At 39.8% G+C, this 144,179-nt stretch overlaps 2 protein-coding genes across 4 annotated transcripts in view; both read left to right on the plus strand.

Moving 5' to 3' along the window:
• Positions 1 to 9,266, plus strand: part of LRRC69 (leucine rich repeat containing 69) — a gene marked incomplete at both ends in the record, with an annotated part of 19,571 nt that extends 10,305 nt beyond the window's left edge. The window contains 2 exons of the mRNA XM_081953226.1: positions 1,935 to 2,114; positions 9,156 to 9,266. Of these exons, the coding sequence (XP_081809352.1) occupies positions 1,935 to 2,114; positions 9,156 to 9,266 (291 nt within the window). The remainder of the gene's footprint in view (positions 1 to 1,934; positions 2,115 to 9,155) is intronic.
• A 4,858-nt stretch (positions 9,267 to 14,124) lies between these two features.
• Positions 14,125 to 78,535, plus strand: SLC26A7 (solute carrier family 26 member 7). Of its 3 annotated transcripts, XM_081951624.1 has the most exons (20): positions 14,178 to 14,242; positions 16,365 to 16,447; positions 23,185 to 23,421; positions 38,209 to 38,319; positions 39,496 to 39,668; positions 43,449 to 43,613; positions 46,051 to 46,203; positions 47,828 to 47,910; positions 50,387 to 50,534; positions 51,011 to 51,124; positions 52,782 to 52,859; positions 55,575 to 55,670; positions 57,872 to 57,978; positions 60,763 to 60,829; positions 61,653 to 61,793; positions 65,070 to 65,118; positions 67,727 to 67,863; positions 72,568 to 72,622; positions 72,719 to 72,822; positions 77,976 to 78,535. In XM_081951624.1, the coding sequence occupies exons 3-20, from the start codon at positions 23,229 to 23,231 to the stop codon at positions 78,009 to 78,011; spliced, it is 2,010 nt and encodes a 669-aa protein (XP_081807750.1). In that variant the 5' UTR covers positions 14,178 to 14,242; positions 16,365 to 16,447; positions 23,185 to 23,228; the 3' UTR covers positions 78,012 to 78,535. The 3 variants fall into 3 exon arrangements, with proteins under 3 accessions (XP_081807749.1, XP_081807750.1, XP_081807751.1); XM_081951623.1 differs by lacking the exon at positions 16,365 to 16,447 and having other exon boundaries at positions 14,125 to 14,242; XM_081951625.1 differs by lacking the exons at positions 14,178 to 14,242; positions 16,365 to 16,447 and adding an exon at positions 14,405 to 14,499.
• The last annotated feature ends 65,644 nt before the right edge of the window (positions 78,536 to 144,179 follow it).

Below are 144,179 nucleotides of genomic sequence, written 5' to 3' on the forward strand. Positions count from 1 at the left end.
TAATTGTATGAGTTTGAGATGATTAAAACATCAATTAAAATAGTGGTTGGGTTGAAGTGTAGTCCTAAATAATCCTTTGTTTAAAACATGGGCCAGTGAACAATTGGTTACATGTAACACCAAACTATATAAGTAATGATTTATGAAATAAACTAGATATGTTCACACTAAAAGAAAAGAAAACATCTTATCACTCAGTAAAATGTATGAATCAGCCAATAATTCAGAAGGAAGGAGCATTTTTGATATACACTATGCAACAAATGTAAATGGTATCCTCTCAGGAGGAAGAATTCTTTTAAGGAACAGAGGCGATAGAGCAGACGTGGTATTCAACAGGTTCTGACCAGTTCTGAAGAACTCGTAGCGGAAATTTTGAGTAGTTTGGAGGACCAGTAAATACCACCTCTGACTGGCCCCGTCCCATCTATTCTCTGCCTCCCGAGTCCCAGTTGATCGGCAGGGAATGGGGATTTTGCAGTAACCTTCCCCTGGAGTGGGGAGGGAATGGAGATTTTACAATATCCTTCCCCTGCCACACCCACCAAGCCATGTTCATCAAGTCATGCCATGCCCACCAAGCCACGCCCATAGAACCGGTAGTACAAAATTTTGAATCCCACTACTGAGGTAGCAGACCTTTTATCAGGTTCAGCTGATAAATTGGGTGGTTCTTTTTTTGAGGGGGCGGTGCTATCTTTGAGTCAGTCTTGATCCTGGCAACTGCCTGAACAGGTTTCTTGGCAAGATTTCATAAATAGTTTGCCATTGCCTTCCTCCTAGAGCGAAGAGAGAATGAGAGGGTCAAGGCTACCCAGCTGGCTTTGTGCCTAAGGCAAGACTAGAACTCACAGTCTTCTGTTTTCTACCCTTGTACCTTAGCCACTACACCAAATGAGCTGCTATTAAATCAAGCATGCATGCCTTAAAAAAAAAGCCTGGAAATTGTTCAGAATGCAGCAGCATGAGTGCTGAATGGCGTCTCTCAAAGGTCCCACACAATCCATGTACTGAAACAGCTTCATTGGCTATGGGTTGCCTTCCACCCTCATTTCAGAGTATTCCCACTGGTGCATAAAGCATTGCATGGCTTAAAGTCCAGCCAACTACAGATTTACCTACCTACAGTGGTGGGATTCAAATAATTTTACAACCGGTTCTCTGCCCTAATGATTTCTTCCAACAACCAGCTTACCAAACTGCTCAGAAAGTTAACAACCGGTTCTCCCAAAGTTGTGCGAACTGGCTGAATCCCACCACTGTCTACGTATTCTAAGAGCCATGGTGGCACAGTGGTTAGAATGCAGTATTGCAAGTTAGTTCTGCTGACTGCCAGCAGTTCAGCACTTTGAATCTCACAGATTCAAAGTTGACACAGCCGTCCATCCTTTCGAGGTCAGTAAAATGAGGATCCAGATTGTTGGGGTCAATATGCTGAACTCTGTAAACTGCCTAGAGAGGACTGTAAGGCACTGTGAAGCGGTATATTTCTAATTGCTATTGCTATACCCACATAGTCTCCTCCACGCTTTTAGATATCAGTGGAGCACATTCTGCAATTCTCAGCACAGAGGCATTTAACATCAGTAGTTACTTTTTTCTTTCCCTTGGCAGGGACCATGCTAAAAAACAAATTGCTACTTGAAAAAAGTACAGTCTATCTCCTTATTAAGTTTGGAGGGGGTTACAAATATTCGTACTTATGCAGAGTTTTTAACGTTTTAGCATGAGGTCTCTACTGGTTTTCATTTTTTTTGTCTTCTTTCTTAATTATGTTCTAATAATGGTTTTGTTGTATTTTTTCTCAGCTGCACTGTGCACTTGAAAAGACAGTGCCATATAATTTTTCTAAATTAAAACTTCAAGTGACATATTTAAATTTCTATTACAATTCTTGTCAATAATATTTATTATTTTGTCTTTTAATTCCACAGGAAATAACAGCAAGATTTATTTTTACTCAGCTGGAAAACGAAAACCCTCTTTTATGCAGAGCAGTAAAACAAAACCCACAAGCACAGAATTTACTTTCCCAGAGGCAAGAATGTGCACACTGTGGACATAGCTTTCTGAGTATGTGGCTAGAATGCGTGCGCTTCATAGATATAAAACAGGTAAGTTACTTTGATACCCATAGCAATAGAAATAGCAATAGCACTTAGACTTATATACCACTTCATAGTGCTTTTACAGCCCTCTCTAAGCAGTTTACAGAGTCAACATATTGCCCCCAACAATCTGGGTCCTCATTTTACCCACCTCGGAAGGATGGAAGGCTTGAGCCTGGTGAGATTCGAACTGCCAAATTGCAGGCAGCCGACAGTCAGCAGAAGTAGCCTGAAGAATTGCACTCTAAACAATGCACCACCAAGGCTCTTCACTATATATTTTTAAAGATGGAGTCACTGCAATTTTAAGATTTTATTGCTGTATGCGTTTCTTATGCAGTTCTAAATGCCTGTTTCTCTTCTGCATTTCATCAATAATAACAATTGGCTTCCAAGCAGAATCTTGATAAATTAAGGGAAGACTGCATATGGTTGAGAACTAATTTTCTATCAATGGCCAACCAGATCTTATTTATACTTCTATACATTTTGCTCTTTTTGATTATTCTGTGCTTTTTAAAAATCGATTTATTCAGTGAGGAGTGTAGTTCTAAATAGGCACAGTATCTCAAAGGTAAGCTCCACTGACTTCAGTCGGACAGAGTCTCAGGTATGTGTGAGTGCAGCCATAATTTCTTAATTTGGATCTTATAATTTTTTTTTTCATTATCACACCCCTCCAGAGTAACAATTTATCCATACAATATAGAGGTAGTCCTCAACTTACAACAGTTCATTTAGTGACCCTTCAAAGTTAAAACAGGATTGAAAAAAGTGACTTATGACCGTTTTCCACCTTATGACCATTGCAGCATCCCCATGGTCATGTGACCAAAATTTGGATGCTTGGCAACTGGTTCATGTTTATGACTGTTGCAGTATTCTGGGGTTGTGTGATCACCTTCTGTGTCCTTCTGACAAGAAAAGTCAATGGGGAAGTCAGAGTCACGTAACAATCGTGTTACTAACTTAACAATTTCAGTGATTCACTTAACAACTGTGGCAAGAAAAGCGTAAAATGGGGCAAAACTCACTTAACAAATGTTTCACTTAACAACAGAAATGGTGGGCTCAATTGTGGTTGAGGGCTACCTATACTCTTGTTTTAGGTTACATTGAGATAATGGCTTCCTTGAGATTACTGTACATCTGTCTTTCTCAACCTTGGCAACTTTAAAATGTGTGAACTTATACCGGCTGAGGAATTCTGTGAGTTGAAGTCTACACATCGTAAAGTTGCTGAAGTTTAAAAAACATTAATGTATGCCAAAGATCTCTGGTAATGTTTACAAATGTGAATCAGAAGATTGATATTGAACCCCTGTGTAACTTTGATGCCTTCACAGTTCAGTCAATTCAGAATATGTTTATTGAAATAGAAGATGGATATAATGCTTTTTGAGCAACACAATCAATTTTGAAACAACCCATCAGCATATATACACTCATTCTTTTTTCCATAGAATGAAGAGCAATAGCGTAGAGGTTTGGTCAAAGATGAAGGCAAAGATTAAAGCAGCGGTTGGCTTAACATACACATTGCAAAGATAATACAACTGCAAAATTAAAGATTTTCTCATTTTTAAAAAAATGTACAAATATAGCTAAAGTAGAGGAACATTTAGGTGGCATAACTCCATTAAATATCCTGTCATTAGGAGTGCAGTGGTGTGTCTAAAATTAAGAATAGGGCTCTTAAAATACATTTCTTTTTTTTCTTTTGAAGATGTTCCGCTTCTCATCCAAGAAGCTTCTTCAGCTCCAACAGGATAGGGGGAGTGGAAGGATTAGTATTCCTTGCAGACAGCTGGTAATTTGCATCCTTTTAGAGGATCGCTGAAGCACTTGGAGATTTATCTGTGTCCTCGGGTCACCTGAGCAGTGCTCCTGGTTTCTGTAGTCTGCAATTTTTCTCTGGAAATCCATTCCAGGCAACCATGACATGAATGACTGAGAATCCCTACAGCTATGGAATAAAAGTACAGAAAAACCATTCCTTCATCCACATTCTAATATTGCTATTTCAGCACCCAAGAATGAAGTTGATGACAGTACCAGTAACTGCACTGTTCTACAAATAGAAGGGCAAAATGTAACATGCTACAAAGCTGATCATATGACAGAGAATATTTATTGACATTTCATACAAGTTGGTGTATTATTTCTACGTAAACAATAAAGCACCTTAGTAGCTGCACCAAATATAGGATAAACTTTGGAAAGCAATACAAATTAGGCAAGATGGTATTTTCCCCCTCCCAGGAGAATATAAAGGGAGTGAGTGAAAATGTAAAAAAAAGGGAACCTGGAAGTAGAAAAACTATATTTGGAAAATAAAGGAAAAACTGGGTTTAATATTAACATTAAGTATGCTTCAAAATCTGATTGACCAGAATCTGAAACAAAGACATCGTTTTATTTTATTTGTTAAATTGGTTATCATTTTCTCTAGAAGCTTAAGCCTGCCAGGGACGTGCGGTCAGGGGAGGCAGGGGAGGCAGAGCCTCACCTCTTCATGAAATAATAGTATATAATATTATATACTATATATATATAATTATAATATTATATACATCCGTCTGGCCCCGCCTGGGAGCTGCAGAGGCAGAAATGTTGTCGGCGCTCCCAGATGACGAAGGCACGAAAGCGACTGGGGAACGACGAGAACCTTCCTGCCTCTGCTGGATTTCGCGCGCTCCTCGCAACTGCAATATGTTGTATTTTCTGCAATATGCAGTCGCGAGGAGCGCGCAAAGTCCAGCAGAGGCAGGAAGGTTCTCGTCGTTCCCCAGTCGCTTTCGAGGACTGCAGAACGCGAGCCGGCGGAGCACGCTCAGGAAGGCGGGGAATGGGATCACGTGTGCTGGAGGCTGAGGTAGCCTGAGCCTCCAGAACACGTGGTCCCATTCCCCGCCTTCCTGATGACGTCACCAGCCTCACCAGCCATAAACCTCACCGCACGTCACTGAAGCCTGCTTAGGTGGGTAGTTGCCTTAATTTTATCATTAAGTCCATTTCTTTATTCATGGTTCTTCTGATTAGCTTTGCAGTTGTAAAAACCTCCTTAGTTTCTTTTAAATAGATAACCTACAGGGAATAAATTCTACATATGCTTGCCTGAGGGCTTTCATCTCCATAGAAAATCTGTAATATAATCAAAAATTGCTTTTGAAAGATAATGTTGTTTAAAGTTTTGGACCTAGAGAAGTCTGTTTTGAAAAATTAATGTAATTGTATACAGTAACAGCACAAGGTTCAGTCATATATTCAGTTGAAAGCAGTTTAACAAGCATAAATTAAATTTATATTGTAATTGATTATATGACCAATTTCAGAGTTGGACCATGCCTGGAACACTGGGAACGAGTAGAAAAGAAAATTCTGGGAGAAAATCAGGGAATACCAAAACTTTCTTTGACCGGGACACTGAACTTTGTACATAATTATAACAAGAAATATGTTTTACAGTAAAAAAATGTTTTATAAAAATAAACAAACAGTGCTTATATTTTTGGACTTATCCCCATGTAATTCAAACATGGGTATTACAAAATGGAGGCTTGAATGCAGAATTCAGCGACCCGAAGTGAAAATACATCAGTGCATTTGTGAACTTTTGTACAAGAACAAGCGGAACATTACTGTTTAATTTCAGAGATTACATTCTTGCATAAGAAATAATGAATAGGAGCAGTACCACCCATATAATGTATACATTTTAGTAGGGGTTTAAAATCTTATACAACAAGTCCTATAAACAAGCTCTTGGACTAAGTTGAAAACAGACATCATATAAACAAAATATTTTTTTGTTTTGTAAATTATTTTCTCTCAGTTACAGATATTCATTATCCATCTACCCAATGCATGCTTTTATGAGAAGCAGCTCAATTACTCTGGCTAAGTTCCCAAGAACACATGGGATTCTTTAAAAAACCTTCCATGCCATTTTGCAAGCTATATTTGAGTGTCTTTTCCACATGGGAGAGTTCCTTGTGAAACACAACAAACAATTCCCCTCAGGCAAGCACTTTTGACCCAACCAATATTTTTTTAATATCTCAGTTCTTATCTTGCAGAGTTGGCATTTTGTGTGAATAAAGTGGAAAGCATACAATGGCATTTTGAGGGATTTTTAATTTCCTAAAAATATGTCATTTTCATATTTGACACTGTAAATATAAAATCCTGAATTTTACTGGTTCCAAGTTAAATAGGGGGGAAGCAGTGCTATTATTTTTCATATAAGTTACCTAGAACTAAAAGTTTGGACATAGATGTAAGAAGAACAAATTGAACTTTCATTAGGCTACAAAGCTTATTGACTTTTACCTTTGGATAAGTCAACTGCATTGGCCTTCTATGGTTGTCGAAAGGACAAAATACTTCTTTGGGTTAGTGTGGGAAACCTGAGGGAAAATATAATAAATTAAAAGAGGTACTGGTTTTAGTAACATTACTCAGCATAAGGAGGAAATTTATTTTTATTTGATTGGATTGTATATTTAACTCTTGATATAGAATGTGACAAAATTAGTGGACCAGAGGAATGCCGTTGATATAGTTTACTTGGACTTCAGTAAGGCTTTTGATAAGGTAGACCATAACCTACTACTAGATAAAGTAGAAGAATGTGGGTTAGACAGCATCACCACCAGATGGATTGGTAACTGGCTGACCAACCGCACTCAACGTGTAGTTCTCAATGGAACTGCATCTACATGGAGGGAAGTATGCAGTGGAGTACCCCAAGGCTCTGTTTTAGGCCCAGTACTCTTCAACATCTTCATCAATGATTTGGATGAGGGAATAAATGGGGAACTCATCAAATTTGCAGATGATACCAAGCTGGCAGGAATAGCCAACACTCCAGAAGATAGGCTTAAGATACAGAAGGATCTTGACAAACTTGAACATTGGGCACTATCTAATAAAATGAAATTCAATGGTGAAAAGAGTAAGGTTCTACATTTAGGCAACAAAAACGGAATGCACAGGTACAGTATAGGTGATACCATACTCAGTAGTAGTAACTGTGAAAGGGATCTTGGAGTCCTAGTGGACAACCATTTAAATATGAGCCAGCAGTGTGCAGCAGCTGCCAAAAAAGCCAACACAGTTCTAGGCTGCATCAACAGAGGGATAGAATCAAGATCACGTGAAGTGTTAATACCACTTTATAATGCCTTGGTAAGGCCACACTTGGAATACTGCATTCAGTTCTGGTCGCCACGATGTAAAAAAGATGTGGAGACTCTAGAAAGAGTGCAGAGAAGAGCAACAAAGATGATTAGGGGACTGGAGACTAAAACATACGAAGAACGGTTGCAGGAACTGGGTATGTTTAGCTTAAGAGAAAGAAGGACTAGGGGAGACATGATAGCATTATTCCAATATCTCAGAGGTTGCCACAAAGAAGAGGGAGTCAAACTATTCTCCAAAGCACCTGAGGGTAGAACAAGAAGCAATGGGTGGAAACTAATCAAGGAGAGAAGCAATTTAGAACTGAGGAGGAATTTCCTGACAGTGAGAACAATTAATCAGTGGAACAGCTTGCCTCCAGAAGTTGTGAATGCCCCAACACTGGAAGTCTTTAAGAAGATGTTGGATAGCTATTTGTCTGAAACGGTATAGGGTTTCCTGCCTAGGCAGGGGGTTGGACTAGAAGACCTCCAAGGTCCCTTCCAACTCTACTATTGTATTGTATTATAGAAGAAGTGGACATCCATTTACAGAAATTCAAAATTGAATTAGGTATTGTTCTCATATCATTCCAGCCTACCCTGCCCCAAACTGCTCCTTCTTTTCATCCTATTGATTATCTGAATGAAACCAATTATGGGTTATAATCTGCCTGTCCTACTGTTTAGATTAGAACAACCTCAAAAATGTCCATGCTATCTTCATGGTATGTAGTGATTTGTTGTTAATCCTCATGCATTTAAATGGTGGCTAAAAAGAGAACAGTATTTTATTTTCTCCTTTCTCTAAGCAACAAAACTTATAGAGTTGTGGGACAGAATTTTCAGCAGGTCATGATCTACTTACTCCATGAAGGCAGTATAGTATAGATATGTAGAGGATTAAGGATTGTGTATATCTGTCTGCCAATCTCTTTATCAGATTTTTAATCTGAGGTCACATGAGTTTTAGTAGATGCTAGACAACCCATGATGTCTTGAGTTATCATTTCAGAGATTGTTTTTACCAGATTTGTCAATGCCTTCAACGACAGCAACAATAGCTGGTCTCCAAATAGTATCCCAGACAGTAGCCCTTTTCAAATAATAGTTTTTATTTTTTTATTCTTGTATCTATGTGAGCTTCATAAAAACCATTCAGTACTTCTCCATGCCTAGTTGCATGTGTTGGTCAAAGAACATAGCCGTTGGCAAACATACCAGGACCAAGCAGTCCTGTTGTGTAGTCCAAGAAAACACACTGCATATCTTGTCCAAGAAACACGACACAAAAACAACATATCTATGCTTTGTTATCTTTTTAAAGTGGAGGTTTAATCTCTAATCGAGACAAAAGATAGAGAAGCCTGAAACATGAATGGATGGAACTAAAATGGACAGTTCCCACACACACGTGCTATAGTACTTCACAATAGAAGCTGACATCCCTTTGGAGGAACTTGGTAAAGAGAAGAAGATTCTGGAGGCTTTCCCTGAACAAATCTGAGTTTATTTCTAAATACCACCTCAGAATATGAAATCTTGATTTCTAGGTTTAGGTTCTAGTCTTCTAATTGCTACTTTTTAAATGCCATTCAGTAAATTTGTTTTCTCTTGTTGACCTATTTTCCTTGTCTAATTATATTGAACTAGATGGTTCTTTACATATTCAGAATCCCTGGCAACTGCAGAAAATTCCTTAACTGCAGATATGATTTATATCATTTATCAGAAAATGTGAAGTTTGGAAGTGTTTATATTATGAGAGGGATTAAAAGGTATTTTTGTAGTAAATTATAATGTACAAAAAAGAAATGCAAAATTCTGCAACCTAGATGTCACATTTTCTTCTCTTTATTTTTAGAAGCGAATGAAGACAAGCAGAAACTTGAAGCTTTTACCTGTGAAGTCACTACTATGTTCATACAAATGTTTTTACCACCGTGATCACGAAGTCTTTGGAATCTCTGTATTGTAGAGCACACAGTGAAACAGTGCCTCATTCAACTTGCAGCTATCACAGTTTTCCAAAGACATTTAAAACCTGAAGCCAGCATTTATTGCTACATCTGTATTTAATTAAAAATTAATAGTTTTTTTGGAAGCATAATTTCAGAGAAGTGATAGCTGATAATGTGTTTTGGCAAACTAGACTCCATTTCTGAGAGTAGATTTAGTTGGGCAAGCAGCATTATTTAACTTTCAGGTAAAGTTTTATAATGTAAGCTAACTGATCTGGATTATATTATTTCTCTTGGCTTCTATCCACCCAAACTAATATGAAATTCTGTGTTTCTTTCTCTGAAAATCTATGCTCAGAATTTAATCATGCAAAAGACTCTTTGCATATGTGGGTGATTGACTTTTACTTTAAATCTTGTTTTCTAGATGTTTATAACTTTTGACATGTAGAACTTTCAACACTTGGAGAAAACGTATTGGGGGATTTTAAAGAGAGATGGCATGTATAAGGGATTTCTTCACTCTTAAGTGCATTGATTACAGAAATCTTGTGTGTATGATGACAAATTTTGGGAAAAAAATCTGCAAGGAAGCAGGAAGTTAAATATATGTGCCTATTTGCTTTTCCAATTATTATATGAAGGGTTTTAAAATTCTACAAATGTTTCTATATTGTAAATCTTCTAAATGTTTAACTAGCATGCTCATCACATGTCACCAATTGTAGTCTAACAGAATACCAAGCTTACCTTAATTATAAACATTTACAGTTTACATATAGAGATCATACAAAAAGATAAGTAGAAACACGTGATTGCCTTAAGTGTGGACATTTTCCATTTAGCACAATTACATTATTGACAAATTATGCAGCAATACAGACTTTAAAAAAATTATATTCAGCATTTATATTAGGAAAGAGATTACCATACAAAATTATAGATATCTGTAGAATGCATTGAATGATTTTTCCACTTCCCCAAATTTTTCCCAAAAAATTAGTTATTTAGGCTGTCCCTACCTACTGTAGGAACAGTTTTTTGTACAGGTAGTCTTCAACTTACAACCACAATTACAACATAAAATTTCAGTTGTAAATTGTTAGGGTCATAAGTCAAGTCACCATGGGACCAGACTTGATTGAATGACCATTTTTACAACATTTGTAAAGTGAGTCATTGCGGTTGTTAAGCCAATCCATTCTTCTGAATGGACTTTTTAAAATTGGAATTCATAAAAAAATGCCAGAAACATCTCTCAAGCAAATTTAAAGTTACCGTTCAGATAATTCAACTAACAGATAATTCCAATGAAATAATTTGGAAATAATTCTGAAGCTGCTTCTGAATAGTTTGGATTCTTTCTCTTCTACAGAAAAAGACATCTGCACTTAATTTCAATACAATACAATAGCAGAGTTGGAAGGGACCTTGGAGGTCTTCTAGTCCAACCCCCTGCCTAGGCAGGAAACCCTATGCCATTTCAGACAAATGGCTATCCAACATCTTGTACGCTCTTGCTTAGAACTTTGAAAACCACATTTGCATTGCATTTGTACAAACTGTTTTGTGGCATTAGGAATGAAAACAATCTAATAGCTGCTGTATCTTTAAATACAAAGTCACACTGTCTGGATGTTAGTGACAATTTCTGCAAGTTTTATTTTTCCATGATAATTTCTATTCAATCAATCAATAAAAGTAAAGAATTCCTATTGAAAACTCATAGAACAGTATTGCATTTATTTTTTAAACATTTGGTTAGTAGATTTGTTACATTTTGAACTACACCTTCAGAACAGCAAAGTACGCAAAAGAACCACTGCAAAACTCAAGCAACCATAAATCAATGCAAAAGTTTCTCCCAAGTTCTTCTCAGTCTACTGCAAAGGTATGGATTAAAATCACAGAGCTGTTGTTCTGTTTTGTAACTGAAAGTGGTGTCACAAATCACCATAGTTTCTCAGCAAGGTCAAATAAGTGCACATTCACCGTTATTGTTGCTTTGCTTAGAACCAACTATTTTAAGATGTTCCAAAATATGGGACTCCTATTGGGGGCTTAATGTTTCAAACTTCATTGCAAAACAGGGTTTGGTCTTAGACCAGCAAGTTCCAATTTCAAATTCTCAGTCAACCACAGAGCTTGTTGGATGATTTGGAGCTAGTTACTCTCAGCCTTATCTGTCTTACAGTGTTATGGTGATAGTTAGAAAAAACTTTACATACGCTGGTTTGAATTCTCCTGGGAAAGGTGCGACATACTGTAAATGCAATATAAAATAATTACTTAATGATAAACTTAAATAACTGTTTATTCTGCTGTTAGTCTGAATTTTTTTCATTGCTTTTTCCTTTTTTGCTTTCTACATAAAAACAATAAAACTATGTTGGATAGGAAATGGGTGAATATGGGTGCAAGGTATGAAGTGCTAAAATATATAATATTGAAAATGGTAAATTTGCCTGTGGAATTTTTTTCCACAGAAAATCTCTGCTTCCACAGTTGTTTTCAAAGTGGTATTGATGAAATCAAAGATGCTTGTAATATCAAACTTGTAATCTAATGGAAAAGAGGAAAAAAGTGCAAAGGTGAAAGCTATGTTGGTTTGTGCTCCCTCAGCTGGGCTCATGGAATGATCTACCTTTTCAACCTGTATTGGTCTACTACAGTCTGGTGGAATGACATGTTTCTTGAGGACTATTGACCTGATGGGACAGAGTTAATGAACTGGAGCATATTCTGAGAAGCAACTGAACTGATCAGGAGGACTGAGCATATCTTTTCTAGAAAAAAATAAAGGCCAAACATAATCTGAAAAAGGGACAAACCTGAAGGAGGTTCAGAAGGATAAAAAAGTGTACTTGTTTATAACTTTGCTTTTCAAAGTACCAAACCAAGAAATACATACTCAAACACTATATTCAACTTTATTTTAAAAACACAATTCACTTTCTGTATTTTTCACCTGAATATGAAAGTGTGGTACTGTTCTGTCCCGTGATTCTAATGAATATGCAGACACAGGCTTGGCTGTCTGCCATGACTAATTACAGAGATAAAACCACCCCTTGGCTAGGAGCCTAGAACGCTATCTTCAAGAAACCAAGATTAGACTTATGGAATGCTTTCTCTACGGCTAGTAAAATGGACTGTTGTTTCCTGCAAAGATTCCCCTCCCGTCGCTCCACCTATAAACTCTTTGGGAGGGGCCACAACAGTAGCCAGCTGTCCCCAATTCCTTCTATGACGTCTTTTCCACAGCTGCTCCCTTCTCCTCTCAGCTCTACGCACACGCACATTAGGGACAAACCTCCCTCTGTTCCTCGTCACTGCTCCCTGACTCAGATGCCACCTGGTGGCCAACAGGCCTCTTTAGTCCCTGCTCTGATTCCAAACACCCTCCAGAGTCTTCCTCATCCTCCAGTGCAGTCCTATAATGGTCATTGCTGTCAGAGTCCACCAACAGCTCAGCCGGCCGCTGCTGGGCCACAACAGGTACCATCTGTATAATAAAGTTAAATGAGCAAAATAAAGGGCAAAAGTGAATTTTTGAAAAATAAATCTAACGAATGGTTTCCTGAAATAAGGTACTGTTCTTTTTTAATCAAACGTGTGTGGTCACTATACATATCTCAATGAATAAATATAAAATGGGGAATGTAAAATAAAATAAATAAAATTCTGACCATTTGAAGTTCTGGGTGGCCTTCAAATCAGGAAAAAAAGAAGAGCCTCCCCGCACCCTGTTTTGGCTGGCAAAGTGCTGCGGGAGGTCGTCCTGGCTGAAACGGGGCTCCGAGGGGGGGGGGCTGCATGGGCCCCTTCATGCCCCATTTTGGCTGCCAGAGGCCCAGCAGGCCAATCTTTTGCTATTTCCAGGCCGTCCCTGCAGGCCTTGAGTTTAACACCCCTGATCTGGAGATTTGTGAATAATTCAGATAAGATAATATTAAGCTGTGCTACGAACAGTAATGTTTGGCTACTCCAGCTCATGTAATAACACCTTTGCTTTACAAGTTGCATAAGTTGCCAGTTTGTTTCCAGGTACAATTCAAGATATTGTTATTATTACCCATAAAGGCCTACAAGGCACAAGGTCTGACTACTGAAACAACCACCTGTCTCCCATAGTATCTTCCCAGCTGATTCGATGCTGCAGGATTAATGTGCTTCAGTTCCCTTTGATTAAACCAGGTGTTGTTGTTTTTTAAATATTTGGACCACTTTCCACTTTTAGAAATTATGGATGATCCCAAAAAAGCTTTTGTTTGTAGAGGTTATATTTATCAGTTTTTACTGTTTAAATTAAAATTGACACATTTGCTTCTGCTACTGCTCAAAACTGATGAGATTTTAATAATGCTTTATTTTTCAACATGGACTGGCAAGTTATTTTGATTTCAAGGAGCCCTGAGAAAAATATTGGGGGAATCTTCAGGAGTCCTTTAAGAAACATTGTATTAAACAATATCATTTCCTGAGATCCAGAAGCATGCCTGTCCTAATTAATCAAGCAACAGTCGAACGATAGAAAACAACCACTATTTTATTTTGCACTTGGAAAACAAACATTTCATCAAATGCAGTGCCTCATTAGTAAACAGGATGAGTGAAGGACACCTACAAAATAGCTTAAGCTCTTATGTTAAAATGTATGCAAATACAATTCTCTGTCATTTTTGCATTCTTTTTTTTCTTTTACTTTAATTGGTTTATTGTAATGTCCTCATTTTAAATGTTGTGAGCCACCCAGAATTGTTGAGACTCAGGTGGCATACAAGTTTGATAGATAAATAAATAGGCTAATGTTTTTTTAAAAACTTGGCAGCTTTAAAGATGTATGGACTCCAGCTCCCAGAATTCCCCATGCTCATAAGGCCTAATGAACTTTGGCTTGTTGGGGTCAGCTGATTGCATGTATGAAATCATGGCCAACATTGAGCCAGGACAGAAGGCTAGAAGTTGCCACTGATTATTCATGTTAAGAAAGGTAACAGGCTGTCATCAAGAGTTGATTATGGTGGACTCTTCTCCCCTCATTGTCCTGGATCTCTGGGTTTAATTTTCCAAACTATGATTGTGCAAGACAAAAGGGAGCAAAGAGAGGGAATAATAGAGAGAGGGAGGCCTCAGTTACAAACTTAATTTGGGAGAAAATGTGAGGATACTGATTCTCCATGGCCGATTGCTTGAAGAACTAGTTTTCCATATGTGGGGAATTTTGCTGTTCAAGAAGAGCAGCTAAGAGTTCGTATTATCCACTTACGTTTGGTGAAGCTGGAAGGGGATTGAATTTGCCAAATTCACATTAATATAAATTATTTGAGATAGGTTATATATTTTCTCTGCGGGGGACAATTAAAGGTTCATTTTCTTGGTAGAGGGAAATTTAAATGACATTAAAAGGACAAATGGAAAGAATTATTGTTTTAAACCACTGCCTGCCTGATATATTATATTAAAGAGGGTTTAGAATAGGTTATTATCATTATTAACATCATCATTTGATTTATAAATCCATATAATTTCAGGTGCCTCACACTCTATCAGTAGGGCTCAAAGGTAGTTTTAAAAAATAATGGCCTTGATGATGCAATTAAATTTTTCTTCTTGGTTTTTTACAGTATCACACTCTTGTGGTTATCATCTTTACTTTTTTAACCATACCCCATGGACATTCCCTCATCCTATAATCTCATGCTCTGCTTACAGAAAGGAAATACATCCTCTCCTTGATGGGCAAGATAATAGCAAATGTGCATAAATGAGCAGGCTATGGCCAAATGTTTTAATCCACTCCAGATTAGTTGGTGGTCTTTTACACTTATCAACAGAACAGGAAGATCTGTGAGCTCAGAGGATTCTAGTTGTTCTGCATACTAGATGTTAAATCATCCTCAGTTATTGTTTTCAGCCTTAGTTCATTGTCTCCAAGAAGTTGTGGCATGACTAATCTGACACCCAAAACTCTAGAAAAGGCATTACCTGAATAATTTAATGGAATATTTTGAATTTTGAAGTATCCTATTAATGTTGACCAGCATCATTTATCATTGCAAGACAGGAATGTGGCTATTCACAACCATGGGTAACAGTACTGCAAAATTCCACTAGATAATAAGATTCTACTTAACTCTCATAGCTAATAATTGTTTGGGGATTTGTGTTTCTCTTGCTTAACTGATGTTGTGATTCATTATATGAGGTCATTGCAAAGAAGGGCAGGAAAATCCAAGATCTCAAGGAAAAAAGAATCATGCAGAAATTCTGATGAAATATTTCAAAAGCATTTCAGACCCTGGGGGTGACTCCAAGATATATTTTTGAAACCACACTGATTTAATAAGAGAAATCTGAACATTTGTTTGGCCATGAATACATTCACATATAAAAAGGATGTATGATTAACTTTGATTGGAATCAAAAAGTAACCATTAAATGAGGGGGAGGATTCTGGCACCCAGATGAAACTCCTCTGTAGAAGAAATAAATAGGAAAATAATTCATTAATTCCCCTTTTATTCTGCAATCCTTGCATTTTTGTTCTAAAATTTACCTTAATTTAAAAAGAATATTAATTGTCTTCCTGCAGTCTTCTGCCCATGACAACCAGTATTTGTTAAGTGAAATGTCTTGATCCATCCTATTATTTAGATCATTGTGTTTCATTAACATGTTACTTGTCTGGTATATAAAAAAATACCAGAGGTTCTTTCTTTGTCCTGCTAAGAGTCATTTTCTTAGTGGGGACTAGGATGCCAACTAATTTTACTTGACTCACTTAAAAAAAAAAGCAAATACTTCTTTCTTTTTATAGCTCACACTCCATGATCAACTGATGGTAGTAGATTGGATAGCTGGGGAACGATGTCAAACTTGGAGAATCTTATTCAAGATTCAAGATTCAGAAAGGTAGAAATCACACTGATTTAGAGAAGAATGATCAGTTTATCTATAAACGCCACTGGATGTCACTGTTGCTCATCTCTAATGAAAGCTTACAGTTTAGAAAGACAGATACCTTTAGCATTAGATATTTAATAACTAGGACATATTTATGTCCAAATTTAATATCTAGGATGTATTTTCATATTTTTGCCTTTAATTGACAGGAAAATGTCTAATTTGGTTCCACTTTTATAATCAAAATTGGAAGTCATGCGGTCTTGCATGAGATTCAGCATTCTGAACAAATGTAGTTATCAAGTATTTGTGTAATTGTATGTAAAAATGCTTTCATTATCAGAAAAGGACTTCCTCAATGGCACAATGAACAAATAATTTTGGGAGATGTATTTGCATAGATTATGTTCTCTTGTGATATAATTTAAGCTGCTGAGCTATTTACATTTTGATATTTACATAACTTGTGTAAATAATTAGTGCCTAGGTGTTTTATGTCCAAGTCACCTATGAAAAGAGCACATGACAGCAATATGTGAATGTGCTTTAATGGAAATGTTAAAGAGTAATTTCTGATTGAGACTTGGATATATTTGCCTGCTTTGGTGGCATTTAATTAAGGGTGAATAGATCAACACATATAGCATATAATTTCTGATTAAACGAAATATGTGCCCTTATGCAGCCACATCACTGTGCAGAAGAAATGAAATCTTAAAATGATTGTGGAGCCTCTCAGGATTCAATAATTATAATGCAACAACCGAACGTATTGCACACACAAGCTTAAGAATCCTTATCTAACATCACTTATTTAAACTTCTGTCTGTTTCTGTAATGCTTCATTTTTAAAAGGAGAATTTTTGTCTTCAATAAGAAAGCTTTTCTTTTAACTGAGTAAATTTTTGCCATAATCTAAAATGCCTAAGATCCTTACTGGATCATAGTTTTGAGCTTTCTTCTTCCATTAATACCAGTAGAGCTACATAAATTTAGGAATAAGTAAAATAAATTCCTAATCCTTAGGCAATTCAGAAGAATACTTCCAATCCAGTGTTTCTCAACCATGGGAACTTTAAGATGTGAAGACTTCAGCTGCCAGAATTCTACCACCAGCTTCCAGGAACTGAAGCCCAAACATTTCAAAGTTCCCAAGGTTGAGAAATAGTGCTACAGTCAATTATACTATATGCTCAGTGGTGGCTTTGTACCAGTTTTACTACCTGTTCGCTCTTTCATGTGCATGCTCTCTCTTGCGCGTGACGCTTATGTGTATGCCTCCTGCCACCGCCACTACCAGTTCGGCCGAACCGGTTGCGACCCACCTCTGTATATGCTGCTAAGAAATTTAAAAGAACTAGAAGGCTCAATTCTCTCCTGAGCCTGATTCTTTTGAAAAGCACCTATAAGCACAATTAGTATTATTTCTATCCAGTATCCAGGTCTGAACTTTGATTGAAAGAGATCTAGGATGTCCATCTTCAGCGTTCTCCACATGTGAAATTGCATTTAGCATAAGAAACAGTGAAATAAATCTTTCTGACATCCCTGGGCTGAAGAAACTTCAGATTCTTTTTGCATCTATATTCCATAATCTGTCTCTTGTTGTATTTTGCAATGTTACGTGTGCATTCATCAGTGATGCCTTGTGTTTCCTATATCCTAAGATTAGAAGTTTGTCAAAATTAAAACCTGCAGTTTAGAAAAAGATGAATGGCTTTTATGCAAAGCAGATTAGTTTGAATGTTGTTTGTTACATATTGGGATGGTGGAGAAAATCCTTAATGAGTTCTATATCCTGGATTATTTGACATTCACGAAGTTACCTAATCGTTTCCATTACACGTAAATACAAAAGGATAGTATATACTTTTAACAGAATGCCTTTATTTCCTTCTTTCTTTGGTGCTAGTATACAATGTATAATGCCTAAATGCCTAGGCTTTTATAGTAAAATCATATATTCAATAAAATAACATCTGGAAGAAAGTATTTAAGTTAGGGACAATAAGAAATTGCTAGGCATCAAAGATATTTAGAGAATGGTCTCCACGGAAAGCATATTAGCTGTATAAACTTCCAGTAGGGGAGAGGAGATTAAATAGCTATAAAATAAGACATGCTGGGTGCAAATTGCATATTAGAAATTGTGTAGCTAGGTAGCTGTACTTATCAAGGCTAGATTAGTTACCCTGCAAGGCACAGTGTATCTTCAGTTATTTACATTATTATACTATGTAAATCCCAATTTTTCCATCATAACAAATGCAGTCCATTGCTCTCTCCACTGGATGTCTTTTAAGCTCCTGGTGATTCTTAACAGTTATAAATGTATTTCAAGGTACAGAGACAATATCCATCTCTTTTTTTTTAAACAACGTTTTATTGGTTTTTATACATATATAGGAAAAGGTAAATGGATATACAGAAAATTTTGGCAGCTTCCACACTGGTGGTAGAAATCCATCCAAGAAAACTCACAGGTTTAACAATCTTAAAAGCAAAATATAAAAGAAAGCAGTAGACAAGGTCTCGTTCTATATTGTCAACCATGTGTTCATTCATTTTTCTTTGTCACTTTCTATGATATCACCAATTACTATTATTTTGAATACTTTTATTTTTGTGATCTGAGCCTTTTCGATATTGCTCCTTCTTCCCTGCCCCCAGAGGAAGCCTCGACCCCCTTCCACTATCCTCACTGAGTTCATCCCCTGGGAGAGAGAGAGGCTTCTTGATGAAGGCTTCTGCCTCCTGCACTGTATTAATTCTAATCCTGTTTCCCTCCCAGAAGATCAACATTCCCTCTGGCAGTAGCCATCTAAACCAGATCCCTTTAATGTATAATTTTTTTGATAGGAAGGAGTACTTCCTCCTTCTCTCTCTTAATTTTTTTGGAATCTGCTTACGGATGGTGATCTCTTCCACTTTATATTTCAGTGGTCTCTCCCTTTGGGTCCCAAGTACCTCATCCCTTGTGGTCCTCCTGAGAAATTTAACATGTATCTCCCATGGAACATTGTGACTTCTAGCATATGCTGAGTTTATCCTATAGACTATATCCATGTCCCACCACAATTGTTTTTTATCTCTCTTAATATAATCTGCTAAGATTGTACTCATAATATCCTTAAGGTCTTCATTTTCTGTCTCTGGTAGGTTCTGGAATCTAAGAAAAAAGGACATTCTTTCAAATTCTATTTTTGTCAAAAAAAAATCCAAGTCTGCATTTCCCTTCCGGATTGTTTTGACCTCCTCCCCCAGCTCCACTGCTCCCTCCTCCAACCCCATAATTCTCTGTTTATTTCCTGCGATGTGTTGTTTAACATCTCTGAGTTCCTCTTTAACCTCTGTCATTTCTGTTCTCAATTCATTTTGGCCTCTCAAAAGTTCTTGAAACATTTGAGTAACAGATAGTTCTTCTTTTTCCCCCTCTGCAGCCTCCTCCTTCTGTAACAGTGAGCTAATCTTAGTCTGTTGGGTAATGGGGCTGGGAGAAGCAGATGTGGGGGCTGAATGTGACTTGCCCGTCGGAGGTTTCTTTGGCCCCATTGTTTAAGTTCAGAGATGTAAGTCTTTTCCCAAGAAGATGGCGTTTGAGGGTTCGCAGCTGTGCTGGTCCCAGGAGTCAGACAAAACTGAAAGCTCAAAAGTTGACAATTCCAGGGCAGAGGCAATCCAAGAATAAGAAATCAAATAGTCAAAGTTCAGAAGAGCCACATAACAGGGAGGAGCCTCGGCTTCCCTCAGAGAGAGTAAATAGCAACTCCAAAAGGGATTTTTTTTGTTTTTCCTTTGAGAGTAGTTTCAAAGGGCAGACTTCATTTATAAGTAGACAAAGGAAGGAAGGCGGGCGCCATGTTGGCCCCCCTTTCCGCAGGGAGGAAGGAATCAAAAGTCACGTAAAAAGTTTTTTTTTAGGGAGCGGCTCTGCAATCATTTTACAACTGTGATAAAAATCTTTCTCAGTTAACTGGCTCAAGTGATGAATCCTCCTTTATTCTCTCTCTTCAAGAGAGCTCATACAAATGTCGCTTAGTCCGAGGGGGGTAATGGAAAGAAAACACCCCACTCTAATCTCCATTCAAATAGCCAGAACACAAAAGACTTACAGAAGTCTGCTGCCTTTCTTTCAAAAGATCACTGAGCTCAGGATAGAATCCCCACTGCCAGTCTCCAGCTGCGCTTCTCCAGATATTCTTTCTCCCTCCAGAGCCATCCGGCTCCTAGGCGAAGTTGAAAATCACCCCCGCTGGCTGCCGCCGATTCCGGGGGGCTTCAGCAAACCGCCCTCCGGCAGGGGACCCCTCCAGGGCCCCCTGTGCTCCTTTTGGAGCCCCCCAGGGAGACGAGCAGCAGACAGCATGTCCGTCGCCAGCAGGAACCGGAAGTGATCTCCCCTAATATCCATCTCTTCAAGTAGGCAAACTAATATGTCAGCATTTTCTGATTTTTACTTTTACAAGTTTATCACTTTATACATATTACGATAGGTTCTATAGCTACAGATATTCCCCAAAATTCAAAATCCTAACAAACTCTTGTTAACTAGGTGTACAAGGTGAGAATGACTGGTATCATTTACACATTGCTTATATTCTGTGTGCCTTATCATGCATGTAATTCATAAGCACTTCATTCAGGTAATCTTTGCCTTCATCTTGCTTTGCTTTAGGAAAAAAATATATTTATTTGTTAGATTTGTTAAGATGGCCTGATTCCACAAAGTCTCTGGGAAGCTTACAATGTTTCTATGTTCTTTGTCTGAAGATTGTAACTTTGCCATGTTTAGCTGACATTTAACTTGTGTTATCAACAGCTTGTAAGCTGCTTATAGTCAGTTTGATTGAAGCAATGTAGAAGCTCCAGTAAATACTGTACATGAATAATATAAATAAGAATACAAAAACTACCCCCATGCATGCTTTAAATATGTAGTAACGAAAAAAAGTTTTAAATGTGTTGTAATTGCTTTAAGGCATGCTTTACAATTTATCACATGCTAGAACTCTTATTTTATGCAAATTTCAAATCCGTGAAAACCATTGGGTTTGAGGGAACCAGGTAATGTACACTGGCTATGGCTGCTGGCTTAGAAATTGGCATTCTACACCTACCTAAAGTTTGGGGGATGTGATGGCGCAGAGATTTAATGACTTAGACTTAGAATAACTTTATTGCCCCTTTGAATGTATGCTAATTGGCATACATTAAAATGAAATTTTTGAATACTTCAAAACCTCCTCCCAGAGGGAAGCAACAGAAACAGAAATAGTGGGTGTGTGGGGTCTCTGACAATGCTTTGAGCTCTAAGCCAATAGCGCTTATAAGCAGTATCCTGAATAACAGGGTGAGCGTCCTATAATCTTCTCAGCTGTCCTTACAATTCTCTGTATGGACTTTCTATCTGAGGTACTGCTGCCTCCAAACAGAATAGTGATGCAATTTGTTAAAACACTCTCAATTACGCCTCTGTAAAAAGTGGCCAGGACAGAAGGAGAAAGATATGCTCTCCTCATCCGATGCAGGAAAAGCAGATGCTAGATATGCTGAACAATTGCCAACACTCTAGTGCAGTGAAGTCACTTCTGGTTTGTTCGGAGGGTCATTTTAAGCGTTCCGAAGGCTTCAGGGAAGCCTCCGGACGGTCCCTGAAGCCTTCGGAGTGCTCAAAACGACCTTTCGAGCAAATCGGAAGTCCATTCCCGAACTTCCGGTTTGCCTGTAGGGCTGGTTTTTATGCTCCGGAGGCTTCACGAAACTCATGAAGCCTCCGGAGGGCTTCCGGGTGTGGGGGGGAGGCTGTTTTTGCCTTCGCCAGGCTCCTATAAAGCCTCTGGAGCCTGGGGAGGGCGAAAAATGGCTTTAAAAAAGGGTGAACTCAGCTGGCTAGCGCGCTTGCGCGCTGGCCAGCTGACAGGGCAATGACTAGCGTGCCCTGACAAATGGCTCCGCGTGCCACCTGTGGCACGCATGCCATAGGTTTGCCATCACTGCTCTAGTGGTTCGAGTGATCTTAAGGTTGTTTTTGTTCTGAGTCAGAGCTCAGCTTGACTGGATTTTTTTGTACACCAGTTTTGAAATTTACTGAGCCCTATCAGTTTGTCCTCAGAGCAGAGCGCTTGGGTCCTCACAGCAGCCAAAATGGACTAGGAGTCAGATTCTGGCATAAGGTGACTTCTTGTCCTGGCAGCTTCTGAAGCAGCTTTTCAAGTTGTTTCCTTATTGATACTTTAATCAGTGGCAAATATGATACATGACCATATTAATATTGAACTGGTCAAGATCAGAGCACCTGACAACTTCTTCATAACAAGCCTTTTTTAAAATCTGCAGAAACAGGCCAGGTGAGAGTTCATCTTTTCAGACCAAATGACAACCCCAACATTTTACTTTTTCTTCCAATTTACCAGAGAAACTGCTGTGCCTTTTCAACAGGTATCAACTGTGCCAAGAACAAAGTAATCTCAACTCTTTTTTCCCCCAAAAGAGAATGCTTTAAGTAACCTATCATGTTGCAGGAAAGAAAAAAAAAACCAAGAAAACAGGATCCAGCTAAAATTGCAAAATATGTTTAGTAGCTTTGGAATTTAATGCACTGATGAATCTTTGCCGTGGGCAAAGTCCCCCCCCCCTCACAGTAACAGGTTTTTAAAAAAATAATGGTTGGCAAGGAAACTCATGTCTAACTGGGCACTTCCTGATTACATTAGCATAGCTCATCCCACATCGAACAAACGCCCAGCACAACCTCATTTTAATTCTGGATCCAGGCCAAAAGCATAAGCACTACAGTGAATATAAGGAGGAGAATAATTGCAAAGAGAGCCATAAACTGTAATAGCACTGGGATGTATTTCTGTTCTATGCTGTCTATAAGACTTTGGATACTCACACAGTTGAAAATATACTTAGCAAGCAAGCAAATGCTGTGTTTCTCTTGTGGTCTCAAACTATAATCTGATAGAAGCTTCACACAAATCTGGTGCAATTCCATAGAGGTGTGTTTCCCCCCCCCCTTCTTCACAGAAAAAAGGAATATACAAAGGGAAGGAGGAAAGTGGAAATAAAGCATGACAGGAACGAAGAGGAAACAGGAAAATGCCATATGGAGGAAGATCCATGCCTTTCGCTACAAGAACTTCAAACTCTGGTGTGTAAACAGGCTGCCTCTTTTGGAGTGGGCACCACACTATTGTTGGAAAATGGACCTGCTGCCTGATATAGTTTCTGGGATGATGTTGGCAGTTCAACAGGTGACACAAGGTACTGTGTTAAAAACTGTGTTCAGTGACTTGCATTGTTTAAACTGAATTGCTCTAGCCTTGAAAGTAGATGATCTGTTTGCTTACTTATTGGGTTTTTTTTTAAAATGGAGATGGGCACCTTTGCTTTTCCAAACCTCTGTTTGTCTTAAAGCATCTCCCATTATATTTATTGGGCCTTATTTTGGGCGATTTTAATTTTAAATGGGAATAATTACTTTTGATTCTGTTGATTTAAAACAGTTTTATGGACTGGCTATTGAACAACAGTGTACCTCTATAACTTGCAAACAATGTTCATCATGCATGTATGTGTACATGTATACCCATATGATGATTGTGGTGGTTTGCATAATAGATGTAGCTTGTCTTTCCATTTCTTGTCTTCATATCTGTGCAAAGTGGTTTATCTTTGCTTTTATAAAAGAAAGGCTCACTTCAATAATAGTTTATTAGGCAACCAGTTACACAATCTTATTACTTTTATTTTATTTGTGGTTGAAAAACTGCATTGTGCAACATCAAAAAGAGGATTGTAGATACCTAGCATTATGCCTTTGATCTAAACCTTAGAGAAAAGACTTATGCTTTAGATTGAAATTATACTGAAATAGAGTGTGTGTGTGTGTGTATGTGTGTGTGAATGTTGTAAAACACTGTTTTATGAATATTCAGCATTTCATTCTTAATGTAGTAGTTTTCCTTCTCTTCCTCAAACTATGAAAACAATAAAATAAAAAAGTATTACTTTGAGCATTATCTGGTATTCCTTTGAAAATGGTAACCTTCAAGCCATAAACTTTCTGGGTATAAAAGGTCCAGGCTGTGATGCCTTATTTTTAATATCCTGAACTACCCTATATCATCATCACCATGACATCTTTTCTTGGAGAACTAAACAAAGATAGCAGTCCAATTCAGTGAATCACCATTGATAAGAATAATCCTGGCTTATATATAAGGCCATTTTGTGTTTGTGCGGGTGATAGATAAAAATATATATATATGCTACAATAGCTAAAGATTTCTCACATTGTGGTATTTTGGGGGATTTCTGCATGGGATCAAAAATTAAAATGAAATATAAATCATTCAGAAGCAAAAGCTTTCTGATGGCTGCTTTTTTTCAGATTCCCTAACAGCTTGGTCTAGTTTTCATTCATGTCTTGGAAATTATAAGCACTCCTTTAATTGAATTATTCTGCAGCTGGAATCATCCGGTTTGTGTACGTACTTGTACTTTTGGAATAATTAGTAACATCTGCATTGACATGATTTAAGTTGAAGACCTTAATATTGTAGTATTATTAAAAAAAACTTGTTCTCTGATATATTGATACAAAGAATAGCATATTAAATGGTGCTAGTAATGATATTTTAGAAGCCAACTAAAATAATGAGCTTTAAAAAAAGGCAACATGGGTACTTACTTCTGTCCTTTCTGTGAACTTCCACAGAGCAGGAGTTTTACTAGTTATGGCAGCTTTCCCCAATTTAATTCTTCCCAGATGTGCTGGGACTACAACTCCCAGAATTCTCAGTCAGTGAGAAAGGCACTATAAGAATGGAACAGTTAAACTTAAAAAAAAAACCATATCTGATACTGGAAAAAAGTGATTAACTTAAAAACACAGAAACTGATTTATATACTTAGATTTATCTAGTTCAGTGCTGTTTACTCTGAGTTTGTTTCCTAACCAGGTCATAAACATTCCCCAATAAATGTTTTATATCATATGTCCTATGATATTGCTTTTTGTTATAAATCCAGCCTGTAGATAATGTAACCGAAAGTTAAATTTAGCTGTCCAGTTAGGAAGTAGCATGTTCCCTTTAATCCCCAACATAAGTTTTGTTGTAAACCCAATTTAGAAAAAATATGGTCATGGATTGGCATTTATCTAACTTTTGGCCACTGGGTTGCTATTTTGGATTATTGTAGATATCAAAACATACACAGGTTCCTTATACAGGTAGTTCTTAACTTATGTCTGGTTCAGTGGTGGGTTTCAAAATATTTTAGAACCTCTTCTGTAGGTGTGGCTTGCTTTGTGGGATTGGCTTGCTGACCATGTGACCGGGTGGGATTGGCTTGTGGCCATGTGACCAGGTGGGAGTGGCTTGCCAGCCATGTGACTGGGTGGGTGTGGCCAAATTGTAAAATGTGGTGAAACTCACTTAACAATGCTCTTGCTTAGCAACCAAAATGTTGGCTCAGAAACTCTGGCATTTGAAGCACGCAAGTCTTAAAGCTGTCAAGTTACAAGACCATTGCACCCCTAACCCTTTAGAAAAAAAACCCCAGGGGTGTTCAAACTTGACAGCTTTAAGACTTGTGGACTTCAACTCCCAGAATTCCTCCTCTCGCTCTTCATCTTGATGATGTGTGGACGGGCGGAGGGAGGGAGCTGGAACCGGTTCTAAACGGCACTGTAGATTTGTGGAACCTCTTCTATAGAAGAGGTTAGAACTGGCAGGAACCCACCCCTAGTCTCGTTGATTAATGATTTGTTCAAAGTTATGATGGACCTACCTTGGGGCTATTAAGACCTAGATCCAAAGTTCTGAAAGTTGAACCTCCCATGGTTATATGACTGCATTTTGAGCACACAGCATCCCAGATGTATTTGCAGTTGTTTATAGTATCCTGTAGTCAGATGACCATATTTTATGATGGTTGTAATGAAAATGGGTACTTCCAAATTTTGGCAAAACTAATGCCCATAGCAAACCATGGTGTTTGCTTAATGATCCCTGCAAAAAAGTTGTAAAATTGTGATGGTCACATGACCAACCTATTTTACAACTGTTACAACTTATGACCTTACTGGGCAGACTCTGTTATGGTCATATGTGGAGAACTACTTATATGAATTAGCAGCCTTTGAAAATGAGCACTGAACCTGTTGCTTTTATGAATGAGCTAACCTATGCTATATGACTTGAAGCTGCCATCTATGTGTTACTGATGTCACCAATAAATACATAATTGGGTTTCTACCCCCAAAATAGATTTTATGTTTGTAGCTTGTGCTGTTTTCATTACTTTGGGGAGACGAGCAGAATGGTCTGTCCTTTGCTTCTGTCATGTGCTGTTGCTGACAACAACAGTTGTTCAGAACAGAACTCACTAGTTATCAGTTGTTTGTTTTCATTTCTCTCTATGCTTCTTGCCAGGTTGCAGGCAGAGAGATTGGCATGGGATAAAGCAGGAGGCAGCTCTGTAGGAGAGAGAGAGAATCTCCAGTGTGCCTTGCAATCCCTTCTCTGCCCCTGTGATCTGTGAGATAAGGGTTTCTGAAATGGTCAGATTCTCAAGATCTAACAGGTGACTAACCTATTCAAAACATTCACCTACGCTTGCCTAACTGTGCTTTACCAGCCCTGTTAAAGAGAGTGATAGGTGTTTGTTTTTCCTACCTGCAGTTGATACTTGGTAGAATCCGCTTGTTGCTTTCCTTAACTTGTCCCACATTAAACATTTTAAGGATAGCATCACTTACTGGCCTCATGAATGAGGCTGTCTAGGGCTCATCCATTGGGATTGCATAATTTATTATCATATACACCTGCCAAATCAAAAACCGGGGGATTGAAAAGCGCAGTTCTTTGACTGTGCCCTCTGACTGGCAATGCACTTCACAGCAGAAATTTGGTTTCATAAGTTGCAGTCTACCTTTTCCAGTAAATCTGACAATGTCAGGTGTTAAACCTGGGAAATTTCATGAAAAGCTTCTACTTTATCACCATATTGGCTTTTTAACTGTTGAATCACATAAGTTACTTATATTTAGCTGGTACTCTTGAATCTTCCTCGTACGTACTCCTGCTAAACCAGGTCTCCCAAATGTTGTAATAATGCATATGATTTTCCTTATCTGGACACAAAAATCATTGACTGTCATCCTGTTGAATTTGCCTGCTGTTCAAGCCTGTTGAAGTCATACAATATTAATCTAAGATAAGGTATTAAAATACTAACTAATATAACAATTTTGGTTTCATTAAAATTTAATAAGCATTGCTTTGATTACATCCGCTAAAGCAGTGGTTCTCAACCTTCCCAATGCCGCGACCCTTTAATACAGTTCCTCATATTGTGGTGACCCCCAACCATAAAATTGGTATCTCGGTTCCTAAGACCATCGAAAATATGTGTTTTCCGATGATCTTAGGCGACCCCTGTGAAAGGGTTATTCAACCCCCAAAGGGGTCCCGACCCACAGGTTGAGAACCACTGCTCTAAAGCAAAGGTGTCAAACTTGATTTCATTGAGGGCCGCATCAGGGTTGTGTTTGACCTCGAGTGGGCTGGGGTGGGCGTGGCCAGGGTGGGCATGGCCAGCTTGATGTCACTCATGTTGGGAGACCCCTGTGGTGGCCCGAGCACTCAGCAGCAAAAACAGGCTCCCGAGCTCCATTTTTGGCTGCAACGGCCTCCTGCAATCTCCTGCCAGGAAAATGGAGCTCAGGAGGGCCTCCCACAGCCCACGCATTCTCCGTTTTCGACTGCAATGACCTCCTGCAACCCTCTGCCAGTGAAAATGGAGCTCAGAAGGATCACCTGCAGCCCTCCCAAGCTACATTTTCACTGGCAGAGGCACCACAGGTGGTCCTTCACTGTTTCCAGAGGAGCCCTGCGGACCATATCTAAGCACCCCGTGTACCGGATCTAGTCCCCAGGCCTTGAGTTTAACACCCCTGCTCTAAAGAGTTGGATAACACAAATCTGAGGATGGAAAGCTGGGAGACCACAGTGGGTATTTCCTTCTAAGCTTAATACAGAACCATGATCCAGGATGCAGGTTAATGAGCTCCTTCAGGATACATTTTTTTTTTAACCAATTGTAAATCTATTAACCTGCAGTACCATATGCTGGTCTGTAATAACTACTTTATGCATCTTGCACATCAGGATATCATCAGAATTTTTTCATATGTTTTACTGACATTAAGGAACATTATGTCCATATCATTATCTTGGTTTAGTAAACTAATCAGTCTCTTGTAAAAAGAGAAGACAATCTGACATGACCTATTTTTGATAAACTCATGCTAATTCCTGAGAGTAATAATTTTATTCTTTTCTAAATGTTCATGGATATGATGCTTGACCATCTATCCTAGTAAATTGTCCTGTACAGATGCTTAAGGTGATTGATTTGTAGTTTTCAGGTCTTTCACCTTTTTTGAATATTAGGATTATGTTTGTTCTCCAGTTTTCTGACATCTCACCTGTTATCTAGGGAATTCCAGCTGGTGACTATTAGATTACACCTTCCAGTTTCCCCGATGGCTGAAGTGTAATTGGTCTGCCTTTATAATTTGGATAGGGTAGCAAGGAAGGTACATCTTTATCAGTCTTGGCCCAGAATATGTAATATGTAAAAGCTAATGAAGCACAATGAAAAGTTAATGTGGGAAGATGGAATTAAAATACCTCGGATGTTAATTCTCAAATCTGCAACATAAAACAAGTTGCAAGGACACTCTCTTTAAGAGACTGGTAGAAATGAATCCCCTCTCCAAAGAAAATTGGTAAAGTTTATGGGAGCAAGTAAAAAAAACATGTACAAAAACAACTTATTCATTTTGCCCTTGTAATTAAATCTCAGTGCTTCAACTATTCATATCTTTCCTGTCTCTCAAAGTACCCTCATCTGTTCTTGTTGACCACAGTCACTTATGTCTTAAGTAGTGTTTTCTCTGCTTGCCAGTATTTGCTCTCCCAAGCCCTTTTCTGTATTAAAACAGCTCCCTTTCAAGTATTTCTTACCTGATGAACCATTGATTGATATCATCCAAATTAGCTTCTGAACACAAAGAACCATAGCCACCCACTATGTTTCAAATCCTTTCGTTGTCTGCTGCAAATGTTGATAAGCAATCAAACTCATACAATAGTTACCATTCTCCTAGCCAGGGCATATGTTATGCTAAGGTAATTGGTAAAGAATTGAGATTTAAGGCAGATATTAAAGATGCTGTGAGGTCAATTCTTTTGCTTTCCTGGCAGAACTATGGAATAGAATACAAAAATTAGCAGTACCTGGATGGATTCAATCTTTGGTTAGTTACGATAGTTTTGAAACAAATTAAAGTGTATTGGTGCATTATTCCTTCAGCAAAATCATACATAATAAATGAAGCTATATGCCTCATGAAAATATAACATGCTCTTTTGCATGATTACATTTCATCTCTTGAGTTCATATTTTTTTTAAAAATTCCCAACTCATATTCTTCCTCTGTCTGTCGCCAGCCCCAAAACCTTTGTGTCATTTTGAGAGCTATCAACATGCTTACATCAGTTGATCAAAACTGTTTCATAAATACTATAAGAATAGTTGCTAAAATAATCTTGCTGCTTATCTTTTAACAGATAAATGATTCAATAGTCATTCATATTTTTTCAATCTCTAAAGAACACATTTTGATGCTGCTTGGTGACACTTTCCATAATCAGAGGATTAAATTAATTTGGATTTTGAACAAAATGATTAATTCATGGAATAGACACCCAAGAAAGACTGTTTCCACCCATGAGAGGTATTTTTGAAAAGGATATGAACCGGGATATTTTAATTTGCAATGTGCAAGTAGTTGGACTTAAATATTTTAAATGAATATATTATTTTAACTTTTTTTATTATCATATATCATTTTCCTTTTAACTAAGGAGATTTTTCCAATTATACAGTTCTACAAATCTCTGAATCATTTTCTTATCTAAGAAAAAATATACAAACTGTTCCAATAGAATGGTAAAGGTAAATTGTTTGAGAGATTCATGTCGTGGCATCATTGATTGACTTATGATTAGAAAAGTAATTAATTGTATATGTTAACTTGATTGGAGTTCACTAGATTCCCAAACAGTTGTTTGACCAGATGTTCTGACTTGAGAATAAAATAGAATTGTTTTATATCTCTCTTTGATTTTTCTCTAAATTACCTTCTCTAAGATCATAGTCATGTGATGGTGAACCTATGGCACAGGTGCCACAGGTAGCACACAGAAGCCTCTCTAATGGCACATGAGCCGTCGCCCCATCTGAGCTCCACCTCGCATGTACCTCCTGCTGGCCAGTTGATTTTCGGGTCTCTGCAGCACGTGCTGTTTAATCAAAATACAGTTAAAACACTATTCAAGCCATCGAGAATATAACTATATACGTCCAACAGGAACAAGAAGTGCCTCACAGGAGCAGATAGAGATAAATCCTAGAGAGGCAGGAAATGCATCACTGAACAATGGAGATGAATGCTAGAGAGGAATAAAGCTGCATACAAGGCGGACATAACATCTGTAACAGTGTAGGCATGCAGGCGGGGGCAGAGTGAGGCATCCCATTTTTGGTCCCAGGAGGCTTCAGGGAGGCCTGCTAGGCCCAAAACAGGGTGCGGGGGGTCATGCAAACATGTGTGGGGTGGGGTGGGGAGCACCGAAGGTTGCATGCACACCCGCAGGGGGCGTGGAGCACAGGGGGGTGTCGTATTATGGGTGTGGGCACATGCACACATGCTGTTGTGCGCGCACACGTGCTTTCAGCACCTGAGGACAACAAGGTTAGCCATCATTGTTATAGGTTATAGGTGCCAGAGTCAGAGGTTTATTTTAATCCCTAGATTCCTTTGAAGCTGTTCATTTTAAATAAAATAGAATACTTTTCGGAGTATAAGACAAACCTTTTTTCCTCTAAAAAGAGGCTGAAAATCTGGGTGGGTCTTATACACCGAATACAGTATTTCTTGCCTCCTAAAGCCCCACCCTTTCACCAAAATGGCCGTGCATACCGTTATGGAAGCTTTCAGACAACTCCTGGGGGCTGGGCAGGGCAGAAATGAGCAAAAAATGGCTGTTTTTGCCCGCCCCCCAGTCCCCGCACCACTCTATAAGCCTCCATAAGGCTATGCATGCATTTTCTTTGACAGAAAATGGCCCATTTTTGTGAAAAATGGCCCATTTTTTGCTCGTTTTTGGCCCCCTCCCATCCCCACAGGGGCACTCTGCAAGCCCCCCCCCCCAAGGCTATTTATGCTTTTTTTAAAAAAATGGGCCTGTTTTTGCAAAAAACGAGCCGTTTTGGGGAGGTTTGCAGAGTGCAAAAACTCCCCCCCTTTTCAGAAAGCTGTTTAGTTAGAGTGGTTGATGAGAATTATATTAGTCAAGTGCTGTCCCAGCAGAAACAAAGTTTTAGGTGCTACTGGTTGTCAGCTATTTCCTTCTCCAGCACATGGAGACATCTACCTATCCACCTACCTACTCTCTCTCCCTACCTACCTACTGTATTTCTCTCTCTTTCTCTCCCTCTCTATCCCTCTACCTACCTACCTACTTTTTTAAAAAAAAATGCCTCTTCAAAACTTGGGTGCGTCTTATACTCCAGTGCGTCTTATACTCCGAAAAATATGGTAGCTTATTAATATATTTTTAAAAAGTTTTCACTAGTTCCTATCCCTGCTCTTTAGTAATTTTCACTAAATTAAAAGCACCTAATCTGTGCTTTCACAATAGAATTTTCTAGCAAAGGATTTAGTCATAATCTATAAAACAGAGTCCTTCAGCTACCTAATGAAGCTCTCTTATCTTTTCTTTGGATTATGGGTTTCTTAGAAAGTCAAGGAATTTAAAGGCTTCATAAGTTGGCAAAGGCATTCTTTCTTGGGCCACTAATATGAATGCTTGAAATGTGTACTTTAAAAAAAATCAGAGAAATGGATCATATGTATCCATGAGAGCTTCATTCAATCTATATACCACTAACACTCTTCAGTTTGTCAGCAAGGGGAGAAAGGATGCATTGTTGAAATTTTGAATTAAATTTCCTCAAATAGATTAACTTACAGCATGTGTCTAAAATCTAGAACCCATGACTCTGCTGGAACTGAAATGTAACCAATTTTCTGAAATACTTTTTATAATACAAAATATCATAAAGCAGCATCACCACCAGATGGATTCGTAACTGGTTGACCAACCGCACTCAACGTGTAGTCCTCAATGGAACTGCATCTACATGGAGGGAAGTATGCAGTGGAGTCCCCAAGGATCTGTTTTGAGCCCAGTACTCTTCAACATCTTCATCAATGATTTGGATGAGGGAATAAATGGGGAACTCATCAAATGTTCAGATGACACCAAGCTGGCAGGAATAGCCAACACTCCAGGAGATAGGCTAAAGATACAGAAGGATCTTGACAAACTTTGGGCACTATCTAATAAAATGAAATTCAATGGTGAAAAGAGTACGGTTCTACATTTAGGCAACAAAAACGAAATGCACAGGTACAGTATAGGTGGTACCTTGCTCAACAGTAGTAACTCTGAAAGGGATCTTGGAGTCCTAGTGGACAACCATTTAAATATGAGCCACAGTGTGCAGCAGCTGCCAAAAAAGCCAACACAGTTCTAGGCTGCATCAACAGAGGGATAGAATCAAGATCACGTGAAGTGTTAATACCACTTTATAATGCCTTGGTAAGGTCACACTTGGAATACTGCAGTTTTGGTCGCCACAATGTAGAAAAGATGTGGAGACTCTAGAAAGGGTGCAGAGAAGGGAAACAAAGATGATTAGGGGATGCAGACTAAAATATATGAGGAACGGTTGCAGGAACTGGGTATGTCTAGTTTAATAGAAAGAAGGACTAGGGGAGACATGATAGCAGTGTTCCAATATCTCAGGTGTTGTCACAAAGAAGAGGGAGTCAAACTATTTTCCAAGGCACCTGAGGGTAGAACAAGAAGCAATCGGTGGAAGCTAATCAAGGAGAGAAGCAACTTAAAACTGAGAAGAAACTTCCTGACAGTTAGAACAATTAATCAGTGGAACAGCTTGCCTCCAGAAGTTGTGAATGCCCAACACTGGAAGTCTTTAAGAAGATGTTGGATAGCCATTTGTCTGAAACGGTATAGGGTTTCCTGCCTAGGCAGGGGGTTGGACTAGAAGACCTCCAAGGTTGCTTCCAATTCTGCTATTGTATTGTATTGTATTATAATCAACTCCTGATGTTTGATTGTGATAAACAGTTCATCATGGACTACTTTCAAGATAGATGCATCTCTGTAAATCTCCCTGAATTTTAAAGAATTTTTCCAGTGGAGGCAGTACTTTAGAAATTCTGACATTGTTGAAAACATTGAGGAATATGGTAATTCAAATATTTATTTTTATTTATTTATTTTTCAGGATTTATAGACCGCCCCCTCTCCCCAAAGGGACTTGGGGCGGTGTACAGGCATCTCATTAAAACAGATACAAAAGATAAATATCCTATACCCTTAAAAACGAATTAAACCTAATACAGCTGTACAGAAAAGTAAAAATTAAAAACATACCCCTAAGAACTTGAAAATGCAGGCTTGAGGGACTAAAATTGGGAATTAGGCCAGGCCGGCTAAATTGAACAGGTGGGTTTTTAGCTTCTTACGGAAGGAGCGGAGGTCGGTGGTAGTCCTGATATCCGGGGGGAGGTCATTCCAGAGGGTCGGGCCATCACAGAGAAGCCCTACTCCTGGGCGTCGCCCGCTGGCATTGCCTAGTGGACGGCACCCGGAGGAGTCCCTCTCTGTGAGAGCGAATCGGCCGAAGTGATGTATGGGGCAGGATACGATCCCGCAGATAACTAGGTCCTGTGCCATGGAGCGCTTTAAAGATGATAACTAACACCTTGAAACGCACCCGGAAAGCCACAGGTAGCCAGTGCAGCCCGCGCAGCAAAGGTGTTACATGAGAGTATCTACAATTGTCCGTGCGGCCGCATTCTGAACCAGCTGCAGCCTTCGGGTGCATCTCAAGGGGAGCCCCATGTAGAGAGCATTACAGTAGTCCAGTCGAGACGTCACAAGCGCATGAGTGACTGTGCAGAGGGCGTTCCGGTCCAATAGGGGACGCAATTGGCGCACCAGGCGAACCTGGTGAAATGCCCCCCTTGCCACAGCTGTCACATGGTCATCCATTGACAGCCGGGCATCCAGGAGGACACCCAAATTGCGTGCCCGATCCACGGGGGCCAGCTGTTCGCCCCCAATGGCCAGTGATGGACGTAACTGGTTGAACCGGGGTGCCGGTAGCCACAGCCACTCCGTCTTGGATGGGTTGAGTTTGAGTCTGTTACCTCCCATCCAGATCCGAACGGCTTCCAGACATCGGGACATCACTTCGACGGCATCGTTGGGGTGGTCCGGGGTAGAGATGTACAGCTGCGTGTCATCAGCGTACAGATGGTAATCTACCCCAAACCCACGAATGATCTCGCCCAGTGGCTTCATGTATGTGTTGAACAGGAGAGGCGAGAGGACCGACCCTTGCGGCACTCCACAAGTGAGTGGCCTCAGGCTCGACCTCTGCCCCCCTGTCAACACACATTGCATTTGACCAGAGAGGTAGGAGGAGAACCACCGCAGAATGGTGCCCCTCACCCCCAACCCCTCCAGGCGGCGCAATAGGACACCATGGTCAATGGTATTGAAAGCCGCCGAGAGATCTAACAGGACCAAGATGGAGGAGCAACCCCCATCTCTGGCCCTCCAGAGATCATCCACCAACGCGACCAAGGCCGTCTCCATGCTGTGACCGGGCCGGAAGCCGGACTGGCATGGATCCAGATAATCAATTTCCTCCAGGTGCCGTGGGAATTGTTGCGCCACCACACTCTCTACAACCTTCGCCAAAAAGGAAAGGTTGGAGACCGGACGGTAATTACCTAAATTAGCTGGGTCCAGGGAAGGCTTCTTGAGTAGGGGCCTCACCACCGCCTCTTTCAAGATGGCCTGCAAGGACCCCTCTCTCAGTGAAGCGTTCACTAGTTCCTGGAGCCAGCCTCGTGTGACCTCCCAGGATGCCAGTATAAGCCAGGAGGGACACGGGTCCAGTAAACATGTGGTGGCTCGCAGTCGTCCACGTAACCTGTCCATATCGTCGGAAGTAACAGAGTCAAACTCCTCCCAGGATGGCACCTCAAGACCCACCTCCGACGTCTCTTCTAGACCGCTAACGGAGACCCATTCGCTGTGAATCTGAGCGATTTTGTCCTGCAGATATTCCCCAAATTCCTCTGCTCTACCTTGCAAGGGGGCTTCCTGTGGCCTCTGGGAACGGAGGGAGCGGGTCACCCTAAACAGGGCGGCAGGGCGGTTATCTGCGGATGTAATAAGAGTGGCACAATATTGTCGTTTGGCCACTCTTAATGCCACAAGGTAAGTCCGTAAATAGGCTCTTACCTGTGCTCAATCAGACTCGGAGCGTGACGATCTCCATCTGCTCTCTAGGCGTCTCTTGCAATGCTTCATCACCCCCAGCTCCTCGGTAAACCAAGGGGCCTGGGTGATTCGATGCTGCACGAGAGGCCGCAAAGGTGCAACCCGGTCCAAGGCCCCGGCGGCCGCACTGTTCCATGCGGCCACTAGGTCCTCCGTCCGGGTGCGGGTCAGGGCTACAGGGAATGGCCCAAGCTCCGTCTGGAACCTAACAGGTTCCATCAAGCGCCTGGGGCGGAACCATCTAGAGCATTCTGGTTCCGCCTCCCCGCGATGGGGAGCAGCGGTTGGAAAGTCGAGCCGGAGAAGTGAGTGATCTGACCATGACAGGGGCATGACAACTAAATCCCCTACTCCCAGATCACTCCTCCACTGGCCAGATACAAAAATAAGGTCCAGTGTGTGACCTCCCTCGTCATCATATCTCTGAAATGATGACTGAACAAGACATGGATTGTCTAGAAACTTCTTGAAATTTTAGAAGGTGAGGACTAAAAAGCTGGGGAATCATTTGAGTTAAAACTGGAGAGGAATATTTTTTGTAAATACTAGCCTTTTTGTTAGCTCTGCTGGCTCTCTCATTCTTCAGTGCATCACCTGCAGGAAGTTAGGAATGTTTACATTTTTCTGAAATTGGTTGGATTAAATATTTAACAGTGCATTTCTATGCTTGTCTACTCAAACAAAAATCCCTGTTAAATTTAATTAGATAAACTCCATTGGACTGAGCCCTAGCTTCAACTGAGCTTGGTTTTAACTGGATTTTTAAAAATGATGTCCTAAATGTGAACTAGGTTGTTCAAAGTTGTGGTGCCTCCCAGGTGAGGTTTTTTTTTAAAAAATTAAGAGGGTTAAATTGGCCAGGGCCAAAATCAAAGAGCCTGAGATCAAGTAAGCCCCTTATTTATGTATGCATATCTCACATTTATTATTTTTCATAAATAGCTCTATCATCCTCCTGGGATGCCCCCCAAACCATCCACCGATTCCCATCAAAGTTTACCAAGTTCCAGCGATAACAACTAGGTCTTTAAGGCCTTCTAGGGATCCTATTGAATCAATTGGGGGAAGGCGTTCCACAGGATGAGGCAACCGCAGAAAAAGTATGCGATGTTTCAGGAAGGGACTTGGCGCATGTACCAATTAAGAATAGAATAGAATAACAGAGTTGGAAGGGACCTTGGAGGTCTTCTAGTACAACTCTCTGCTTAGGTAGGAAACCCTACGCCACTTCAGACAAATGATTATCCAACATCTTAAAAGCTTCCAGTGTCAGAGCATTCACAACTTCTGGAGGCAAGTTGTTCCATTCAAGAGGTTGAATGAAGTTTCTTGGACGAGAAACGAAACGTCTTCGAAGAAAAACCAGATAGTCCAGTTGCTTCTTGAAACAACCATGAACTGGATAACTGAGAATCTCTATAGACATTAAGAGATTGAATGTAAATTTAAAACAAATTTAGAAGATTCCCCTTGCTCCTAAATTATACCTGGTTAAGCTTTTGATTTTTTAAAAAATTATAGAATACAAGGCCAAATTCCAGATTATGAATGACTAATGTGCTCCTTAACCCTGGATGTTGTTCTACGTACTGTAGATTTTTTTGCCCTTGTAGTTATAACTTTGAATACGGGCAACTTGGAAGTATTTCTCAGCAAATGGCATTGCAGTTTTGTTTGGCAATTGTCCTGATTACCACAGCCTTTTCTTGTTCCATTGTTGCTTGTGTCCCAACTTCATGAAAGTTCATTACTTGGCATTTTCTGCAACTAGCAATAATACAGCCAGAGGTTATTTGCTTGGCAGGTATACTATGGTTAGTGGTTAGTGTTCTATCATATAGTACAGCAGTAAGTGGTAGCATTGTAAGTATTCCAAGATAACAAAGGGACATATTGTGTACTGACTTCATATTAGCATGCTATTCTGGTGTACACTAATGGAACTTTTTATGTGTGTGTTATTTTCTATCATTGCTTTTCCTTTATATGATTTATATAAACAATTTACATGCTTTTCCATTATGTCATTTAGAATATTCATTCACTCATTTAAATCCTGACAGAATGAGTAACTTTGCATGTGTCTTTCTTTAGAGCGAATAAGGTGTAACTATAATTTCTTTTGCTTTTTCACATAACCTGTCCTTGTATTTTTAATATTGAATTTAGGATATTAGATCTGGGTTGCAAATACATGGTAAAAAATATAGGGCTAGTTTGAGAAATAGTGCAGCCTTATACATAAAAATATTGGAATCTGGAGTAAGTCATGGAATATCTGTGTGCAATATCATACAGTGCCATTAATTATTCCAAATAACAAAAGTTTTCAAGGGCCAAAAAAAGATCTTTTATTAGAAAGGGCCAGATTGCAGGAAATATGAATTCTCAGGGTTATAATATAGCTATTATATTGCATGACCTCCTAAAATAGCCCTTGAAGGGAATTCTTCCCATCAGTTATGTTTATATTTTCCTAATGGCTTATACTATATCTTGTTCTCTCAATGTACCTTTTCTATAGGGTTGGCTTTTGCTATTCTATCATCTGTGCATCCAGTGTTTGGTTTATACGGATCATTCTTTCCTGCTATTATTTATGCCATATTTGGAATGGGTCGTCATGTTGCCCCAGGTAAGTCCTAGTGGTTCAGTTTGAAAAACTTAGCAATCTTACCTCTTTCTTTCCTTTTGATGTCTTAGTATGTAATGAAGACCAACTGATCAGTCAGGTTTGTTGCACTATTCTGTATTTCATTTATTCTGAAACAATGACAGTCTTCAACTTCATAATTAAAGACATTGACTTCTTAGCATGTGAAGCAGGCTTATTTCACGGAAGAGGAAACCATCTGTTCTTAGTTGCAGAAAACAATGGATCTGGGTATGGGGTCATGTCTCCCATAATTCGATATGGGTTGAACATGATGGAGGAAGATAAAGAGTTGTGTCTTTCTGATATTGGGACCGTGTCTCTTCACTTAAAATGCCAAACTGTATGGAACCTCCCACAATGCCAACCCCTCTGAGGCTGAAAAGCTCAACTACATGGACATTCTCCCTGGTTGTTATTATGGTTTCTGAGAAGCAGTTGTGTTCTTTTGAGTAATTGTGTGGCTCTTTGCAAATAGCCTGTGTGCCAAAAGTGCATTCAGCATTACGTTTAACAGCTCTGTGGGAGCTGTGTGGTCTGCTAGGATAGCAACACCCCATCCAAAGTAGATAGAATTTGCATCGGAATGTATCCAGAATGTATTTGTTAAAGCTCTCTTGCCACTCACTGGCAAGCTGGATTGGAATTTTGTAGCGAGTTTCTTGGAAGTGATGATAATGTTGAGTCAGCAGAATATGTTATGTAGTTATTTCATTTTAAGTGTAAAAATTGCCCAACTGGGACACGGTGCACTATTGGTTTCATTAAAAAAGGCATTTATATTATCTTATACTTTGAAAAAATGTTGGATGCACTTTGATTTTTTTAAAGTGATAAATATCTGAGCAGATATTTACAGATTCTGCTGTTACGGCATTTAGTTTATCTTTAAATGAAATAAGAAGGCACCTGAGGGTAGAACAAGAAGCAATGGGTGGAAACTAGTGGAACAGCTTGCCTCCAGAAGTTGTGAATGCCCCAACACTGGAAGTCTTTAAGAAGATGTTGGATAGCCATTTGTCTGAAACGGTATAGGGTTTCCTGCCTAGGCAGGGGGTTGGACTAGAAGACCTCCAAGATCTCTTCCAACTCTGCTATTGTATTGTATTGTATTGTATTGTATTGTATTGTATTGAAAACGCATTTCTTCTTTTGCAGGAACCTTTGCTCTAACCTCCTTGATTTCTGCAAATGCTGTTGAGCGTCTTGTTCCTCCCATAAGCACGAATTTCACTTCAGACAATACACCTGAAGTATTGGGCTTATCTGAGTTTGAGATACAGAGGATTGGAGTTGCTGCAGCAGTTTCACTACTAGGAGGGCTGATTCAAGTAAGTTTTTCAGAATAACTGAATTTTATAAGTAGAAAACTAGTTCTTGTACTAAAATAGCAATAGCACTTAGACTTATATACCACTTTACAGTGCTTTGCAGCCCTCTCTAAGCAGTTTTACAGAGTCAGCATATTGTTCCCAACATACTGGGTCCTCATTTTACCAACCTCGGAAGGATGGAAGGTTGAGTCAACCTTGAGCCAATGAAAATTGAACTGCTGAACTGCTGGCAGCGGGCAGTCAACAGAAGTAACCTGCAGTACTGCATTCTAACCCTTGCACTATCACAGTTTCCATGAGAAGCAGGCCAACATGGAAGGATGTATTTCCACATGATTTGGGATTATATTTCACATATTATATTAAAACATTATTTAATCATGATTTGTAATTTAAGTTGAAATTGATTGGTTTCACTTAACACAATAAATATAAACATGGCACACAAATCAAAGTACTTAGGTTTTCACAACACACTGATCCAAAATTGAACAAAGTCTGCTTGGTGAGAGTAGATAATCTGTGCATTCCAGAGGCTAATAAATGATATACTCTGCCATTGTTAGGGAAGATAGCCAATGATGAAGTATGATGGAAGCTGTAATTCTTAATATCCTAGATGCCTCTGCTCTGTATACTTTTAAGCCAATTCTCTGGTTTAGCATGATTTATAATCCACCAATGGGGCGACTGTGTTTGAGAAGAAGTGCTGTATCAGCAATATTAATTTGGATGACTTTAGTACATGAAATGAATGGAAAAGACATCTTCTCTTTCACCTTGCATAGTAAATATTAGTTTAGTGTACAACTGCATGTTCCACACTTACCATGCACAGTTTCATAAAAAAAGGTCAATCATCTCAATAACTCTAGTGACTTTGCTTATATCATTTATAAATAAGCTCAAATAATCAGTTGCACGTATGCTCTTATATCTGAAATGATAATTATGCTTCTTCCATTTTCCTGGTACAGATTCAGTCTTTAAAAATGTGAATATGTGAAAGATGAAGAATGATTTGTGTTGCTGAATGTTATGTGTGCATGGATCATATCCATAATGAACTATTAGAGTATTCCAGTTTTGCAATGAAAACTATTTTTATACAAATCGTATAACATATTAAGTGAGTCTCAGAAGCTTCTATTTATATGCTTTCTTTCGGGTCAGTTAGAGGCTTTGCAAATTATACAACATCCAGCTCAAATCATCGATTGAATTATGAAATATTTAGAATTGATGGGAAAAAAGTGTATTTGTGTAGGCGCATCTACATTGGTTTCAGAGGGACTCAGTTTTTCCAATATGGGATTCAACTGAATCACCTTTGAATATAATATCTGAATGAAATGTTATTGTAATAGAAGTTGAACATATATTAGCAGTTGAACTGGCTATCTTTTTTGTTTTCTACACTAGCTCCTGGTGTGTTTAAAAGACTTATCATTACTTGCTGATAAATATTATCATAAAGAAAACATATTTTATTCTCACTGAGCATGAACACAAAAACTAATCAGCATTTTTTGTTCTAATCTTTGTTTATCCAATGGAGAAATAAGGCATGCTTTTGAATTGACCTACACTGTGTACGGAATTATGGAAATCTTTATTTCTTTTTTTATTCAATCTTTCTTCTCGGCATTTTTGGTTTTTTCCTTTTTATCTTACTCTCTCTTTTTTTATCAGCTACAGCACATCTTCCCAGAGATCTCCAAAAGGTGACAAGCACACCATAGTTTTAAACACAGCAAAAGATAATTGTTAAACACATGTGATTGGAGAGGGATCATATTCACTAATCCCCGCTGATATTTGTTTTGGACATCATTTTCATGGTTAACCTTGTTATGCGAACCCGATCAACTGCGGCTTATATCACAAATCGTGTTTTAACTGCTCATAGCCTAGATAGCGCAATGCACAAATGGTAAATGATGTTTTTGTTCTAAAGGAAGGCCAAAAGCCAAACTTGTCGAGAGGTTCTGAATAGCTGCATTCATGCTCTGCTGAGAGTTTTTCTTTTTAAAAAGTATCAAATAATTCAAGGTCAGTATGGCAAGAATCTGGAACAAATCCAAACTGCTAAACCTCTTGACTTTTATTTCCCAAAATATGATCTTCATATTTTAACTATGAACAGATAGATATGTGTGTGTGTGTGTAAATATATATTGCATGCAAATAAATAAATAAAATACTATCTCTGGAAGATATTTAATAAAATTCATATAAGCTTTCCATCCGCACTTGAATTCTGTTTAATGGGCCTTGATTTAGTAGACTTTGGGCCTAAGAGGCTATCTCAAAAATGGCTCCTTAATCCAAGCTCAGGAATAGATTGAAAATGTTTTTTTTTTAAAAAACAACAACTTCTGCTTTAATGAACTTACTATCAAATTAGGATTGGAGATTTCTAACACACATTTCAGGATTCTGTATTTTGGCTCTAATTATTGCTTTACTGAAGTCTGTGTGATTCTTCTTTCCTTGATGATGCCCTTGGTGCAGAGCTTGATAAAAGTACTTATGTCACAAGGCTGTTGTCGGGGAAAATGAGTGGAAGTTATCAGGGGTGGGTTCCTACTGGTGTTGCTAACGGTTCGCTTCGCTTTCGCACAGTTCAAATTGTTCTGTGCAAGCACGAAGAATATGAAAAACTGCTAAAAAAAACCATACTGGCAACAGCAGCGGCAACTTCTCTTCTATCCCTCCAGTTGTGATGTCTAGAAATCTAACCTTTTACATTTCAAATGTGTTAGTCTGAATTTTATAAATTGAATATAGTCAGTCCTTAACTTACAACCAATGGTGGGATTCAATTTTTTTTACTACCGGTTCTGTGGTCATGGCTTGGTGGTCATGGTGTAGCTTGGTGGGCGTGGCTTGGTGGAGGTGGCAGGGGAAGGATACTGTAAAATCTCCATTCCCTCCCCACTCCAGGGGAAGGTTACTGCAAAATCCCCATTCCCTCCTGATCAGCTTGGGACTTGGGAGGATGAGAACAGATGGGGGCGGGGCCAGTCAGAGGTGGTATTTACAGGTTCTCTGAACTACTCAAAATTTCCGCTACCAGTTCTCCAGAACTGGTCAGAACCTGCTGAATACCACCTCTGCTTACAACCATTCGTTTCGTGACCTTTCAAAGTTACAAAAAAGTGACTTATGGCAGGTTTTTACAGTTAGGACAATTGCAGCATCCCCACAGTCACATTATCCTGTTATCCTTATCTATTAGATTATTTATGGCAGTTGTACTGTCCCGTATCATATGAGTACCATTTGTAATCTTTCCAGCTGGATTCTGACAAGCACAATTAATGGAAGAATCCAGATTCAATTAACAACCACATGATCCAATGATTCATTTGACAACTGTGGCAAAAAAGGTCATAAAATGGGGCACAGCTCATTTAACAATGGTCTTGCTTAGCAACAGAATGGGGCCATTGTGGTTGTAAATTGAGGCTTACCTATATATTAACTTTTTAAGGGTAACTTGTTGCACACACACACACACACACACACACACACACATACATACATTTGTGTAAACACAAGGGAGATAGCATTTAATAAATGTATGAAAGTTTAAATGGGTTGAAAGATTATTCATGGGTGCAATGAGTAATGAAATAACTTCTACTTGACTGGCTCATGGAACTTTCTCACCTCCTTTAAAAAAAAAAGAATGCAAGTTAGCGTTTCTCATTCCTACATTAGAATCAGTAACTGCGTCTGAAGGCAATCTCTATTATATTTCTGGTTTCTCAGGTAGCAATGTTTATGCTACATTTGGGCAGTGCTACCTTCTTGCTAACAGAGCCAGTGATAAGTGCAATGACAACGGGGGCAGCTACGCACGTTGTGACTTCGCAAGTGAAGTATCTCCTGGGAATGAAAATGCCATATATCTCAGGGCCTCTGGGATTCTTTTATGTGAGTATATATTGATAAATGTTTGTTGTGCTGCTTTGCCTTTATTTGCATGCTTATTAAAGTTGCAGGATAAACTCTAAATACTGTTGTGACCTTTTGGATCAGGCCTGACTCTGTTATCTCTAATTGAAGTCAATTCTGGATGCAATTCTAGTTTTGCTATCTGATGCTATCTGGAACTTGCCATGAGGTCTGAAGCCCAGCTATGGAAAAAAAAAGTGATTTTTTTTTTTGTAATCATAGAGTAGGAGATAATTTTAGATATAATTGCTGTAAAGAAAATTGAAAGCAACTTATTTTTATTTCTTTTCATTCTCTAAAAGACATATAGGTGGTTAAGAAATATAAAATATAAATAAATAAAATTCTTATACTTTTGGCTTTCTGTTTTTTCTTTCTTTACTTTATGTTAGTTCCTATTAGTTTTTATCTTTGTCTCAAAAGACTTACTAAAAATTATATATATAAGAAAATAAAAATATGAGCTCATTAGCCTGGCAAGTATCTTCCAGAAAGATACCACACTTTAATGTAAAAGGATAATGTCACATCCATTTTTCAAAGTAGCTGTTTCCAGCTGTAATTGGCTATGCAGAATGTTGAGATATGCAATATTAAAAATAAAGTATACAACTTCCAAACCAGCTTTTTCAAGACAAGGCATGGCGGGATTCCACTTGACAGCTGAAATGCTGTGTAGCACATTTTCTAAAAATAAGAACAAGCTAAATAATATATAAATAATTCTTTAAAAATGAATGTTCATATTTAGGAACCTGATCTCTTATTTTTCTTACGAACAAGTTTCTGAATTAGATGATTCAAGATTTAGATTTGAATTATGTTTGTAAAGCAATTTCATTCTAAATCGGTGTTGCATTTGGCTGCCAAAAGTTGGAGAAAAGCACTTTTTAGCAATTTAATGGGGGCTTTCTGCCTGAAAAATTGGATTTGTTAGTATAGGTTCCAATCTTCTGAATAAATCTGTTTGCTTTGATAGCTGTACCCATTTAGAACTTCAACCTTAATTGCTTTTCTTTGCAGTTCTACTTTTTGGCATACTAACTCTATGATGTCATTTGTATGTCTTAGTATACACTATTCAATGATGTGGCTGAATTATAACATTGTTGGAGCTCTAATGGGCATCTCTGTTGGGGGTCTACTCTGCCAATTCAGTCTTGCCATGTTCATCAGCCACAGATTTATCCTTCGTCTGTTCAGAAAATCTGTTTGGGCATCACCATTCCAAAAATAAACTTTGCTTTGAGGTCCTGAGATGAATTTCCTTTTCTTTGGAGGAATATCACATGTCTGCATTAGTTTTGAAAATGTTATCTATGCAACAGGTGATTCTTTTTGTATTGCTGTGATGATCTGTTGAATTGATTATGATTTAATTAAATGTCAACAAGGAACAAAAAATAACCTTGGCGTCCTTTGGTCTCACCAAGTGTCGTCCTCAATGTCTTATCGCATTTTTGTTGAAAAGTCCAAAATTCTCCATAAAAATGGGTTGCATGGGTTGACAAAGAGATTTTATCCCTCTATAATTCAGTTCTGGAATTGACAGTCTCAGTTTCTTTGTGTTGTTGGACAAGGGCAATAGATAGTAAGAAGAGTAAGCAGTTAAACTTGATGGTAGAGTTCACAGCAACCTAAAACCCACCAAATTACCTTTTTATTTCTAGAGGTCATCTTCAGTGGAATTATCATTAGGACTCTATCTAGGTTCATTTTACAGCCATTTGTCTGGAATGATATAGTGTCTTCTGCTTGAACAGTAGGTTGGACTAGAAGACTTCCAAGGTCCCTTCCAGCTCTGTTATTCTGTTTTGTTCTGAATTCCCATGGATCTTTTGTCTTTGCTTAGACCCTATTTGTGTGTGTGTTGAAGGTGAGCCTTAAAGCTTGATATTACTGCATTTCTTAAACTAGGCATTCTTATTTCTCTGCCATTAATAGCAGATTCTTCTGTTGCTCGTTGGCTATTAGCCCTGATATTCCATGTCATAGTTATTGATGTTTTTAAAATTAATATTAATTTTGGAAACTGTTACAAGCATAGTTGATTCAACTTGCCATGTCAGTTGTCTACCATATATCTTTCACCTATTAAATAGCATTTATTTGTGTTCATCCAGACTTCTATAGGCATATAAAGCAAATATCAAAGATTCATACTATATTCCAGAAGATTAAGGAGCCTCCTGGAAATTACAGGAAAGATAAAACATTTAGCAGAAGTTCAACCCCTCTCTTTTCTCTAATAAAGATTTGAACTGAATATGCAACTCTTCAGAAAACAAAAGAAACCTCTACTATTTGTGGAGGGCATTGTTGGATCCAATTTGTCTCAGTTTCAGTACCTTCTCCATACCTGAATGTATCTTTAAATGTTGCTTATTTAAAAGGTATGATCTTTCTTTCCATTTAGATTTATGCCTACATTTTTGAAAACATCAGATCCATTCAGCTGGAAACTGTGCTATTGTCTATATCTAGTATTGCCATACTAGTTCTTGTTAAAGAGCTAAATGAAAAATTTAAGAAGAAAATTAAAATAGTGCTTCCTGTTGACTTGGTTCTGGTAAGTATGACTTTTTAGGTACTGTATTGATAATTTGCTACAGTTCCTGATGCCTTCTGCTTATTTCATGAAACAAATATGTATAGATTTATCATTGTAATGATGTTGTAATAAATTTGCTGTGAATCAGATCAAGTCTATTCTCAGCCATGGCAACTGCTAGAATGACCGACACGCATACATGAACATGGACATATATGAAGGTACTGAACAGGGCAGGAAGAAAGAAGGAGGGAATGCTATGCTATATATCATTTCTAAAAGGAAAGGCATGATTAAAAAAATATCTAACAAATACACAAACCAGCTACATTTTTATTTTATAATATAATAAATCATGTTGCTGGATAGTTAAAAATTAAAATTCCCAGGAAGCACCATAAGTAAAGAATTCTAGAAAGCTTGACCATTAAAAAAAATCTTTTCCTTCTGCCTGCATTAATCAAATAAAATGATGTTGATAAGCAGCATGTCTCAAAGTCCACTGCCACAAGATTTGTATATTGTTTCTCATAAAACCTCTGAGAAAAATATTACATTCTTATGAAAGAAAAAGGTAATAAAGATTTAATCCATACTGTTTGTGCCCATTAATGTCAGTCAGGCAATGTTTTGATATATAAGCTAAGGTAATTAATTTGAAGAATGCCCCAATTTGTTTCTCTTAAAAATGTCAGATGAGCTAGCTACATTGATACTTTTTATTTAAATCAATATATATTGTGGCTCCAAAGTAAAGATGTATAAATTTATTGCCAAATCACCATCTTCAGGCAGGTTAGTCTAGGGCTGCCCAGGCAGCGATTTTACCATATCCTTCCCCTGGATTTTTACATATTTAGAAAGGATGACTACACTATGACTATATGACTTTTACCTTTTGGAAGGGGAGTCCCACAACCACCTGGACTCCAGAAAGCATCTCTGGAAGGCTAGGGATTCTCTTCAGTAATATGAGTTATAGGTTCCCCTCACACATATGTGCTAGTCATTCCTGACTCTAGGGTGCGGTGCTCATCTCCGTTTCAAAGCCGAAGAGCCAGCACTGCCCGAAGATGTCTCCGTGGTCGTGGCTGGCATGTCTAAAAGCCAAAGGCGCACGGAACGCTATTACCTTCCCACCAAAGGTGGCTCCTACTTTTCGACTTGCATTTTACATGTTTTCGAACTGCTAGGCAGAAGCTGGGACAAGTAATGGGAGCTCACTCCGTTACGTGGCTCAGTGGCTAAGACGCTGAGCTTGTCAATCAGAAAGGTCGGCAGTTTGGCGGTTCGAATGAGTTAGGTAAAATGCTGATGAATATGGAGGGAACACCTTTGGAATTCTAAAACATATTAAGACACGTCACTGAAGGACGTATGACTACAAGCTCCCATTGTTTTTTCCAAGAAACAATATGGCCTTTGGATCAAAGAACATTCCTTTATGTCTCCCCTGAACCCATAACCAGAGTTGATCATTATGGTATCCAACAAGTGATCCCATCTCATAGTTGGCTGTATAGTTGGTCTTAATCCATATTTCAAAGAAAGTAGAAAAACAGATATGCTACTTCTTGTACTTTTAAAATATATATTCAACCTTGTTTCAAATCACTTAATCTTTATTGTTGCTTGACAATAGGTAATTGCTACCTCTTTCATCTGCTATTCTGCTGACATGGAGCGCAGTTTTGGCCTGGAAGTTGTGGGACATATTCCAAAAGGGTAATGAGCCTTCTATAAATAGGTTTTTGTGTTTATATACATGTATCCGCATATGGAAATATAGTTATTTCTTACCCAGATTTTATACAGTAGGTTTAAGTTGTTAATGTGAACTAAGCAACAAAACAGTTGAAGAATTAAAATAAAAGTGAACAGTTTGTATTAATATAAATGATAACATCTCAGGAGAAGAAATGAAATCAGAATCTGGTACTTAATAATTTTGTCTTTAATAACATATCACTATTGGCAAATGTTTTCTGCATCTTTTTGAGTGTACTTTCTGTAATTCATACAGAGAGTTTTCAAAGGGATAAATCAAATGCTTTTAAATTTATACATTCAATAATAAAATAATCTGTCCTTTGTTTTTCACTTATGGACTATTCTCTCTCTGGTCATAGATAGGGCTTAATCTTGGGTGGAGAAATTTGACATTAGATTTACCTCTTGTGCATCTCTGCTACTTTTACAGTAATTTATTTCATTGATGGGAAATTTGAAGGCTATGGAATGTTCCCTGCCCCCGCACATACCCAGCACCTGAAATGCATTGAAATAAGCTCAGGAGTTGCTATAAATATATTTCCTTTCATTGCGTCTTGTGGGGGCAGGAATGTTTTTTGAAAGAAGAAAAACATAATCAGACAAGGGATTGGATTTATCAGAACATTTTGTTTTCCCAGCACTCACATTTAGGTTTTATTAAACGACACTTTAAATTTAAAAATATTTGACAAAGAATAATCATACAATTTTTATTAAAACTTGTGCGCAGCATTTGAAAGAGACGAGTTAAAGCTTTGGCTTCTTAAAGACCTTGTGTCCTTTGTGTGGCTTGCTTGGCCACTTTATTTAAAATTACATACAATCTCTGTGTATATACAGGTAGTCCTTGAGTTACAATCATTCATTTAGTGACTGTTTGAAGTTACAATGGCACTGAAAAAAGTAACTTATGACTGTTTTTCAAACGTAGAACCATGTTATCACCTTTTGCATCCTTCTGACCACCAAAGTCAATGGGGAAGCCAGATTCGCTTAACAGCCGTGTTACTAACTTAACAACTGCCGTGGTTCACTTAACAACTGTGGCAAATAAAGATGGTAAAATGGGGCAGTTGAGCCCAAAATTTATGTTGTGAAGTGAGACATTTGTTAAGTGAGTTTTGGCCCATTTTATGAGCTTTCTTGCCACAATTGTTAAGTGAATCTAATGCAGTTATTAAATTAGTAATACGATTATTAACTAAATCTGGGTTCCCCATTGACTTTGCTTGTCAGAAGATTGCAAAAGGTGATCACATGATCCCGAGACCCTGCAGCCATTGTAAAGATGAGTCAGTTACCAAGTGTCTGAATTTTGATCATGTGACCATGGGGATGCTGCAACGGTCGTAAATGTGAAAAATGTTCATAAGTCACCTTTTTCACTGCCTTTGTAATTTCGATTTTTGAAAGAACTGTTGTAGGTTAAAGATTATCTGTACTAATCGAATACTTCGTTCACACAGAATTCCTATGGAGACACCAATAAAACAGAGCAAAACTAATCAATCGACAAAAAAGCAAGCTGTAAGACAGACCAGTTAAATTATTCTAACATTAGAAAAAAACATGGTGGCATTTGACGTTGAGACTTGCATACAGTTATCAAGAAATTAAACTGTTGACTGAGTTCAAATTTAAACTGCATCATCCAGATCATGATCTTAGCCATGCTAATGGTTTAACAGTTTTAAAGAATACAGAACTGAGCAGATAACTGATAAATAGATTCAGTTTTGAGAATTGGACATACAATACAATACAATACAATAGCAGAGTTGGAAGGGACCTTGGAGGTCTTCTAGTCCAACCCCCTGCCTAGGCAGGAAACCCTATACCATTTCAGACAAATGGCTATCCAACATCTTCTTAAAGACTTCCAGTGTTGGGGCATTCACAACTTCTGGAGGCAAGCTGTTCCACTGATTAATTGTTCTAACTGTCAGGAAGTTTCTTCTCAGTTTTAAGTTTCTTCTCTCCTTGATTAGCTTCCACCCATTGCTTCTTGTTCTACCCTCAGGTGCCTTGGAAAATAGTTTGACTCCCTCTTCTTTGTGGCAACCCCTGAGATATTGGAACACTGCTATCATGTCTCCCCTAGTCCTTCTTTCTATTAAACTAGACATACCCAGTTCCTGCAACCGTTCTTCATATGTTTTAGTCTCCAGTCCCCTAGCATCTTTGTTGCTCTTCTCTGCACTCTTTCTAGAGTCTTTTTCAGGAATTCTTGGCTCATGATTGAACAGAAGAAAAAAAAATGCAGTACCTGTAATGCATGGCACTTTGCAGGTTCTAATGATATTTGTAATAGTAGAATAATGTACAGTACAGCTGATTTGTCTGGGATATCCATATAATATTCACATCAGTTTTGCCACATTCTTCAGTGGGACTTTTCTGCCACCTAAAAGTGTCCTTACTTTTGCAGGATACCAGCACCAAGATCTCCACCTTTGAAGATCCTCCCTGAAGTAGTGACAGAGGCTTTTGGAGTTGCATTAGTTGGTTATGTGGCATCTCTAGCTCTGGCCCATGACTCTGCACAAAGATTTCATTACTCTGTGGATGATAACCAGGTTAAAAAAATAGTATCCTTAAAATTTGCCTTCAGGATGCATTTATTTGAAGACGATGGTATAAGACAGGGGTGTCGAACTCGATTTCATTGAGGGCCACATCAGGATGGGTTTGACCTCGGGACGCTGGGTTGGGAGTGGCCAGGGTGGGCATAGCCAGACTGACGTCACTCGTGTTGGGGATGCCTATGGTGGTCCAAGCGCTATGTCAATTAAAATGGGCTCCCAAGCTGCAGCCCTCTGCCAGTGAAAACGGAGCTCCCCCTGAGCTCCACTTTCATTGGCAGCGGGCTGTAGGAGGCCATTGTGGCCAAAAATGGATACTGGGATCTAAGTAACCCAGAGGCTGGATCCGGCCCATGGGCCTTAACCCTGGTATAAGAGATGGGAAGGCAAGTTGATTTCAGTTGAGGATATTTGATTGCATGGGACTTTGATCTAGCCCCTTCCTTATTTTTTTGAAAAAACTTTTTCAGGAATTCTTGGCTCATGGCCTCAGCAATGTGATCCCTTCATTTTTCTTTTGCATACCAAGTGCAGCAGCCATGGGACGAACCGTACTTCTGTATAACACTGGAGCAAAAACACAGGTATTCCTACTGCCATGATGGATGGGTGGGGACAGTGGCCTATATACAATGATTATTCAACTCAGAGAGAAGTATTAGCTTTTAATACATCATCTTTACAAATCCTGCAAATCATAGTGTAATTAAGAACCAGATCAGCATGACAAAGAAACTTTAAAATTTATAGTACTTATTCATTTGGCATTTAGAGCAGAGTCACATTTATGAAAGGGATGTATAGCTATAAAAAATAGAAATTCCTTTCCTTTCCTTACTTCTTTGCCAAAATGATGCTCTATATGTTATAGAAACATTTGACACAAAAATCATCACATAGTCCTTTTTTAATATCCAAAAGAAGAAAAAAGAGGAAAAAAATGACAAGAGCTACTTGTTTTGGATGATAGTCATATATCTTCCTTAATGTATCATCCAGTGTAAAATTCTTAAAGTCAAAACAAAATTTACTTAAAATGAAGATTGAGTTGGTCACATCAAAGTACTCTACAGTCTGCATGGTCCTTGGTGCTCTCTGATCTTGGTTGTCTTCTTGCAGGCATTTCACTACCAAACTAGGGAATATCATACTCCACCGCTTGGTATACAGCTTGATCATGATTTCTCACTTGTGGCTTGCATGTACACTGAGAGCTTATGATGCACTGGAGACAAATTCCCTGTGTGTCCCATTACACTTGGCCAAATAAAGAATTCTATTCTATTTGTAGACAGAGTAAAAGAAAGCAAAAGGGAAACTTCTTTAAGAAAATGTAAATTAGGCTCATACAAATCAAATCTGAAGCATATTTTTTTTTAAGTAAAGATTTAATTCACTAACATCAGAGGTGAGTTCCTACTGGTTCGGCCAAGTAGGTAGTAATTCAGCCGGGCATGACCCCGAACCGGTTCTATCGGCGGCGCCTGTAGTGCTGCCATCTTGTTTTTTGCTTCTGCGCATGTGCAGAAGCAATTTTTTAACTAATGCGCACGTCCCTGAGTGAACCGGCAGTTATAGAAGCTGGAACCCACTCCTGACTAACTTATAGAAACATTGTATAGCTCTGGCATTAGTTTGCTGGGGTAACTAGAGCCGGGTTCTCCATCTGAAGACTTCCAGATAGATATATTAGAAAAATATTTCCCAGATTTTCCACCATGGTCAAAAGCCATGGTAGCTTCCAAGAGATGGTTTTGTTACGTATGCATCTTACAAATGCAAATCCACCCTATACGATTTAAATGAAATGAGGGTATAGACCAATATCTGTCGATTTCAACATTTATGCAGATACAAGTAGACAGCGAACACATTGTTATTTTTTTTTAATACAACTTTACATCTTTGAGTTTTCCCCCTTAAAGCTCTTATTTGGTAATGTATCCGAAATAACATGTGCCGCTTTTGAGTTTATGTCGTATATCCTGTTATTTGATACAAGCATTTTCTTCTTGCATAATGTAGGGATAACCTATAACAAGAAAAAATATTAATTTATTCTCAAATGTTTCCAACTCTAGATTGTGAGAGAGCCAAAAGTCCCTTTCTCACCTCTGTTAATTTTTATACGTCTGCAGTGGTTTGTTATGCTCAGCAACTTTGAGAAAACCAAGAACTTTTATTTGAAGGAGTTTTGGAATCTGAATAATATGATACCTTTTTCTTTCCAACTCTTTGTAGGTGGCTTGTCTGATATCTTGTATATTGGTTCTTGTGGTTATCTATACAATAGGACCAATGTTATACTGGCTACCCATGGTACAATTCTTTTTTTCCCTTTTAACTATTATTATGTGCTTATTATTTAATTACTATTCTACTTTTATTATTATAGTTCTTTATTATTATTATTTGGATTGCATCACTACTTAGCTGAAACTATTATTTCTGAAAATGATCATTCCACTTTTCTTTAGGATTCCATGAAAGGACACTCTATTGCTGCATACCAAGAACAAAAAATATGTGCAAAAGTACTTTTTATTTTGCTTGGATAAGAAGCTCAGATATTGTGCGCCTACTATATAAGATTAAAATAGGCTGTAAGACTGAGCTGGGGTTTTTGGCCCCAGCCCAAGAATACAATTTATTCTTCCAGTGTATAAACCGTGAAACATTTTTTTTTCTTTTTTTGCTTAAGAAAGAAAATGTTTTTTGTGTAAGAAAAATGCTTGCAAAGAGACTTAGGTGAACAGGAGAAAGGAAAGCAACTGTAGGGTAATTTACTTCAGCTATTTTCTGGTTTAGGTTGGATTTGCTTAGAATTTTGATGAGAGATCACTAAAAATCCCTGAGCTATAGGCTACATTGGGAAGTTTTTAAAAACAATAATGCCAGAAGCAATCAGTGGTTCACCACTTCCATATGGCCATTTGTCATATGTTGTTTTAAGTTTCCGGTGGAAAGATGGGACATCATTGTAGGGAAATAATAAATATTGTTGCACTGAACAATCAGAAATCAAGGTGCACTGAATATAGTCTCCAAGAGCCAGCTTTGATTCAAAGGAATTATTATTTTTTATAATATGCAGAAGGAAATCCCTCTGCATTCGGTGGAGCTTATTTTTACCTATATAAGTACACACAGATTTCAGATTCATTCAAGACAATCATACAATTCAAGAAGGCTGTTGTGCACAGGTGGAAGATATGATTGCCAACAGGTCATTCATTATTTTAATCATGAATTGCTTTTGGTTGTCCACCACTGAAGAAAGGAAATAGCTGGAGCTTATAAAACCTTATTTGATTAATTAATCAAATTTATCTAGCTGCTGATCGCACTGCAGAAAGTCAGCGCCTACCCCTCCTAGAAGAATGAAATATTTTGGGAAATATTTTTAAAAAGCAGAATATTATATTTCTCCAAAGGGAGAAATGGAGAAACATGTTTTTAGAGGCAGAAAGCAGCCCCAATCTCCCTGCCCCAAAGCAGAAACCGAGGAGGCAACTTTTAGAAATGCAGATCCATTCAAGGCAGGATACTTTGAAACTCCCTGCAGCAAAGTCTGAACAAAGGCAGAATGGTAGGATTAGTCCTCATTCAAGATCCAACACAGGACAAAGCCATTAAGCCAGAATAGGAATTGCCCAACACCCTTTCAGAACACAAGCCCGTTATTGCACCACTCCCAGAGCAGTCCAAACCTCAACCAAACTTAGCTCAGACAAACACCTAGGATTTGCATTTCCTCTTTTGCCTATAGAGCCAGCTATGACCCCTACATGACCTCATAGGAATCTAACAGCATATAATATACAAATTCTTGCATAGGAACAGGAAGCTCAAATGCAAAGTCCAAATAAACTATAAAACCCACCCACTCTCAATTCCATTTTGTCAACTGCCCAGAACCCCAAATCCATGTGGTTTTGCTTCATCAATAAACCATCTTTTCAATCAGCCTCCATGTTTCCAGTGTCTTTCTCCCAGCTTGGAATTGAACAAGATGGATATTGCTGATCAACATCACCAAAAGAAGCACAGCAAATTGGATAAAAACAAACATCGATCCAATTTTAGTTGTAAAAACCTATGACAATTCATCATTCTCTTCATTGGGAGAATTGTGATTAACAAGCTGAATGGAGCTAGACTGGGTTCACCTATCACATTGAACCATAATCTCAATTTTGTTAAAGTTTCTAGACATTCCATACTGCCCTGTGGAAATTGTTGCTTGCAGGAAATTGGCATGCAGGTGGCCAGGGAACGTTCATCCAACCTGTTTTCCCCCTATGTATTAGAAGTATTAAACTTTGTATTTCTACTTTAGTCCTGAAAGTCCAGGCAGAGAAAAGGAAGCTATAGTTCAGATACTGTATCCTATAATAATACAAAACCAAAGGAAAAGGAAAAGGAAAATAGGTGAACCTGGATGTAAGACCAATCTCTTTCTGATGAAAACCTTTAAAAAAAAGTTCAAACAGAGTTCTGGGGCAGGGCAGAAATAGGGACATGTGGTAGATACAAGTGTAACAATTGCATTCAGCTATATATATTTAGTTATTTGGTTAATTTTTAATTTTGCATTATGTATAGTTGGGGAAAGGGAATGATATATGTATGAACAATATCTGCGCCTACCTTGTGATTTGCCAGTCCTTTTTCCAAAATACTTCTGTCAGAGTTTGTTGCAAAAATCTAATCCAGAAAGCACATATTGATAACTTATTCAGCTGGTTTCATTAACTTCTTTATATTCATAATAACACATGAATAAATATACAATACCAACAGCAGATTCTTCCAATGTGGTAGAGAGGAGAGATTGTAAGCATGTTCAAACACAAGCAGGGTATACAGAGAATGAGTTCCTTGTAGTTTCAGTTCAGAGCTAAGCCACACCCAGACTCCAGACTGTTTCAGCTCCCATTGTTACCATGTCTCTGCCAGTTCATGAATATTCTGACAAATAGCACCTCCAGAATAATGAACTTCATCTTGTAATAAATGTTTCTTTCATCCCAGGGTGTGCTAGCAAGTATTATTGTGGTGGGCCTGAAGGGAATGCTGATGCAGTTCCGAGATTTAAAAAAATACTGGAGTGTGGATAAAACTGAATGGGTAAGTAAAGCTGAACTTTACTGCACAATCTTTTCAGGATATGGAGTAATCTTAAAAGTTTCATCTTATCCTTGTAGCTGCCCTGAGTTGCTTGACAGTGAGATGGAAGACATATACATTTAATAAATAAATCCTCCCTTTTGTGTCCCATAGGTGCTTTTTCAAAAGACAACTGGACTTTTCTTTGTTTGTTTTTTCCTTGAAGAAATTTTGCTTCTCATCCAAGAAGTTTCTTCAGTTCTAACAGTTAGAATGAAAGAAGCTTCTTGGATAAGAAGCGAAACATCTTCAAGGATACTCAAGAAAAACAAAGTCCAATTGCCTTTTGAAAAATCAGCTTTGGGACATTACTGGGAGGCCTCAAAAGTTGCTTTTTTGATCATTTTTTCAACATCAGGTAGCAGCTACTAAAGGTCCCATTTTGTATATAACACTTAGAATATTGTTGCAAAATTAACTTTCTCCTATGGTTCATCATTAGAGTGTTTAGCCAGGGTTCTTGTTTCAAACTGGGATTTTTATTTTTTTGCTATTCACAATTTGTATAAAGTTTTCCTGAGCCTCTGTTTGTTGTCTCCTTGTCTTCTACTTGAAATTCATAGTCATCATTTTAATATGTAAGTGCTGAGCCAGTCATTTTCCCAAGTTCTATGCTTCAGTGCTTTTGCAAAGAAATGACTTCACTCCAGATGTGATTATAATTTCAATTTGGCAAATTTGCTCTAAGGACTATGCATTGTGATATGATTTATATAGGAATTTATCCACAATAGAAGACATTGAAAATAATCAGACTGCCTCATTCAAATGTCAATTATTCACCAGAGGATAATTTCCCATCATTTTGATTTCCTTAAAATTCCATATGTTAGGGATGAAGTGGATCTTTGTCATAATTCCTGGCTATTCCAGCTTCTGTTTTGTTTCTAAACACAAATAGCTGGTTTTTCTGATTAGAATATAATGTTTTACTCAGTGTTCCCTCTGACTTTACAGCAAAATTTCGACAATTATGCTTTGAAATAAAAAGCAAGGATTTTGAAATACAGTAGCATTAAAATAAGAAATATATGAACATGTCCAAGCAAATAAAAAATAAATATGGCTTAACTCCAGATTTGTTAAAGGGCACTTTTAATTTTGCATTCGTGATTTTTGCCTTCTTTTCCATGCTATGACATTTTTGTTTCATAAGAAATCAGAAGGATGTCAGAAGGCTACTGTATATAGTCTTTGAGTACAAGCAGTCAACCTTATAAGGGCATGATCTAAGAAAGCAGAAGCGGCATGCATAAAAATATATTCTGAATATATAAAATCATGCTTTCTCTGGTTGTTTCCACATGTATGTGGATCCACATCTGCTTTTCTAATTTTCAGAGGATGCAATTGCTTCAGTGCTTTGAGAAAGAGGGCTGGAGGGCTTCATTAACTTGGTTTGCAAAGCACCCCATTATGAATGCTTTGCACAGCCTTCATTTCATATATGCTTTAGCACAGTGTTTCTCAACCTTGGCAACTTGAAGATGTCCGGACTTCAACTCCCAGAATTCCCCAGCCAGCGGCTGGGGAATTCTGGGAATTGAAGTCCGGACATCTTCAAGTTGCCAAGGTTGAGAAACACTGCTTTAGCAGATACTCAGTGTTCTACAGCAGGGGTATCAAACTCAAGGCCCGCAGGCTGGATCCAGCCATGGAGACAGTGAAGGAGGGGCCCACAATGTCTCTGCCAACAAAAATGGAGCTTGGGAGGGGCTCTCTTTTCGCTGGCAGAGGGTTGCAGGAAGCTGTTGCAGCCAAAAACGGAGCTCAGGAGCCTGTTTTTGCCAGCAGAGTGCTCGGGCCTCCACAGGCGTCCCTGACACGAGTGACGTCGAGCTAGCCATGTCCACCCTGGTCACACCCATCCCTCTGAGGTTAAACCCTGATGCAGCCCTCAATGAAATCGAGTTTGACACCCCTGTTCTAGAGAATGAAATATTCTTCATTTACCAGTTTAGAAGGCCAACATCTTCTGAGGTATGCGGTTGTTAAATTATTTAAACTTAAAATATATATCTTGTAAAATATCTTTTCAGCTTTTACATTTGTTTGCTTCTAATGAAAGTAATGAAAAATGTTAATTGTATAATAAAACCACTAGCACTAAGAATTGTGTCTATCTAATTATGAAATATGTTTTCCTCTTTTGTATCTTTCAGAGTATTTGGGTCAGCACTTACGTGTTTACAGTTTGCTTTGCTGCTAATGTAGGGTTATTGTATGGTGTCGTCTGCACAATACTGATTGTGGTTTTCCGTTTTTCAAGGTCAGGACTTTTACAATGTTTTTAGAAGCAAATAGTTTCTGGAAATGCTGAATGATTTGCCTTCTGCTCATGATGAATGTATACTACAAATTGCTTTTGTTATGTATAACTGTTCAGCTTTCTTTTTTATTTTTACCTCTTACAAATAATCCTGGAAGTTTTAATGAGTTGGAAGTATAATTATTCTGCTATTTCAGTCAGATTTATTCTTGACAGGTTTGATTAGAACAGATATATAGGCCCATAAGGACCCAAGAGTCTCTGATTTATTGTACCAAAGTCAAGAGGGTATTAAAGAAGAATTCCAGTGACTGCTGTATTTCAAGAGCCAGTTCTATGTATACTGCAATAAGCGTTCAAATTCTTGTGCCTCTTTCTCCTACCTGCTCTGTAAAAGAGGTTAGAAATTACAGCTCTGTATTTGTACATATATAAACACAGGGATGTGGTGGCTCAGTGGGTAAGATGCTGAGCTTGTTGATCAGAATGGTTGGCAGTTCAGCGGTTCGAATCCCTAGCGCCACGTAACGGAGTGAGCTCCCGTTACTTGTCCCAGCTTCTGCTAGCCTAGCAGTTCTAAAGCATATAAAAATGCAAGTAGAAAAATAGGAACCATCTTTGGTGGGAAGGTAACAGCTTTCTGGGCACCTTCGGCATTTAGTCATGTTGGCCACATGACCACGGAGACGTCTTTGGACAGCGCTTGCTCTTCAGCTTTGAAACGGAGATGAGCACCGCCTTCTAGAGTTGGGAATGACTAGCACATATGTGCGAGGGGAACATTCACCTTTACCTATTTGTACATAAGTCCTTAACTTATGACTGTTCAAGCAGAACGGCTCAAAGGTATCATGGCCTCGGAAAAGGTGACTTGCCTAACACAATTTGCAATTTAAGGCTTGCTAATCAGCTTGCATTTATGACAGTTGCCATATCTTGCAGTCAGGTGATCATAATTTGCAACCTTTCCATCTGGCTTCCAACAACCAGTCAATTGTGTAAGCCACATTCACTTAATCACATGAGATTCACTTAACAGCCACATGATTTGCTTAAGGACTTGCAGTAAAAATTGTTGTAAAATTGAGTCTGGTCACACAATGACTTACTTAATGACTGCACCAATTAGCACCAAAATTCTGGTTCCAATTGTGATCGTAAGTCAAGGACTACTTATACTTGTTGTGAGGTGTGAGTGAAACCATATCCATCTTTCCTTGTTTTGGTAACAGACAGACCTGATCCCGCATCTTTTACTTTTGATCACATGAGAACTAATTCCCACATTTACTTGTGTGACTTTAGCTATAATGACTAATAATTATGAGTTGAGTAGGCATTAGTTGGCCCTTGACTCTTTTTCAGAACGTCACTTTTCAAAGTGGAGGATTATTGCAAGGACCAAAGTAAGCATTGCAAGTGAAATGTGAGATTCCCAAGCAAACACAGACTCAAACATGATCATGGTAATCAAGGAAAAGTTTAAACATTTGCCTGTTGCTCATCTAATCTCCCGTCACCAGTTCATATTTACACTTCTTCTCTTTTGAACAGAGTTTTTTATAGTCCAGTGCCCTCCTTCTGTGTTAGGCCAACTTTCCAAATTCATGATCTCAGGATGGCCAGTTCAGACATCTGTGTAGTGCTAATGCACTATAGTACTAAAGTAAATAGTGATTCTAAATAGCTCTTTAACATTTTAAATTTTTATTACTCCAAGGAGCCATGGTGGCACAGTGGTTAGAATGCAGTGTTGCAGACTAACTCTGCCCACAGCCTGGAGTTCGATCTTGACTGGCTCAAGGTTGACTCAGCCTTCCATCCTTCCATGGTCAATATTGTTGGGGGCAATATGCTGACTCTGTAAACCACCTAGAGAGTGTTGTGAAGCACTATGGAGTGGTACATAAGTCTAAGTCTGTGATAGTGAACCTATGGCACAGATGCCACAGGTGGCACGTGGAACGATTTCTGACGGCATACGAGGCATTGCCCTGTCAGCTCCAGCGTGCATGCCCATGCTGGCCAGCTGATTTCAGCCTCGATTTTTGCCCATTTTTCAGCCCTTCAGGGAAGCCTCCGGAAACCTCCAGAGGGTGAAAAACCGCCCAAAGTGAACTTCTGGTTTCTGTGTTGGGCCATTTTTCACCCCCTGGAGGCTTCAGGAAGCTCCCCTAAAGTCTCCAGAGAGCAAAAAACAGCCCAACGCACAGACCGGAAGTTGGAAAATGGGCTGTTTCCGGCCTCCGGAGGGCCTCCAGGAGGGGAGCAGGGGAGGCCGTTTTCACCCTCCCCAGGCTCTAAGAAAGCCATGCCCACAAGCTGTGTGGCAGCAGGAGGTAGGGTTATGTGCATATGCATAGTGGGCACGGCGTTAGGAGTCATTAAATTATGGGGGTGGGCATTCAAGGGCGCACGATAGTACACGCATATGCTTTTGGCACCCGAGACGAAAAAGGTTTGCCATCACTGAAGTGCTATTGCTATTGGTAGTACCCTAACAATTGCACGGAAAGTTATGTAAAATCTACCGGGAGAATGCTTATGTTTCATGACCAGCGAGACAACTTAGATAAATATATCACTTCTATGATTAGCTTAAATATTAAGCATTCTTAGAGTATAATATGAATGTTATGGTTTAAACATGCAAGCGCCTTGTGCTAGGAAGTAATTTACAGCATCTGGGACACTTGGAATAGGACCACAAGAAAAAACACTTGATTTTTAAAAGATTTTCTGTTTTATGTATTTGTTTCACATTCTTCTATACATTTGTCATAGAGCAACAACACTGAGCTTGAAGCACATGAATGAAACAGAATGCAAATTCAAAACAGAAGCCGACTTTGTAAGCTTATTTTTTTTTGTTGTTTTTTTTATCTTTGGAAAAAAAATCTTTGCTCCTCCTCCTCGGAAGTTGTATATAGAAATGTAAAGGTTTCAGTTCTTTTTCCAGATGGCCAAATATGTAAGGGATCTATGTGTTCAGGCTTTGCTCATACTGTATGTACTCCTAAGTGATGAGAGAAATGTGACTTTATTCATCTCACTCACAATTTAGTGACAATCCTATTTCATGGCAATTCAAGGCATATCCATGCCATTCCCTCAACTTAAAGTATGACAAAATTATTGGGGAGAAGTCTTTAATCTCTTAACTTGTGGCTGTCAACTTGCTGTGAGTTGATATCTCTGCCTCATTTCCTTTGGGTTTGGATGATAATATTTTATTTTGTGTAGTCTGTTGAACTTTATGATAAATAGTAATTTCCAATAAAACAGCAAATCTAAATATGAAATTAAAGGAGCTGTACAAAAATATAGAATTGCAAACACAAATTCTGAGAGAATAACAATATTATTAAGGAATTTTTGTATCTAGAACAATTGCTCAGAGTCAATAAATGTAGGGATATCAGATTTTGCAGGGCTGCAAAAATCCAGACTTAGATATAAAAACTTCTCCACTTTGGTTTAGTAGTTCCCCATTATTGTAGCTCAGATCTGTTAGATCAACCAGTACTAACCTAAATCATGTTGTCATTGGCCTATTTGAAAATGCATTTGATTATGCTCCTAATATCCATGTGGATAATGCAGGGCTTGTATGTTATAAAGCATTTAAAATATTTTATTTTCTAAAGTTTGGGTTTTTTTTTTTAATTCTAAAGGAATCTTCACAACCAGTGAAAATAGTGTCAGTGAATAACCCATTAGTCTTTCTGAATGCTAAGAAGTTTTATGCCAATATATTAGAAATAATCTATAAGGAGTGGACGTGTGCAAAGGAACTGTCGGAAGATATGAACAAGGTAAGATGCACTTAATAAAGGGAAGGGAAAAGTGAAAATTAATTTGGCCTTTAGATTTGCATTTAAATGATTGTATTTGGTATTGCTGGGAAGAGGTCATGATTAAGAATTTCACACCAGGTCAAAAGGGGGCCTACAATGCTGAGTTGGACTTCTCTTCTGCCCCAGCTCACCTTTGCTTACAGTGACCTACGGCAGGTTCCAGGTTTCTGAAAAAACATGAATCCTTCTGAGATTGAACCTAGACTCGTTTGTTGCCAGGCATTTTCTCTCCTCCCATTCACTCTATCCTACTCTAATAAAAACTCTCAAATTTTATTTATGAAATATCTGACTAAAGGAGGTGTGTGGGGTGCAGTGGCTCAGATGGGCTTGTCAACTGGAAAACTGACTGACCTGAATGCTGTGTGACAAAGTGAGCTTCCGTTACTTGCCCAGCTCCTGCCCACCTAGCAGAGGTGGTATTCAGCAGGTTCTGACCAGTTCTGGAGAACTGGTAGCAGAAATTTTGAGTAGTTCGGAGAACCGGTAAATATCACCTCTGATTTGCCCCACCCCCATCTATTCTCTACCTCCAGAGTCCCAGCTGATTGGAAGGAAATGGGGATTTTGCAGTAACCTTCCCCTGGAGTGGGGAGGAAATGGAGATTTTATACTATCCTTGCCCTGCCATGCCCACCAAGCCACGCCCATCACGCTACACCATGCCCATCAAGCCATGCCCACAGAACCGGTAGTAAAAAGTTTTGAATCCCACCACTGCCACCTAGCAATTTGAAAGCATGCAAATGCAAGTAGATAAATAGGTACCACTTCAATAGGAAGATACAGCATTCCATGAGCTTTTCGCTCTGTCGACTAAGAAATTAAGACGAGCACCATCCCCTAGTGTCGGACATGATTGGACAGGAAAAACCTTTACCTTTAAAGGAGGTGTAAATATGGGAGGAGGTATGAATAGATAGTTATTCACGGAACAATGCTGGTTATTACCGAAAAGCATTGGCCTCTTCCCCCTCTCCAATGAATTCTCCTCTTGTGAAATAGTTCTGGATCTGCATTTAATTTTATTGCTACAGAAATGTTTCTGCTGATTTCACTTAAATATGGTTGAAAAAAAAATAAGATGGATTTTTCAAACCAGCAGATCATCACCATAAGCAAAGACTTCGATTATACAGTACAAATGCCCTCTATCCCTAAAAATATTTTTTGAGGATATGAAATCCAATCAATTAAGATTTGAAATGGCCCTAAAACAGTAATCTGATTAGAACTAACATCTAGGATCCAATAGGGCAAGAAATTAAAGTAGATAATTCTGATGCTCAGCAAGAACACCCATACACACACACACACACACACACACACATGCAGACTGATAAGGACTCTGTCAAAATTGTCCAAATTGAGATGAGTTGTAAAGCTTGTAAAGTCAAGAATTCTATTAAACACAAGGGATGCTGTGAGTGGGTGGTTAATGGGCAGAATTTATCCTCTGAAGATTATTAGGCAAATTCATAGAACGAGAAGCTGTCAGTGTCATTTTAAGTAGTCCTCAGGCATAATACCAGTGGATGTTATCTACTAAAGAGACAACAATAAGTGCTTTATAATCTGTCAGAGATTCCAGAAATGATTTAGCTGTTTTCTAAAACTTAATGGATTTGGTGTTTAATGTAGTAGATAGCTATAGAAATAGAAGTGAGAGAATCAAATGGAAGCAAGCTCCTTTCTGTTTAAAGCTTGAGAAGGTAAGCATATTTTGCTGTAACAGTTTTAGATGTGGCTCTTCAATTGTCCAAAGAAAGCATATTCTACTCCAAAAAGAGACTGAGGGGCAAAATATGAAACCATCAATACAAATAGAGATATCTGCCTGCACAACTTTACTGTTCCTTTCTGTCTAGAGAAGAGTGCCCTTGATGTAACATACATGTCTTGTCAGACAAGGCATATACTTTCAAGGCATATTTGAAAGTCTAGGTCTACACATGAAGGTTTAATTAAACGTATTCATTGCTAAAAACCTATGCACAGGAATCTTCTCAACTAAAGGTCAGCACTTGCTTGGAGTTAGATAAGGATCAATGGTATTCAAGGGGTTGGACTTGGGCTTGGGCTTAGTTCATTTGTGGCTATGTAAGGATTCTAGGATGATCCCTCTTTTAACTCCGCACCCAGGTTCTCCTACTCCTTTTTCTACACATACAGCTAGTGCTTGCCTTCTAACTGTCCTGTTTATGGGAGCACTGAAAGTTATGGCAGCACTGAAAAATTAATTTTACCACTGGTCTCCTACAGGGTGGGTTCTGGCAGAGACTACTGCTGGTTTGTTCAGGGACGCGCCACCCACGCATGAACAATATAAATAAAATTGCTCTGCGCATGCGCAGAAGCAAAAAACTAAGATGGCGCTGCCGGGAGAACCGGTTTGGAGGGCCGTGCCAGGCCCGGGTCACTGCCAGTTCCAGCGACCCAGGCCGCCAAGCTACTACCAGTTCAGCCGAACTGGTCCAAACCAGTAGGCACCCACCACTGGTCTCCCACTTACAATTATTGCAGCATCCTGACAGCCATATTTTATCATGTGCATGTTTCCTAGGCCTCTGACAAGCAGAATCAGTAGAGAAGCTGGCAGTAAAATCACAGGGTCATATGATGTCTCACTTAACTCCTATGTGTGCGTATGCCTGAATGCTAATAGTTCTACATCTGGAGGGAAGCATATTGCTTATTTCATGCACAGTCTCTTAGTCAATTTTAGAATTAATCAACACTTTCCATCCATGTCCCTACAGTGAATGAAAGAAATCAGATAAAAATGATTGGGTCTGTTTCAACACTGCTGCCAGTAAATAATAATAATAATAAACCCTGGGAAGTATGCAGCTTTCTTATTGTTATTTTTCATTATGGGTTACATTTTGCATCCCAGGTAATAACAATGCTATAAATTTTCCCCATAGCCTTAGCAATTCTTGGAAACCTGCTCCTGTAAACATGCTTCCAGGAAAACTGTATTCAAATTCTTTTTGTTTTTGTTTGAGCTGTATTTAATATGCCCTTTTAAATGACAATATTGTTGCTCTGGCAGCCAAGTTCTTGAAGGTCTATAATGAAGAAACTTGATGGATTCAAAAATAATGGAAAAATAACTGACGGGGTTCTTCGCAAGGCAAATGCACACTGTATTCATAACAGAATAACCATTTTTGAAGCAGAAAATAAGAAATAGCGTTGCAATCAACTATGCTGCTGTGCTTTTTGTTTCAGTATGAACAGAACATATTGCTCACTTCATTATCCAATGGAAACTGCCATGGTGAGTGAATAAGTAAAGAAATAATCAGTGCTTAATTTTCCTGTTAATTTGTTTATTTATATTTCATGTTTTTTAGATTGCCCCTTTCCATCAAGGAGACGGTCAGGTTGTTGTATCATAGGAAAGAATCCAATTTACTGCTGTCCACATATCTTCCATCGGGCATAGGAAGGGAAAGGACTAGAAAAGGGTTTCTCAACTTTGGCAGCTGGAGGATTTGTGGACTTCAGCTCCCAGAATTCCCCAGACAGCAATGTTGGAAGTTTAGTTGAAGTCCACAGAACCTAAATTTACCAACATTGGGAAACACTGGCATATAAGGCATGTCTGTGTGGTATGAATTTTTTTAAAAAGGTGGGTATCAGATTGTTCCAGTGGTGAAATTCATTTTTTTAAAATTACCGGTTCTGTGGGCGTGGCATGGCGGCATGGCAGGGGAAGGATACTGCAAAATCCCCATTCCCACTCCACTCTGGGGCCAGCCAGAGGTGGTATATGCCGGTTCTCCAAAATTTCCCCTACCGGTTCTTCAGAACCTGTCAGAACCTGCTGAATTTCACCCCTGGATTGTTCCCTGTAGTGTAATTCATGTACCCTCAGTTGATGGAAGGAAGGGATTGTGCTGACCATTTAATTTAAAGGGCCTTTTATTTATTAATTTATGTGGAGTCATAGGAGACAAGGAATGCAAAGGTGAGCATACTGTAGAAGAGTAACATAAGGGCTGTGATGGCGCAGTGCTAAGAATGCAGACTAATTTGGCTGATGCCAGCAGTTCGAATCTCACTGCCTCAAGGTTGACTCAGTCTTCCATCCTTCTGAGGTGGGTAAAATGAGGACCCAGATTGTTGGGGGCAATATGCTGACTCTGTAAACCACTTAGAGTCTGCCGTAAAGCACAGTGAAGTGGTATATAATTCTATTGCTATTGCTTATTTATAATATTCATTCTTCCATTGTGTGCAGTACAGAATCCAAATAGACTGTTATGGATAGAAAAAAACTCTCCTTAACCCACAGCATAGGAATTTAATGGAGTTCTATAAAAGAATATAAAGCTTTCTGTCTCTCCTATGCCAGCTCTCAGGAGGCCAATCAACATTCTTCCAGGAAAATATCTTTGTGAGCTTATTTACAAGGTTGGCTCAAAGTTTTTCCAAGTGCAACATAGGAAATTTTCAAAGTATTAAATGTACAAGATTTTCAAAAATGCCTCCTCCTGTAATTTATTGAATTTTATATGGTAAAGTATGCTATCTTCCTAGATTGGTTTATCTTAGACGTATTGTCACATTGTGTTCTCATTGAGACTCCCCCCGCCCCGCCTTAGTACTGCAGACCTATAGCTGATATCCCTATTGTATCTGAGGAAAAAGTTGTGGTGGAAGAAGAGCTTGACTTTTCTTAAAGTTTTTATTAAATGATAAAAACTGGAGAATCCTGAGACTGAGTGAAAAAGCAACAAGCATGTCAGGGGAAAATTTCACCCTGAGCTAATGAGGTCTTAGACCGACGGCTTTCCCAAACAGCATATCTTCAAGAAAAACAAAAATAAAAACCCGAGAACATGTTCTAATGAAAACAAACTTTTAATATGAAAATAAGAAAATAAACAAATCTATCTAATTGTTACATTTTGGCAGAAGCAATTTGTCGTCCACCTTCTTGGCAGACGAACAAAGATCAAAAAGGAAAGAAGTCTCTGGAATGTGTGATGTATTAGAAACGTGTTAAGCATGCGCAGTAAATTATTGCTGATAAAATCATTGCTGATATGACCTGCCTATGACCTGCGCAGTAAGTCTTCAGGTCGGCTAGCAAACAATTAACGCAGTGACAAAGCATGTATGAAAAGTCCTAAAAGTGCTTTTTAAAAGGCAACTGGACTTCCTTGCGTTTTTTTCCTTGAAAATGTTTTGCTTTTCATCCAAGAAGCTTCTTCGATTCTAAAGTGGGGACTTCAGTAAGATATAATCCACAGACTAGCATGTCCTCCAGAGAAATTTCAGAAGTATTTCCTTTTTTAGTGGAACAATCCTACTGCTTAGAATAATCTAATAGTATCAGTATCTGACGTTCTTGGACTATTACTGAGGTGGCTCAGTGGTTAGAATGCAGTATTGCAGCTAATTCTGCCAACAGCCAGCAGTTCAATTCAAAGGTTGCCTTAGTCTTCTACCATTCCGAAGTGGGTAAAATGAGGAACCATATTGTTGGGGGCAATATGCTGACTCTGTAAACCATTTAGAGATGCATATAAAGCACTATGAAGCAGTATATTACAGCTATTGCTGTTGCTATGTCTCCACACTTAAAGCAGATATTTGCCTGGATCTTGTTTATTTTCATGGGTTACACTTCTAGGAGCAATGGGTTGCTTGTTCATCCTTCAGTTCTTCTATGTCACTGACCTTGTGGAGAATTAGAAAAATGGCTTATGTCTGCAACTTTGTTCACACTTCGGCCTCTGCAGCTTAACAAACAAAGAGAGTGTGCGACTGGAAGAAAACCCAAAGTAACACATGTTGGATTCATTTTGGAAAGAAAAGCCCATATATTTCAATTTCTAGAAAAGGTTTATTCATTTGGAAATTTCTACTTCTTCTAGAAGGGAATATAGATCCTGCATTTGCTGATCTAAGATGTTCATCTTTACAACAGCATTCCAGTGAAAGGCACCATCTAATATTTGACTGCAGTGGCTTGACTTTCTTTGACTACACTGGTATCTCTATACTTATTCAGGTATTTATGATCTTCTATGTCTTCACTTTCATCTAGTTTTTAAATAAACCCCATTCTACATTACATTTAGTTGGCTGAAATCAGAAGACTGGTACTTAAAACTAAGTGCCCTAATAGACTTGCCTCCCTTTTTTATTGAAATATTTATCTTTACTTCAAGAATATTGCAACTCCACATATTTCTTGATGTTCCTGAAATAGTCATAGAACTATTGTGATGTTCCTTATTATTGGATTTTAGAGAAAGTCTGATTCATTTCTTGATGATCACAATCTTAAACTACCTCTTAAAGTATACTTCAAGAGAATAATTTACTCTTCAGGCTATGAGTCATTTTATGGCATAAATTGGCAAAGGTATACATGGAAATGAAATCTTAATCTAAAAGGTATATTTGCATATTGAGCTACATTTCATTGAGCAGAGCAGTTGGAAAACCACTGAGAAATCAAGATGATCTGCGATGGATACACTAGGCCAAAATAGCTTCCACTAGAGGTCATTCAAAAGTGTGACCAATGTCATTTCTGTCCCATATGTAGGCCTAAAATTCACTGGAGGTTCTGGGTAATCCATCTCATTCCAGGATTCTCTGGAGCTGCAGTGCAGCTGCTTCTCAACCACCTTCTCTAGAAAGTGGTATTAGAGTGAATCCAAGTAAATCTACACCAGAGGTGGTATTCAGCAGGTTCTGACCAGTTCTGGAGAACCGGTAGTGGAAATTTTGAGTAGTTCGGAGAACCGGTAATTATGACTTCTGACTGGTCCCGCCCCCATCTATTCTCTGCCTCCTGAGTCCCAGCTGATTGGGAGGAAATGGGGAATTTGCAGTATCCTTCCCTTGGAGTGAGGTGGGAATGGAGACTTTACAGTACCAAGCCACGCCCACAGAACTGGTAGTAATTTTTTTTTTGAATCACTGATATAAGCATCGTAAAATTAATAGGCATACCAGAACTTTTTTCTTTTAAACTCCACATTGTACCAGATTTTGCAGTTACCAACTGATATAATTTACACTATAATATAGTGCGAATAGAATATGTTTTGTGTTTTATGCAAACACATTATCAGATACATATTTTATTTTATTTTCAAATTCACAATCTAAAACAGAAATGGATGAACATGAAACTGATCACAGAAATAACCTATCAATAAGTTACCTCTTCATTGTTTCTGGATGATGATGACTTCTACTTTTTGACAAAATCTGTTTTTGCCCCCCCTCCCTCCCCAGTTTCTGCTCCAATAACTCCCTTTCTCCTTGGGTTGGATTTATAGCTGCTGGGAAATTTACATAATAAAATCTGAGGAGTGAAATGTTAGATATTTACATAAACTGCTGTAGTCTCCACTCAGGTCCGCCACTAGGGCGGGAACAAGGGGTTGTTCTGATTGGACGGGAGGTCTGCCAGCTCCCTATAAAAGGGGAGCCGCACGACCCCATAGCAAGCTGGATCACTGCTACTTAACTAATAAAGAGCTGTTTGTCACTATCGTCTGAAGTCTGTTCTCTCGTTGCCCGAATCTAACATGAAACATGCCATTTTGTTGATCCTTCTTATTGCTTTGTAACTGAGTGAGAGAGAAGCAGTCAAAGATTCAAGCCCTATGACACGTCATGCTTGTATTTTATTCGTTTTTGTGGAGAACTTTATATGGGGTGGGTGTTTCTGAAAAGCTTTGCCAGGTTAAAGATGGTAAAGTTTCCCCTTAAGCAACCTTCGCCTGAGCAGTTTCACTCTCCCCAAAAATATCAGCAATGATGATAATAAGAGCCATACACATTTCCTTGAAAACTTACAATTAGCCTTCAAAATGATAATTCGTATATTTGTCAGTTCCCATCCATTGGAGACATTCAAGAATATATTGTCCCAGAAGAAGCTCTCTAAAATTTACCTTTAGGCTTGGTTTTAACTCTGGGAAGAAAAGTAGAGGGAATTCTTGGTATACCATTGGAATAGGTGTAATCTGTTTTCAATTCCCCCACCCTCTTGCCCAATTCTCATGTACCAGCACAGCTACCAACAACCTATGTCAGCATTTAAAGTCACTCAATGGAGAAGTCACATTTTGAATATTAATTGCAGATTAAGTGGGGAACAGCTGCAGGATAATTATTAATGACACACTCTTTTTGGCTTTCTGAGAAAGGTAGAACAGACCTTCCTCCATCAAACCATTTACTGTACTGTTGCATTTGTTTTAAGCTGAGTTTTAAAAAACCATGCTGTATTTTAGAGAATGTTTATATTATAGAACACCTCCCCCTAGTGGCTGTTTGGAATACAGCTTGTGACCCCCTCAACCTACAATGCATTTGGTAAGACCTTCGAATAAGGCTAGAACAAATGTTAATTGTTTTCAATATTTATATACAATATTTATAAACTACCACTCAAATTACTCTTTCATATTCTTAATATTTTGCTAGATTTTGTCTACAGATTTCATTTAGTAGCTACATATTTGGCATTCTATTAATCCTTCCCAATGCTGGTATGCCTTTCTTTCTTCCGCACCTAAGAACTGATTTCAAATAGATTATTTCTTGATTTTTTTTGTTCTTTGACTCCTGAACTTAAAGCATGTGATACGGTCAGTGGTGGGATATGACGTGTACGCCCTGCTACGGGCGTACATGTGCCTGCTGGGAGCACCAGGTACCGTTCCGGTATGTTGCTCCGGAAGGCCCACTCACCCTGTAACCCTCCTTACCTCTATTTGAGCCGACCGGAGCATTTACGCACACACAGGGGGCGTACAGTGCCTGCGCAACGCTCCGCTGAGCAGCTGGACATCCGGTCCCGTTGCAGCATACCGGTTGCAACAGGAGCCGGAACCCACCACTGGATACGGTATACTGTAGATGCTATGATCACTTTCGATCGTGTGCCTGTTCAGCTCATTGCTTTGAAATGCATGGGCGTTTGTTGAATGAATCATTGCTAAACAAACAAACAAACAAAAAAGATTTTGTAAAGCAAATGCAGCAAGGAATAGCAGAGTTGTGTTAGATATATGAGAGACTGCTGAAGCATTTATTCAGAGTCTCATTATGGCATAAACTTCGTGCAGAATGAGGTGCTCATTTGCCAAAATTTAACTTTGAGAGGCGGACATTAAAAAGAATGATTATTGCTTTATGCACCCCATCCATCTCATATAATTGACTGTCACTCACTCCTCACTGATTCTCTCCTTGTGACCAGACAATTCAATGATTATTTTTTTTGGTACTGATCACTTAGTTTTGCATTTAATTCACATACATTCAGCACCCATTCCTTCTTCAGCATCAGTGTTGTTCACCCTTTACACTTCTTAAGCATCTGTTTCCCACAGCATCAACTTCTACGCTTTTCTTGTTGTACCCAATTGCCACTTCATATAACGAGGGGCCGAACTACAGTCTTACTTTATACATAGCCATTGTTCCCTTGACAAACATTCTTTCCTAACAACAGGCCACCTACTACCTGTACTTTTCTGTAAGAATATCCATATGTTAAAATTAGTCTACATTCTGCTGTTGGAAGAAAGGTCCATCTGGGTTCAGTTCCAATTGGGAAGAAAGAGACTGGAAACATGGTGGCCGCTTGGAATAGTGGTTTAATGGTGGAGACGACCACATGGTTTTGAGGTCCTGAGCAAAAAAAGGCACATGGTTGAGAGAGATTTATACCCTCTGTTCGGCTTTGAATTTGAGCTTGTATTCTGATTGGTTGTCAGACTCCCATGGAGCCATGCAGGGGTGACTTTGTAGGTTGTCTTTTGAGTCCCAGGCTTGGTTGATCCTTGCTGGGTGGTGCAATCTCCCCAGGTGCCATGTGGTGAGTTCTGTTGCTAACTGGGTAGCTAGATGGGTAGAGGGCTAATCCTACCTTTGTTGGATCTTAGGTGAGGGCACTTGCTTATGAATAGACCTAGCTCTCTCTTAGTGCTGACATCTGCTGTGGGCTATTGAGGAGGGTGGGGGCTATTAAGAGTGAGTCTGCTTCCTGCCTAAAAAAATGTTCCTCCATTTTTCATCCAGGGAAATATAATATTCTGCCTTTTTAATATTTCCTAGAATATTTCATTCTAGGAGAGGGGTGGGTGCTAACTTCCTACACTACTAAAAATACTCTGATTTTTTTGCATGTAAGTATAACCTGTAAATGTTCATTTCATTTCCCCTCTCAAACACACCTATTCATTGTATTATACAATCTGGATGACCTTGGGGCAGTCACTCTCTATCTCAGGCCTAGGTAGAAAGACATGGCAAAGCACTTCTGAATGTGTCAAGAAAATGTGTGGACTTGTCCAGGCAATTGGTATGAAAAGAAAAAAAAATCCTGTATTAGCCCTTAGGCAACAAAACAAAATTTATCTTAAATCTTAACAAATGTTCTGAAAGAAAATGATGCAAAGCAAATGAGATAGGAGGCTATGGAAGCAAGTAGTATGAGGAGAATGAACAAAACAGCTAAATGTAATTAAAAAGAAACCCTCACAATTAGCAAGAAAATTACAGGCTGGCTGGGAAATTCTGGGAGTTGAAGTCCACAAGTCTTAAAGTTCCCAAGTTTGGACACCCCTGGTCTACTAGGTGTAAGAATTAATTCTGTTAATGTTTTTATTTACATAAAACAGTTTTAAAAATGCTTCATAAAAATGCTCAATAATATATATCAATATTTCCTCTCTTTTAGATTTATACGGATGCTCAAAAAAATAATATAAATGTTTATCTGGCAAATTGCAAAGGCAGGTATCTATTTCCAGTGAAGATCATTTTTATGGATTATGTTTAACGTGTGGTGTTCCTGCTCGTCATTTACAAGCCACCTTCTCTTATTGCAGCTTCTTTGAAAAAGGCACTGAAACTCAACGGAAAGCTAGAATTAGAGAATGCTGTCTTCTATGAATCGGTTTCTTCGGCTGTTGCTTCCATTCAGTCTAGTAGGGTAAGTGTCAGTCTATGAGAAAAACAAATGCTGAGAGGTTAACAGAGGTTACTTCGAGTCCCTCTTTCTAAACTGAATGCCCAATTTACAGATAGGGAAAAGGGAAATGATCAGTCCTTATTGTTTCTGTGTATTTGTTTATATGTGTTTATTTTCATCCTCTAATATTCAGGAACTTTAAAGCAGATCTGTTTCTAGCTTGCATAGTTTATTGCCCCTGATAGCATCTTTTCATCTCTCATTAGACTGTTGACAGTGGGACGGTAGCAGGGGTGAAATTCAGCAGGTTATGACAGGTTCTGGAGAGCCGGTAGTGGGAATTTTGAGTAGTTCGGAGAACCGGCAAATACCACTTCTGGCTGGCCCCAAGAGATGGATGGGAATGGAGATTTTGCAGTATCCTTCCCCTGCCACGCCCACCAAGCCATGCCCACAGAACCAATAATAATAAAAAATGAATTTCCCCACTGGACTGTAGTTATCCGCAATAGTGAAGTTCAGACATGAATTAAAGATTATGTGAACTTAAAAAAAAAACCTTTTCCTGCTAATTTTATTGGGTGTCTTGAGATTTTATGAGTTGAGAAGGATGAGTTATGGCTTTCCAATTCACTCTGTCCTGCCACCTTCTGAATCTATGAGCTCATCCACATATTCCACTTAAAAGACATTGTGGTGAAGAATATGGCATCCCCTTATGTCTCCCATAGAAGCAGCCTATCTTTCTGATATTAGGTAAAGATTCCCCTCGCACATATGTGCTAGTTGTTCCCAACTCTAGGGGGCGGTGCTCATCTCCGTTTCAAAGCCGAAGAGCCAGCGCTATCCGAAGATGTCTCCGTGGTCATGTGGCTGTCATGACTAAATGCCAAAGGCGCACGAACACTGTTACCTTCCCACCAACGTGGTCCCTATTTTTCTACTTGCATTTTTACATGCTATCAAACCGCTAGGTTGGCAGAAGCTGGGACAAGTCACGGGAGCTCACCCTGTTACGTGGTGCTAGGGATTCGAACTGCCAAACTGCTGAGCTTTCTGATCGACAAGCTCAGAGTCTTAGCCCCTAAGCCTTTTGTTCCTCTTCTGGCACTTACCTTGCCGTACAAATGATCTTCATTTCATCAATGATAGGCTTACTGATGCAGTCAGTGGCTGAGAACCACTCATCTCCCATTGGCCAGGATAGGTAGCTGTGGATATGCCTCTCTTATCTAGTTCCTGGGCACAGTTTTCCAGCTCTGTTTGCTTTTGGAACCGGCAGAGAACAGTTCTATCTAACTAGGATTTCCCCCTATACAAAACAGCCACCTATCACCACCTTACCTCCATTCCTTTAAGAGCTGGAACCAGGTTTCTTTTTTCTTTTTTTTTCCAAAAATTCTTCAGTTACCAGGAAGTACACTATGGTATTGGAGAGTTAGTGGGTATTTTCCAATTCCATTCCTTTTTTTTTCTTTTGCCACTTTCCCTAGTCTTTTTCCCAGTCTAGGAAGGGTGACAGGAATAGTGTGGTTATCAGAGACCATCTCCTCCCATCTGCTTCTTTCGGCATCTCACCCAACACTGGAGCTATGATTGGGGGAGCTGAGAGTTTGGCTGTCAGTTCTGATGGCATAGGGCTAAACCATTCAATTCTCCAACGAAATAGGGCTAAACCATACAATTCTCTAGCAATGAAATACAGGGTTCCTTACAGCCAGCACCGCTCACCTCGCTCCAGAACTGATCAGAAGGATACAGGTAATCCTCAACAACTGTTTGTTTAGTGATTGTTTGAAGTTATGATGGCCTTTGAAATAGTGACCTATGACTCCTCCTCCTCATCCAAGTTATGACTGTTGCAGGGCCACATGGTCTCAATTTGGATGCTTGGGCCCATCATCTCCTTTGCTTTGCCCTTTCATTCATTAATGTTTCCAATTCATCCACCAAATGATAAAAGTAGTTTACAACTTCTGTGCGGTGGGGGGAGCATTATGCATATTTCTCTTGGAACCCTATAATTGGACATAAAGTATGCTTTTCGGTTTGCAGTTTTACAAGGCGTAAATTTACTTTGTAATGTAAACTCCTATAAGCTCATTTTCTGTAACTAAACCACATCTCTAGGCAATGAAGAGCATTTCCATTTTTATTGTTTTAGATATATGAGCTTAAGACAGAGATCCCTCCAAAAGAAAAATGCAAAACTAATTAATGAGGTTTTACTTTCTTTTTCTCCATCCTATTACTATAAACATTGCTGTTATCTAAAACAAACAAACCCAACTATTATGCCTTTCCCATTGAAGTTACCATACTTGATCAACCAAAGTTAAGAAATTAAATGGCATTTGTTTAGATGTATTACAGAAGGAGGGGCATATCAAACTTAACCATCCAACCATTCTGAGCTCTGCTTTTCCTTACATAAACATAAGATTTTTTTGAATATTCCCTTAGTAGCAAAAAATAAGAACGGATAATACTGCAGCTGTTATTTACAGTATATCCATTTAATAATGTTGGAATTAACTCTATGGTTTATCCCTTCCTTTCGAAATCACAATTATGATTATTGTGAATTGTTGTTAGAGACTCTAGAGATCTATACCTTATTCAATGAACAGGCCCAGTGCCAATCAAATGCTAGGGCCCACTGCAACTGATGCGAATACTGTACATCTGCCAAGTTGGATTTCACTCAATTTCTCATTTTTCCAGTGTTATATTTATTCTATCTTGTTTCTCCATCAATTTTAGTGAAAAAAAATAAACAAACATGAAAATGTCTATTGATTTATATGCTTATTTCCTGATTATATGTATTTTATAGACACATTTCTTTGTGCGCTGTTTTTGAAAAAAATAATATGCCTTTTTCTGTGTATCATTAGCAAATGGAGTGTAAAATCTGAGAAAGGGTTGTTGTCAACACAAAACAGGCCTGGAATAGGTTTGAAAAGAGTTAATAAATTAAGTCAGTAGCACAGTTGGCTACTGGTAGGTAACGAGATGATGGGAATGAAAAGTAAACTTACTAATGATGGATTTCTTAATGAATAAATAATCAAAGAAGTTCTGGGTTTGCAGCTTGAAGATTTGAAATGCAGGAACCAGCTTCATTGATGTCATGAATTTGAGCTGCAAGATGGGTGGCAAATAAATTAAATATATAAAATAAATAAAATAAAATGTAAAATAAGATATTCTTGATTTGGGTTTCTTGAATCAGCCATGATGGCTGATTCTGATAGCTGTTCACAAAATACAAGATCTTACTGCCTTTTCCCTAGATTTGTGGCTTTCAAATCTTAGCTATCAGCAGTCAGCAGGGCCAATGCTGAGAATTGAAATTCCTCAAATCTGTTAGGAAGCCCCCAAGAGTGGCCCCAGTAACACCACTGGTCCACAAGCTGCATTGGCTATCAGTCTGCTTCCAGGTGCAATTCAAAGTGTTGAATTAAAGCCCTTCATGGTGTGGGCCCAGGTTACTTGCGGTACCATCTCACCCCACTGGGATTGGCCTTCCCCACTTGTGCCAGCAGAGGAGGCAGGCTGTGGGTCAGGTCAGCCCAATGGAAAGCTGGCGGAGTCAAGGGGGAGGGCCTTCTCTGCTGCTACTACTGACCCCGGGAACATCTTGTCCCTGATGTGAGGTTGGCCCCAAACCTCCTATCCATTTGTAAGGGCCTAAAGACCTGGCTCTGCCAATTGGTCTGGGGCCCCAATGGGGGAACAGCATAGTGGAGGTGGTTGATTGATTAACAGCAGATCCCACCTCTCCTCATTCCGCCCCCCATTCTCCCCATGTCATCCTTTTATGAGAGCATAGAATGTTCTGGAACAACATTGACAGACTTCTGGAAGAGATACTGCAACTACTGTTCTCTTCTACCACTAGGAAATTATAAACCCTACTGCCTTTCCCATCTGTGGAACTTCAGCTGAGAATAAAGAAGTAGCAGCACCGGGGAAAAGTGCCCACATAATACTAGAAATCTTGATGTTAAGGGAAAGTAACCGAGTGTAGTCAAATATTTATTGTGGAAATTGAAGCCATGTAGTGCATTTTAATAATGTCTAAGCAGTTATAGTTAAGTTCTAATGACAGAAGAAGCTAATGGCAAGTTCCCAAGATGGCTGGAATTTCCAAAAAGAGAGACTAAGAACATAGTTGCAAACAATTTCAGTGGGGGTCGGGGGGGAGGGCAACAGAGAAAAAGAGAGACAGAGAGAAGATAGATAGATAGATAGATAGATAGATAGATAGATAGATAGATAGTAGTGACGTGCAGTCAGGGGAGGCAGGGGAGGCAGAGCCTCACTGCTCTCATCATGAAAAGAAAAAAAAATGTAAAAGGGAAAAGGCGAGTGCTGAGGTGAGGCTTAAAAAAGCCTCTAAAAAAGGGAGGACTGTGACAACTTTGATCTTTGCAAGCGTGCAAGCAAAAAACCCTAAGATCACGGTGGCGGGGACAGCAACTTCTTCCGCTGCGCTGAGGAGAAGAGCCACGCTGTGCAGGAGGCTCCTCAGCACTAGCCTCAGATCAGCGTGAGCCGCGGTCCCCTTCATGTTGGCTCAGGAAGAAGGTGAATGGGACCGCGTGTGCAGGAGGCGCCTCAGCGCTAGCTTCAGATCAGCGGGAGCCACGGTCCCCTTCATGTTGGCTCAGGAAGGAGGGGAATGGGACCGTAGCTCGCGCTGATCTGAGGCTAGCACTGAGAAGCCTCCTGCACACGCGGTCCCATTCACCTCCTTCCTGAGCCAACATGAAGGGGACCGCGGCTCGTGCTGATCTGAGGCTAGCCCTGAGGAGTCTCCTGCACAGCATGGCTCTTCTCTGCAGCACACCGGAAGAAGTTGCTGTCCCTGCCACCATGATCCTGAGGTATTTTGCTTGTACGCTTGCAAAGATCAAAGTTGTCACAGTCCTCCCTTCATAATGATCATTTGATGATGTCAGTGCCTCACCAGCCATAAACCTCAGCACACGTCACTGCTAGATAGATAGATAGATAGATAGATAGATAGATAGATAGATAGATAGATAGGAAGAAAGGAAGAAAGAAATATGCATGCACATCTGAGAGAGATCAGCGGTTAAGAAATACAAAATATAAACAAATATGCACATAGTGAAATGGCTTTATTTATTTATTTTACATTTCAGAACTTTTGCAAGCTTAATGAACATACTGAGATTTGATGCCAGTCTGATTCGTCTGTCTATCAAATTGCTCACTTGCAGAAGGAATCGTGCCAAAGAATTTCTTCAGATGTTTAAACATGGGATTTTGTTGGTGATAATTGCCAAGCATATTTAACAAATTCAACAGCAGCAGTGTTTTCTGCCTATATTTCCTGAATATTTTTTTTTCTCTGTGTTAACTTCAGCAACAGGGTTTATTTTTATAAACTTAGATTCTTCTTCAATGATCACATATTTTTCTATGCATGAAGAGCTAAGAAATAGAAAGCAATTTAACATACTACTGTGATGTATGCTGTTTTAGCTGTCTTATTACAATTTAAAAATATAAGTTTGTGCAGAAGAGAATGCAACATCGTTGAATTTTGTAGTGCAATGTATGTAATCCAAAATCTGTCCTTTTTTATGTGCAGTTGCAAACTGCAATAAAAGACCATTTTTTTCCTGCTAAATGCCTAGAATTAACAATCATATCTTGCCACTTCCACATTCTGCTTAATACATTGAAGTTATTATTTTGATTTTTGTCTCTTTACTACAATGTTTTAAAGAGAGATATAAAAGAATTTCATTATATATTCATTTGAGAATAACTTTTAAGTTTCTATATAATAGAATCCTGGCAGGGAAAACCATTGCAATAAACAAAGTCTAACTAGCATTTGTTCTTCTATCAAAAATACATGAAAGGTTATAAAGATTGCTCTTATTTTTACACGCACAAAGTTGCCAAGGGATTGTTGCAACCTTTAAAGGTCAGCTATAGCAAAGCCAGACGTATTTCCCCATCTAGCACTTCATGCATCTAGCATGGGACGAAAGCGTCTATCATTCATACAGAAGCATCTTTTAATTTAAAAAAAACTTCCTCATCAAAAACTGCTGAGCCAGTAAATGTCCTTACCGAAGCAAGCAATAAAAACAGTGCACTTTTAGTGTACACAGAGCAGTGGTGGATTCCGGATCCCGTTCCAACCAGTACAGTTGGAAAGGGCCCGGCACATGCGCCGCATGCGTCTTAGCCCCTCCATGATGCTCCAGCTGCTCAGCGGAGCATTGCACAGGTGCTGTACGTGCCATGCGTGTGCGCGGGAGCGCCAAAGACTTAAAAGACTGGTAAGGAGCTTGGGCAGGCAGGTGGGCCCTCTGGAGTGCTGTACCAGAACGGTATCCAGTACTCCGGGCAGGCTCCAGTATGCCCGTACCGGGGTGTACCGCCTGCAACCCACCACTGGCACAGAGCCATGCCTTATTTATTTTTGTTTTACTTTACTTTCTTCCCCATAATTATGTACTGCTCCGTTTTAATTTTGGGCTGCTGTGAATGTAAATTAAATTAGCAGCATTACGTTCGTCAGAATGTACAAATAAAAAGTGGGAGGATCTAAATGAGACTTATTTTAAAACCATATTGTAAAAGAATTCATTTGGGTCAATATTAAACGTTGTGGAGAAATGACATTGCCATAGGTCTATACTACAGGCCACCCAACCAAGCAGAGGAAGTAGATGAACTTTTTGCTAGTCAGCTAACTAAGGTATGTAGGAAGCACACCACAATAGAAATGGGAGATTTTAACTACCCTGACATCAATTGGGAAACAAACTCTACACCAAGTGGAAGATCCAACAGGTTCCTAACAAACCTAGCAGACAACTTTGTTTTCCAAATAGTAGAGAAGGGAACAAGGGGATCAGCCATATTGGACTTAATTTTCACTAACAGAGAGGAAATTTATTTATTTATTTATTTATTTATTTATTTCTTGGATTTCTAAACCGCCCCCTCTCCCAAAAAAGGAGAGAAGGTGTTGAAGCCACAGGAACCCTGGGGGCAAGTGACCATGCAATATTGGAATTCAACATTATGCAAACACAAGTAGTAGAACAAAGTCAAACTAGAGTCTTGGACTTTAAGAAAGCTAATTTCAATAAACTTAGAGAGAGCTTGGGAAAAATTCCATGGATGAGAATCCTCAAGGGGAAAACAACTCAAGAAGCTTGGGAAATTTTGAAAAACGAGATTACAAAAGCCCAGTCTAGCACAATACCAATGAAGAAGAAAAATAACAGCTCCCAAAAGAAACCAGCATTGCTGCATAAAGAACTATCTGACAAACTGAAAGACAAAAAAGGTAAGTATAAAAATGGAAGGAGGGGGACATAACTAAGGCAGAATATCAGCAAATAGCCCGAGCCTGTAAAGATGAAGTGAGGAAAGCTAAGGCTCACAACGAAGAAAGGCTTGCCACAAAAGTAAAAATTAACAAAAAAAGCTTCTTCCAACATGTTAAAAACAAGAAAAAAGTTAAGGAAACAATTGGTCCATTGCTAGGAGAAAGTGACAAGAAGGTGACAAGCAACAGGGAGAAAGCAGAACTATTTAACTCATGTTTTGCATCTGTCTTTACACAAAGGGATAAAACAATCCAACCTATCAAAAGCAGCACCACAAAAATCAGATTAGGAACACAAATTGAAATAGGGAAGAAAATGGTAAGTGAGCACCTGTCTACCCTAGACGAGTTCAAATCACCAGGACTGGATGGATTACACCCCAGGGTTCTGAAGGAACTAGCAGACGAGATCTCAGAACCACTGAATTATACCTTTCAGAGATCCTGGAACACCAGGGAACTACCAGAGGACTGGAAAAGAACTGATGTGGTTCCCATCTTCAAAAAAGGGAAAAAAATAGATCCAGGAAACTACAGACTTATCAGCCTGACCTCAATACCAGGAAAGATTCTGGAAAAAATAATCAAGCAACGAATTTGTGAACACCTAGAAGCAAACAAAGTAATAGCCAAAAGCCAACATGGATTTGTCAAAAACAGATCATGCCAGACTAATCTTATTGCATTCTTTGATAATGTGACAAAATTAGTGGACCAGAGGAATGCCGTTGATATAGTTTACTTGGACTGCAGTAAGGCTTTTGATAAGGTAGACATAACCTACTACTAGATAAAGTAGAAGAATGTGGGTTAGACAGCATCACCACCCGATGGATTCGTAGCTGGCTGACCAACCGCACTCAACGTGTAGTCCTCAATGGAACTGCATCTACATGGAGGGAAGTATGCAGTGGAGTACCCCAAGGCTCTGTTTTAGGCCCAGTACTCTTCAACATCTTCTTCATCAATGATTTGGATGAGGGAATAAATGGGGAACTCATCAAATTTGCAGATGACACCAAGCTGGCAGGAATAACCAACACTCCAGAAGATAGGCTTAAGATACAGAAGGATCTTGACAAACTTGAACATTGGGCACTATCTAATAAAATGAAATTCAATGGTGAAAAGAGTAAGGTTCTACATTTAGGCAACAAAAACGAAATGCACAGGTACAGTATAGGTGGTACCTTGCTCAACAGTAGTAACTGTGAAAGGGATCTTGGAGTTCTAGTGGACAACCATTTAAATATGAGCCAGCAGTGTGCAGCAGCTGCCAAAAAAGCCAACACAGTTCTAGGCTGCATAAATAGAGGGACAGAATCAAGATCACGTGAAGTGTTAATACCACTTTATAATGCCTTGGTAAGGCCACACTTGGAATACTGCATTCAGTTCTGGTCGCCACAATGTAAAAAAGATGTGGAGACTCTTTCTAGAGTCTAGAGTGCAGAGAAGAGCAACAAAGATGATTAGGGGACTGGAGACTAAAACATATGAAGAACGGTTGCAGGAACTGGGTATGTTTAGCTTAAGAGAAAGAAGGACTAGGAGGGACATGATAGCAGTGTTCCAATATCTCAGAGGTTGCCACAAAGAAGAGGGAGTCCAACTATTCTCCAAGGCACCTGAGGGTAGAACAAGAAGCAATGGGTGGAAACTAATCAAGGAGAGAAGCAACTTAGAACTGAGGAGAAACTTCCTGATAGTTAGAACAATTAATCAGTGGAACAGCTTGCCTCCAGAAGTTGTGAATGCCCCAACACTGGAAGTCTTTAAGAAGATGTTGGATAGCCATTTGTCTGAAACGGTATAGGGTTTCCTGCCTAGGCAGGGGGTTGGACTAGAAGACCTCCAAGGTCCTTTCCAACTCTACTATTGTATTGTATTATAGGAAGCATCTGTATTTTCATATCAATATATTTGCATGAGAAGAGCTAAAGTGATCTGCTACACAGAGAGAATGTTTATAACCATAAGACCTTCCCTTCAATAGAAAAACAGTGAAAAAGTAATCAAAAGGTTGTGTTTTAGCTTTAAGTTTGAATGAAACCATGGTTTGTTTGAAACAGGAGATGTGCTTTTGATCTACCCTTATGATCAGATGTGGTGAATATGCAGACAATATAAAACTAAATAAATGTATATATCAATATTTTCTGTGTGCAGTCAAGACAAAAGTACTTTCTTCTCAATCCTTGGGAAAACCTGTAAAATGCCTCCCCCGAAAGCATGTGCTTGAGATGCCTCATTTAGTGGTCTCTTCATTTAGTTAAATGTTATTGTCTGGTCCCCCATTGGGTTGCATTACTTTTCATCAGCAAGTAGGGGGCCCCAGTGATTCCCAAGAGCCTGCAAGTGTCCACCAATTAAATCTTTTGCATTGTTTTTTTTTTTAAGGTTGAAGCTACCAAAGATGAAATTCAGTCAAACCCAGTACACAAGAAAGGGTTCAGCTGCAATGAATCCAAGGCTTCTGTTTGCTGTTTTGAAAACAGTTGTGTGAGTTGTAAAAGTAGTGGTATAATATTGATTAAAATACAGTCAGGGGAAAATATGTATCTATATCGGGTGTGGAGAGCTAGCTCATTCAATTTCCTCCCTGTCCCAGAATTCTGGGCCTTGCATTATCCCCAAACTGTAGTTTTCTTGCTCTTCTGCATTCTGAGAGAGATCAGCAAAATACAAAAGAGAAGAGTAAGAGGATAAGGCATTGTGCACCAACAGTTATTTAGAATGGAATGGAATGGAATATGTAGAATAGAATAGAATAAATAGGATAGAATAGAATAGAATAGAATTCTTTATTGACCAATTGTATTTGGACACAGAAGGAATTTGTCTTTGGTGCATAAGCTCTCAGTGCATATAAAGAAAAATAAAATACATTTATCAAGAATCATAAGTTGCAACACTTAGTGATAAGTCATAGGTTACTAATAAGCAATCAAATCATATTAGAAAACAAATAAACAATATCAATTGTAAAGATACAAGCAACATGGTTATAGTCATAAGTGGGAAGAGATAGGTACTAGGAAGGAAGAGAAGAATAATAGTAATACAGTCTTAATAAATAATTTGACAGTGTTGTGGGAATTAGTTGTTTAGCAGAGTGATGGCATTCAGGAAAAAACTGTCCTTGTGTCTAGTTGTGCAGTGTTGTGTCTGGTGTGCAGTGCCCTATAGTGTCGTTTTGAGGGTAGGAGTTGAAACAATTTATGTCCAGGATGTGAGGGGTCTGTAGATATTTTCACAGCCCTCTTCTTGACTTGTGCAGTATACAGGTCCTCAATGGAAGGCAGGTTGGTAGCAAATTTTTTTTTTTTTTGCAGTTCTACTTATCTGTTGAAGTCTGTATCTATCTTATTTATATGCCGTAACCCAGTCTGGGCAATGTTTCTCAATCTCACCAGCTTTAAGATATGTGGACTCCAACTCCCCAAATTGCCCATCCAGTATTCCAGAAGTAGAAGTCAACACATTTTAAAGTTGCTGATGGTGAGAAACCCTGCACTAAAGTATGCAGGTAAGGAAGGGCTCAGAAACTGAGGTCAGACTGTCCCAAAGGCTTCTTTTTTCCAAACCTTCAATTTGTCTTGTTACAATTCCTATAACAGAGGAGATACTCTGGAGAATTGTAAGTCGGTTGAAGGGGTCTCTCAAAGAAAGAATCAAACTCCAGTACAATGTCAGCCTCTAACTTGTATGCTTGCTATTGGCTGCCATAGTAATGGGAAAAGTGGGGGCTTACGGTATTTGAGAGGTGAAATGTGCTGGTGGAGACATCTCGGAAAAGGGAGTTTTGTTCTCACCATCTTCTGTGCATGCTGATGCGTGTTTGAGTTTGATCAAGGCCAACTGTCTCTGCATAACAGCTGAATGAGGCCACCTGAAGATGCGCCGCACATGACACCTTTGGGAGTTGGAGATTGGACTGGGTCGGGGTAACTTGGGGGGGGGGGGAGATTTGGGTAAATGTTTGATATGTACAAGTTAGTGCTTTTTTGTTTCAGATCTTGCTTCACTTTCGCTGTTTTCATTTCATATCCAGTAAAAGTACCTTTTCTCTAACTAAATGGAGTTGGGGGTTTTCTTTCTTGGATGTTGAATGAGGCACACCTGACATACAGGTACAATTACAGCTGTAATATAATCAAACTGGACATGAAATAATTTGAACTATTGTCCATATCAGAAACTTAGTTTATCTTCTGAAGCTGATTCAGAGTTGGTGAGCTTCTCACATCAGTTTTCATTATGGAGCTATAATCAGTAACAGCTGTTAGCAATAAAAAGTACATGCGTTGCAGTGTCAAATTTCTGCCAATTCCCCAATTGCAGCCTTCTACCAACATCCCATATTTTTGAAACCAATCCAGAGTTCTGCAGGCATAATGGGGAACGGTTAGAGAAAAAAAACAATTATATGTACATTATGATATTTAAGCACTGATGATGTAACCATTGCTATGGTTTCAACTTATGTTAAAAAACTCTGTTCTTGATATTTATTTTCTTTCCCTCCCATTATTACAAGGAACAAAACAGTCATGGATTCATTTTTTTTACTTAAATATTTTGCACATCAGTTTGAACATTGTTTCTCTAATTAGGAACAAATGTACTGTAACAGCTCTTTACTTTCCAAAGCAAAATCAGAGTACTACTTCATTACTAACCAGATCTAAACAAGCTTTGGTGTAGTAAAATAGAATTGATGCTTTTTTACCAGGCTCATTTCAGATAATCACATTTTTGCAAACAAAGAGTATTTAGTTTATGATTAAATTTATTACAGTATGATTATCTTCCCTTTTAAAAACTTCCCTTTTCAAATATAGAGAGATTTGGGTTTATTGCATGAAATCAATAAACTTTAGATTGCACTGTATTAAAAATGCATTGAAAATGTAGCAAGTAGAAATTTCAGTCTTTATTGCATTGGCAATATATGTCTGAAATACTTATCCACAGTAGAATTTTTTGTAATCATTGCAACTCCATTTCCTTTGATGCAGTAAAACAACATGTTTTATATTTTTATGGTACAGTTTTAAATAACTATTACATGATTTGTTTTATTAGTATTTGTATCCAGGAATAACATTTGAATTAAGTATATATGTATCACTGCACCATTTATCATTGGTTTTATCTCCAACTTAAAAGAAAGCAAAATAAAATTTAGCTATCATATCTGACATAATTATAGTCCTTTATTCCTGCAATCTTTTCACAGATATTTGGACACGCAGTAACAGATTATTGATGGATGTGTGTTCAAGTCATCATTCATTTTGACATGTCCCAAAGGTGCTTTTTCAAGAGAGAACTGGACTTTCTGGTTTTTCTTTGAAGGCATTTCACTTCTCATCCAAGAAGCTTCTTCAGCTCTGCCTTGGATGGTGGGGAATGGAAGGATTTATATTCCTTGCAGGCAGCTGGTCATTTGCATCCTTTTAGTGGGTCTTTAAGGTCACCTGGAGGTTTATCTGTGTCATCATGAGTGGTGTAAATTGGTGTGGAACAAGTTCCTTCTTGGAATTGTTGAAAGGACTGTGTTGTAGATTGGAGATAGATGACGTCGTATCCCTCCCCCCTCTTGTTGAGAGAGGGCTGTTCAGTTTTGACATAGATGGCCTCTTTAACTCCTCTTTCAAATCAGTGATCCTCTGTCTAAAATGCTGAATGGTGGGCGAAGTACGAGGCTGGACACAGCTGAGGTAAAGTTGAACTCTTTATTGCAACAGACAGAAACGCAACAGTACAGGAGAGAAGCAAGCGTTCCCCTGCCTGACAGCTATTTATACGAGAGATGTCAGGCAGGGAAACCAATCGGAAGGCAAGAACAGCCCGCCTACAGCCAGGCCGCGTCTCATTGGCTAAGACGCGGCTTGGCTGTTGCTAGCTGCCAGCGAGGGAATCCCCGGTCGTAGGTCGAGGAAAACAGGGAATGCAACATAAAATATGGACTTTGTTGTCTTTAAAAGAGTGCCCTGTGTCTTTTAAATGCAGATGGGCTGCCGAATCTAGTCCTGATGTGTTTGTTCTCCTATGTTTGTTCTCCTATTTTGGACCTTAACGATAGGCGCTTATTATGGGTGGAATATTGTGTTGTTCAGAGGTGGGTTCTTACCGGTTCGGACCGGTTCGGCCTCGTAGGTAGTAACTCAGCCTGTCACGCTCCCGAACTGGTTCTATCAGCGGTGGTGTCATCTTGATTTTTACTTCTGCGCATGTGCAGAACAATCTTTATTGAAAAAAATTAATTTTTCCCCCTTTTCTAATGCAGACCCTTTTAGGTGCACATTTTTGCAGTAATGCCAGCAACAACCCACCCCTGGTGTTGTTATACTTTTTAGTTATGAAACAATTGATATAAGAAGCTGTCTTGTGTTTCATTTTTTCAGGTTGGCAGTCTCTATGTTTTCCACACTTCTGTGACATCCGAGGGAAAGAGTTTATGAGAGAAGACTCAGTAGCTGTTCTGGTATCATTACAAAGAGGAAATTATCCCCTTGAGAAAATTATTGATGATTTTCCCCTTCTCCTGTAGTAAGTCAGAACAGTAGTCCAGCCAGTTTCACTCCCTGCAGTTAAGGGGAGAATGTTGTCTATCTCTAATTTCTTTTATTGTTATAGTATCAAATAATTGAATAACTAAATTGATATGATTTATTTATCAATCCCCTGCCTCCAAATAAATAAGTAATGGCCTTCAGTTTTATTGCTTTTGCAAATAAGCTGCCAGAGGAATGCTGCTTTGGTACACTGAAACAATCCTTTAACATTATTCTAACATAGATTTTTCTATGCAAATTATCAGCTAAGTTCATTATGAAAACTCAGTTACCAAAGGGGTTGGATACAGAATAAACTGAATGCTGCTACAAATCCCTAGGACACAACATCTGCTCCATAAAATTTAGCTCAACCATTCCAACCATTTATCTATACAACGTTACTTTATTGTTTCTCAAAAGACCAATTTTCTCCTCAGGACACACAAGTTTTCAGACAGCCTCTTCCAGAGGCCAAATGTCTTTTTCAGTTCTCTAAGCAAAGTAAGTTTGAGACAGATGACAGAAACACCATAGTAACATGTGAAGGAAAGACTACTTGCTCATTAAAAGGAGGACATATAAATATTTTGGTATCTTCCTTTACCCAAGACTTGGAAAGATCTCTTCCCACTTTTGCATTGGGCTGATTTCTGTGTAGGTTTTCTGCCTACTACACAATGAGTTTAGATATTTTATGTGTGCTGGTTAGTAGTTTAGCTGATGTGCAAATCATCTCCATTCTAATTGCAGATTCTTCCTCTGGCATTTCAGAGACTGGCATGCGTTGCTATTGCTTCTAACTGATCATCCACAGCACCAGGATCCATAGGCTGAAAGTTCCATTAGTCTAAATTTCAAAAATTATGCTTTCCTTCTTAAGAAAAGGAAGAAAATAATGGAACCAGCAACCATTTTTCTCCATAACGTGAGGCTGTGCTGTCCCGCTCACTCGCATGCACATGTAATGGTGGTTCAGTAGGTTTTTTTTTTAATGTTCCCCACAATTCTCTTTGCCAAAACCCTAGAACTGTCCCAATTAAGTTCAGCCAAAAGCAGACCAATGCTAGTCCACAGAGCAATGGCCAATGAGTCTTTCAAGGCACTTGAAATTTTCCCAATCAAGATAGGCAAAATTAAATCCACAACACAAGTGGATTCACAAGGCCAGAAAAGTCCAGAGTTCACAAGGCACAATCCAAAGTCAATCCAAAGCGAGGCAGGGATCACAATAACCAGAAACCACAGTTAGGAAATGAACTTAGTCTCGATCTGTATGCTGTGCTAAATAGCAGGCTTTTGGTGCAACCCATCAAGAGGAAGGAGGCTGCTTCTTTGCAAGCAATTGGAATGATCCTTGCTGTTCCTCCTTTTTCTCTGCCCTACATGTTCTTGAATCAAGTACAGAAGGCAGTTCCTCCTCATCACTAACCAGCTGCAGCTGTATGCTGTCCCCAACTGAAGCCTCAGGCTGTCCTGCTGCAGCTGTGCTTCAGCTAAACCACTCTCAGCTGGCTGCTTAGAGCCATTGACCAACTGTCATCCTGATGTGCTTGGGACTGGTTCATCCTCCTCTGAACTGACATCTGGAGAGGTATATGAGGACATGCCTGGAGGAGTCATCACAGAGGCTTTCTTTTTGCCTTTGCTTCAAGGATTCTTCAGGTTAGTGTTTACAAGTAAATGATTATTTACAGAAGTTTATATCTGATTGTGCAGAAGATTAAGCAGGATGCTGATTGAAATTATTCTTGTGTAAATGCATATGCTGCTCAATTGCAAAGACTTCCAACAACTTACAGCAAACAAGTACATACAAAACATACAAATCAAATCATCACTCAATTGTATCAGAGCTTTCCTCAACATATAACTGTAGTGGAGCCTGCCCAGTTACTGCCAGGTTTTAGCAAAATAGTCATAAAATGTGATTACATGATTCCTCCCCAAGACAGCTGCTGAATAGGAAGGGATTTTTTTCTCTCTTGCTGATGAACTGCTGATTGTGCTGCCAAAGCTGATTTTGTCCAAGATAGGTTTTGGATGATCCAAGATGGCTTTCGGATGACAGTGGACCCACCTGGGAGGAGGAATCTTGAAGATTGCAGTTGCCTGTGGGAATGGTCAGAAAGTCACTGGTCACCCATCTTTCCTCTCAGCAGTTCATTTTCTTAAGCATGCCTGGATTTTAACTTCAGTTTTTTAAGTTTCTGCTTTTCTTTGCTTTTTATCTTTAACAGTTGACTGGCTGGTTGAATGCTGATTTATTATAATCCCCTGATGGACTGTAGTTCTCTGAAGAAACTTCTTGGATGAGAAGTGAAACATTTTCAAGAACCCAACCCCCCCTTCCCCCCGTCCCCAAATCACCTTTTGGAAAAGCACCGTTCTAAGAATTTGTCTGCTGTTGGGTCAGAGTACTGGACCGATATACTTAATTCCTGCTGTGAATAGACTTTTTACCCTCAATGTTTTGTAATTTAGCATTGTTTTTGTTACTTTTCTTTTTTTGGTCTATAGATACACTTTTTAAAAATAAATAAATACATTTGATGCCTAACCATGAATGTCCCATTTTCATATAATATATTGTGAAGGGAAAGTGAAATTTATAATGCATCAAGAGAGTATAATACTAATGGTGCATTGGAATATCTACAAGAAAAGCATCTGACTGTGTGATGAAACATAACAACAACAACAACAACAACAACAACAACAACGATACCCATTGTCATCAGGGCACTTGATACCATGTCCAAGAATTTTATAAAACCTATTAAGAAAATTGCAGCTTCCTGCAATAACACCAGCAGAACTGCAAAAAACTGTGCTACTCAGAACATCATACATCTTAAGAAGGTACTTGATTGATACTTAGGATGCTGGCAGCAACCTGTATCAACCATTAGCACCAGTCAATGGTTGATACGTGATAAATGAAATGCATTTGTGATTCATTTTTGAATGTTCAGTTGTCTGAGTTTCATGTTTAATGAATAATATACAAAGAGCCCACAACACATATTCTCAAAATGCTTTTTCAGTGAAAGAGTTTTGAGGAAGATAAATACAAAATTCAGGGTAGTTTTGGGATAGGTTCTGAAAGAAATGTAGCAATGATTTAGTTAATATATAACAGGCATGTCAAAACCAGATGGGAAAGCATTTGACACCATAGAGACCAAACTCATAGCTGTCATTACCATGTTTCAAAGTTACTGTCTGCAATTTATATTAAAAAGAAACATGTAAACAGGAAGTAAATATGACTTGTTGCAGTTGGTACCTATTAACATGGCATCTGATCTTAATCAAAGAAAATAAACACAAGCAGATATGTGCATATTGTCTAACCTTTGAAAGTAAAACAAATTCCCACCATCAGGATCTAATAACCATTCATGTCTCTGTGGGCCACGCTGCTTGCAGCCAAGGAAATGCCTGGCTAACACAAACATGTCCAACACATCATGAATGATGATCAAGGAAGATTCTAAAGAATAAAACACCCACACAGAGAGAAAGAACATTTCAGGATATGGTAGAATATTTTTCCAGTGATGAACAGCTTCATATCTATACCTGAAACTGAGATGGATAAGCAGGGCCCCTTATCCATTTCCTTCATGATGTCACTATATTTGCATGAAGGACTTAGAGGACTATAACCCATTTATCAACCACCTACCTTTGTTTGCTTTGAGCAGTCACGTTCCCACTTAGGTAGTTTATAAATCCAAAATATTATGCAAGCTTGATATCTTGCCAAAATCTCTAGCAACAATAGTAGATAATTGATTTGTCTGGTCATAGTAGCTTTTTTTTTTAAAAAAAAAAAAACCCATCAAATGTACTGTTATTGTATGTTAAATCACAAAATGCTGAATATTCTCTTTGAATATTTGCACATAACTTCCAATGGAATTGGTTAGTGTTATTCTGATGTCAGGCATCATGACTTTTTAAATTTCAAACTTTCTCAGTTACTTTGTTCCTCAAATATTTCAGTACCAAAAAAAAATTGTGGCCCTGATATTTTGTGATTTTTTTCAAAAAAAATCTTATTGCAATATGGATCCTTTAAATTAGTTTTCAGACATGTCTATATGAAGTTGAGACACTGTAATCCATGATTCTGCAGGGGAAGTAGAACAAATTGACAATTTCCTTAAACAACAGTTTTGTCCACATATAATTAGCGAGTCCAATGACTAAGAATAGAAACACTTCAATTATATATTTGTCACCTCATGTGACCCTTTATCATAATACAGGCATGTCTTTTGAAGCTGTACATCATTAGTTAACAATGGAGACTGTGCTTGGCAAGATATTGCAATCTGTTTATCAGAATTCATAGGAAAATGTTAATAGTGAATATATTCAAGTAGACCCAAAAACCTCCCTTACAGGGTGCTTTAATTAGTGTAAGTTGATGGCCTAAATGCCTTAACCCTAACTCTTTCCAAATTTTGGATTCTTTGAACTAGAATAATATCAGAATAAACAACTGGAAGTTCTTATCCCAATATATTTGAAAGTTTCAAAGCCGGAGAAAGCTTTAACACAAGATGCAATTCTGTAATGAGACAAAAGAAAATAAGTCTCCTTGCCCTTAAAGGAAAGTGAAATCCCATCCTTAGCAAAGCCCACCCTATTTCCCGTCTTTCTACTGTGTTTCCTTTTTGCAAGGCCTGACTTTAGTCCCAGATGTTTCTTGTTCTTGCTGGGAAGAGTCATAATCAATGGCACATGGATTTCTAGCTTTGGTGTCTGGCAGCTCTGTTATCGTCAGTGGGCTACAGATTCTTCCACTTCTTCATTCTACAGTTCTCCGGACAGGATCCCGACAGGCTCCATGTGGGCCACATATGCCTCAAAATATCTTCTTTTCCCAAACGCATTTAGGAAAGGACATTTTGTAGTTATTTTCTTCTTCACTGACGTCTCTAAACATTTGGAGACTTCAGATCCCTTGAATAGAGCAGTTTTGCCCTTAATTTGAATGAAAGGGCCATTCAAAACATTCAAGTCAGTGTGGGTTGCAGACGGTACGCCCCGGTCCGAGTGTACTGGAGGCTGCCCGGACCACTGGATACCGTTCGGTTCCGGTGCTCCAGAGGGCACACCTTCCCGCCTGAGCTCCTTACCTGTCTTTTAAATCTTTGGCGCTTCTGCACACGCGCATGGCACATACAGTGCCTGCGGTACGGTCCACTGAGTAGCTGGAGTGTCGCAGAGGGTTGCAAAGGCGCTAAGACGCATGCCCGTGCTGCCCGTGTCCATGTGAACACTGTCGGGCCCATTCCAACCATACCGGTTGGAACGGGATCTGGAACCCACCACTGATTCAAGTCATCTGTTAACAAACTTACATTTTGATCTGTATTCATGGGTAATTAAGGCATCATTTAATAGTGTCTTTCTCTTTTTTCTTGTTATCATTGATTAGTTCACAACTATCCACTGTTATTGGGCGTGCCAATAAAGTCATTGACCACACGTTGAAAGTGTACTTATATCCTTTAGAAAGGTGAAAATAATCTCATGTTTTTCTCATGAAATTGTATGCCTAAAGTGTTGGTTTTGTATGTGTGTTTATGGATCTCATATGACTCAACTGGCACCATTAAATCTCATATATTAAAGCTAAATTCCCATGTTAAAATTGAACAATTCGATTGCATGTGGGTGAGTGTACATTTGAGGGATATTTTTTTACTTCAAACAGAACACAACGATCTTCCATCAAATTTTGATATGTTGTAAGAGAAAAGTTAATGGAAAAAATGTAACTCTATGTTGTGTTGGTGATGGGACTGCAGATTATTGTGGAATTGATTCTTGTATGACCATGTAATGGTAAGCATCTTATTGTTTTATCATTGTACTGCTTTTTTCTGTTCTCTTGAGCTGCTCTTCCAAAATGGAGTTCTTATTGACAGACAGTGTAAATGTTACTGTGGAAATGACAGCAATTTGGTATTGTGGTACATAAAGTGCTTTTAATAACCACTTGGGGAAGACTCTTTACCTGCCTTGCTTCTCAATTCAGCAACATAGGTGGCTTGGTTTGCCACCATCATGGGCACGTTATTAGTTTTTTTTTTAAAAAAAATCCCTTTTGTGGAAATCTATTTTCAGCATTCAACTTTTAAGAGGGTGGACTTCCACTCCCAGAATTGCATGAGTGAGTTGGGAGTGGAAGTTCACACTTCTTAAAACTGCCAAAGGGGCGATACACCCCAGTGCAGTTACTATGTTTGGCATGTCTGATGGAAGTTCAACATCTGTACGAGCTGCATAAAACAGGCATGGTGCTCTCATCCCATGCCCTGGTTCCCAGAGACCAGGCGCAACATCAGATTCACAAAAAGAGGCAAGCAATTGCTTCTTTGCACTGCAGGAAAACACACCCCAATTCTTTTTTTTTTAATAAAGTTTTTTACTTTTCCCTTTCAAATTCATTCATAGATATACATTCTTATAATTGCTATTTAATATTTGTCTATTCATCATTAGTCTCTATAATCCTTTTTACACACATATAATACAGTTTGGCTCACTTTCTTGCCACCCCATCTTATTTTGCCACAACCTTAGTCCTTCCATCTTCTCAACCTCCATTCTCTGTCTTCTTCTTTCCTCCTCCCTTTCCTCCTTTCTTTTTCCCCTCTCTTTCCCCTCTCCTCCTCCCTCCTCCTTTTTCTTACCCTCTCTTCTACTCTTAATTCCCCACCCTTATTTTCTCTGCTTTACCCTTTCTTCCTTTCCATCCTCATCCCCCCTCCTTTCCATTGTTGCCCTTACTTATTTATTTTCTCTGATAAATAAGAGAATTGGGGGGGTCACTCCAATTCAAAGGTGCATTTAGTCCCCACCCCTTGCTTTTTTCAGTCTCTGGGCTCTTGACTTGAGGGGTTTAGGAGAAAAAAACATGCACTCCACACGCGCGCCTAGCATTATCAGCTTGTCAACGAGACCTGGTCGCTTTTCAGGAGCAGGCAAGCAGGCACCGCGCCTCCCCACGGCCCTCCCCTTCGGGCTTGCTGTACGACTTCAGGCCGATTCTCCGGAGGGTCGGGAGGAGAGAGAAGTTGCCGAAAGCCAGAAAGTCCCCGGACACCATTCCATTCAGCCACGTGCCTCTCCCCTCCACCACCCCAGGTCGCTTCCCGAATCAACCGCTTTAATTTGTTCCAGGCAGTTTTGCTAAACTGTGTGCAGATGGTTGGGAGCGCCTCTCCCGTCGATATGGTTACCGCGACCTGATCAGCGGGCTCGTATTTCTTCCAGGCTCGCAGTCCCTCGCCACGGCTCTCCTAGCAAGGCAACATAATGCTTGGAAGGCCCTTTCGTCCACCTACGGATCCTGATGCTCTTCACCTTTCTACCCCCCCCCCCACAAGCGTGGCTGAAGCTCCCCCGTCCTGCAGGCTGGAGGGGTGGTGGTGGTGGATCTTGCGCGTGGCATGCATCCTTGGTCCTTGTGAGGAAACTTGTTGATTCACTTGTGGATTCCTTCCTTAACCCGGAGACGCATCTGGGACTTGGTAGGTGGCACAGAAATGGGGAGATAAAAATTTGTACCAACAGAGGAGAAAACAGGTAGCTCAGGGTTGAACTGTAGTCTTGAAGTGGTTACCTAGCCAGGTAATGAAACATTGGTTACAACCAGCCGCAGACAGCATCAAGGACTCCAAGATAAAATGTGTGCCAATAGAACGAAAGGGATGCCGACTGCACTTCATCCACCCAGTTTTCATGCTTGAACATTTGCCAAAGGAAAGGAAGTTAAAACTTGGGTAAGACTCCAATTGTGTGCTTGCTGCAGACAAACAGGTCTTGTGAAGCCTTCTCTGGTTTTGCTTCTTGAGGGAATCATTAAATTGTTGCTGCCTTTCCTGAACTCCCTTTTCACCCAGAACTAGAATACAGAAGCTTTGCCAGAGTTTTCAGATGTCACTTTGTCTGTACTGTAACATCCCCTCCCCCATGTTAATCCACAATATTCAGTGATAGAACACTGAGATGTTTTAATATAAAACATCTCTGGATGTTGACTTACTTCTCCTGATGGTGGTCTTTAAAATGATGGCTTGATTTTGTAAAGTGTTTAAGCTATTCTGAATCGACATTGGGATTTTCACCAACATACTATGAAATAAATGAAAAAAGAAATCCAAATTGTTAGATTGGGTAATGGATAGGCACACACAGGCTTAATGGTAACAACAACTCTTTATTAAATACAACAAGTGAGAACAATCCAGCAAAGATTGAGTCTGACAGCAGCCCTTTTATAGGGAGCTGTCAGACCCTTCGACCAATAGGATTAAACCTCTGTTCCCGCCGGAACAGAGGACTTTGGTGGAAACCACTGTAGTTAGAACAAGTATCTAATATCCCTCCCCTCTTGGATGGAACAATCCTACTTGTTGCGTAGTCACGCAGGTAGGCGGGCTTTTGGATAGCTCTGCCTGAGACCTGCGCAGTTCAGTAGGAGGGGTTTCCTTGGACAGGTCGAACGGACCTGTTTTCTCCACAGCTCCGCTTGGTGGAAGCTCCTGGAACCTTTCACAGGCCATGGCTTGAGTTTCTAGAGCTGGTTCGCTCGGAGCTCGCTGCGGGCCTGTAACATAACCAGATAGGTTTCCCGGTACCCTCGGGCTTGAGCTGGCTGTGGAAGGAGTGAGTGTTTGCTCCGTTTGGGTAGGGCTTTGGCTAACTCGTGCAGGAGTTATCTCTGGTTGTCTAAGAGTGGAATTGGAGAGGCGGCCAAGGAGTTGGTCAATATGCCTTCTCCAATTCCTACCGTCCTTGAGCTCTAGGAGGTAAGAGTGAGGGCCGGTGATGCCTATCTCTGTGGCAGGAATCCACAGAGTTCTCCCGGCATAGTTGTGGGCATATACCGAATCCCCTACGCTAAACATCCAAATCTTGCTTGTGGAGTCTGGGAGTGATGAGGCAGAATAATTGAGGTGTAGCCGGTCTAAGTGGGACCTTAGCCGGTGACCCATGAGAAGCTCGGAGGGGCTTCTCTCTGTAGTGGCACTGGGTGTGATATGCTGAATTAGCAAATAGTGGTCAACCTGTGTTTGCCAATCTCCAAGGCTCATCCTAGAGAGGGCCTCTTTTGCAGATCTCACCATTCTCTCCGCCTGACCATTGGAGGCTGGATGGAATGGCATGACCAGGGCATGCCTGATTCCCTGAGCTGCTAGGAAGGTCCCAAATTTCATGGCCATGAATTGGGGCCCATTGTCAGAGACCAAGACCTTGGGCAGGCCATGCGTGGAGAACAGTCTCCGTAGCACCTTGATGACCACTTCTGCAGTAGTGGAGGTCATCAGGACTACCTCTAACCATTTTGAGTAGGCGTCCACAACTATGAAAAATGTCTGGCCGTGAACTGGGCCAGCAAAGTCAATGTGAACCCTAGACCATGGTGCTTGAGGTCGCTCCCACTCCTTAGCGGGCGCCTCTGGGGGAGCTGATCTGGACTCCTGGCACGGTGTGCAGGTAGCCACCCATTCTTCGATGTCCCTGTTCATGTTAGGCCACCACATGTAACTCCTAGCCAAATACTTCATCCTGACAATTCCAGGATGCCCTACATGTAAAGCCTCTAATACTGAAATGCGCAGTTGGGTGGAACAATGACCTGGTCCCCCCACAGTAAACACCCATTTACAACCGATAACTCATCGCGTTTGGCAAAATACATTTTGAAATCAGCCCCAACAGGCCCCTTGGACCACCCTGTCCAAACCCAGTTCAAAATTTATTTGATGGTGGAGTCCTTTGCAGAGTGATGGGCAACATCACTGGACGAGACAGGCCCAATCTTAAGGCAGTCAATGAGGAAGACTGGCATCTCGGGGGTCGGGTCAGCGAGACGTTCAGGCAGCAGATAGCGGCTTAGAGCGTCAGTGTGGCCCAAATTGGAGCCTGGTTGGTGGATGAGACGGTAGGAGTAGGCAGCTAGAAAGACGATCCATCTAGTCATGCAGGGTGATAATGACACAGGGGTAGGTCGGTCCCCATCCAGTAAGCCCAACAATGGCTTGTGGTCCATAACCAGTTTGAAGTCCCGGCCATATAGATACCCATGGAACCTCTTTACTCCGGCCACTGCAGCCAAAGCCTCACGGTCCAGCTGACTGTAGTTCCGCTCTGTGGCAGACAAGGTCCTGGAATAAAATGCAATAGGGGCTTCAGTTCCATTGGGCATGCAGTGGCTGAGGACGGTGCCAATGCAGAACGGGCAAGCGTCGCAGGTCAGCACCAACGGAAGGGTCTGGCTGTATTGTACCAGAAAGGACTCTGCCAACAGGAGTCGTTTTACTGTGGCAAATGCGACAGCCTCGGCTCTGCCCCAGGACCACTTCACGTTCTTAGCCAGGAGATGGTGTAAGGGCTCAGCAATGGTGGCTTTCTGTTTAAGAAAGAGAGCTGTAGAAATTAAGGAGCCCGAGGAACGCCTGCAGCTCGGTTTGATTGCGAGGTGTGGGGGCGTCCTGAATTGCTTGAATTTTTTGTGTGGTCGGATGAATCCCAGAGCCATTGATTAGGTACCCTAAGAATTCAACCCTTGGCACGTTAATTTGGCATTTCTATTTTTTGTGACGGAGGCCTTTGTCTCTAATTTGAGCCAAAACTGTTCGTACACGTTTGAAAAGTTTCGCCTCATTTGCAGCTGATACCAAGATGTCATCGAAATAGGGGATGACTCCTGGAATCCCCTGCAAAGGTCGTTCCATGACGCTTTGGAACAGTCCAAAGGGGATACTAACGCCGAATTGCAGCTGGTGACATTTGAACGCACCCCTGTGCATCACAATGGTTTGGGCCTCCACCGTAGTGCCATCTACAGGCAATTGTTGGTATGCCTGCGCCATGTCCAATTTTGCGAAAAATTTTCTGGGGCCTAATGAATGAAGGAGGTGCTGTACAATTGGTACCGGGTAGGTGCTTTGTTGTAGTGTTTTATTTATTGTGCACTTGTAGTCCACGCAGATGCGGACAGACACATCAGATTTGACAGGTGTCACTATAGGGGTCTCCCAGCGTGCGTGATCAACCGGCTCTAGGATTCCCTGGCCTGCGAGCATGTCAATTTCCCTGTCAATTTTGGGGCGGAGAGCAAAAGGTACTCTCCTGGGTTTTAGCCTTATTGGTGCTATGTTGGGGTCCAAACTAAAAGAAATTGGAGTCCCCACATACTTACCCAGACCAGTGCCGAAGATGTCCTCGAACTCCTTAAAGATGGCTTCAGCGCCATCGTCTTTCAAAGCGTTGATACCGGTCACCTCTAGGCCCAGGGCTTGGAACCAATCTAGCCCTAGGAGGCTCTGCAGGCTGCCGCTGACCACTGTCACTGAGAGTTTCCCGCTGAACTGCTTGAACTTCACCTAGAAGGTGCCTTGGCCCACGATGGGGACCCGGTTCCCCTGGTAATCGCGTAGGCGGATGTCAGGGGTCTGAAGATGCTGCTTCTTTAGGCTAGGGATAGTTTGCTTTAAGGTAGACCATGGCATGATGGTCAGTGATGACCCAGTGTCGATCTCCATCTCACATGGAGAGTCCTCAATGAGGACTGTGACCTTCAGCTTTTTTGGCTGCCTGGTGCGGACTTGGCCGATTGACTTGTGGTAGGTGACTCTATTGTCGCCCTCTGTGCACTGTGGTGGCTTCTGCCAGGCCCCTTGGTTGGGCCTCTGTTGGTGGTTTGGTGCACTTCTAGGCTGCCAGGTAATGACAGGGAATTCGCTCTGGCACATCTTGGCGATGTGCCCCTTTGCTCACAGCGCTGGCAGATTGTGTCGCGGAAATGGCAAGCCAATCAGGCATGGTCTCTTCTGCAGCTAGCGTAAGGTGGGAGACATGGTTTAACTTTGCGCACCGGCTGGGCGTGGCTACTGTGCATGCGGCAGCTGCACATCTTCCTCGCCCTCTGAGCTCTCAGGCTCTGCAACCTCGTGATGTACATGTGTACTCTTTCGTGTGTCTTGTGGAGCGCTTTGGTGCTGCAGAGTCTCAGTAGATTTGATGGCTGATTCGGACGCCCTGGCCTCGTCCAATGCGATCTGCAGAGTGAGGTTAGATTTAGTGAGTAACCTCCTCTATAGGTTAATGTCCCACACACCGCAAATTATGCGGTCCAAAATCAGCTCATCCAGGTCTCGGAATTCGCAGTACACTGCGGCCTTGTGAAGCGCTGCAACGTACTCATTAATCGACTCCCCCTCTTTCTGGTTCCTGATGTTAAACTCATGCTGGCGAACGTGCTTGGATGGCTTGGGGTCATAATGGGTCCTCAACATTTGCTGGAGCATGGACCAAGGAACTGATTGCAGCGGTGTCAGCTCAGAGAGGTCTTTTGCCATCTTGAACACTTCCCGGCCACAGTATCTGAGGAACATGTTCTTCTTGCGGCCTTCAGAAAGGCCCATGAGGTCGTTTGCCTCGAGGAAGCAGTCAAATAGTAGCATGTACGAATCGCAGTGCTCGGTGACTGGGTCATATAGAGTCAGTGGGGCGTGCATGGATATTTTGTGTTCAGAGGGTGTTTTGAGTTTGCCGCTCAAAAATGGCTGCTCGAAACCACGCTGAGTTCCAGGCTGGATGTACTTGTTGGATTGCTATGCTCTTTAGGTTTGCTTAGTTGCCGTCCAATCCCACCTTCGTCGCCAGTGTTAGATTGGGTAATGGATAGCCACACACAGACTTAACAGTAACAACAGCTCTTTATTAAGTACAACAAGTGAGAACAATCCAGTGAAGGTTGAGTCTGACAGCAGCCCTTTTATAGGGAGCTGTCAGACCCTTCGACTAATAGGAGTAAACCTCTGTTCCCACTGGAACAGAAGACCTTAGTGGAAACCACTGTAGTTAAAGCAAGTATCTAACACAAATATCAGACCATATTAACCATTTGTGTGAAGTGGTGTAGGGTTTCCTGCCTAAACAGGGGGTTGGACTAGAAGACCTCCAAGATCCCTCCCAACTATTATATTATATTAAGACTATTAAAAGTCATAAAAGTACCCAAGCTTCTTTTCATCCAAAAGAGAGAATACCTGACTTAATGTAGACATGATACAGCTTGGTAGACATACAATTAAGATTGGGAGGACATTAATGAAAAATGTTCTCTACATTGAGTGGCACTTCTGCTGACTTCATGGACACTGAATATTTCTAGGGTAAAATGCATTTTAAACTATAGATCCATGTTTTTGTCCAAGATATGGCATAATTTATAATTATGCATGGACATTTTTAATTTGAACTCCATAACTAAGAGAATTACAGATACAATTCTCTCTTATTATGTGTCATGGGAAATTCTGTCCTTTTTGTGCCTTCAGTTCAGTTTTGAGTTCTGGGGACTGTCTGAACAAGTCCTTGCAGTTTTCTTAGCAAAATTTCAGAAGTGGTTTGCCATTGCCTCCTTCTCAGAGTTGAGAGAAAGTGGTTGGGCCAAGGTCCTCTAACTGCAGGGACCCTTTCAGCAATTCCAAAAAGGTTCCACTCCCATTTGCACTACTCAGGTGACTCTGAGGACACAGATAAACCTCCAAGTGCTTCAATGACCCTGTAAAAGGATGCAAATGACCAGATGTCTGCAAGGAGTATAAACCCTTCCATTCTCCACCATCCAGTCAGAGTTGAAGAAGCTTCTTGGATGAGAAGCGAAACATCTTCTGAGAAAAGCAATAAAGTCCAGTTCCCTCTTGAAAAACACCTTTGGGTTTGCTCCATGTGTTTCTATTTTTGCTAATTTTGACAGTAAAGTCCAGTTCTGAGAACATTAAAAAATCAAATCGAGATTAGGATTATTGTATCTGGGATGCAAAAAAAATCTTGATAACCAGTAGATGGCAGTGGTGAGCTAGTTTTCCAATTAGATAATTCATGTCATTATCTGGATTTTTGCAACTCAGACATGGTGACCTCATCTGATATAAAAAAAGGCTAGGAAATGAATGCATTTTTAATCTGAAGAATTAATCTCAGATAAAGCAGAGGTGATTTCAGAGTATTACTGAGTCTTTCTCTAATTAGAGATACAATATATGTTTACATCAAAGTTCTCCAAGCAAGATACGTTCCAGATGCGGGAACCAATGGCTGAGAATTCCTGTGGAAGTTTGCATTCGTTTTTCTAGTCTTAAGAAAGCAGGTACCAATTTTCTCTCCTTAAGATCAAGTATACTGGAAAAAATAGTGTTATCACATCATGGTCTTCAACAGGACTTGTGAAGTGAACAAAAGTCCCTTGGCGTCTGATCTTTTCTTTCCATTGGATGTTTTAACATAACACCCAAGAAAGTCCCAAAGGTGCTTTTTTTTCAAGAGGCAACTGGAATTCCTGGTTTTTCTTTGAAGGCGTTTCACTTCTCATTCAAGAAGTTTCTTCAGCTCTGACTGGATAGTGGGTAACGGAAGGATTTATACTCCTTGCGCAGAACTGGTCATTTGCATTCTTTTTAGAGTAATTGAGGCCACTTGGAGTTTTATCTGTGTCATCAAATTCACCTGAGTAGTTCAAATGGGTGTGGAGAGTTCTGTGAGAACAAACCCATCAGAACAAGATTCAACAGTCCATCTGCATTTAAAAGACAAAGGCCACTCTTTTGAAGGCAGCAAGGTCCACATTTTGGACAGAGAGGACCGCTGGTTTAAAAGAGGAGTCAGAGAGTCCATCTATGTCAAAACTGAACAACCCTCTCTCAACAGAGGGGGAGGGATACGGCATCATCTATCTCCATCTACAACACAGTCCTTTCAACAATTCCCAAAAGGCTCCACACCCATTTACACTACCCAGGTGACCCTGATGACACAGATAAACCTCCAGGTGGCCTCAACAATTCTCTAAAACATGGGCTGGCTGGGGAATTCTGGGAGTTGAAGTCCACAAGTCTTAAAGTTCCCAAGTTTGGACACTCCTGCTCTAAAAGAATACGAATAACCAGCTGCCTGCAAGGAGTATAAACCCTTCCATTCCTCACCATCCAGTCAGAGTTGAAGAGGCTTCTTGGATGAGAAATCTTCAAATAAAAACCAGAAGGTCCACTTGCCTCTTGGAAAAAGAAAAGAAAAGCACTTTTGGGACAACCATGACCCGTATGACTGAGAATCTCCATAGACAACATCCACGAAAAGACAAATTTCCTGTGATATTTGAGATGCTTACACAGCAAACAAGATCCCTTTTCTCCAGATGAAGAGTTATGCAAATATTGGATACCTCGTAGACATTTATGTTTGGGTGTTGGGCAGCTAGTGCAGCTCAGCAGCAACTCCAGGTGTGATTCATTCGGCCAAAAGATGCCTGGAAATCAGTGATGGGTTTTGGATCCCGTTCCAACCGGTACGGTTGGAACGGGCCCGGCGTCGTACACATGGATGCACGCTTGCGTCTTACCACCTCCGTGATGCTCCAGCTGCTCAATGGAGCGTCGCACAAGCGCTGTATGTGCTGTGGGGATGCGCGGAAGCACCAAAGACTTAAAACACTGGTAAGGAGCTCGGGCGGGTGGGCCCTCTGGAGCACCATACTGGAACGGTATCCTGTGGTCTGGGCAGGCTCTGATAAGCCCGTACCAGGGCGTACTGCCTGCAACCCACCACTGCTGGAAATGCTTACTATAGCTACAATAAAGGACGCTGGGAAAACATGCTTGGCTACTGCTGCTTTCATTCTTTTATTAATGCTTGGCCTGGCTTTGGTTTGTCCTGATTTAAAACACCTGGCCTGATGTTGGATGCAGATGTTTGTTCTGTTGTCCAGGAACCAACATTTGTTCTCTTTTACAGTCTGCATGGTGACCTTGGGGAATTTTTTAAAGCTGTTGTTTAACAGAGTCTTCATTTTTTCCTCTCACTCTCAGTTTCCCAGCTCAAAGTGTGACAGATTAAGTGGCAAGGGCAAATAGAGATGAAAATCTGAATTTTCAGGTTCCCTCTAGGCCAAAACTAATTGGCAACAACTTGGTCTAGGGCAGTGTTTCTCAAACTTGGCAACTTTAAGTCCTGTGGACTTTAACTCCCAGAATTCCCCAGCCAGCTGCTGGCTGGGGAATTCTGGGAGTTGAAGTCCACAGGACTTAAAGTCGCCAAGTTTGAGAAACACTGGTCTAGGGTTTTACAGTGCACCATGCCTTGATTTCAATTTCCTATAGGGAGTCCCTGCTTTTAGATTTCTCTACTTTTAAAAAGAAAATAATCTTAGTTCACCTTTGGGCCCATTGAAATGGGGAGTTGAATCTTAATATAATGCAATATTTTGGATTTCCTGGCGGCAATTATGGGGTGAGATGCTTCCATTCATCTATTCCTGGTTTAGTCGTTTGTATATTGTTTAACAAATGTAAGCATTATTATTGTTTATAAAATCTGCCATTTGTCCATTAGTAGTTTGATAGTACAGTTCTACTTACTAGTCACAGTTAGTGGAAGAAAGACAAGAAAATCTTCGAGCAATTTTTTTTCCACCTGAAAATGCCAAAAGTTAAACATTGAGCCTTGGTCTGAAGTATGGAAATAATCTATTTTACTTTTTTGAAGTGGCTTTTCCAAGGACCAAATGCAAATTGATCTTAAATGCATAAATGCAGGGGGTGAGCTGCTATGGGTTCGCCTGGGTTTGGGAGAACCTGTAGCTAACATTATGGCCGGTTCAAAGAACCTCCAAATCCCATCCCTGACTGGCCACGCCCACCTCATCATGTCCCTTTCACCCCTCTCCTCCTAGGAGTCTCGACGCAGCCTGTTTTGGATGCAAGGTAAGAGCAGGGCCTGCATGGAGGCTTGGGGAGGGGGAAAAATGGGCCTCCCGGAAGGCCTCCGAAACCCAGGGGAGGCAGTTTGTGCCCTCCCAAAGGCTCAAGGAAAGCCTCCAGAGCCTGGGGAAGGCAAACCTCCCCCCATGGTTCAGGAGGCTGACTAGGCCACGCCCACCATGGCCACGCCCACCCAACAACCAGGCGGTAGACTTGTTGCTGAAATTTTTGAAGCCCATCCCTGCATAAATATATTTAGAATTCATATCTTGCTGACTTCTTGCTACATGCAATAAGTAGCTTCACAGGGAATAGGGGACACATTACATTTTGCTTCTTATTAAGGTTGCCTTTTCAGAGCTGCTGTGTTCCTTTTAACAAAAGCAGTAGCAATATTAATTGCACAGTTGGGGAGGGAATTTTGCAAGTAAGGAAAGAGTTTCATCTTCCTTGCATCCAAAAAGCTGTTTCTGTTTCCATGGGCAACTCTCATATTTACATTTTACGCCTAATTGAGTCCCGGGTCCATACTTTTAACAGCAAAGGTAAAAATTCTACCAGATGCATAATAACTTCAGCACTGTTTGCATTCTTCTAGCAAGTTGAATGTAGTGCAAACCATTACACCTCAGAGTGGCAATTACAGAGGGAAGCTCTTGTAATTCTTCAAATAACTTCATTGAACATTTTTTCCCTGTATATAAAGAATAACCTGGAAAAATACTCTTACAGATAATGCAGTAACCTGCCTGATAGTATGATGGAATACTATTCAGGCTTTTTGAGTGAATGAAGGAAGAATGCACTAAAAGTGTTGCAAGAAAGGACAAATTGTTACTCTCCCCATTAATGTGATTTCTCTTTCAAAGCAGCATCCGTGTAGGAACAATTAAATGTGTGTTTATTGCTTTAAAAATGTGGATTCTCCTTAACCGTTGGCAGCTGAGCCCTGCTATCTCTTTATTCAGAGCCTTTTAAGATGAAGAATGGCTTGGAGGGGGCTGCAGAATTTTCACTTGATCCCCCCCTCCCCACACTGGATGAGGTCTCCCCCCCCCACCCCCATCAGTTTCTCCCCAGAATATATAGTATTTGAGATTCTTTGGCACTCTTTCAAATTACCATCTCTTTATGTTGTTTTTTCTTCCCAAATTATCTGATGTAAAATTATCATTTGTAGAGGACACTAATGACTAAAAAGATGGGCAGAAGGACTAAATTAGAACAGATACTGTGCTGGTTCAGAAGCAGAGGTGGGTTCCTATCGGTTCGGCCCGGTTCAGCCGAGTAAGTAGTAACTCAGCTGGCCACACCCCAAAACTGGTTCTATTGCCAGCGGCGTGATCTTGATTCTAGGTTCTGGGCATGCACAGAACAATCTTCTTATGAAGAAATGCAATTTTCCCCCTTTTCTAACATCCGTATGCACAGACCTTTTTAGGTGCAAATGCATTTGCCATGCACGGGGGTGAAGCGAGTGCGCGCGCACAATGTTTTTTAGCGCCGAACCGGCAGTAATTCTGGCAGCAACCCACCCCTGCTCAGAAGGATATGGGAGCAATGAGCAAGAACAGCAAGAACCCATGGCTTGCCCACAGGGATGGCAGGCAGTCCTTGACTTACCACTATCTGTTTAGTGACTGTTCAAAATTACAACAACACTGGGAAAAAAATGACTTACAAATTGATCCTCGCAATTACAGCATCCCCACAGTCACATGATCAAAATTTGGATGCTTGGCAACTGGTGTGTATTTATCATAGTTGCAACATCCCGGATCCTGTGATCACTCCAACAAGTGAAGTGAGTGGTAGTGGTTGGGTTAGCCAGATTCACTTAACAACTATATGGTTCACTTAGCAACTGCAGTGATTCACATAATAACAATGGCAAGAAGGTCATAAAATTGGATGTGACTCACTTAACCACTGTCTTGATCAGCAACAGATATTCTGGCCCCAATTGTAGCCGTAAGTTGAGAACTACCTATATCTGCTGCTGTTTGTGTGTGGGAAAATAATGGTTTGTTTCAGGGGTGGGTTCTGGCAGCCACGACTGCCCGGTTCACTTACTGTGCGCACATGTGCAGTATAATAAAAATTGTTCTGCGCATGCGCAGAAGCCAAAAACAAGGTGGCGGCGCCTATGGCGCCACCAGGAGAACCGGTTTGGAGGCGTGGCAGACCTGGGTTGCTGTCAGTTTCAGAGACCCAGGCCGCCACATCCCTACCAGTTTGGTCAAACGGGTCCGACCCAGTAGGAACCCACCACTGGTTTGTTTCCCACACCTGAGGCTCGTAGGATTGCCAAAATGTGTTCATAACAATTTCTACGGGTTGATTTGGGCTCCTATCCTATTATCTAAAAATGTTTTAGAAACCATACCTGAGAAATGCCAAATTAAGGTTTTTAGCATGGATTAAGTTTAAATGTGCTGTGCGATTAAGCGGGATCAGATCTGATTAGTGATTGGATGGGAAGTCATCAGGAACAAGAAGACTGAAAACCAAGTTCTAGTTTTACCTGGTAAGTTCACCAAAGTGCAATTCCTAAATAATCACAAATGGCTCATTCTTGCAGATCAAAATACAATCTATTCACATTAGAAGATACCAGGAAGAAATAACAATCCAGATCTCCCACATGGTGTCGCTGTTTCTCTTTCATAAACCAGAATGGATTCTTCATAAGGAAGCAGAGGGGGTGCCATCTCAGATGACCTAAAAGCACAGACATAAAATAAAATCACCAAATTCTTGTATTTGTGAGTCAAGCCGTGGAATATATTGTCAGCAGCAAACAACAATCTGCCCTTGAACCGATTCCCAGTTGTACCCTGATTCTGATGTTTTCAGTACATTTCACAGCTCACAGCAGACCTGAGCTTGGCTCATTCAGGCAGCTGCTTTAAAGAGCTTTCCACCGGCGTGCAACAGAATAGAAGTACACCAACATCATTTTCTCAATGTCTTGGTAACAAAGCTAGTGGAGCATGCTGTCCTTACACAGTTAATCTGGGGCAAATTAAGGGCAGACATCCTCCTCACCTAGTGGTTAAGGCATCAGGCTAGAAATTAGAGAATCTAGTGAGTTTTAGTCCTACCTGAGACCAAAAGCCACGTGGAGTACCTTGGACCAGTCACTTTCTCTCAGTCCTGGAAGGACCACTTCTGAAAATCTTGCTAATAACATTTTCAGGGACTTGTTCATGAAGTCTCTGCGAATTGGACATGATTGGACATGAACAGAATAACAGAGTTGGAAGGGATCTTGAATATCTTCTAGTCAAGCTCAAGCAAGAAACCCTATAAGATTTCAGACAAATGGCTTTCCAATCTGCATTCAGTTTTGGTCACCACCATGTAAAAAAGATGTGGAGACTTTAGAAAGAGTGCAGAGAAGAGCAACAAAGATGATTAGGGGACTGGAGACTAAAACACATGAAGAACGGTTGCAGGAACTGGGTATGTCTACTTTAATAGAAAGAAGGACTAGGGGAGACATGATAGCAGTGTTCCAATATCTCAGGGGTTGCCACAAAGAAGAGGGAGTCAAGCTATTCTCCAAGGCACCTGAGGGTAGAACAAGAAGCAATGGGTGGAAACTAATCAAGGAGAGAAGCAACTTAGAACTGAGGTGAAACTTCCTGACAGTTAGAACAATTAATCAGTGGAACTTGCCTCCAGAGGTTGTGAATGCCCCAACACTGGAAGTCTTTAAGAAGATGTTGGACAGCCATTTGTCTGGAACGGTATAGGGTTTCCTGCCTAGGCAGGGGGTTGGACTAGAAGACCTCCAAGGTCCCTTCCAACCCTGCTATTGTATTGTATTGTATAATCTCTTCTTAAAAACCTCCAGGTTGGAGCCCGCACAAGTTCTGAAGGCAAGTCCATTGATTAATTGTTTTAAGTGTCAGGCAATTTCTCCTTAGTTCTAGGTTGCTTCTCTCCTTGATTAGTTTATATCCATTGCTTCTTGTCCTGCCCTCAGGTGCTTTGGAGAATAGTTTGACCCCCTATTCTTTGTGGCAGCTCCTCAAATACTGGAACACTGCTATCGTATCTTTCCTAGTCTTTCTTTGCACTGGGCTAGACATATCCAATTCCTGCAGGCATTTTTTGTATGCTTTATCCTCCAGTCCACTCTTTTTCTGCACTCTTTCCGAGGGTATCAAACTTGATTTCATTGAGGGCTGCATCAGGCTTGTGTTTGACCGCATGGGGTGGGCATGGCTAGAAGGGGTTGGACTAGAAGACCTCAAAGGTCCCTTCCAATTCTATTATTCTGGTATTCTCATAAATATTGGGGGTGCTAAAATGACACTTTTGATATGATCACTACCTCACTATTGTTTACCCATTCTGGGTTAAATGTTGAAACATCTGCAGAGACTAGGTTTATGGCGAGACCGGCTCCTCCTAGTGGTGCCACTGGATAATGACCACCTGTCAGGATGGTGCCGAATTAAGACAAACCAAATTGATATCAGTCCCCAGGCGACAAGCCAGTTGGTCAGACCTTTTTTTGTCTTTGTCACAACCAATGGATCTACAATCCGCCAAAATGCAAACATAACCCAGATGCTTTGATTGTGCAAGATGCTTTTAGACGATTTGAAAAGCGGACTCTGTGCCTGCAGGAATAACCCTAGGAACATGAGGGTGATGATCTGGACAAACTAGGTTTACCGTATTTTTCAGAATATAAGATGCACCTTTTTCCCTCAAAAAAGAGGGTGAAAATCTGGGTGCATCTTATACACTGAATACAGCATTTATGGCCTCCCAAAACCCCACCCCCTTTGCTGGGGAAGGCAAAAATGAGCAAAATATGGGCTGTTTTTTGGTTGTTTTGCCTCCCCCCATTGCCCAGGAACACCCTATAAGCCTCCTAAAGGGCTATGCATGCCCTTTTCTTGACAAAAAAACACACTCGTTTTCGCAAAAAATGGGGCATTTTGGGGAGGTTGGCAGAGTGCAAAACTTTTTTTTATTTGTCTCTTCAAAATCTTGGTGCATCTTATACTCTGAAAAATACGGTAATTTGCATCCTACAGATGTCAATCTTCTCCAATGATTGCTGTTGTTTTTTTTAAACCTCAGTCTGTGCAAGAGCTTCAAAATTTTCTTCATTCACAAAGGATATTTGCTGGAGCCTCTTCTTATCCAGAGCATCTTTAACTAGACAACATGAATCTGTGGGAATATGTATCTATAAGTTTTGTGAAGGTGTTTGATATTTGTTTCACTGCGAGACAAAGAAAGCACGAGAGTTAAAGAACAAAGGAACAGGTTGTCTGTCTCGCTGGGAGCAGTTGCAATTACCTGGTGTTTTCGGGGAAAGCGTCCTTTGCTGGAGCACAAATGGAATAAAAACTGGACTTCCTTTTTTTAAATAATACTCTACATCACTCACTCTGCTTCCAAGTCTCTTGTTTCTACAAGCCATGCCTTTGTGTTTGGAGAGGTTTTTGGCTTTTCAAACCCCAAAACTACCCTCCAGGATGGGAGATCTTCTGATCTAGGCCACCAGATGTTTGGGTCATGCCCAAGGCTGAGGAGATGGAGCATAAATGAAAGTGTGTACATCATTCCCAATGTAAAGAAATGTTGTATCTAAGCATTACCATCTTGCAAGTGTGTAACATATGAAGTTAATCACTTAATGAGGATCTGCAGTACAGCAGTTTGGTGAGCCTAGGATGGTGAGGTTGCCAAGATTTATTTTTTGGGGAGGTGTTATTCATTCTTATATATGAATCATACCAAGAATCAGTTCTGACTCTAAATAAAAGGCAGAAGCAGTACCAAAAATTCTTCCTTGTGTGGTATTGGTGGGGCGGAGAGAATAAACAAAATCCTTTCTTTAAGTTACTCATTTTCAAACAGTCATACATATTTATAGTGCTTTTATTGTAAAATGTACTTAACAATTAAAATATTAAGAAGATGCCGCTAGGATACTCACAGTCAAATACAATCTCAGTCCATTGGTTTTGCTAAGAATTATGCTGTACCCTAGTACAAAAAAAAAAAAAAAAAAAAGCCCAGAAAACTTTAAATTTTGGTCCATAATAAACATAGGTCAAACCTAAGATGCATTACTGCTCAGGTCAAGGTAAAAATAGCAGTACTGTACGCTATCATAATGCATAAAACAGTTGCAATGGCAAAAGTGAAATTGAAAAAAAAAGTCTTAACGAAACCTGGACCATGTGATCAAAACTCCAACTCCTTTATGAAACATGTGGAAAAGGGGTACGCCTTTGATTTCATCTTTGTGGGACCTTCGTGGCATTTTTTAATGTCCTTCCCACAATGCCTCTGTGTTGAATTTAGTCACACCAGTCCAATCGTTAAGAAAACTGCTGCACTTTCCCTGATAACTTTCCACATGACTTAGGCCGCAGGATAAAATAAATTTATTTTATTTTAAACGTTAAAACAAATACGTAATTCCCCCAAAATAGCAATAGCAATAGCACTTAGACATATGTGCCACTTTACAGTGTCACTTTACAGGGCTTTACAGCCCTCTCTAAGCGTTTTACAGAGTGAGCATATTTCCCCCAACAATTTGGGTCCTGATTTTACCCACCTTGGAAGGAAGGAAGGCTGAGTCATCCTTGAGCCTGATGAGATTTGAATGGTCAAATTGCAGTCAGCCAGCAGTCAGCAGAAGTAACCTGCAGTACTGCACTCTAACCACTGCACCAGCGTGGCTCATAATCCTCAACAGGTGGACATTGCAAAACTTTCTGTCTTGTAGTGTGTCACATTTTACCTCTCAGCAGTAATATTTTTATGAATATTTTTGCTTAAAAGAAAATTTTACAAACATTAGAAAAAATTAGAGGAACATAGAAGAAGAAATAGAAACAGATAAAAGGATAAAAGAAAAAGAAGTATACAAAAGAGAAAGATACTCAAAGAAGTGTCCTCTGATCTTTGCAACAGTTACAAACAGAGTAATTACCATTTCTGCCTTCCCACATTGCATATTATAGTTCCCCTCTTTCTGTAAACCAACCTTTTTAATCAATAAAACTTGAAACCAGAAGTCCATTTTTAAAATCAATTTTTAGCAAGAGATCTATAAATAGTAGTCAGTCTTTTATAAAACTAATTGTAGTCCCCTCCTTAATCAAATAAGTCAATTTAGCCATTTCTGCAAACTCAGCCATCTTTCCAATTCATTTTTCCATTATTGGTATTTTTGTAGCGTTCCATCTTTGTGCTTATAATAACCTCACCGCAATTACCATATTCAAAACTGATCGTTCATGAACTTTTAATAGTGGAGTGTCCATGAGTCCTAATAAGAAATGTTTCAGTTACATCTGAATGTCAATTTTTAAAACTCTCTGCATCATCATGGGTGTTTGTGTCCAGAATCTTTTCACTGTTTCACAAGTCCTATACATGCATGATAAAATGTTCCTTCGTGTTTTTCATATTTCCAGCAGTGATTAGAAATACTGTCATATATATCTGGTGTCAGACACCAACAGCACATCATTTTTAAAAGGTTTTATTTTAATTTGTAAGACAATAACAACAACAATAATAAGGTTCCTGTTGTGGATGTTAATATATGTATAGAAAGGCATGGTCTTGAGAGAAATACTGAGAAACAGTTACAAAAGCAAAGCATTCTTTAAGCTCTGGTTCTTCCAAGTGTCTTTGGATTGAGGAGAGATGGAAACATAATCAGACTTTCAAAATTCTGCTAATATAGCCCATTTCAATAAAGTTTAGTCCCCAGCTTCTTGTGGAATCTGCTTCATGATCTGGACAGATCTGAAAGATTAACAATACCAATCTTGTTAATTAAAAATTTAAAAAATAAAGAGAGACCAGTTGCTTGCTCTGAAAAGTTTTATCACCTAAATTCCACCAGAATATTTGGGTCCATGTAATTCTTAAACTCTAATATGCAGTCTGTCAGGGTTCCAAATAGCATCCAAAATTAAATCAGAGTCCAAGGCAAAGTATTGCTCAAAGTTCCAATGTATTAAGAGAACCATGTTGGCTCACCTGGGAAAACCTGAATCTGAAAGCTTCCCGGTTTTCCTCATCCATTTGAAAGTTCAAGATCTTGACCCCACATCCACAAGTCCATCACATGGTTCAATCTTCCACTGCCATGCTGGCAGTTCCACTCATCCAATTCTGATCAGGTGCAGAAGTGCAAAGACAAAGGATGACCTTGGCTTTCTAGAAAGAATTTTATTATGGCTACATTGCATCTCCCTTCTACAATCCCCCCTCCCATTTTCCCATAATAGAAAATGCATAGTAGAATAATAGAAAGTGTGACAGGCCAAAGATCCAAAAGAAAAGACAGCAGCAGGCCTGACAGGGTCCTTGATTGTGATTTAGAGTGTTATATGAACCGGTTATATACCCATTGTTGTCCTTTAATGAGCTGTATGAACTCATGTCAAAGTAAACCCATGTCTTGTATGTGAGTTGATATAGTTATGAGATTAAATATAAATAAGGAAAACAGGTAGAATCAGGGAAAGAGTAACTGATAATTTTGGTTATTAGTCCTTATCTGTAAGCAGTGAGAATAAAAAGCAGAGGTCCAGCTTGTCATATGCCCAACCCAACCCAACCCAACCCAATGATGCTAAAAACAAGGCAAGAAGACTTATTGTTTGCTGCTCAAGTGTTAGATGTATGGCGGATTATTCAGAATTGGCAGGGCTACACCACACAAGCAGAGAGGCCTGGGATTTTTTTGGGGGTAAATAGGAATAGCATGTTTAAAAAGATTTATTTTTAAATTCTGCCTTTATTATTTTAATAAATACCTCAAGGTGACGAACATATATAATATACCTTCCTTCTACTATATTCCCCACAACAACAACCCTATGAAGTGAGTTGGGCTGAGAGAGTGTGTGGCCCAAAATCACCCAGCAGATGTTCATACCTGAAGAGGGACTAGAACTCACAGTCTCCTAGTGAATGGCCAAGAGTCACTCATTTGGCATTCATGCCTAAGGTGGAACTAGAACCCATGGTCTCCCTGTTTCTAGCCTTGGCTCTTAAACCTTAGACCAAACTCTCTAGATTGTATTATTATATTATTACATGTGACACAGTGGCTCAGTGGGCTTGTTGATCAGAAAGGTCAGCAGTTTGGCAGTTTGAATCCCTAGTGCCGTGCAATGGAATGAGCTCCCGTTACTTGCCCCAGCTTTTGCCAACCTAGCAGTTTGAAAGCATGTAAAAATGCAAGTAGAAAAATAGGGACCACCTTTGGTGGGAAGGTAACAGTGTTCCATGCACCTTCGGCGTTTTGGCATGCTGGCCACATGACCATGAAGACATCTTCGGACAGCGCTAGCTCTTCAGCTTTGAAACGGACATGAGCACTGCCCCCTAGAGTCAGGGATTGAGTACCACATATGTATGAAGGGAACCTTTACCTTTACCTATATTATTATTTGGCATACAACATTTTCTGGTAAAATATTCTACTTCAAATATAATCTCATTTGTAAACAAAGGTAAATATAATACAACAACAAAAATTCATCTGCTGAAACTGTGAAGTTGATGTCTGAAGAATGCTGAAAACAGCTCTTTATGAACAAAAAATATCCTGAAATGAAATGAATGCCTCAGCATTCTTATTCACTGGCTGATATATTTGTCTCTCTCTGAAAGAGAACTAAATGGGATTCTCTTCAATTCCATAAAAAGAAATATATATTTTTAAAAAACATAACAGCAATTTACCAACATTTTAACAAAAAGTCAGTTACTGGAATTGGTATGCATTAAGAAAAGGTAAAGGAGATCTTCATTATTGGCATTGTTTCCACTTATGTTCATTTTCAAAGTCAACCTTAGTAATATTGTACTGAACAAAAAAAATTCAGGAATATGTTGTTACTACAATATTACTAATGTTGTCTTTGAAAATGAGATAAGACTTCAGCCAAATGGGTGCAATGCACCTAAAGAGCAGGCAGAGCTTCCAGGTTACCATGGTGATGACCATCCTATTTGGACCACAGCCTTTGGCTTCCCCTGTGCTGAGGACCATTGGAGTATCAAGAAGACTACAGACGTGATTACGTGATTACACAAAGGGATAAAACAGTCCAACCTATCAAAAACAGCACCACAAAAATCAGATTAGGAACACAAGTTGAAATAGGGAAGAAAATGGTAAGTGAGCACCTGTCTACCCTAGATGAGTTCAAATCACCAGGACCGGATGGATTACACCCCAGGGTTCTGAAGGAACTGGCAGACGAGATCTCAGAACCACTAACCTATATCTTTCAGAGATCCTGGAGCACCGGAGAACTACCAGAGGACTGGAAAAGAGCTGATGTGGTTCCCATCTTCAAAAAAGGGGAAAAAAAACAGATCCAGGAAACTACAGACCTATGAGCCTGACCTCAATACCAGGAAAGATTCTGGAAAAGATAATCAAGCAACGAATTAGCGAACACCTAGAAGCAAACAAAGTAATAGCCAAAAGCCAACATGGGTTTGTCAAAAACAGATCATGCCAGACTAACCTTATTGCATTCTTTGACAAAGTGACAAAATTAGTAGTCCAGAGGAATGCCGTCAATATAGTTAACTTGGACTTCAGTAAGGCATTTGATAAGGTAGACCATAATCTATTACTAGATAAAGTAGAAGAATGTGGGTTGGACATCATCACCACCAGATGGATTCGTAACTGGCTGACCAACCGCACTCAACATGTAGTCCTCAATGGAACTGCATCTACATGGAGGGAGGTATGCAGTGGAGTACCCCAGGCTCTGTTTTGGGCCCAGTACTCTTCAACATCTTCATCAACGATTTGGATGAGGGAATAAATGGGGAACTCATCAAATTTGCAGATGACACCAAGCTGGCAGGAATAGCCAACACTCCAGAAGATAGGCTAAAGATACAGAAGGATCTTGACAAACTTGAACATTGGGCACTATCTAATAAAATGAAATTCAATGGTGAAAAGAGTAAGGTTCTACATTTAGGCAACAAAAACGAAATGCACAGGTACAGTACAGGTTGTACCTTGCTCAACAGTAGTAATGGTGAAAGGGATCTTGGAGTCCTAGTGGACAACCATTTAAATATGAGCCAGCAGTGTGCAGCAGCTGCCAAAAAAGCCAACACAGTTCTAGGCTGCATCAACAGAGGGATAGAATCAAGATCACGTGAAGTGTTAACACCACTTTATAATGCCTTGGTAAGGCTACACTTGGAATACTGCATTCAGTTTTGGTCACCACGATGTAGAAAAATGTGGAGACTCTAGAAAGAGTGCAGAGAAGAGCAACAAAGATGATTAGGGGACTGGAAACTAAGACATATGAAGAACAGTTGCAGGAATTGGGTATGTCTAGTTTAATAGAAAGAAGGACTAGGGGAGACATGATAGCAATATTCCAATATCTCAGGGGTTGCCACAAAGAAGAGGGAGTCAAACTATTTTCCAAGGCACCCGAGGGCAGAACAAGAAGCAATGGGTGGAAATTAATCAAGGAGAGAAGCAACTTAGAACTGAGTAGAAACTTCTTGACAGTTAGAACAATTAATCAGTGGAACAGCTTGCCTCCAGAAGTTGTGAATGCCCCAACACTGGAAGTCTTTAGGAAGATGTTGGATAGCCATTTGTCTGAAACAGTATAGGGTTTCCTGCCTAGGTAGGGGGTTGGACTAGAAGACCTCCAAGGTCCCTTCCAACTCTGCTATTGTATTGTATTGTATTCCATTATGAACATGGTAGGTCTCCTCCTTCCTTCCATATGCAAGCGGTAAATTAGGAATTTGTTTACTTATCAAAAGGAAACATTTAAAAGTCCTATCATTCCTCTTGAAAATCTTTCAATTGCAGTCTCATTGTTTTATGACTATTCTTTTCCCTATTAACTCCTGCCAAGTTTTAGTTTATTTAAAGTTTAAAGTTTAGTTCATTTAAAAGTTTCAAAAATCAATTGCAGTATTGGAAAACATGTTAGAACATCTAATCGGTGGATTTTGGGGCTTCCCTTGGGATGGGGCTTCCCTTCGATGGGGCTTCCCTTGGGACGCATCCGAAGACTACAGCTAGTCCAGAACGCAGCCGCGCGGGTGATTATGGGGAGCTCAAGATACTCCCACGTGACACCTCTCCTGCGCGAGCTACACTGGCTACCTGTGGTTTTTCAGGTGCGTTTCAAGGTATTGATTACCATCTTTAAAGCGCTCCATGGCACAGGACCCAGTTATCTGCGGGATCGTATCCTCCCGCACACATCCCTACAACCAATCCGCTCTCACAGGGAGGGACTACTACTGGTGCCGTGCACTAGGTAGTGCCAGCGGGCGATGCCTAGGGGTAGGACCTTCTCTGTGATGGGCCCAACCCTCTGGAATGACCTCCCCCCCGATATTAGAACTACCACTGACTTCCGTTCCTTCCGTCAAAAATTAAAGACTCACCTGTTTCGATTAGCTGGCCTGGCACATTCTTAGTTTTTACCTCCCGGTGGATATATTTTAATGGGTAATTTTGGGTAATATTTTAACTCCTGGGTTATTAGAGCTCTTAATTGTACTATATTTATTATTCTATATACAGTCTTGCAACCTCCTCCACCTACGTATTTAATTATTTAACTGTTTTATGTATGTATTTTATAACACATTTTAGTGACTGTACACCGCCCCGAGTCCCTTTCGGGAGAGGGGGCGGTCTATAAATACGAATAATAAATAAATAAATAAATAAAATTTTGATGTTGAGTATCATGTTTACCAGCAGGAGAACATGCAAATGACAATGTAATATCACATGGATTCCATATATACTACCCTAATCCTTGCTATACACTTTGATGCATGATTAAAATAATAAATTCCCAAATCAAGACACAATGATTTCAAGTCAGTATGTATATTGCCTTAATGATTCATGCAGATGCATATACAAGTCAGCAAAACACCACACACAAGGAAGCATTATGCAATCATGTGTACCTTAACATAATAACATTTTCCATCCTCATCTCCATTGTCCACTTTCACTGGTAATGCAATGATGTGAAAAGGTATGTATAAACCCAACTGTGTGGTCCCTAAATAACTGGTATTGGATGAGGATAAGCCCCGAAGGTATAGCAGCTCCTTTTGACCCTCCTGGATAATAATGATTACAATTTTAGGTGCCAAGTACAATTCTGTGTCCTTGTAAGAAAAGAAAACGTGATTGAAAAAGTGGCTGAAATTGTTCATGGATGTATGAAATTTTGCAATCTCTCCTAAGATCTCTGACTTCTTGTGACTGAAGACGCTTCTTGGATGAGAAGAGAAACATCGTGAAAGAAAAACAAGAAAGTCCAGCTTCCTCTTGGGGGGAAAAAGTGTGGGGGGGGAGAAGCACGTTTGGGACAACCATGACCTGGATGACTAAGAATCTCCATAGACGTCTTGTGACATTTTCTAGTCTTGCAAGATTCCACCAATTTCTAAATCTTAAATTTAAGAAAAATAGATATATGTGCTTTTGTTGATACCATCTGGGGTATTATGTACATTCTAATGATATTGGGTGTTGCATTGCTGATCTTCCTATTTTCAATTATTCTTATTACTGATTTGCAATTGCCCTGAGATCATTGAAAGGAGAACTAGCCCTCAATGATACTGAAGCAATTGATTTAGCCCTTGATGTAGACCCATCAGAGCAGGGGCGTCAAACTCTCTTTCATTGAGGGCCGCATCAGGGTTGTGTTTCACCTGGCATAGCCGGGACATGGCCAGGAGGGCATGGCCAGCTTGATGTCATTCGTGCCACTTGTGTTTGACACTCCTAAATTAGAGGCACCCACATTTCTGGAGGGACCAGGGAAATGCCCGTAGGGCACCCAAAATAAGCTTGAGGGACTTTCCCATTGCATCTAGGTCATAGGTGGTTTGTCACTGTCTTACACAGTTGTCCTAAGGAGTGGAAGTAGAAGAAAGCAGGAATTTTCCCGATATGCTGGTTATGCGAGTTTCTTCAACGTGAAGTGTGAGCACTGTTGCCTTTTTAGCCTGAACGTTGCCAGCACAATTCAGTCTTGCTTCCTGGTTCTCGCACATCAGCCACTCATGAGGCAACACTTTCATTTCACCAGATGTAACCCAGATGGTATGTATTAATTTATAGAAGGAGGCTGGAAAATAAATAGATATTTTTCATCGAAAGTCTTTTAAGTATGATTTTTATGTTCATTTGAAAATTGTTCATTTGCTGTGCTTCTGCCATAAGGCAGATACAGTGCGGCTCCCAGGTGAATGCACATTTCTTCTGAACGGTGCCAAGTGTTTGGAAGCGGATTCGCAACGTGCCTCTTTCTGGCTTCTTGGAGGAAATCCTAACTGGGGCTGTAACAATGTGTTCCTGAGGATTCCTTTACTTCGTTGAACAGAAGTGTTGGTGAGATAAATTTAAAATAGCTCCATCTTATTCTCAGAATTACAGCTGCTCTATGAACTTTCCGGCAGCAGCAAAATATATTGAATCAAGTATTGTGGTTGCCTTTATTTATTTTTTTGAAATAGAAGCTTAAATAAGAAGTCATCTTTGGCAAGACGCCCTCTTCATTTTTTAAAGTGTTGCCACTTATTTACTATGTTATTTAACATGTAAACAATATGTTAGATGTAAACAATAATATTTTGAGGTCTAAGACTTCCCCCCCCCCCCCCCCCAAATGTATACAAGCCACCCATCACCCAAAAAGCAACTCTGGGCAATAAACAGCAATCAGAGAAAAAAACAAATATAAAACCCACATTAAAAGATAAAAATTATAAATACAATTTAATAAAAATATTATGTACAATATTATCTAGTGTAAAGGGTACTGTAAGGTATAGAAATCGCAATCTGTAAAGCTGTCAGTGATTTCATTTGAGAATATTTCTGTATCACTTAAACAGATTTTTGAAGCAATATATTCATGTCTGTTCATATATTTTTTTTAAAAAATTATCCTCATGAGATGAAATCAATTACTGTGTGATAAAGATTCTTCTGTGGGATAAAGTTTTTGATTACATTCAACCATGCTTGCCCAGTGTGGCTTGGTTGATAAGTAGATAGGTAGGTATAGGATATAGATAGATAGATAGACAGTAGATAGATAATAGATAGATAGATAGATAGATAGATAGATAGATAGATAGATAGATGATGGATGGATGGATGGATGGATGGATAGATAATAAACTTAAAACTTCTCCCCAATAAGAACAAAATTGGAATGTGCATTGCTGATTCCACCCCTTTTTAAAATTAAATCTATTGCTGTCTGTTGACAAAACTAAATAATGGTAGGATCCACACCTAACTAAGTGTTTAAACAAGTAAAACTAATAATTCCTATAAAATTATATTTTTCAATCAATTCATTCAGCAACTCAACTGGTTTCAGTGAAAAAGTTCTTCTGAGTACATAATTCTCCCTATGCATAATCCAGGATCTCTATTTCTAAAGTGATAAAAAATATTTTTTTTCTTTTAATGACCCTGCAATCTTACTTCAGGGTGGAGTTCGGGCGACTGATGGAAGCTGAGCGTTTACTGGCCGGATGCCCTTCCTGATGCCTCCATGGAGTTCATAATAGGCAATGACTTATTGTGCCAAGAAAAGAAATATCTGTCGCTACTTAGGATTGAACTCAGACCCTCCTGATTGTGAGGCAACAACTCCATCTCTAGGCCACCACATTGCTCATGATAGAAAATAAATAACATGATTAAATATAGTGGTCTGGATGTGTCACGCACAGGCCACGCCCACCCCAGCTCCGCGAAGGGAAAAACATTGCCATAAATCATGTGACGGCAACATGACGTGGTGAATTTGACACCCATGACATAGAGGGTAATCATGTTTACTATATATAATTAACTTAGTATAATTTTATTTACATTCATTTTGATTCTGGGCTCCCCTTCCATGCTCTTTCCCAAGTAAATTCTTGGATTATGGCTCCTAAAGTCTTCCGCTTCCCAAAGTTCATTTGTGTCTAGATCTGAAAAAGCTTCACATTTCTATACTGCAATTACTGACCTCCCCCTCTTCCTTCATTTCCTCTAGTGCTTAGATTCCTTGGCTCAGTTTTAATTTCATTTTGGAAAATTCAGCCATGCTTCAGAACAAGAACGATGCTCTGGAGAATGCAGCATGAGAAATCTCATTGTTTATATAGTCTGGCCACTAAACAAATATAAGGGACTTGCTTGCAAAGAAGTACAATGGGATATAGGTCATGTTCACCCATCATGTTCGGCCCTACCTCTCATGCGTGCACATTTCACCCATTAAATGCATAGGTCAACAGCCAAGTTTGTAGCCTCCCATTACCTCTGTGCCCACCTACCTTTTTCCTGGATGTCCTAATTTAACATATCTGGCTTAGTTAAGCCTCAGTTAAGAAGCTGTTCACAGAAGAATAAAATGATGCTTCTTGTGTATGCTCCCTATGCGGTCACCACTAAAATATCTGCATTTACCTGCTCGTTTGACAGAGCCACTATGCTGTGGCTTGGAGAGAGCCTTTGGAAGTAGTCAGACCCGAGTCCTAAAGAAAGAAACAGCCAGAGGCTGACCTATTACAGTTTTCTGGTTGACCAAGTGGGACAGAATATCACTTGAAAAACATTACTGATACCCTTTCATATTTGGTAGGTTTGTCCTGTAATACGATCGAACAGTGACTGAATATTCCAAAAATTCTTTTCATTGCATGAAAGAAAATCATTGTTTTTTTTATCATCACCAAAATTTATATTCAATCATCTTAAGTTTTTGCACTCAAATTCTTGCTTTTTCGTTCTTCCAGCCACCCAGAACGTTTCAGTTCTTGGCTTTTTTTCTTTCTTTCAGTGCTGACCAGTGCTTTCCTCACACTGATCTTCAACCTGTTTATTCTCGGGTGATTAAATGTTCTGAGGAAGGTACCCTAAATTCGGAGTACCCTCCAAAAGAGTAGAAAAAGGTTGGAATATTTTTGCTGATGTTTATTCACTTCATAAATACGTCTGAATTTATCTACTACGTTTTCCCAAATTAAGCACTTGGCCTTATTTTTCGGAAGGTCTTATTATTTTTGAGGTGCAGGAGGCGGTGAGCATGGTTACCTCATGGCTGCTGCTTTGTTGTAGTATTTTTTGGGGAGGGCTTATTTTAGTGCATGCACTCAAAAGCCCAATTGGGCTTATTATCCGGGGAGGTCTTATTCTCAGGGAAACAGGGCAGTACTGCTGCTCCCAGTGTTTTGTTCCATTGACAGTGTCCATTAATTAGCTTGTCCCTTAACTAAACAGAAAAAGGACAATTTTAAGAGATAATGTCAATGGAAGAGAACGCTTACAATGTGCAAGCCGATTCTGCTGCCCCCTTGACTTCTCTGTTGAAAATAGCCTTCTTAGATTTAAATTGGGAACATTAAGCATTCATTTTGCAAGTTTTAAGTAAACCCCTCTTTTTCACTGTAGTGAACATTAAAGCTGTGCAAAACTTTATATTTGAAGGCAAAAAATGTGAGTACAAGGAGGCTAGAAGGAAGCATCTGTCAGCAAGTTTGTAAAGTGAATATATCTTTTTCTGAGATTGCATTATAGTTTTGGTGGGCAATCACATGGTCCTGGGAAAAGATGCAGCTGTTTTAAGGAGGTGCTGCTGTATGAGGGAGGCAGGTGCTGTATGAGTGTCCCCATAGATTTTAAAGTACTTTCTGGCTTAGAATCGGAAGCATGCCGAGCTATAACAAACACAACTTCGCTTGCAGTGTATGTGTTTAAGCTTAAACCTCATGGCTATTTTCTTCCAGAAAGACTAAATCAGTCATCTTCAGCTTAAATCCTAATATAGTACAGGTTGAACAAGATCTTTTCCAGATGCAACATTCTATTATTTTAGTTTCTATCATTTTTGCCTGAATAAAGTTCTGGCAAAATTAAACGCAAGTGCTCGGACTTCTAGGGCCACAACAGATGCTCACATGATTGCCCAGGTGGCCATCCTCTGAGATCAAAGCACATGTTTATATTAAGCCTGAAAAAGGAAAGGAAAACACATCCCTCCCCCTCCAGATCTTAGCTTGTTGGATGTTGAAATCCATTGTTTTATTTTTTTTAAAGTCATCTTTTCCCCAGCCGGACTGGAAAACCAGAACTGAACAGAGCTACAAAATACGTTTTTCATGGGCACTAAGAAATGACAAGACACTTGGTTTATTTATTTATTTATTAAACATACACACAATATGAAACACATAGGGAAGTCCCCCTCCCAACCTTTTGGGCACCAGTACCTGTCCCATGGAGAGAGGTTTTTCCGTGGACTGTAGGGGGTGTGGCTTCATCTGCTGCCTGCATCCCATGGATGGCGCTTTGCTTGTTTGTGCAGTCCAGTTTCTGGTATGCTGCGGCCCGGTGCCAGTTCACAGATTGAGGGGTTGGGGACCCCTGATATATGGCACCTGTTCTGACTCCCACCTCTTCATACACCAAACACACCAAGACAAAGATACTGCACTATGATTTATTAACACACAGACTAGAGCTTGCAGCAATCCAGCACAGACTAGACCTTGGCAGCAATTTAGCCTGCCAAGATAAGACAAGGCCTGATAGCTTCTCCAGCTCTGGTAAATAAGTTGATTCCTGCAAACAGTTTGCGCAAAGTCATTTCTTTTTATACAGTCTTGAGAGGAGCCTAATTGCAACCACCTGGGTCCAATTATCTCCTGTAACTGCGTAGCTGTTCTTTACGTCTATTAGCTCTCTGTTGCCGGCATCCAGAACCACCTCCCTTTTCTCCTCCCCACTGCTCCAATGCATGATGTCAGGAGCACACTCACTTTGGCTTTCACCACTGCTCCATGCCTCAGGCGCCTCCTGGTGGCCAACCAGCCACTCTGATCCCTGCTCGGAGTCGGAACCCTGTCCAGAGTCCTCCACATCTTCCAGAGCCGAGTCATAAGGCCCCTCACTGTCGGAGTCTGGTTGCAGCTGCAACGGCTCCTGCTGGGTCACAACAGGCACCCATCTCACTGCCAATCAATTCTGGGTGGCTTACAATGCTAAAAAAGCAAGTACAAAAAAATTAAAGCTTTAATAGATTAGATATTAAAATAAATAGATATTAAATAAGTCAGAAATAATGATACAATGAAGAGAGAGGTGGGATATTCCTCCTAATCCACTAATAACCTCTAGCGTGGAGCACCTCTGTTGGGGCCCTGGGCCAATTAGCAGAGCCAGGTTCTTTGAAGCTCTTTTGGAAGGCCAAGAAGGTGGAGGAAGTTTTTTTAAAAAAATTATTTTGTCAAGCATGTATAAGACAACAGATATAAGTATAAACATGATTATGAATACAGGGAATAGATAATAATAAGTGGGGACAGTAGGACAGGGATGGGAGGCACGTTGGTGTGCTTATGCACGCCCCTTACAGACCTCTTAGGAATGGGGTGAGGTCGACAGTAGACAGCCTGACGTTAAAGTGTTGGGAATTTGGGGATGAAACCACAGAGTCAGGTAGAGCATTCCAGGCATTGACCACTCTGTTGCGGAAGTCGTATTTTCTACAATTGAGTTTGGAGCGGTTCACGTTCAGTTTATATCTATTGTGAGCTCGTGTATTGTTGCGGTTGAAGCTGAAGTAGTCATTGACAGGTAGGACATTGTAGCAGATAATTTTATGTACTATGCTCAGGTCAGACCGAAGGCAGCGTTGTTCTAAGTTGTCTAAGTCCAAAATTTCAAGCCTGGTGACATAAGGTATTCTGTTGTGAGCAGAGGAGTGGAGGACTCTTCTTGTGCAATATCTCTGGACTCTCTCAATTGTATAAATGTCTGATATGCAGGGTGGGTTCCAGACAGATGAGCTGTATTCGGGAATAGGCTTTTATTTGCCCTAGTTTGCCATACAATATTACCAGAGAAGAAGCTTTGCAAGAAGGGGAAAGCAAGGGGCACACAAACAATGTTGCAAAGGATGGGGCCCACAGCAGAAAAGGCCTTTCTCCTGGACTCTGCCAGCCAGACTTCTTTGTTCTCTCCATCATGTACTAACTTTATTATAAAAAACAACCCCCTTTTAATCTTGGCTTGATAGCAATCATAAGCATCTGCACTTAATTGCAGTGGCGATAAAATATGTGTTGTGATGTCAAGAGCTCCATTCTTTCATGTTTGAATCGCATGCAAGTATGTGTGGAACAGAATGTGTGTTTTAATATACATGTTCTTTTGCCTCATCTTGTGGACAGGTATATATTTCTTAATGAGATACATAATAAACACACTTGCCCAACATGTTTTTCCCTAAAACAGAAATCTTGCCTTAAAATATAGATCCAGGGAAACTCCATGTATTTCTTGTTGCTTAAGTTAGAACGAGCAGAATAAAAATATCATGTTTTCAGTTCTGCAAAGAGCCATAAATAGTCTTTTGTTGTTAGCAGAATCTGCAAGAATCTAGTTTCTGCTGAGAAAGAGCATAAGAGCACTCAAAAAACAACAACAGATAAATGTGAATATTTGCTTTGGTTGATGTAAGACTTGTTGGCGCAGAAGAAGCATGGAACAGATAGCTAAAATTGTTTCTTTATGGTCAGAAAAGTCATCTTAGTGAAGTTCCAATCTATTACTCCTCTTTTGTTCTTTCAGAGTGAAAGAGCAAGGTTCATTTTAGCAGAGTTAGGCTGGATTTCCTTGGAGAAAACTAACTCATCAAATGCATCTGAACATTTCTTTTATATGGCCTCCGTTTTTATTCTTAATCTCAGCTGTACTGGCTTATCATGACTCCATTGTCAGTATTTCTTTTTTAGTCTCATAGGAGCAGAGAAGCTTTCATTATTGGTTATACTGTATATAGGGATGGTTTGAAGTATCTGAAAGTCTGATCCAACACAGGTTTGAATGACTCAGACCAAGATGCAATCTTGCAAAATGTGATTTTAAAACTATACTTCCAAAAGTTAATACAATAGATCCTACACCAAAAATTAAGTTTGCACCAACTGTATTGATATAGAAGATTTTACACACAGCAAAATCTTGCTTAATTGAATGACCCTATTAGCCCAAGCTGCTTGTTGGCTATCACAATGTTATGGTAACTTATGGTGGAGCTGGCCTCTTGAAAATTACCGTATTTTTCAGAGTATAAGATGCACCAGAGTATAAGACGCACCAAGACTTTGAAGAGGCAAAAAAAAAGTTTTTGCACTCTGCAGACCTCACAAAAATGGCCCGTTTTCATGAAATGGCCCGGGTTTTTTTTCCAAAAAAAATATATAGCATGAATAGCCTTTAGGAGGCTTGGAGAGTGCTCCTGGGGCATGCCTCCCCAAATTGAGCAAAAACAGCCCTTTTTCGTGAAAACGGACTGGTTTTTGGCAACAAAAGGGCATGCATAGCCTTTAGGAAGCTTATAGAGTGTTCCTGGGGTTGGGGGGGGGCAGAAAATGGCCCGTTTTTTGCTCATTTCTGCCCTCTCCAGCCCCCAGGAGCACTCTGGAAGCTTCCTAAAGGCTATGCACGGCCATTTTGGTGAAGTGGGTGGGATTTTTGGAGGCAAAAAAGCTGTATTCAGTGTATAAGGTGCACCCAGATTTTCACTCTCTTTTTTGAGAGAAAAAGGTGCGTCTTAGTCCAAAAAATATGGTAGCCCACTCTTCCTTTTGACTAACATGAAGCTACAATATGCAATGGGTAAACACTCACTGGAAAAATCTATTAGTCTGTATTGTTGGTTAATATTTTGGGCTTAGACAACTTAGAACTTTACCGCTTTCGATCCGACCTAAGCGTGGTACATATAATTATCTGCTACAATGTCCTACTGTCAATGAATACTTCAGCTTCAACCACAACAACACATGAGAAATAGGTACAAACTTATGGTAAACCAATCCAAACTTGAGTGCAGAAAATACGACTTCAGCAACAGAGTGTCAATGCCTGGAATGCACTACCTGACTCTGTGGTTTCTTCCCCAAATCCCCAAAACTTTAATCTTAGACTGTTGACCTCACCCCATTCGTAAGAGGTCTGTAAGGGGCGTGTATAAGGATACCAGCATGCTTACCAACCCTGTCCTAATATTTCCTTGTATTTGTATTCATTTCCTGTATTCATAATCATATTTATATCTGTTATCTAATTCATGCTTGATGAAATAAATAAATAAAAAAAAATCAATCGATTGATCAATCAATCAATAAAAAGTTATGCTTCCCTGTGGATAGACTTGTAGTGGGCTTAGGGAATGACCATGAAGGATGTGAGGAAGATCTATTATCAAGGCAATTATCAGATAAATAGGTCTTGAGTTCATCCCAAGAAGCTAATTTGAGAAAATTCCCTAATTCACAGAGGTAAAATGAGGTAAGGAGGAACCATTCAGACTTGAGAAATCTATCGGAACTATTGCTGATCCAATAAAAATAGTTTTAGACCTAAATGACTTTGAGTTTTTTTTTAATCAAGTCTACCTTATACAGCTGATAGGATCTGTCCTGCCCAACCACAAATCCCATGGGTTTAAGCATACAGAGACAAGCTCCTGTAACCTCTTTGGTGCTCTCAGTTGCTCATAACCCACTTCAGTCTGCTGTTCTGCTTAGAGGTCACACTTCTCTGGAATGTATTGTGGCTGCAGATACTGTGACCTCGTTGAACTGGTCTTGCTAAGTTACCAGTAAACTGGCCACTATGTTGAAGATGCCCCAGGAAACAACAATAATAATGAGATGTCATTTCCAAAAGTTGGAAGCCTAGTAAATTCTGCTTTTCTATTGCTGAATGCCAATCTCATCAGAAAGTATAGTCACCTTGGGATAAAATATAAAAGGCAAATCTTTTCTGGAAAATGTTATAATGGGAATTCTTTCATCATTTTCTTGAGCTGTACATGATTCCTACATTTTAATGTTCATACTTTTTTTTCCATGAAAAGAAACAGAACAATTTTGTCCTGAAAAACTTTCCACTCCTCCCTCTTTTAGGCAATCCGGTTGAATAATGGAGGTCCTGAGTTTTAATAGGTGGTGTAATGCACATAATCAATTACCTTGGCTTGTATTAGATAGAAACAAAGAACAGATAAAGTAGGAGTCAATTTGCATCTGATTTGCATTCTCCTTGTGAACACTGATTCCATGGCTATTTAATTTCTTTCTTAAGACTATTCAAATGTGCAAACTGCAACCTTTTGAAACACTTACAGCTGTGCTTCTTTGTCTAATTATTATCTCAGGTGCTGACATGATTTAATGGTTAGAGCCATGGCTGTTGAGTGGCAGGCAATTGAGCAGACAATTCCAGAAATATAAGACTGGTGAGGTTAAAGCTGATTTTACCGCCAGTGGTACACAATGCAGGAATCATTCACTTTGGGGGCAAAGTAAGAGGTCTGCATTTTTAAGTAAGTTACGGTAACATCCCTGACCCATCCCCAGCCTATTGCTTTTATTAACAAGATTAAATCAATTATTTAACCTAGAAATAAGAATTATAAATAATCTGTTGACAAATTTTAGACTGTCTTGATCATTGGTGTCAAACCGCATCACGTTGCCATCATTTGACGTTTCATGGCATTTTCCACATTCGCGAAGCTGGGATGGGAGTGAGCCTTGGGGTGGGCGCTGGGCCTGATGCATCTGGCACATAGGCTGCCAGTTTGACACCCCTGGACTTGATGGAGCTTTCAAATGAAAGTATTCTCTAAAGCAGGAATGAGGAATGTACTAATAGTCCTCAATTTACAACCATTCATTTAGTGACCATTTGAAATTACAATGGCAGTGAAAAGAATGACTAACGATTGGTTCTTTCACATACAATCATCACAGCACTTCCCCCTAGTCGTGTGATCAAAATTTGGATGCCCGGCAACTGGCTGATATTTACGACAGCTGCAGAATCTCAGAGTCATGTGATTTCCATTGTGACCTTCCCAGCTGGCTTCTGACAAGCAAAATCAATTGAGGAAGCTAGATTTGCTTCATGCATTCATTTAACAATTGCAGTGATTCTAACTAGCAGAAAAGATCATAAATCAGGTGTAACTCACTTAAGAATGACTTTGTTTAGCAATGGAAATTCTAGTTCCAATTAAACTAAGGACAACCTGTATGTGTTTCTAGCTATTATTGGATTGCAGTTGCAATCAGAGGTAGCCACAGGCTATTGCAAAAAACAAACAAACCCATACCCACATTCACAAAAGACAGGTAGATCTTCAATGGCGCTGTTATGGTTGCCATCTTGATTTCTTTGTCATCAATTGGCAGATAGATCTGGATGCCATAATACCTAACCAGTTTTTGTTAGTAGACAGGGATATGTGAATCAGTTGAATTCTGGTCAATTTTATTATGTTAATTGATCAGTACCAGGTTCGTTTTGTTTTAATTATTAGATATTTTGAAAAAAAAATTACGAATAGTAACTTTTCACACCATATTAACTCTTTGCATATGTTTTCCCCAGCACACAGGTGGCAGGCGGAGCCATTACTGAGGGCATGCAAGGCGTTGCCCGGTCAGCTCCGGCGTGCATGTGCATACTGGCCAGCTGATTTCAGCCTTGATTTTTGGCCATTCCCAAACTTCTGGTTTGCGTGTTGGGCCATTTTTCGCCCTCCGGAGGCTTCAGGAGGCTTCCCATAAGCCTCTGGAGGGAAAAATCAGCCCAACACACAAATCGGAAGTCAGAAAATGGGCCATTTCTTGACTCCAGGGGGAGGGGCGAGGGAGCTGCTTTTGGCCTCCCCAGGCTCCTAGAACGCCTCTGGAACCTGAGGAGGGTGGAACATGGATCCACTGTGCCATCACACACCAAAAGTAGGGGAGAGCAGGGGTGTGTGGTTGCATGCACATGCACCGGGAGGTCACATGCATGCGGAGGGGAGCACGCATAGAATTATGGGTGTGGGCACATGCGCATATGTCTCCCCCCCACTCCCTCTGCTTTTGGCACATGATGGGGAAAAGGGTAGCCATCACTGACCAATCTGAACATAAAATATTCAAGTCAAAGTTTTAAGCTAAAGTTCTGTGGCTGCCTTAATTTCTGTTACACTTCAGTACCCTTTTTCCTCCTGCTTGTTTCCCTTTATAGATTAAGTGTATATTTTTGAAGCAGAAAAGAAGTTTGGCTACAGAATGTACATTATAAATCCCATTTTCTTTTTGAGAAATATTTGTTATGTGGGTTCTTCATGCTCTCTGAGCTTGATTGTTTTCTTGCAGATGTTTCGTTACCCAAACTTGGTAACAACATCAGTGCTAGTAGAGGCTAGTAACTTCTGGTAGCTATTACTAAATTTATGTCACATCACTGATCTTCATTTAGAAATACCAATTTCTCTGTATGTTAGCTGTAACTTGTGCTAAACGGATCCTTTTGCAACTGAGTTATTGTAGCCTTTGTTTAAACTTTCCTTAACCAGCCACCAACCTTATACTTTATGGCAGGGGTGTCAAAGGTGTGATGACACACTGTTGTCATGTGATATATCACAACCCTCCTCACCTTCACTAAACCGGGGATGGGTGTGGCTAGCGTGTGATGCATCTCACCTCACACATCCTTACGACCAATCCTCTCTCACAGGGAGGGACTCCTCCAGGTGCCATCCGCCAAGCAGTGCCAGCGGGCGGCGCCTAGGAGTAGAGCCTTCTCTGTGATGGGCCCAATTCTCTGGAATGACCTCTCCCCGGATATTAGAACTACTAACGACCTCCGCTCCTTCCGACAGAAGCTTAAGACCCACCTGTTCCAATTAGCTGGCTTGACTGATGTATAGTCCCATCTTTAACCTCCTGGCAAACATCTTACTGTGTAATTTTTAAGGGAAATTTTAATTATATTTGTATTTTAAATTTGGTACAGCACATTCTACCTCCTCCGTTTATATGTTTATATATTTATGCACATTTATATTTTGTATCTATATGGTTTTTAATATGTCTGTACACCACCCCGAGTCCTGTTTAGGAAAGGGTGCGGTTTATAAATAAAAGTTTACTTTACTTACTTATCCAGCCTGCAGGCCATGAGTTTGACATCCCTGCATTATGGTATGGACCTTATACATATTTCTTTTCCTCTCTTATTTCATTCTTCTTTGAAATGAATTACTTATCAATACAAATATAAAGAAAATGAAAAATGAAGAAAAAATAAGTGAATGGGAATTGAAGAAATATGAAGATATACGATTGATTTGTTCATCTGGAAGTGCATTCTACTGCATCATGCATCATTGCCACTTGAAATTTTACAACTGAGGGACAGACCATGAATGACATCCAGACTGGTGATGCTACTAAAAACACCTTTGAGGCAACTGATTCCCCCTCCACACAGTAATTTTTAGATACATACCATGGGGATCACATTAAGATCCCTTATACTGCTGGCATGCCTGTCAGGAACATTAGAGATCTTAAATGGGATCAAAATTATAAATGTGTGGTACAATCTCCTAAATGGTGCAACTGAGGCAGGGATGAAATCCAGCAGATTCTGGAGACCTGGTAATGGAAATTTTGAGTAGTTAATAGAACCAGTAGTGGAAATTTTGAGTAGTTCGGAGAACTGGCAAATGTCATCTCCGGCTGGTCCCAGACTGGGGTGGGAATGGAGATTTTGCAGTATCCTTCCCCTGCCACACCTACCAAGCTATCCCCAGCAAGCTACACTACGCCCACCAAGGCACAGAACCGGTAGTAAAAAAATTAAATTTCACCACTGAACTGAGGCTTAAAGTGGGTTGTATACTTGGGATGCTTTCTATGATATCAGGAACATGATGCTTAGCACATGTACCAAGCTAGTTTAGATACACTGCATTCATAAAATGGGGTTGAATTGAGATATCTCAAGTAAGCAGCATTTACTGAACGGTATTTAAAATAATGCAAAGTGGTTTAAAAAGCTTATGAGTTTCTTCAACTGCCACATTTTGCACATAACAGCACAATTGACAGATTGATGGTATTGAATATTTAATTCCTTTAGATATTTAATTTCTTTAATTTTAATTTATTTCTCAGTTTGTTGTTTCCTCAACACATTGATTGATTAATGAATGGGCAATCTATTGATTGAACATTGATTGAGATCTCATCTATTTAATAATTCGTTCTTATAGGGTTAGTTAAAAAATTTTAAGTTTCTAAAATATCTGAAATCTCTAATTTGGTAGTTAAAAGACAAAAATCAAATCAAATTACATAAACATACATAAACATAGTTTATTATCAAATTAAGTTTAGTTTATTTTGAGAACAGATCCATCCATCCATCCATCCATCCATCCATCCATCCATCCATCCATCCCTCTATCTATCTATCTATCTATCTATCTATCTATCTATCTATCTATCTATCTATCATCTATCTGGGGCTGGAGACTAAAACATATGATGAATGATTTCAGGAACTGCGCATGGCTAGTCTATTATCTCTAGATTAATCCCATGAGAATTAGCATAAAAATACAAAGGAAGAGGAGGAGGAATGGGGGAAACCTGTTCAGGTTTTTTTGCATTAGCAGCACAAACCAAAAAAATAAACCCAATCATTTCACATTTTGAACATCTCATATTCCTTAAAAACTTAGCATTAACTTTCCTTGGAACACAGCACTCCTACAATAATGATTGGAAAACTTGACCTATAAAAGGTTCTCAGCCATATTGCAAAACAGTAAGAACGAAAGACACACACACAGACACCGGCCATATCCCAACCAACTCTTCCACCATATTTCTTAAAAGACAAGGATAAGAACAATATAATTAAAGGGAGTCCCTGCTGACATGGAACTGGCATATTCTTCCTAGAAGACTGTTCTTCAGAAGAAGATTTGAAGCTCCCTGAGAAGCAGTTTCCTCTTAGGAACCAGATGGTTCCTTAATAACAAGTTAACTCCTGCTCAGTTCAAGGGAGTACCAGCATCAGTGTGCATAAGCCTAGTGCTGTCAATTGTATGTACCTGTAGGAAGTTATCACCCAGCCCTCTCCCAGAAAAATGAAATATCCTAGGAAATATTGATAAGGCAGAATATTATATTTTCCTGGATGTGAAAAAGGGAGAAACACATTTTAAACACAGAGTAAATTCCTGCAGCTTCCTGCCCATCCCCACTTTGTCAATGGGCCATTAGGAAGGCCAAGCTAGTCCACTTTACATAATAAAGAGTTCTCCCCTTCAGCTCCAGGGGGGATGGCAATGAAGGCAGGATAATATTGCCTTTTACTCAAACTGACCACATGGCATCTAAACTCAATCAAACCTGGATCCAAAACTCAGCAGCCTAGAGGGTTGTCCTTGCATGGGCCCATGTGAGTCTGGCAACCAATCAGAATACATTTCTTACACAGGAACAGGAAACAGATAGGTGGGGCAGAACAGATTATAAAAATCCCTGCAAGCCCTTCTTCAGCCCTTCTCTTCTCTTCCCTTCTCTTCTTCTCCACCAACATTGAAGCATGTGATCACCTTTTCTGTTCAGGGCTCAAGCCATGTGGTCCTGTCCACCATTAAACCATCTTTCCAAGCAGCCTCCATGTCTCCAGTGTCTTTTTCCCCACTTGGAGCCGAACCCAGAAGGACATTTCTCCCAACAATTGGCAGCCCAGATGGGACTCCAAGCTAGCCTAACAAATGGATATGGCCCAGGTAAGCCTCCCATGCCGGCACAGACCCCATTGAGTCTGTGGGTGGACTTTATCTTGGCCTTAACCATTTGGATCTAGGCTTTAAAGGGGTTTTGAGTTTGAGCTCAAAGGCTGCCTGGAAAGAAGGTGAGTACCTCTAAATTTTAATTCTCTAAAATTTAATGTTAAAGCATGGCAAAGCGTGGAAATGTGTGTATGCCTGCATGTGTGTGAGTGATGAAATCTTTCTCCCAATCACAGCTGGATCCTGGTTCCTCTGTGTGTTTTACCAAGAGAGCCTGGAAAGCATTAGGGTCAGGCCAGAGCATGGACCTTCTGTTAGGGAAAGGAGAGTGTGTGTGAAAATGGATGGAAAAGTGAATGCATTTTGCTGTTGTTGCTGCTTTTGTCCTGTGAAAAAAGCAAAGGCCCATTGTGTGTAAAGAGAGAAGGAGGTGCTAGTACTAACTGCAGAGGGGCAGAGGTCCTCCCCAGATCACCTTTTTGGATCTGGAAAACCTTAGCAGAATTCCCTACGAGGAAAGGGGCCGAATACTTCATTGAGGGAATCGAAGTCCTTCCCGGAATTTTTTTTATTTCCGAAAACTTACGGCGGGTGGCACCCGGCTAGGCCAAAGTGAGCCCTGCATGTAAAGGGTCATGGGAAGCGTTAGCTCGTGGGTGGCCAGAAGTGCCCTCGGAGATTTCCTTAGATGCCAAGATTTTGGCTGAGAGCAAGGAAATTGTGTGAGAAATGGGCTTTGCTGAAAGATGACACAGGAAAACTAATTTGGCTACATAAAGGTACTTAAAAGAAAAGGGAAATGTCGAAATGTTTCTTTTTTTTCTCTTGTCTGTCTCTTTCTCTGTCTTCTATGCAACCACGTGGTTTTTGTTTCTTAAGATTTGTGCCTTCCCCAATTTAACTGAGATTCAGGGTGGGAATGATTTTGTTTGTGAAATTCATGAGTTTTGTTATGCCCTCTTTGTCTCTCTGTGTGTATGTCTAAGTCTTTGTGTGCCCTCGAGGTAATTGTAACTATAAAATGTCTCCAATCCCCCCCCCCCAAAAAAAAAGACAAGAATTTTAAAGTGTTCAAAGAAAGAAAAGAGTAAGCTGGCAGAAATTGCCTTCGCTCAGTTTGCTGGGCCCACAAAACTGAGTGAAGGTGGAGGGAATCTTTGCTTTGCATCTGTTTTGGCCAGCAGAGACAGAGTAAAGATATTTTTTTCTTCCTTCCTTCCTTGCCTATACCTTAAAGTAACAACCCAGGAAATGTTTGCAAGAAAAGTTTCATCCTTGCATTTATTGTGTGCTTAAATGATTTTACCTGTTCATTTCTTTCCTGAAGCATGTGAATCCAGACCCCACTTCTCATCTGTGATATCCCCATAATGTTTATCTGTTTATCTGCTGAGTAACTGATGGTTTTATTTTTTTTCAAACTCTGCCTGCAAGCTATCTTCCCCCCCCTCCCTTACCTCTAATCCTCCAACAATGCCTTTTCTGTGGGGGAGGGAACCTTGTTCTCATGTTTTTCAGCCCTAGAAGATTGTACTCTTCAGGTGAGTATAGATTTTTTTTCCTTTTGGGGGGAGGAGGAGAGTGTTGCCTTGTGTGTGCATGTATGAAATGAAGGAAATTCCTACTAAAGGTTTGCCTTCAACCTGAGTAAAAACCCTCTGCACATTTTTCTGACCAACCTACTCTTATTAGTCCTAAAGTAAAAACCTGGCCTCCAGAAGGCAGTTTTGATTTAGATTTTGTCAACAAATTTGCTGATTTTCTGGCCACCATCAGATGAATCAAGGGCCCCACCCAGATGCAAATGATGTGTTAATGAAAGTCTCCATACATCTTGGATATTTAAAAATGCCAGTGCGTGCTGGGATATCAAGATAGAATTTGGATCTTTAAAAATTAGCCAGCATCTGCTGGCAGGTCCAAATTAGAAACACCCCAGGGCAGAGACAGGCATTAACAATCTAGTGCGTGATCATTTCCAGACCTGGAGGGAAGTTGAGATCCTTTAATAATAGAAAATGGAGCTCATTGGCTTATGTACAGCTCCCTGAAGTAATTGTAATAACTGCCTTGCATGAAGAAAGAATGAAATGGGATTTTTGTATGTGAAATTAATGATTGCAGTGCAAATGTGAGTATGTTGATGGTAAAGTTGGTATGAATGTAGTTTGATTCCCTTTCTTGTGAAAAAAAAAAGCTTCCTGAAATACCTATGATTGTTTGTCATGAGCAAGCATGAAGGTCTGATTGCAGTATGAATGTGAGTATGTGTCCCTCATGCCCCAGGGAGTGATAAGTGAATGGATCCAGAGATCCACGTGATTGCCTGTGTGAAATCCCCCCCCCCCACTCTTCCTTCTGGGTCATTCTTTGGAGGGAAGCAGGAAAAGCGGGGAGAATGAGTGTCTGCTCATTTTTACCATGAGTGTGTGTATGAAACGCCCCAGTGATACCTGTGAATGCCTCTGGGCATTCCCCCCCCTTCTTTCCCTCCTTCCTTTTGGGTCATTAAAGGCTGAAATTTTTTCTCCTCACTTTAACCACTTCCCCCCCCTCTCTTCTGAGAAATTTGGAGTAAATGGGTGATCTGCTCCGTTTACCTTTCACTATTGTGATCTTTTATCTGCATATAAAATTATGCAGTTACATTTCTTTGCTCTGAATACAATTTTGATTTTTTTTTCTTCTGGAAATTTTTGAGGTTTAAAATGCTTAATTAAACCTATAAAAAGGAATGATTTTGAGATATTTTGCTTACATTTGTAAATGTTTTAACATACTTAATGAGAATTTGCTTCCATCTGAATGGAATTTGATATTTTGGAGTGTTGACTCAAAGTACCTTTTTTAATTGCAATTTTTTTAAAGCTGTTTTTCTTCCCTCCCTCTTTTACACCTGTGCATTTTTAAATGTTTATGAGTCAAGGTGCTCCACCCTATGATATTTTATTTGTTTGTTTGTTTGCAACACAAGTTGTTGTCCCTCTTGGAAATTTACTCATCTTACTGCAAAAGTGTTTCAATCATACAGGCAGTGGGAATGTCATGTTCCATGAAATTTACATCGTCTGCCTCCTGAAATAATGTTTGGATTTCCACACTTGCACATAAGACTAAAGATATGTCTGTAAAGAACTGTATTCTTGGCCTCTTTTATTTTTACCTCAGAAACAAAGGACTGCTAGCTCAAACCATAACTCTCCAATTTGCTGCTGGTGATTGCCTCCTGATAAAACCTGACATGAGGAAAAAAAACTTAGCCAAGCCTGGGACAGACTGCCAAGACTGACTGACCACTCTTACCACCAAACCAAGCATGCCACCCTAGCAGACATGAAAGAACCCTGAAGGAGATGAAGAAGTAAAGACCAAAAGACTCTTTTCAATTCCCAGAAGACAGCTGAAAAGATTATGGGGAGGGTGGAATTTGATAAAGTTTTCTTTCTCTGTTTCATTCACAGAAATTTATTATGCTTTCTTCCTTGCCTCATTTATATTGTAATCAGTTTAATGTACTCATGTAAGAATTGTATTTGAGAGTGGCTGGCACAGCAAGATCTGAACACCTTAGATTTCTGGCTGGTGGGAGGGAAATTTATCCAAAATATCTGTATTTTCTGTATTTTGAAGCAGACACACACACACACACACACACACACACACAAAAGAGAGGGAGAGAGAGAGGCTCCATTCAGAATTAGATTGAAACTATCTCCTTGACCCAACTCCACAAAGTTTTTCCTAGGTTGATTTTTGCCTTTGCACAAAAGCCTAAGCAGTGATATCTCCCTTTTAATCCCATGGGGGAAGGGAAGTTCCCCTCAGGCAATTCCCCCACTTGAAGAGTAGCAGAAAGGATCTTCAAAACTCAAACCCTGTGACTCAAAAAAAAATGCTGCTGCCCAGTTGCCCAGTAAAGCAGGACATGTTGCACTGGTGGTCTCTGATAGGAGTCCCTGGGCTCATTGTGTGTAACTTTAAAAAAAAAAAACTAAATAGCTTGTATTGCACACTAGCTAAACTCAATTTGGCCTCACTAAAATAGGAGCCAGGGCAAGTTAAAGAAATCCCTTGGAAATGGGCAGCCTGTACTTCTTTAAAAGGAAGAATCCTTCAATGGCTGTGAAGTTTTTTTTGGGACTTCTGCTTGCTTGTAGTCTGGAAGCTCACAGAAAGTGATATCAAACACCTGAAAATAATTGGCATGGTAAATTGGATATTGTAAATTTCTTTCCAGAAATTGTGCCCTGGTTGCTAAGACCTTCATGGTTGAAAGCTCTCTGGGAGCCACTGAAGTGATCCTTCTGCTGTCTCTTTCAATGCCTTTCCATCAGAAAAATTAAGTTTCCCTGATCTGACCAATTTTATCCTTTGTCAAAAAGATGTGCGTTCCACTCACATGTTTTGAAAAAAAAAAGGAGGGATTGTAGGAAGTTATCACCCAGCCCTCTCCCAGAAAAATGAAATATCCTAGGAAATATTGATAAGGCAGAATATTATATTTTCCTGGATGTGAAAAAGGGAGAAACACATTTTAAACACAGAGTAAATTCCTGCAGCTTCCTGCCCATCCCCACTTTGTCAATGGGCCATTAAGAAGGCCAAGCTAGTCCACTTTACATAATAAAGAGTTTTCCCCTTCAGCTCCAGGGGGGATGGCAATGAAGGCAGGATAATATTGCCTTTTACTCAAACTGACCACATGGCATCTAAACTCAATCAAACCTGGATCCAAAACTCAGCAGCCTAGAGGGTTGCCCTTGCATGGGCCCATGTGAGTCTGGCAACCAATCAGAATACATTTCTTACACAGGAACAGGAAACAGATAGGTGGGGCAGAACAGATTATAAAAATCCCTGCAAGCCCTTCTTCAGCCCTTCTCTTCTCTTCCCTTCTCTTCTTCTCCACCAACATTGAAGCATGTGATCACCTTTTCTGTTCAGGGCTCAAGCCATGTGGTCCTGTCCACCATTAAACCATCTTTCCAAGCAGCCTCCATGTCTCCAGTGTCTTTTTCCCCACTTGGAGCCGAACCCAGAAGGACATTTCTCCCAACATACCCATCTGAAAAACTTAAGGTTACCTGATTTTGATTGTGAAAATCCAGGTGATTGATTACTAGATGTCAACAAAGAGATTACTGAGTTTTCTAACTTTGTTTCTTTTTAATGGTCAAACAGATTTTTGCAGCTCAGGTCTAAGATTTGTCATGAGATGAAGACTTATCATAAATTCTCCTTCCATCTGGGATCAGACTTGGGTAAGAATCTGAGAAAACATAGCATCTGGATATTGTAGGAAGCCTGTTGCTCAACATCTGTGGAACTTTTCTAGCTCTTTATTCTGTTGCATTAATGCATCAACCAGTACCAAACCTCAAATATTAAGTGTGCTATGTACACTGGCTCATTGGGCAATGTAAGGTAAGTTATCAGTGTTAAGCTTAAATATATCTGAAGATAGCCAATTGAAGCAACCCTTTTCATTATTTGATAGGTAACTATTGTTCCTAAAGCAGTAGATATCAAATTGGTAAGATCTGCAAATTGGTCTTGTTGGGAGAAATGTCCTTCTGGGTTCGGCTCCAAGTGGGGAAAAAGACACTGGAGACATGGAGGCTGCTTGGAAAGATGGTTTAATGGTGGACAGGACCACATGGCTTGAGCCCTGAACAGAAAAGGTGATCACATGCTTCAATGTTGGTGGAGAAGAAGAGAAGGGAAGAGAAGGGCTGAAGAAGGGCTTGCAGGGATTTTTATAATCTGTTCTGCCCCACCTATCTGTTTCCTGTTCCTGTGTAAGAAATGCATTCTGATTGGTTGCCAGACTCACATGGGCCCATGCAAGGGCAACCCTCTAGGCTGCTGAGTTTTGAATCCAGGTTTGATTGAGTTTAGATGCCATGTGGTCAGTTGAGTAAAAGGCAATATTATCCTGCCTTCATTGCCATCCCCCCTGGAGCTGAAGGGGAGAACTCTTTATTATGTAAAGTGGACTAGCTTGGCCTTCTTAATGGCCCATTGACAAAGTGGGATGGGCAGGAAGCTGCAGGAATTTACTCTGTGTTTAAAATGTGTTTCTCCCTTTTTCACATCCAGGAAAATATAATATTCTGCCTTATCAATATTTCCTAGGATATTTCATTTTTCTGGGAGAGGGCTGGGTGATAACTTCCTACAGTCTTAAGAGTTATATTATTATGGTAATAGCCATGTGTAGAAAACATATTGAGAGGGATCACTTGTCCTTCCCTGTTCAATGGTGTGACCTGATTGCATATTCATTTGTTGCTTTAAAAAATCTCTCTCTCTCTCTCTCTCTCTCTCTCTCTCTCTCTCTCTCTCTGTGTGTGTGTGTGTGTGTGTGTGTGTGTGTTTAAAGCTATCATCAGTTCTTAAAAGAAAAGAGATGTGGCAAGAGAAACCCAAGAAAGATAACATTTTTTCCTGGCCAATCTACTGTGGCTCGGATAAATCCTTCCATTTCCCTTCCTTCACTCCCAACTTCAGATAAGAAGGTGTATCTAGGGACATATGCTACAGGGAGGAAATCAATTACCTTAATGGCATCAACAGCACACAGGCACACATTACATTTCTCTTTCCTGATTAGTGGAAATCTAGAATCAAACTTGCAGAATGGGTATTCAGATTTAAGACTTGAAATATGTTTTACACAAGCTGCAGCTATTAACCAATTAACACATAAGACTGATCACTTAATGAATTCATTACCAAATACCTTGCAGATTTTAAGATCTGATTTAAAAAAGAATAACTAGTAGTAATGGGAAGAGGCAAACTATTTTTATCAATATGTCTCAAGCACCACACTTAAATTATTTGGCAGAAAATAATCATAACTCTACAATTTTAATAGCTTATGTATTGATGTAACTATACTGGAATATTTATTTTAAGAATGCATTGACCTTGTGTTTTCTAAGCAGTTTTTTTTTTTACAAAAACCATATTTTTCAACTTATTATAAACTTCCAAATTTGAAGGGTTTCGATGAGTTGCATAATAATTTTCACTATTTAGCCATGTTTACTGAAACTCATAGAAGCTTTCCCCTCCCCCTCCATTCAGTCTTGTCTGATTCTTGGAAACTGCCTGGGCAAATCCCTTCAGGTTTTTTTGCAAGATTTTAGAAATGGTTTGCAATTGCCTGCTTCTTTTTTTTTATAATTTTTTTATTTTTGAATAAACACAAACAAACAAGACACAACAAACACCATAAAAACATATTCCATTACAAATTATAAAAAGTGTGTCAATTGGTTACAAAGAACTTTCTTGCATCCCTTCCACAGTCATCATCTAAAATCCATATCAAATTATATATTTTACATCAAATATATTTATATATATTACTATCATCATACCTCATCCTTCATATGACTATAGTTGTTTTAACATCCCTTTGTAACAAATATTCCAAAATTCAAAGCAAAACCACATAATGGCATTCCACTGTCTATTTTCAATATCATCCAACAACATTCTATCTTTGTGAAACGTTCTAAATAAAAATTAATTATGTTTGATAACAAAGTTTCTAAACCTTCTTTCTTAATCACTGTTTACAATTTATATCCAATTTCAATATTATAGGCTTTCATACATAACTAAGTTTCAAAACTTCATTTCATGGTCACCATTTAAAATTTATACCAAATGTCCTCTTGTCGAACCAATACATATGTATACATTATATCATTATCAATAGAAAGAGTGCAGAGAAGAGCAACAAAGATGATTAGGGGACTGGAGACTAAAACATATGAAGAACAGTTGCAGGAACTAGGTATGTCTAGCTTAAGAGAAAGAAGGACTAGGGGAGACATGATAGCAGTGTTGCAATATCTCAGGGGTTGCCACAAAGAAGAGGGAGTCAAGCTATTCTCCAAGGCACCTGAGGACAGAACAAGAAGCAATGGGTGGAAACTAATCAAGGAGAGAAGCAACTTAGAACTGAGGAGAAACTTCCTGACATTTAGAACAATTAATCAGTGGAACAGCTTGCCTCCAGAAGTTGTGAATGCCCCAACACTGGAAGTCTTTAAAAAGATGTTGGATAGCCATTTGTCTGGAACGGTATAGGGTTTCCTACCTAGGCAGGGGGTTGGACTAGAAGACCTCCAACGTCCCTTCCAACTCTACTATTGTATTGTATTGTATTGTATTTATCTAACTATATCCATGATCAATCCAATTTCAATATTATAGGAAGGATGCTTTGTTGACATCAACATACTTGGTGAAACATCCTTCTGAATGTTTTGCCCAGCCCTAATATTAATCACCCAACTGAAAAGTATCTTTATTCAATGTTTTTTGTTTACATTTTATTTTTATTATTCATGATATTTATATTCTACTTTTCCTGAAAGATCTACAGACGTGTAGATCTTTAGGGTTTCCTGCCTAGGCAGGGGGTTGGACTAGAAGGCCTCCAAGGTCCCTTCCAACTCTACTATTGTATTATTGTATTGTGTATATAGCATTTTTTTCGCCTCGGGATGAGAACTTCCATAACTTCAGAAGCATCCAACAGCAAACTCTCTTGGACAACCCTCTCTTGCTGATGCAAATAGCAAGTCAAGTTCAAGGCAGGAGTAGCAGCCCCTCACAAGCAACCCCTAAGCACTTTACAGTTTTAAATATCAGAAACAGCAGTAAAAAATGAATCCAGAAAGGAGCCAGAAAGCAGTCAAACTCTAGCGAGAGAGACATCATGTTTTATGCACTACTTAACTACTCAATCATCATGGCTTGTACCAATGGTAATTTCCAAGCCTTTTACCCAGGAGTCTCCACATAAAGCATACTGAAGCAGTCAAGATGGGATATAATCAAAGATAGACGTTAATTAAGGCTGAAAATTTCAGAAAGAGTTTGTTTGTTTAGTTAGTCAATTAGTTAGTTAGTTATTACAAATGCTTCTAATGCAGTTCAATCATAATGACTCTAAGTCAGTGATGGGCAACTATGGCCTATGGACTTTCTGACTTGTGGACTTTAACTCTGAGATTTTCATGAAATCCACAGGTGATAAAGTTGACGTAGCTGTCCACCTCTATTCTAAATAGTAAGTTGGTGCAGTAGCCCAACATATTCATGCAAAAAATACAATCTTACTGCTGATCTCTCAAATCTTTCAGATTATGTACCAGAGGTGGTATTCAGCAGGTTCTGACCAGTTCTGGAGAACTGGTAGCAGAAATTTTGAGTAGTTCGGAGAACCAGTAAATACAACCTCTGACTGACTCCATCCCATCTATTCTCTGCCTCCCGAGTCCATCTGATTGGGAGGGAATGGGAATTTTGTAGTATCCTTCCCCTGGAATGGGGAGGGAATGGAGATTTTACAGTATCCTTCCCCTGCCATGCTCACCAAGCCACGCCCACCAAGCCATGCCATGCCCACAGAACCAGTAGTAAAAAAAAATGAATCCCACCACTTCAGAGCACGTGAAGTGTTAATACCACTTTATAATGCCTTGGTAAGGCCACACTTGGAATACTGCATTCAGTTCTGGTCGCCATGATGTAAAAAAGATGTGAAGACTCTAGAAAGAGTGCAGAGAAGAGCAACAAAGATGATTAGGGGACTGGAGACTAAAACATATGAAGAACGGTTGCAGGAACTGGGTATGTTTAGCTTAAGAGAAAGAAGGACTAGGGGAGACATGATAGCAGTGTTCCAATATCTCAGAGGTTGCCACAAAGAAGAGGGAGTCAAACTATTCTCCAAGGCACCTGAGGGTAGAACAAGAAGCAATGGGTGGAAACTAATCAAGGAGAGAAGTAACTTAGAACTGAGGAGAAATTTCCTGACAGTTAGAACAATTAATCAGTGGAACAGCTTGCCTGCAGAAGTTGTGAATGCCCCAACACTGGAAGTCTTTAAGAAGATGTTGGATAGCCATTTGTCTGGAACGGTATAGGGTTTCCTGCCTAGGCAGGGGGTTGGACTAGAAGATCTCCAAGGTCCCTTCCAACTCTACTATTGTATTGTATTGTATTGTATTTATCTAACTATATCCATGATCAATCCAATTTCAATATTATAGGCTTTCATACATAACAAAATTTCTAAACTTCCTTTCATGGTCACCATTTAAAAATTTATACCAAATTTTCTCTTTTCAAACCAATACATATGTATACATTATATCATTATCAATTATCTATCTAGCTATATCCATTATCACTTCATTTTTAACATAATGCTGTAATTTTAACTATGTATCTAGTATTTTGTTAATAGTTTTCATATCTCAACCTGTATCTTTCCAGTAGTAGTACAGTATTTCTTTTGCCTTATGTGGGATTAATCTTCTGGTTATTTCATTAATCAACTTTGTGTGGACTTCTCTTCGCACCTTGTTGCTTGTTGCATGTCTTATAAATTCTCAAAACCCTCCATCAGCTTCTTTAATCAGCATAACTTTGGTTATCAGTGCTTTTGTCAAAGTTCCTCTCCTTAAAACCATTAATTATTCTCTTTCTTTCTTCTTCTATACCTTGAAATCTGGGGTAGAGGTCCTTTCCATCTATCTTCCCTTTCCATGTTCCATTCTTTCCATTTCCAACCACGCTCAGATCACTGTCAATATCCACAGTTATCTTGCCTCTTTGTTCATTTTTCCCTTGGGTTTTTGAGACTCTAACTTCCACTTTTTCCCTTAGCTGGCTATCTTCAATTTCATCAAATTTTGCTATATTACCATTTATATTTTCCAATTTCTTCTCATTTCTCTCTGATGTTTCTAATCTTTTTTAATTTCAAACATAATTTGTTGTAATGTTATGGTTTCTTCTTGGTATTGTGTCATTGTCCAATTTATAAACACTGCCACTCTAGTTGGAAAACAAAGCTTTGTTTTTCACTTCTCTCTCGCTGCCAAAGAGACATCCAAAGGGCACCTGCATAAACGACCCATCTTATCTCTTTGCAAGCTAAAACTTTTGAAGTGCAAGGTCAAAATGATCAAAGGAAAGAGAAAGAAAAAATATTTCCAGAAGTCAGCCGCCAACCTCCAAGTGGCAGTGTAACTTCTTTTCCCTCTGATGTTACTGCTCTCTTTATATTGCTTTTATATCCTCTTTATATTCCAAGCTTAAAAGAAACAAGGCTCTTAAATGGAACAAAAGGAAAAAAACCCCATCCAAGCCAATATTGTGAAAATAAAAAAAAAAAGATTTAATCCATAGGTAAAAAAAAAGTAGTAGAAGAAAAGCCAATACTTTCACTTTAAAAAGTAAGAAGTGTTTGCAAAATTTTCATCCATAGAAGGCAGTTAGAAAAAAGGATAATACACTGTCCAAAGTAGCTTAAATTTGCTGCTTATTTTCTTTTCTTTTCAAGTTTAATTTGGTTTTAATCTTTTTTGGGCAGTCTCTTTTGTAAAAATAAAATTTCCCCACTGGATGGACACACTTTCTCTTTCCGCTTTCCTCTGGTTGCAGAGTTGTCCTGACTTGGGGCTGCACTTCTATTGCCGGCTAGATTTTCTTGGATCTTGGACCAATCAGGGACTTTGCGATGTCCGTGAGATCAGCAAGATGTACTCTTCCCTGTCACCATCTCTTTGCGACGGTTTAGGTCCAGATGGACCACCCAGCAGTAAAAGTATCAGCTGCGATCTCGGAGCTCTGAGATCGCACGTCCGTATCATTATGATGTCAGCTCCTTTGCCATTGCCTGCTTCTTGGGGCTGAGAGAACAACTGGCTACCCAACTTGCTTTGTGCCTATGGCTGGACTAGAACTCAAACTCCCCTATTTCTAACCTTTAATCATCACATCAAACTGGCTCTCATGGAAGCTGTAGACCCAGAGGTAGTATACATCCAGGTTCTGGAGAACTGGTAACAGAAATTTTGAG

Source organism: Natrix helvetica (assembly GCF_964273705.1).
Source record: "Natrix helvetica genome assembly, chromosome: 4".
NCBI classification, from domain to species: Eukaryota; Metazoa; Chordata; class Lepidosauria; order Squamata; family Natricidae; genus Natrix; species Natrix helvetica.

Coding starts and splice junctions, on each gene's coding strand:
- SLC26A7 (XM_081951623.1), top strand. CDS start 23,229: ATGACAGGAACGAAGAGGAAACAGGAAAATGCCATATGGAGGAAGATC. Junction 67,864..72,567: donor GTATCTCTATACTTATTCAG/GTATTTATGATC, acceptor CCTCTCTTTTAG/ATTTATACGGATGCTCAAAA. Junction 72,823..77,975: donor CTTCCATTCAGTCTAGTAGG/GTAAGTGTCAGT, acceptor TTTACATTTCAG/AACTTTTGCAAGCTTAATGA.